Raw genomic sequence first — 144,179 nt, 5'->3', positions numbered from 1 at the left:
CAGTGTCTCACTACTACCACAGGGAAGAATTTATTTCTAATATCTAATCTAAATCTAGCCTTTTTTGGTGTAAAGCCTTTATCTCCTGTCCTATCATTACATGTCCTTGAGAAAAGCCCTCTCCAGCTCTCTTGTAACCCCCTTCAGGTACTGGGAGGTCTCGCCAGAGCAAAGCTGCTGAGATGCCCTCGATGGCAGTGTCCGTGTCAGTGACACAGCTGTGACACAGTGCCAGTCCCAGCACCGACCCCTCAGGAGGACCACTTGTCACTGGTGTCCACTGAATGTGACCATCCAGCCAATTCCTTATCTGCTGAGGGGTCCATCTATCAAATCCATTTATCTCCAGTTTAGGGACAAGGATGTCGTGCAGGACAGTGTCAATTGCTTCACACAAATCCAGGGAGATGATGTCAGTTGTTCTTCAAGAAGTTGTGTTGGTTGTCACAAATTGCCACCTTATTTTTCATGTGCCTTAGCAAAATTTCCAGGAGGATCTGATTCATAATCCTGCCAGGCACAGAGGTAATATTGGCCTCTAGTTCCTCAGGTCTTCATTCTTTTCCTATTTAAAAATAAGTGCTGTGTTTCTCCTTTTCCAGTCAGTGGGAACCTCATGGGACTGCCATGACTTCTCAAGTATGATAGATATCTTAGCAGCTTCATCTGCTGGTTCTCTCTCATCAGTCCCATGGCCTTGTGCACCTTCATGTGCCTTAGATGGTCTTAAATCCAACCTCTTACAGTGGGGGGTTCTTCACTCTCCCAGTCCCTACCTTTGCCTTCTGCCATGTGCATGATGCGCTTGCAGCAGTTGTCAGTGAAGAGTGAGGCAAAACAGCCTCTGAGTACCTCAGAGTTCTCCATATCTCCATATCCCAGGTAACCAGATTTCCTTCTGGAGAGGGCCCACATTTCCCTTAGTCTACCTTTCATCATCAACATACCTATAGAAACTTTTCATGTCTCTCTTGATGTCCCTGGCCAAATTTAATTCTATCAGGCCTTGAGCTTTCCTAACCTGATACTTGGAGTCTTAGACAATGTCTCTATATTCCTCCCATATTATCTGTCCCTGCTTCCATCCTCTGTAGGTTTCCTTTTTGTGTTCAGTTTATCCAGGAGTTCCTTGTTCATGCATGAAGGTCTCCTGGCATTTTTTATTTACTTTCTCTTTGTTGGGATGCATTACTTCTGAGCTTGGAGGTAGTCCTTGAATATTAACCATTTCTCTTGCATCCCTCTTCCCTCTAGGGCTTTATCCCATGGTATTCTACCAAACAGATCCTTCACGAGGCCAAAATCTGCTCTCCTGAAGTCCAGGGAAGTGAGCTTGCTCTGCACCCTCCTCTCTGCCCTAAGGATTCTACATCCCACAATTTCAGCCCAGGCTGCCTTTGAGTATCATGTTCTTCACCGGCCCCTCCTCCTCCATGTGAACAAGGTCCAGAAAAGCCCTGTTATTGGTTTTTCTATCACTTGGAGAAGGAGGTTATCACTAACTATCATGCTAGAAATCAAGGGTTGCTTACAGCAATGTCTAGCAATGCAGCCCGGGAAGGACGCACGTGTGGATCTCACTAGTGGGAGGAGGTGAGTTTCCTGCAAGACTAGTCAAAGAAAGAGAAATCACACAATGTGATACCTATTACACTTGTGTGCTGTGAAACAAGGAAACACATATGCTTTGTGCTCAGCTCAGAGAATGATGTGTGTGAGCAGAAACAACTGTGCTGCAGCTCCTTGGTGTCTGCTCTCCAGGATTCTGTTCAGTGCAAGATGATAACAAGTTAATAGGTATTTCCTGTCTAACAATTACATGAATAAAAAGCAGAGCAGCACATGCCAGACCTCAGCCAAATGTGGCCAGCTCCCAGCCAGGGAAATATACCCTAGCAAAAGATAATAAACCAAAGAACAGCAGTACTGGTGACCAGAGAAAGACAAAAACTTTTGTAAGGAATGGAGATACTCTGTGTAGTCAGGTGACAGACAACCTTCAGAATGGCAAGTAACTCCTCTGCACCTATCAAACCAGCTGACTGAAAACCAAGAGAAAGGAAACACTATTTTTTCTTTTTTGAGGAAGAAGCACTATCTTGAGATATCTTAAGTCCAGACGACTATAGATGGGAGAAAACAGCTGCACCAAGGAAAAAAACAACTTCCATTCAGCCCCAAATCAACTGGTCCAGCACGTGCCATAATAGCATCCTGGTTCTACCATTATGATTTATTTTTTTGTATCTTCACTACATCAAAGAAGTGATTAAAGAGAGAGCATTTGCTGGAGTGATTGCTGCCAGAAAATGCATCAAGTGCTCTCCTTTAGACTAACTAAAGCTGCAGCTGAGCCTGAAGCAGTGTTTAGAAAGGTATGAGTTGTCTCCCCTATGGCTGTTCAGTGAAAATGTTTGGGATATTAAATGCCATTAACTTGTCACAGCTTAAATTCTTCAAAATGGCAGAGGGGAGATGACAGGAAGGATGGAGAAACAATCACTGTCCTGACTCTGTCACATAAGAAGATGGGAAAACTCCTTTCTGGATTTGTGAAAAGCTTCAGCTGAGAAAGTTTGAACATTTTATTTCAAGAGACAAAAAGTAAATATTTTGATATTTCATTTGAAATGACATATTTCCTTTTGATAGAAACTTATATCTTGCAAAAAAGAGAAACAAGCAGAGCATATCAGTGGGAAACCAAAGCATTATTAAAACATGTTTCACTTCAGTTCTGGGGAAAAAAAAAATTACTACACATCTTTTCATTGACATGCCTGAAGTAATACTGGCATGCCTGAAGTAATACTGAGGGGAGCAGCAGCAGCTGGGTTCAATAGAAAGCAAGAACCATGGTGCCACCTTAAAGTGCCAGGGCTGCGCCTTCCAAGCTGTGTAAAGGCTCCAGGGCAGGACTGTGTTTGACTGAGCTTGACAGACCACCACTGTCCTTCCTTCCCTCTCAACAGCTAGATTTGCAATATTAAAGACAATATAGAGGAAAGTAAGGAAAACAGAAAAACAAGTAAGAGCAATAAAACCCCAGCTGATATTCTTTGCTCACGCAGAAGGATCCCCAACCACCAGTTTTCCTGCTCTGCATTCACATGTCCAGCTCCTTCTTTTGTGCTCTCTGGTCAGAAACAAAGCCAGCAGGGAGGACCCCAGTGAGAGGGAACAAGGACACCACTGAAGTTACCAAAATGAGACTTTGGAGACAGAACCCGCTTTTGGTTCCCTCCTAAGCTTATGAGTGGCTGCAGGCAATTTCCCAGGTCTCGTTTCATTAAAGTCATTCCCCAGGAGCTGAACTTAATTACTTCAGTGGGATTCATGTATGTTCTTAAGTATTTTCCCAAATCAGAACCTTAATTGCTCTGTGCCTTTGCTGCCCATCTGCACGAGAGGTTTAATGTTTGCTTTCTCCCGCGCTCCGACTATTGAGATTCGCGTGTTCCCAGTCGAAGCCTGCCCCACAGTCCCTGACTGTTCAGCACTTTGTCTGATAAGGCTGAGCTTGCACTCAAGCTATTTTTGGGCCTTGTCACACTTCACATGTGTAGAAGCCATGTTCCAAAACCTGGTGGCCTTTGTGTGGCTTTTGTGTATCTAACAGTGACAAAATAAGTTGCTTGTTGATTTGGGAGCAAAGCTGCAAGTGTTTTTTTTTTACTTTAACACCATCACAAATAGAATAATTACATGGCACTTTGAGACAATTTGCTGAAGATGTTCACACATTTCAAGAGGGTAAAATTACTTTATCCAAAGCAATTACAAAATAGCTAATTAGTGAAACTGACTGTGAGCTCTTACAAATGTGCTTTGTGGAGATGCTGCTTTTAGTGCCAGACAACAAGCCTCCAGTTTATGAGTTATTTTCAGGTAATGAAGAAACTCTTGCAATGCAATAAACATGTTCTTTTTTCTTAGCCAAGATGTGCATAGATTCCCAAATTAATAAGTCAGTGTTCTTGCCACATGCCTTCCCCACAGCCTCATGGCAGTATTGCTGCTTTGTCAGGTGAGCAGCAAGATAATCACTGGAGCAGCTGGGCAGCAGCTTTGTGGGAGGAAGGACAGCCAGGACATCATCACACTTGGCACAAAACAGACTGGAGACACCTCCCAGGCGAACACACTCACTGCTGCGCTCTTCCTGTGCTCTCCCCTGTGTATTCAGTGGCCACAGAAAACAGCTTTGGAAGGGCTTTCTAGTTCTGATATAAGGATTAATCACATGTTAATTTTTTCTGTCATGTCCCTGCATGCTGGCAAAAGACCTGTGGGTAAAATTGGGCTATCTTGGCCCTGCTAGCTTGCCATGTGAGACAGTGGGATCCATGAAAACAAAAGAGACTTCATTTCAGTGATTCATGTTTGGATTCTACTAGCTGATGAAAAAAGACCATGGACAAAATGCCTCTGCAAAAATACTACTTTAAATTCTATGGGGAGAAACAATCATGTGTGAAGAAAAATGCAGTTTCTGGATTATTGGAATTTTATTTTCATACATACTTACTTATGAAGTAATTGTTGCAGGCTTTAAAATCAGTCTTAAACATAAGTGATGGACAGGAGCGACATAGTTTTACAGAATTAATAAAATACAAACTGGAGAGAAAGTGAGTCCCTGGGTTTTTCTTTTTTTTCCTTTTTTCTTTCTTTTTATTTTTTTTAGAGAGCTGTTAAAGCAATTGATGGTGGAACATTACACCTCGGTGTAGATTTAGGGACATTTTGCAATAAATAACTTTTACAAAAAATTCTGGTCTATGAATTTAGCATACAATTTTAAACCATCTGTGCACTGTCACTCTAAGACTGAGGTCTCACTTATTTGTGTATTTTACCCATATGATCTGATGTAAGTGGGAATAGGAAGAGAACATTAAGACTCCATTAAAATCAGAATTAACCCAGATATGCATTTTATTCTTTGCAGGTATAAAATTTCTTTCATTTCGTTTCCAAACCACATCCACAACTTGTGTCTTCTTCATCTGTGTCATAAAAGCTAGAATTTATATTTATAGAGCTACAAAAACATAGCTATTTTGTATGTTAAACTTCACAAAGTGCAAAAATGGACAATTCTTTCTGCTCATATAATTAGGGAAGAAACTGTGGAATATACAGCTGTGTTTTTTAGTTATAACTTCTGTTTCACAAATTTGCCTGTTTTTTCGATTTATCTTTCTCTTATAAATGAATGAAACTGTAGCAAATCTGTTTCAAAACCAAATACCTTCCTTTGGCTGTGTCTTACTCCATCACTTACAGGTATCTGATAGCACTGTGTTAGTACTGTAACTGAAATATAAGGCCATTATGCCAATCTGATCTCCAGACATATAGCAAACTCATATTCTTAACAACTGGTAGCTTCAAATATGATCTCCACATTTCCGAATATCCAAATTATAAGCAGGGAATAGATCTAAGGTGAATTCAGTCTAGGAAAATGAAATGAACTGAAAAATCATGGATTCTTAGGCATTATGTTAGCTTTACCAATGACATCTTCCTTTGCTGGTTCATCCATTGCTCCAAGCAGTTATGTAGTAATGTTGCCTCCATTTAAACATTTGGCTACCTTGGATAGTTTCTGGACTAGCTTACAGTTCATATATCTATCTTAGGCCAGAATGGAATGATTTTTGCTACTTGTCCACTGTTTTCATAAAGAAGACCTCATTCCTTATTTTTAAACGCATCAAGCAGCCATTAAAAAAAAAAAAATATTTGGCCTAACAAGTCATTTAAAATTTCTCAGTCGTGATACATTAATAACTACATATTCCCACATATTTACTACACTCTCAAAATTTAAGATCTTTTGCACAGACCTGACCTTCACACCTGTCACGGTTAGAACTGCATCACATAGTGCCCCTCACCTCTGTTGACAACCATAACATGATTGCCAAGCAAGACAAGTTGACTCGTAGACATCAATAGCAAATTATGGTCTGGAGGATTTTCCTCCCCGTTTTCTTAATGTCTTGCCAGTTTTTTTAACAAGCTGTTGATAAGAAGCAATAAATCTACTCAAGTGCTGACAGGGACAATCCAGACAATTGTTTCTCTCTGACTGAGGTAGAACAGGTTTTCTGGGTTTGTTTATTTGTTGAACATTATCTAACACTTATTCTCTTCTGTATGTGAGAAATTTACTGTGTGTTGCCCTCTGGCAGATGTTTGAGACAGTGTCATCCTACAATAAAGCTGTATATTTAGGCATACAGCAGGGTCTAGACTTGGTAATCATCATTAATCTATGTGTCAGCCCGTGGTTTATGTGCTTGCTGCAGCATAACAGATACTCTCTCGCCCAGATGGGAGACCCACTTAACCCTAGAACATCACTAAATTACACAGATGCTATACCTGCTAGGTCTTTCCTGTCAGTCCTGGAAAAGATATAGCATGTGCAGGTTTCACTAAAACAGCATTCCTGCCACCCTCTCCATAGCTAAGGCTCTTTCCAACCCCTTTTCAGATGGCTTTGTCTTAAGGAAGACAGCTGGTAGCTGGAAGAAGCATCTCTTCATGCCTTAGCCCTGACCAGCAATGCATATCTTGCATGTTCCCTCCTCAACAGCTCTATAAATGCTGGGTCAGATAAAACCATTCAGACTGAATGGGTTTTGTTCAACAAATATGTCATCTCAATGGCATAGCATCATGCAAGTACAGTAAACTCTATATAACAAGTACACTCAAAAATTACTCTAAGATTCTGCTATCAAAGATAAGTAGAGTTGTTCTTCACCATTTTTAAAAGTGTACACCCATTCCTGTATTCATTATACTCTGTGATTTGTTGTAGCTAAACTTGTTGTATCCTTGCCAAACCTGACCATGTGTCCTGCTGCCCCATCCTCTTTCTGTTTCCCATCACTTACTAGAATGCACTACCATGGGATGCAAACTGGGATGAAAATGGTATGAAAATACAAAAGAAATAGTCTCCAAATTGCAGATGCTTCTGACGAGATAATTAAACTACAATGACAGCTGAACACTGAGAATAGACATAAAAATAAAGATGGCACTCTTTGACTTCTGTGGGAAATAAGAAACATTTTCTGCTTTCATTTCAGAGCATTAGAAAACATTCTCAAATATTTTGGAATTAAAGGCTGTTATTTCTTGGAGGGTGATATTTTCTCCTTACTCTAGGAGACTGACTGTGCTGGGGAAAATCGCATGGAAGGAGAGACTGCCTGATGGTGAGATGCCATGCAGACGGTAACACCTCACTGTCAGTTATGTAGACACTTTGAAATCTAAAAATGGGTTTTTCCCAAGTGCCCTGTTGGCTGCTAACCTCTTCTCTGGTGCCATAGAAGTATGGAAGGGTTTGAGATTTACCAGCAAAGCCCTCAGAGACTGAATTTCCCGCTGCTGCGCACAAATAAATTACCTGGAGGTGTGACAGAATTGAGATGAGTGGCCACTTCAGGCTGGTACCTGTTTGAGGCATAGTGTGCTCATCCTCCCTGCACTGGGAAACTGAGCAAACCGGACTGGACTTGAAGAATGGAAGACTGCTCCCCTCCACTGCTACATAATAGAATATAATCATAAAGCCCTAGTGTAGTTTGGTTTGGAAAGGATCTTTAAAAGTCACGGAGTCCAACCCCCCATAATGAAAAGGGGCATCTTGAAACGGATCTGGTTGCTCAGGGCCCTTTCCAGCCTGATCTTGAATGTTTGCAGGCATGGGGCATCCAACACTTCTCTGGGCAACTTAATTCCCTACATTTGAAGGCTTAGAGCATTCAAAGGAGACTTAAGAGACGCAAAGACTTATTACTTTGTAATAAAGGGATTAGTACTAAATAGAACATTCATTAATATGCAGGTCTCTCACATCTCAGATAAGAGCTGTCCTCCCGGTTACAGATTCTTATGGGCATTGACCCAAGATAGTAATAATGAATATATAATTAATCCATACAAAATGAAAGAGGGTCAACAATCTGCTTAGTTACAGACCAGCAGTTAGGAGGTAGCAAAAGGCAATGGGAAAGAGTAAAGGAAAAGGGAGGTTAGAACTTTAGTTCTGCTAAGCAAATGACAGAAATCTAAATTTTTTAACAGGAGATGATGATGATAGAGAAGACCTTTTCTATCTCCATTTTATAAGAAGGGTTTGTTAAGAGGTCTAACCCCTAGGATAGGCTGCACATCTGGAAAGTGGAAATCTGAACTAAGAGATGTGACTTTCCAGAGCCACGCTGTCCTCCACAGCATTTTACCCTCAAGTCTCTAGGAATGATATCTCCCTGATAGTTACCTTGCAAAAGTTCATGTGTTTTGTCTTTGGTGCTAAATCCTCCTGTACTCTGTAATAGCCCGTGGGTCTAACTTAGTCTGTAAATTAAACTACAAGCAGAACATTTAATAGGAAGGTGCTGCCATAATTCAAATAATAAGGAGGAGCTATCCCAAAACATAATTTTACTATTTTTTTTTAATAGAAATGCCTAGTTTTCTAATACCAAAGGTTCATAGCTGCAAAACTTAATTTGTTTTTTGAATTGATGATGTTGACATAATTTAATTTTCTAAATTAGCTTAAGGTGAAGTCTGTAGCATGAGTTCTCCCTTTTCTCTAACCATCCAAAGTACCATAGAACTAGTCCTACAAAACTGAACAGTCAGCAGCAAGGTTTAACCCCCATGCAAAGGACTAGCAAAACAGTATTGCAGAATTTGCTATCACAGACAGGTCATCTCTTCTTAAGCCAACCATTTTTCTCTGTTTCTATCTTCTGCATCACTATCTCTCTCTCTCCAGAATGTGATAAAGAAATAGATCAGCTATCCTTTATAAGCTTATTTCCTTTCTAGTTGAAAGCAAGAACAATCCTATTTTACATTCCTTTTACCTTAGAATAGCAGCCTCAGGCTCCACTACTTTGTCATGTTGTCCTATAGCAGTCTAAATACTAAAAACCACAATTATTTAAAAAATTATTTTAGAGCTTGATCTTTATTTTATTAAAGAGTATGGTTTGTTTCCTATTTTTCACATAAATCAACTGTTACAAATTCTAAGTTTAATTTTATTTGGTATATTTATTTTAGCAAATACCACAGTGAGAGCAGATCAGATATCAGAAACTGCATTCTGTTTCATCACCTTACAAATGCCAACTGCACATATGGATGTTCCATAAGCTGCTATCACCAAAGCAATCATCTGTAATGAGTTGCCTTGTAAACACAAGTTGTGTGTATTTTCCTTTCTCAAGTCAGGTGAAGTTCTTTCATCTCAATTCAGATGTGATTTACTGTAAATAACTCTGATGTTGCTAAGAGACAAATTTCAAAACAAGTCCCAACTACAAAAGGATTAATATTAAAAATCTTAAATAGGAGTTCATAGTGTGTAGAACACACTTTAACATCCTCTGATAAGGCCAAGTAACTTTTTATTTGTGGGAAGCCAACTTACCAACACTGGCAGATCAGAGGGCAGTAGGTCTGACATGTTCCATACTGTACCTGTCACACACCCCAGGGATCCCTGCACTCCAGGGGCGGTTTCTCTGTATGCCTCAGAGTGCAGGCTGCTCAAATCCTGTACACTGGTCATTTGAAAGGTCTAGGGGAGGATCTTTTCTTACATGTAAATATTGCTTTGTCTTCAAAAAATAACATTAATTTCACTGTTAATGTGGATTTGCTGCAATGAGGTAGTTTAACAGGAAATACGGGGATAAGACACTGAAAATACATATATACTGAAAATACAGACCCCAAAGGCTGTCTGTTGCAAGGAGAAAAACGACACCATAATTTCCAGATGGGGGCATTATATGTTGCTTTTTGGTAAACTAAAAACAGTCCTCCCTCATTTTAGCCTTTTTTCCTTTCCCAGTATACATGCAGCTTTGCCTGACCTAGGTAGGGAATAAGGAACCACCTCTTCCTTGCCTTAGGGTAACAATGTACAGTAATTTCTTGATTCTAAGCCACATCTGATTATAAGCCGCACTTCCGGTTGTCAGCAACTTTTCATTCTTTGTCCATATATGAGCCGCACCGGATTATAAGCCGCACTTTTCGTTCGCAGTGAGGATGCTCACGCAATTTTCACAAAGTTGCCAATCAATAACAGAATTGTGGGATTGCGAGGTTTACTGGCTTGGCTTGGGACCGGGCGGGCTCGGCTCTGCTCAGGGCTGCTGCAGGCTTGCACTTCCGAGTTGGCAAATTTCTGAACTTCATCCATGTATTGGCTGCTCCTGAGTGTAAGCCGCACTTCCAGGTTGGGACCAAAATTTTAGTCAAAATGGTGCGGCTTATAATTGTGAAATCACTGTAGATGCTATTCAGGAAGAAACAAACAAGCTTTAACTCTTGAATAAGATGCATAGTGACACACTGATGGGAAAGACAAGAAAAAGACGAGTAATCTTTCTAGATGTCTGTGTGAGAGTCTTCAAGTGATATGTGCTTTATTTAACAGCATAATAATATGTATCCATTCTTTGATGCCTTAGCACTTGTTGAATTGACACAGATGTGGTTTCACAAGACGCTTCTTTTAGTTTATCCAGTGGTGGTATTTGGTTCTCAAGAGAATGAAAAATTAACTTATTATCAAGGATTTGAGAGGGGGTTGAGGAAGCAGAGTGCCGAGAACCAAAGGAGGTTTCCTGAAATCCTGTGGGCACTTCAAACTTAATAATCCTGATATGCCTCAGTTCTTTTTGGAAGTTGTTGTTCATGCTCGACCTAAATTGTAAACACAATTCACTTCACCCTGTTACTTTCTTTACAGAGTATAGAATTTGAACTTCTAAAAAGCAATCAGACATTTCAAAATTAACATTTGTATTAATGCTGGGGCCAGGCAGATAATATGGATGCTGGCCAAGGGTGGGTGCAGCTGCAGCCAGGAGATCTGGGAAGACTCAGTTCCCCTGTTGTGAGAACAAGCACATGGAAAAGGGTGTATAGAAGTTGAAGTGTTCAAAGCTATGAGAAGGAAAAAAATTACAAGAAAGATAAAAAGAGGAGGAACGGGAGTGTCAGACCTTGTTGCCACAATTTTAATTACCCTGTCTATGGCAACTGTAAAATTAATTGTCAGTGCATGAAGTTCGTGACGTTTGGATTTTCTTATGCCTAGAGACAATTAAGCAGAGAAACAAAAAGTGTATGGAATTTTGGAGTGCTCAAATATCACTACAAAAAGTACCTGGAAATACATGAGAGGCCAGAAACATTCTCCATTTTTTACTGTATCAACAAGCTTCATTTATAGTGTTCAAGTCAGCTGTGAAAAATGAGAATTTAATTAACCCAAGTTAATAACATTGGACAGACTGCTCTGAGCCACCTTCCTAAGCTTTACCAAACTTTGGTGAGCAGATACTTGCAGCCACAGTCTGCAAGTACTACTAAAGTCTGGTGTGTCCTTTGGCAAGTGCTCCTCTACCATATGAAATGTTCAAGCTGTCTTTGAATGAACAAGATTTCATGACAATCAGAATGAAACTAATTACATCTGTTTGATGGTAGGACCTACTTTAAGATAATTTGTAACAAGCTCCCTAGGGAAGTTTTCCCCTTTGAAGTGCTTCTTACTCCAGGGTTGCCTTTTGAAGTAGCTCCCCCTTTGGATTGCTTTTGAAGTGCTACTTTTTTTCCTTTCTTAGGTCTTCTTTGAGTTCTGCTTTGTTGTACCTTTCATATTGGAGGTTAACAGCTGAAGATCATTTAGACCAGTTTCTCTCTCACACCATGCAGGAAGACCTACCTTCATCTCCCCAGAAGTAGCCATGCAGGGAGGATTAAGAAAGCTGTTCATTCACGTCCTCACTGGCACCAGCCTCAAATGTAAACTGGCCACCATCCAAACCAAGATGCAGAAATGTCTGCAGCTATCTAAAACACCCATTTTTCATGATTGCAGAAAAACTCTTTCACTTCCCCCACCCTTTTCCTTTTTCCTATCATCTTAGATATCTGATTTTCTCCTCTTTTTCCTTATGTGGTATAAGCCTCCACCTGCCACCTGGAAAGCCCTTAATTCTGAGTGAATTTGTAAAGCCACTAGCTGTGAAAAATGATTTGGAAACAACACTTTACCCTGGCAGTGACACATTCCCATCACTAGAAAGATATCAGCTCCTGCATGAAGCCTTGACTTGAGGGCTCGGAAATGCTTTGAACAGAAAGAAGGAAGCAAAGGTTTGGGGCTGCAGAAGGTTTTTAGGTCAGATAAGGCTGAGATAAGGCTGAATTGGGAGGCCTTAGCTGAAACAAGTGAGATCTACCAGTGACCTGAGAAGAGCCTCCCTATCCCTCCAAAGTGCCCTATCACACTTCATTACATGCTGTATGCCGTACTGTGGGGACAGATTGAAGGAGGAGAAATTTACGTTGGGTATTAGGAAGAAATTCATTACTCCAAAGGTGGTTAGACACTGGCACAGATTGCCCTGTGAGGGATGTGGTGAATGCCCCAACCCTGGCAGTACTCAAAGCCAGGTTGGATAAGGCCTTGAGCAACCTTGTCTAATGGGAGGTCTCTCTGTCTATGGCAGCAGCATTTCAGACTAGATGATCTTTAAGAACCATTCCATCCCCTTAAGGTCCTGTGATTCAGTGATTCTATGCTGTGGCAGGAGCTCACAACATTTATGTTGTTCTGAATGGCGTATCCCACCAATTCCTATCCCAGCCTTTATGCCCCAGTGGTTTTGGATTCCATAGTCTGGAAACCCCTTTTGTGTCCAGATGAGATGTCGTGGTGAGCAGTTTAGAAGCCTGTGTCTACTTTCATCTCCCAGAGTAGCAATCAGCTGTGCAAACCACTGCTTCCCCCTGTGACCAGACATGACCCCTGGCTACCACTGAAACTGGCCTGGGTCTGGAAGCACTTGACGTGGCTGCTACCTCAAGACCAGAGGAAACAGGATATTTTTGACATGGCCAGAGATTCCTGAGGCAGGAATTGAAGGCAGTTCCTCAGATTTGGGGTCCCTTCCCGGTTCATCTCAGGAAAACAAGGGTGGGTGAAAAGGCATAGATGCTGTGTAGAGATCTTGGATAGCTGTCCCCTAAGGCATCACTTCCCTTCTTCTCCCCGACTCCTGAGCCATTTCTCCCTCTTCTCTGCATGGGCACGGGTGTGTGGTACTGACCACCCAACCCTCCACCCACAGCCACGCACTGTTGTGAGGGAGAGGCCTCTTGTGATGCCAGTACAGAAGGGCAAGGTTAGCCATGGAATTGGACCAACACAGCTGACTTCAGGCACTTTGCAATCTGGCCAGAAAACCAGTATGGAATAGCAATGCACTTCTTAAAGACTAATTGCTCTTTTAACAAGACAGCAAAGTGACCACATGTCAAAACAGCAAATGTTTTAGGGATTCACTAATCACACTTTCCCCAATTAATGTAGATGATATGGAGTTGGGCTCAGCAGTCTAGGTTGTAGGTGTAAGAACACAAAAAGCTGGCTAATGTTAATTTAAGAACACAGTACTGTCTAAACCAGATTTTTACAATTTACAAAATGTTTTCATTTTAACAGGGTCATAATTGAAACAGAAACAAATGTGGCCCATGAGCAAAGCAGTCCAAAAGAAGTGAGAATCGGAAAATTTTTTGGCTCTGCAGAAAAAATCAGGTTAAATTAAATCCTCAAACAAATGGTAAAGAGAAAGATTAAGTAATATTTAAATTGACATGAGATCAGTGGCAATTCCTCTGCAACACTGTCATTCTTGTTATCATACTAGTAAAATACTAGTCATGGAAATGCCAGGGCCTTTGAAATGCAGAAGGATCCTGACAACACCACACTGTGCAGCCTTCCCTTTTTTTGCTATGTTGCTATCTTCCATAACTCAGAACTGAGAATCTTTTAATTCATCTTGTCAGAGACCATAATTAGCATCAGTATAAAACTGTAGATAAGTTGGTATCTTTCTACCACCATAATGACTATTAATTAGGTATTTCTGTGTTATGTCATAGAAAGTTTAATCATTAAGACTCCTATATTTAAACCGAAGCTTTAGTTTCATGTTATGTTTTTCCCAGCACTAGTGTGAGGAGAATATTTGCTCCCTGTCACTGCTACTGTCCCTGCCTTTATGCACTCTCACTAGGTTGAATGAAATATTTGCAGGTCTACAAGAAAGTCAGTGAAGTAAACTGAGGTTTTTGCTTTGGGGGGAGTCTCCAGAGTAAACTTCCTATGAATCCATAGCCTCAGAGATTATTCAACACTCTCCAGCAGCATTTGTCAAGCAGGGATAGATGTGTGTATTATGAATGAATTATCTGTTGTCAGGGAAATGGTAACACTTACTGGGCCACCCAGGTTGAGGTAGAGTTTCAAAAGCATTTTTGCATATCAAAAGCTAACATTGAATCAAGCAGCTTTTCACTAGCAAGAAGATCATAAATTGATAGCCTAATTAAACCAATTATTGAGTCTTTAGGCTGCAGGAAACTCCCAGTGTGGCATTTATACTCAGTTAATTCCCAGGGAAAGCATGAGTTCACTGAGCTTTGCCCCAAGTCCAGGGGGATGGCATTAGAGGGATGAGACTGCTTGGGTTGCAGGTGCCTCTGGGCTGGTGTCCAGCTTGCTGAGCAGAGGAAGGCAGGTTTTGGCACCCTGCATCCTGTGTCCATCCCGTGTCCATCCTGTGTCCATCCTGTGTCCATCCTGTGTCCCTCACCATCCTCCCTGCTCCCTTCCACAGCGGCAGATCCGCTGGACATCCTGCCAAGCCAAATCGCCAAACTGAAACTTCAGACCACTGTTTACTCCCTTTCCTCCTTCTGGGATTAGTTTTCTACTGTTTTAGTCAGTTAAATCAGCTCATTAAAAGCTTGAGGTAGATCCAGAGCTCATGCAAGAGATGCACAGATGAGTGGCCAGGGGCAGATATGGGGATGGGGTATGTGAGGTCAGAGCAGGATATGCCCCTGGATTCTTTGCACCTGCTTTCCAAATCTAGAGCGCTTTTAAGAACTATTTCTAGCATAGCACAATAAAACTTGTTTTACTTTTTCACCTCAGCAGGATAACCAGTGAAATGCTGCAATGTCACCCTGCACCAGGAGCGATGTGCAAAGAGGAATCCTCTTAGGAGTGTAAGCCTTATGTACTCAAGAATTTTCCTGCCACTGAGCTGACAGGATCTCCTTAGAGGTCTCTAACAGTGACAGCCAAGTTGTGGGGAGCAGACTATCACTGAGATTGCTTAGCCAAACTCAGTGACATGAAATCAGATGCCAGGGATGAGTAGCAATGCTGAGCATAAGGATCTACCTACTCACTTGTGGCACTACCTGACCAGCTGGCAGATTGCTCAAAGTGCTGCTCTTGGCCCTTGTGCATGCTGTCCTTGGTCTTACTAATACACGTGATGCTGGAGCAGTAACAGCAGGAGGAAGAAGGACCACAAATCTTTCTGACTCACTCCCTGGGACTCCCCTTAATTTCAGCCCATCTGGGGTTAAGCACCCATTTCCTTGGTTTCCTCAGTCACTGAGCCTTGGGCTCTTGCATTAACTGCTGCTGAGGGGGCCTTGGGAGGCAGATCAGACTAGAGATCTGCCAGAGGTGCCAAGGAGAAGATATATTTCCTGCTGATTCTCACAATTATTCCCATTCTGCATCTTCAGAACATCTGCACTGCAAGAACAAAATTTGCTTTCTTCCTTTCACAATCATTGACACAGAAGCTGAAACAAGTTGAGGTCATCCCTTGGACTAAGCTCTAGTTAAAAGCTGAGAGTTTCAAAGCCAAACAAAAAGATTGTGAATATTTTCCTGATGGTGAAATTATTTGAATTTATGAATTTGAGTTATTTCACAAAATCGTTCAAAATGCATTTGTTATTTGTCTCAAGGTATTGTGAATCAGTGAGCTGCTGACACACACCCTGGGACACATCATTCACCCTGGCCATAAAAAGCTGCAGAACAAACAGCAGCTCTCATAAAGCATATCCATTGGGCTCTGGCCAAGCAGTGACTGTGATAAGGGAGGTGTCTGAGTGGGAAAATTAGTTTGATTAACTTTATCAGCAGGAAGGTGAGGAGTGGAAAATCCCTTAGCAGGAGAACAAAGGGGCAGAGGTGATAGAACAGCAGCTTGAAGAGCAAGGCAGCTTTGGGCAAAAAGGAGGAACAAAGGCGGGTGCCTTCATGGAGAGGGCTTTCCTCCCCTCCAGCATCAGCCAAAGAAACAGGGAATAGCTGGAGGACCTTTTCTCAGTGCTTCAGGGAAATGATCATGTGGAGGTTGGGGAGAAGGGGTGGATAGAGGGAGATGAGGGTTACTGGCCTTAGTTGGTTTTCAAACACATCTCTGGATTTTCCTAGACATGCCCACTTTCACTCTCTACCCAGAAGCCTTTTCAGGAGAAAGGGTGAGCTTTTTGGTCTATTAAATATGTCTGGCCATGTAAAGAGAAGGACAAAGATAAATCATGCTAATGGAGTTGCCAGGTGTCTGTAAGTCCCAGATGGCACATGGCCATCACACAGGGCAGATTGACTACATGGCACATAAAAAGACACTGGGGTCTTCCAGTCTGAACTTCACAAATAGGCTCTGTGTGGTTACTCTGCACATGAACTCACCACCACGCTCCAGTGTAGAGGTATCTTGTATTGTCCTGGCAGATGCTTGGAGGATATTCTAATGGATGCTCCAGAAAGGTGCAGAATTCCAGGTGTTGAGATCTGTGTCTCCTGTGCAGTCTACAGTCAAGTTGAATTGTGCCAGAGTCCTTAAGGGAGCCTGAGAGCCATCTCTTATTCCAAATTGCTTCAAATATCATATTTTACATACCAAATCAGAAGTTAAACTATAAATTGCAACACTAATGCTGTTTCTTTGGTAATTAATGTTTTTCTGTCAAAAGTTCTGTGATGTGACTTAGGATGAATAGAGTATAATGGTCCATTTTAAAGAAGACAAAAAGCACAAAGACTGTGTTCAAGAAGTATAAGAGAGGGGCTAAGAAAAACAAAAATAAATAGTGCCTCAGTGCACCTGCAAGCATGAGAGCACATAGCTTGAACATTCTCTCAGCAGACAGCAGGCTGACAGATAATTAGGAGGGGAAATTGTGTTACAGCTTAACTAATTGCCTTTCATCAAGAAATATTAAATATCTCTTCCGACATATGAGGAGACTGAAGCATAGAACAGGGAACAAACTCCTCCAAGGTGACCCACTAAGTGAGATAAGAATAGACTCCTCATTCCAAATTCTCACACAAACTGACCTGCAAAAATCCATCGCTCATGCAGTCACCTTAGCAAGGCTAAGGACACATGAAGATCATTGTGGGGAGCTAAAGGTTCAAGGCCACTTGAAAGATGGTACTGTGACTATTGAGGCACCAGACTCATGGATTTTTTCAGACATTTCCATGGTAAAGGAGATCTTGATAATCATGATTAAAACAAGAGTGGATTATAGTGCACTAACAAAAAGAAATAAATAGAAGCATATGGAACAAATACACTGGGGAGCATGAACTTCTGTTACGATGACTTAACCTGCTACAGCGAAAAGTGTGGCACTGTCCAAGGCAAACTGCTGCTCTGACAGATGTGCTCTGTCTCAAAAACACTTTTCCCAGGCAGATTCCCCTTCTGAGAAGGATACTGGTATGTGGTCAGTGATGCTGCTAGGTATTTTTCAGCCAGTTGTCAGGAAAATATTCTTGTCTTTCATCCTGTGCAAATGACAACAGCATTGCAGCCACTTGATTTCAGTACTTTTGAAAAGACATTTCACCCCTGAATAGTTCTTAACTGGCCATACACATGCCTCACATCCGTTCCAGCCTGAATATTGTTCAACAGAGAGAGCTTTTTTTGTCATAGTTCTGGTTATACAGGATAATAAATTCTCTGCTCTGCCACTGGTAAGGGTGAATCCTGGCTTTGGGGACAGCAAGTGATAGGACAAGCAGTGAAAGCAAGAATACATTCAGGACTAGGATGAAAATTAGCAAGATACAGCAATCATCAAGCCAGAGAAATACAGATGGATATGGGGCAGTTTACATCTCTGTGGCTCCTGAATTGTATGAAGACATCTGAAGTACATGTAGTTGCTCTTTGGTTTTGACAGAATGTGTTTTAGAGGAATGTAAAAGCATCAGAGGATTGTAAAGGAAAGTCCCAGGCTGGACCTTAAAGAGAACAAGGACAGCAGAATGACAGAGACAAATCAGAATAGTAAATGACTGGGTAAAGCTGGGGCCTCCATCAGCTCACAGGAGAAGAAGAGGGGGTTTGCAGTCTCATACTGCTCATCAGATGTGGTGTGCACTGATCTGCAGCTCTGATCTCTTTTTGTAAATGGATTGCTCAGAGAGATTTTGAGCACTTACTGCACAGAGGGAGCAAGATCATTTATTCCTGCAATGTCATTGCATGACACCACGAGGATAGTTTCCTGCAGCACAGCCTCTTTGCACTGCCATTCTGCTACCAAACATCATAAACCTCTTTGATGAAGGGCAAGATATTAAATGTGTGGAGCTTAGCTAGAAATGCACTAAAAGTATATGGGCGGTGTTCCCTGCTTCCTGAGTTCTTTCCTGGGATGCCTGTGTAACCTTTCCTGGTGTCAGCTTTCCTTCAACTTTATGGTATCTTAGCAGTAAAATAAAATATTGTGGAGTGACTTCATTCATTGCCTTTTACCTCTGGGAGTCTACAGTGAATTTCTCTCAAGTCTAAAGATGGCTTTCTTGGTGGATGGATGAAGAACAGGTGTACTAAACCCACCCTGGTCCCCTTTATGTGCTTTATCCTAGAGCTGAAAGTGTTCAGCTTGGGGCTGTATGTCAACATCTCAAACCACAGAAATCTGACAGTCTGGGAATCACACACGCTTCCAGAATAATTGGTTAGCCATGGTGATTATGCATGTGCTGTGGCTGGGAAAGGGACTTACGAGGACAGACTTTGGGAAGCACAGATGATTTTCTAGGAATCTCTCAAATGCACAGGATTTTGTTTCTGGTAGCAGAGCTGATGTTGAAGAAGGAAGTAATTTTAATGAAAACTTTGGCTTCTGAGACTGTTCAAACAGTGAGTCCAGAGCCTTGGCTGATGCATCACCTGACTTACTCTGGTTTTGTCCAAGTGAGCACACAGTTGGGAATGAAGTCTTACCAAGAAGGATAGGAAAAAATGTTTTAAAGTAGTTCTTTCAACTTCTTTCAGTGATCTTCATTCTTGTGCAAAACCAAATGTATTAGCATAAATCACTGGCACTTCTCATATTGACCCTTTCAGCTTGGCACTGGGCTGAAATAAATAAAACTGAAAAGAGTTTTCAGAGGAAATTTCTGCCCCGTGGCTATCACTGGCTGAGCTTTAGCACACCTTGCTGTCCAGACTGCACATGGGAAGTTCTCCTGTACAGGCTGGCATTTTGCTGATGTTTGGCATCCTTGCTTAGCAGGCACCAAGAAAACAGGTGGCAGAGTTGGAGTTCAGAGGCTGAGGAGTTTGTTTGGCTTCAAATTAGCAACTAAGCTGGGGCTCAATCAAGTATGTGGGCATCCCTTTAGTGCTCTACAGATGTCTGTAATTAACAGGGATTTGTGTGAGAGAGTTGGGCTCCTGCAAATGGAAATGGAAATAAATAATTGTGAGTAAATTTCTGCCAAACACAAAATAACACAACAGAGCTCAGAAAATCCTTTGATCATCTGTTTGTTTTCTTCCCTAAAAATTGAATGAGATGCAACGAGTCTTAAATTCTTTCCTAAATGTAGCTTTAAAATTACCTGAATTAAAGGAAGTCCATACCTCCACAGTGGACCAGCTCTTGCCTGACTGGCAGTGAATAAGCTGTGTGGCTCTGCAGGGGAAATAGGGATGTCTCTAAACCTTCAAGATCACCTCAATCTTCAGTATAGATCAGAGAAGTCTGTTCTGATCCTGCTCAGTTGATCACCAGGGCATAGAAGTCACACACGTTTTTCGTCTTGAAATTGAACTGACTGTGGGGATGCATTCTATTTGAGGAGAGGCAGAAAGCCATCACCCTTGCGGTATTTAGAGGCCTCTAGATAAATTTCCATGTCTAGATAAATAATTTAGCTTTCTAGATAAAATAATTTAGAGATTTACCAAGAGTAAAACCATCTGCTCATGTCTGATAAGGTCACACACATTTGCCTCATCAATTTGGACAGCATATTTGTTTTGAAGAGGGACACAAAAATTTTCATTTAGAACCAGCCACATTTAATGTAAGGTTTAATTGCTTACTTTAATTTTTTTAATGGGACCACTTGTATTGAGTAATGTTTTGAATGTTAATTTTCAAGTAAACTGAACTGATGTGACAGCACCGTTGTGCAAAAAGGAAGATGGTCAAAAATAGCTGCAGCATTATTCTGTAAATAAAAACCATGTGCTTACCACCTCCACGTCCAGCATGACTGTGCCAGTTCAACCACATCATTTCAATGCCAGATGGTCTGTGCAAGCACATGCTTGTGCTGAATGAGGACTAGAGTCCCAGAGGTAAGGGAATCCCACAGATGAGGGCTGGAATTGCGCTGCAGGAGCTTGAGCGGAGTGATTTGTGCAGGGAAGGTGTCACTGGGAGGGGAGAGATCAGCGACTGCCAGGGAGTAAAGTCGGGTCACACAGAGGTGGGGAATGCAGTACTCACCCACCACAGACAGGGTCTGGCTGGGAAAAGCATGACTGGAGCTCAGGTCCTGGGGTTTTACTGTCTGTTCCCATGGTAGATCCTCCGTGTGGCTCAGGCCTTCCACAACGTTGGGATGCAGGACTCCTTGTTGGGGTGGCTCAGTGTCTCACAAAACAAGACTAGGCTTTGTCCAGGATCAATAACCACCACACCATCCTCCCTCTCTACAACAAGAGCTAACAGTTCTTTCTTGTTTCACAGAACTCCTAAGTAACTGTATTTTATAGCAGATGTTCGCATGCTAGCATCAAGGATGTTCACATATATGTAGAAACATACACAGACAGAATTATGTTCATTCCAGTGTTTGGATAATATGCTCTTTTAATGGGAAAACTATTTTACTTCAGTTTTATTTTCATGTTTCCTTCTCTTATTGCTCACTGCTCAGGACATGCCTAGGCCATGACACTGTTTAAAATACTAAAGAGATGCATGTGATATCTAATGATCTAGTTAATGATCTAACAAATAGATAATTAAAAAACTTTGCTGTACACATTTGTTTTAAGGAGATGGAAATTGCAAGCACCATAATTTTCATTTTTTGTTGCCTGAACTGAAAGTATTCCACCTTCTCCCTTCTCCTCTTTAAACACCAAAGAAAAAAAAACATATCTCATTGTGTTCCTCAAAAATCCCAATACCAGGGAGTAAGGGAAGTTAGCTTCTGGTCAAAAGCAGCTTAAAAGATTTATGTCATCAAACATATAAAGAGGGATCTTGGGGCAAGAAAATGACGAGTTGTAGGAAAGTGTTAGTTGTAAGAAAGCGTTAACACATTTATTATAGCTCTAGGGAAAGGTGTATTTTACATTCTTATCAGGCCAGCTGTTAGACTACAAAGGCACTAAATTTTGCAACTGGTTTTGAACACCCAGACAAGTCACATGACTGATGCAATACTGAGTTGATCAGATATATTTTTTAACTATCAAACACCTTGTTACATTAGACACAAAACTGAGGAGTGTGGTCATTATGCTACACACAACAGCGGTATTTTGGCTTGTATTAATTTTGTTGTCAAGGATACAGCTGTTGTAGGAAATATTTTGAATTTTTAGTACCATCTGGTGTGCTGAAAGAAGAAAAAGTGCTTTAAACTTGGCGTAAATCCATTTTCTAAGTGGGTAATATTGGTGCTTTGAGAAAGGGGCTGTCAGAGCAGGAGATGAGAGGAGTTGTTTATTGGGGCTGTTTTCATTGCTCTATCACACTACAAACCCTACCCCACCTCAATTAAAACAAACATGTTTATGACTCTTACAGGGTCCTCAGAATGACTTGTCATTGCTAACTACAATGACATCATCAAGCCTTTTTTTTCAGGGTACAGCATTTAAACGTCTTCAGAAATGACAAACATGGGGATTGCAGAAGGCAGCAAATGGAGAAAGCTGAGAATGTACACTGAGGCAGTTTTAGCATGAGATGGATTTGATGGCCCCACTGTAGTGCCTGTACCTCTATTTACCTCTACACACTGTCCAGGCTAACAAAAATCCCACTGCTTTAACCTCTTTTTTGTTGTGCAGATAACTGATAGTGAGATTTATCTTTGCCACGCAATTAGATCAGAGAGAAATGGCTGAGGACCTGTAGGAATGTTAGATATGTGTCTCTATGTAATGTCTCCTACCCAGAGGAATCTCCTTTGGAGATGACTTGGCTTAGAGGAGGAGCAGCAGCTCTGATGCAATAGCACATTTCCACATGGGACCCCTGAACTCCTCATTCACAGACTCTCCAGGGTCGCTATGAACATTAAGACAATATTATAACCACGGAAACTGAAGACAACACAAGTTAAGCAATTTGTTCCAGGGCAAAAAAATGAGATGAAAATCCCCATGTGCAAATATTTTCATACAGTCTTCGAAAGTCCTTTTGAGCAAAACACAGACCTCAGTTTCCAGGTGATTAAATCTCTAGAGTGGGCATTATAAGTGTCAGTTCAGTAAGGGAGATTTGGCAGCTGCAGGCTGGAGCCATGGAGATCAGGAGCCATGTGTGTGTATACTGCAGCTCCACTGTGGACTGCATGTCTCTCTGTCCTGGGGAACACTCAGAAATCACATCACGCAGAGCAAGGGGAGTAACTGGGATCTGACTGCTTCTCTGTAAAAAAATCCCCAAAAACAAACAAACAAACAAAACTCTATTAACATTTTTTTTGAGAATCATGCAAAAAATAAGTTTTCTTTCTTTCTTTCCATAAACTACTGGTTTTGTATATTATCACTGTGTTGCACATTAATCTTGCCAAAATATTGCAATTTTTTTTCTGAAATATTACTAGAACCTGTTAGCATCATCTCTTGGTATTCCACAAGGGATTCTTTGTGCAGACAACTGGTTTCCTGAGACCAGACTTAACATCCTGCCTCTCTGTGGGATACTTTCTCCTTCACCAATACTGGGCTGTAATTTAACTTTATTGAGTCTACAGTTCAGAGGAGCTTCAACACTTTATGGCAAGCATATATTTTATTTTCATTTCTATTCCCCTCCTTTACAAAACCATAATTGGGAAACACATCCTTCTCACACAAATTGCTATAGTGAGGACAGAGATGTCTTGAATACCACTTCTAATAAGCACTAGAACTGGATGCTCTTTCTCTCAGTTTTCAGTAATTTAAAAACTATCCAAATGAGACCTCTATCACCACACCACAGAGTAGAAATCAAGCCCCCTAAAATAGGGTTGAGGATCATCATAATTATCTCTCCTTGGAAAAATACTTGGTTGTGCTCTGGCATTTTGTAGCAGCAGGAGACCATCTTGTGATGATATGCCCTTCCACCAGCATTATCACTTAATTCCCTTCTTTTTGAAGGTTTTTATAGGGATTGGGTGCAGCTGTTTTTCATCAGTCCCTTCTTATTAGAATTTCTAAGAATCCTGATTAATTTAAAGCCTGTTTCAACTGCTGCTTAAGGAGATTGAACATTTTGGCCTTCTTTCACAGTAGCATTTAAAACATTGTGTGCAGTATTACAAATTTCCTTTTGTTGTTTTTGTGCAAATATATTCATAAATGTATTGCTGCGGAGACATTCTGAGCGGCTTAATTTTTTCTTTCTTCTTTCCCATTTTTTAATTTCTTAAAATGTGTCTAATTTGCAGGATAGGACAAAAATGTAGGTGCATAAATTTAAGCTATGAGCAGACTGTTACATACTTAATGCTGGAGATTGAGTAAAGCTAAAAAGCAGATCAGTCATAGCAACTTACAGGACCTTTCGTGGTTCTTCTCCAGCTCATTGACTGTGAGTTTTCAGGGATTTAACCTGAAGAAATTCTTAGGGGAAAGGGTTTCTCCTTCACCAAACAGTCATTGAGCTATCCTGTAAAGGATTTAAACACCTTTTTGTGTTACTTCCCTGCTGAAGATATTTTGATGTTCTTCTTGAAAATTGCTGCGGTTCTATTTGTGGCTGCAGCTGAAACCAAGGCTGAGGAATTGTGGTCTCAGGGCCACCATCTCCTAGGACTTGCACTTGAGCAGGTTGACAGTGCTCTGAAAATCTCCTTTTGTTATTCTTGAAGCTGAAGGAGATGGTCATGGCACGGTGAGAGAGGCAGGGAGCCGTGGGGGCATGAGAGCAGGGCTGCAGAGTCGCTGGCTCCCAGGGAAGGTTGGGGAAGGCTGTGCTGCACCTGCACTCGTGGTAGCTTTTCAAGCACACACTGCTACACTCCAAGGACTCCTTGTGACACCAAGGACAGAGCTCCAGCGTCATGGGGTGGGAAGAGCAGAGAATGGTACCTTGAAGACCAGCAGGGCTGTGGATGGGTGAAAATGTCAAAGAAAAATTTTAGCAAGTGCTGAAGAGAAGATCTTAGAAAGCTAAGCTGCCTGGAAGCGGGGACATAAATCCTGAAAGATGCCTATCTGTAGGTTACAACCATTTCTAAAATGTCTTTTTTTTAAAAGTAGCTAACTGTCCTTAAAAAAAACCCCAAACAAATAAATAAAATGTATTATTATTTTGTCGATTTCCTGCAGGTAATTATAGGGATAAGGAAAATAATTTGCCTATACAATCTAAAGACTTCTAGTTTGGTCCTGTTTTGGTTTCTTAACCTCATCCCTTAGATGTGTTTCAGCAGATGTAAATTCTCTTCTCCACAAATCCTCCTGATTGCTTAGCATGGCATGACCTTGTTCTCCCACAAAGTCTTTTGAAGCATTCTCCCCAGACTTCAAGAAGATGGTTTTTAAGCTAGCAGGCTCCTGTATTAAGTGAATTCTCCCTGAACCAAGGAGGGATCAAGGAGCAAGTTCACTGTTAGAATGCCTGGAAAAAATAATTCACAAATGCATTTCAAATGTTGGGGCTTTTGTAATAAATGATATTTCTGCTATTACTTACTGAGGTTTCAAGGCAATGGGAGTTTACAGCAGTAACAATGAAATTAGTACCCAGCTATTAGAAAAATGGGAGAAATAGCCAGATTAATAATTAGCTGACATGATAGAGCCTGTATGCCTCAACCCAGTTGTCTTCTACAGTAAAAATTCTGCATATTGCATAACACTTCTACCAGTTTATTGGGGGAAAGGGTGAATTAAGGATAGAACCATTTTCTTCTTTATTATTGCAAAGATTATATTGCAAAGGCTGTACACAACCACCACCACAAGATTCTTGTTTTAAGTACTGTTTATAGTTTCCCTAAGTGATTCATGTGTTTAGTAACATCTTAGTTTTATGCAGGGTATCTAATCAGTCTCAAACTGCAAATGTGTTGTATGGAGAATACAAATTGTGTCTAAAATTGGAACAGGACCATGGGACTTGAGGTTCTGTATCTTTTTAGGCCACATTTGGGGTTTATAACTCTCAGTAATAGAATTTCAGCCTGACTTTTCTCCCCTAACTGGAGTCTATCTCTTTTTTAAAGTACTGCCCCAAATGTCTCAGTATTACTACAATGCTTTCATTTTCTCATTGGATTGCTCTCCCATTTTCACACTCCTGTGGAAATTCCCCTAATAGTCACAGAAATGTGTAATACTCAATTTAACAATACATTTCCAAACCCATCCTGTTAAAATAGGTCAGAAGTTTACAAAATCAAGCCTGATAATTTTTCCCTTTTCAAAAGACAAAATGTGACCCTTGAGGATATTAACACATTGTAGCTAGGAGGTTCTAGGGAAAAATCTGCAGTAGGACTTTATTTTCAACATTAAAGGAATTGAATGAAAAATCCTTTCCAAAATGGCCAGTAGTTAAAAAAATTCAGAACTATAATGTTATCACATCAGTGATTTACAATATTTCCTTATCTAACCCTGTTTCACCCTCAGGTAGTGATTTGATTCAGATGTCCAAGGTAACCAGTGAAACTCACTTGCTTAGAAAATCCCAGTCTTGGTTTTAATGGGTAGTCTACAAAGTAGCAGCAGGGAACGGGTGATTTTTGGAAGTCACAATGCAGGTTTCCATGTGAAGCAGATACACAGGTATAATTCAGAAACTGGTGTCCAAAACCACGTACCTATCCCAGACACTTGCCTTATTTTGATTTCACTTGTTTAGTTGTAACATCCAAAGTTCTTTTTTGCATCAGAATAAAGGTCTTGAAGAGCCTGGTGCAACGATGAGACCAATGAGAGAAACCTACAAGAGGTTAAAGAGACACAAGCATGGCTCAATTTACTGGTTCAAAATGAAGCTGAAGAGACCATAAAGATGAGTGAAGGCCAGAGAAGGGAAGTTCACTGAGCAAGGCAGAGCTTTTGACTGAATTTTCACTTAACTGAGCAAATGAATGTAGTCTTTAATAAAACAGTTATGTTTCTGATAATAGCACTCTCTGGTAATGTAGTTAAACTGTGTTAGTCAGAAGTTAGTTCCCAGTTACTTGATTCCACTGTTTGCAGCAGGGATATGGTTCAGCTCAGTTGACTGCTGATGGAGTGATATGGGCAGCAAAAGGGGGCACACCAAACACTGTGAGGTCTGTACTTGCTGCTGTTACACACTTACTGCTCCTTGCAGCCTTTGGCAGCCAAAGTTGTTAGACGATATTTATAATGCATGGCAAACTTTATTTGTCTATCTAGGTAGCTTTGGATTTTCTGCTGCTAAAAACAGAGACCATAGATGCAGGGCTAAGTTACTAACTGGATGTTTATTCTCCCTCCATCTTGTTTTACTTTGCTATCAAAACATATTTTGTTTCTGCTGATATAGAAAATTAAGCTGTAGTAATCTAAAGCCATTTACCCTGAATGAAACCATTCACATGCAGCTTGAATATGCTATAACTTAACATAAATTGACTTCACACCTTTAGCTGATTGATTTATTTAACTTTCCCGAGTGACCCTGTGTAGGCAATCCAAAATGTTTAATTAGTAAAATGAGGATTGCGCTACAAGCTGTATCTCTTACAGCCTCTCTCAGTCCCTATCCTGCACTTTTTTATTACTGTGCAAACATAAATTCTTGCAAGGGGCCTGAGGCCAGCTTTAGCTCACTGCTTGGACAGCACTTTGGACCCAGCCTTTTTCTCACTGCCATAGGATCTTCGCTTCCAGCCCTGTTCCTGCAGGATTCTGTCCTCCCACCCAAGCAGATTTACGGGGTCAGGTTTTCTGGTGTGGTGCACCAGGGTGTCCTCCTACATTACCCACCCACCCCCATTTTTCTTCTCTCCCTTTCTGACAAATTTTTCTACTTCTTTATGGTCCTATGTTAATTAGGTATTTTTCCTGGAACCTTTTCCAACAAGGACTCTCTCACATTTCCTAACAACACAGCATAAAGCAAAGCCCTGATGTAGGAAATCTGTGAGTGCCCCCTCTTGTCTACTTTCCAGTAAAACAGCTTTGACATCTCCATGGAGGGAGAGAATACAATAATTTGGCTTAATCAGTCTATTTGCATTTCTATACAGACTGAAATGGAAGAAAATACAGAAGTTCACAGCATGATAAATATAGATGCCTGCACATACTTGCACACTGAAAGGCTGGGCTGTCCCTTTTCGGTGTGAAGGAGATTCAAAAGGCATGTGTAATATTTGTTTTTCTCCCACTCCACATTCCTCAGTTTTTTCTCGGCAGAGGGAGAAATGCTTTTGGTATTGCTTTGATCAGAAAGATCATAGATGATAAAATATTCCCTTTTTTCTCAACCCTGCTTGAACCTTGGGATTCACTTTTCCTTGAAACAGGGTCTTGCAAATGGTTGTACCACGATGTGAGGAAGTCTGATTTCCCAGCTAGTCAGACCCATAAATATTAACATTCTTACAGCCGCTCTAGAATAACAGATATATATTATATATATATATGTAAAAAACATATACAAAAATCTATCCTTTAGAAATCTCCTAGGTGATGAGAATGGAAGTGGCAAATGGAGGCCGCACAAAGAGCTAGCAGGAGCGTGGATCCCCTGTGGTTACTATAGCTGGGCTGTCATCTTCAGAGCCAAGTCTGCGGAGCAGGCCGCTCTCAGGGCACTGTGCTGCAGGATGCCTCTGGACAGAGGAGGCTGTGGGGTAGGATCCACTAGGAGCTGGATTCGTGCAGTCTGCACGCTTGAGAATGTCCTCTGGCTGGGAAATCATCAGCTCCTTGCAGTTAGATGAATATGGAGAATACGGAGGGCTTGAATACAAAAAATCCTAATCTGTGGGTTTAAATATTTTCCCCAAAACCCCTGAAATATTTTTGTATTGTTAATTGAAAGTCTTCAACGCAGCCTGATTTTTGTTCTCTCTTTGCCTTGTTTTCATTCTTCTGCACAGCTTTTGGTTTGCTGGCTGGAAAGTGACCCCTGGAGACAAAGTTAATCTTATTTCAGGAACTGTGCCCACAAAACAGGGAGATGGCCGTTGAGTCTGGATAATATTAAATTTTTAAAAAACTGCAATGCAGCACTGTAGTCTGTGTAAAGGCAGTGCCTGGGAGCAGGGCCACGCTGACATTGGCAGGGAATAGAGGATCTGATTTACCTGTGTAACGTGCAAGTCCAACGCTCTGTTTTCCTGCTAGCACATCTAGATGTCAGGAGTTTGTCTTTACCATCTGATCAATATGGTGCTGTGGCTGGCCTAATTAGCTCCAGTTCTTTAATTAGGCCAACCAGGGTGCTAGGCTGGTGTAGCCAGACTGCACTGGGACTTCAGCAAGTGTCTCTGCACATCTTTGCACCGCACAGAGCTGTCAGCTTGATGGGATTTGAGAGGCCACCTTGGGCTGTGAGGGATGTGCTCAGCGCACTCGTGGTGTTTATTTGGTTCTCAGCCCTTGCTGAACCCCCCAGACTTGGTCTGACTGGGCAGCTTGTGTGCTTTGTTCATGCTGGTGTTCTCTCCTGGGGAAGTGAATGATCCTGTAGCAATTGGCAGGACCAAAACATATTTCAGGGCTTTGCCTTAGTAATCTCCGAATAAATGACCCGTCAGTCACAGTTTCTGTCTCCTGGGTGGATTCCACTGAGGAGAGATTTCATGTCTCGCTTTTATTATAATTGAGTTAAAAGTCAGTCATCTATGAAAGAAGAATCCACTAGAAATGGGATTTGATGAGTTCCAGAGGCTTGAGAAACGATGATTCTCCTGGGCCCACAGGATGGGCGGACACCAGCCTCCTCCTCCTCCTCCTTGCCCAAGTTACCCAGTGAGGTGATTTCACTTATCTCTGTCTAGTCCAGATTTTTTTCAAGCCCTTAAATGCTAACATATAATTTTAATTTTCTTTACAGTTTTGTGATATTTACACTTTCCTAGGGTACTCTTCCCAGACGAGACTGCGCTGTATTGCCTCGGATCTCTGCCAAAAAGAATTACAGATGTTTCAAAGAAAATCTGCAGAAACCACGTGGCTTAAACAGAATAAATTATGCTTAAAATGAAGGAAATGTCCTAATAAGTGAGAAATGCACCAATTTCTCTGAGAGCTTTTTTCCCTGCCTCTACCACCTGTGTTTATTTTTGTTTTTTTTACTTTACTGTGTGGTACAGCAGATGGTTCTTTCACATGAAAAAATCTGCAGTAAGGCCAAGGTTGGAGAGGATTTTTAGAATTTTTGAAATTTTCTAACTTCAGAGTACTTTACTAAAATTTACAGATGTGTTCCTTTGTCTGTACAACCAGAAAACATGGTTCTGGAGCAGCTCTGAGGATTGCAAGCCCTCCCTGACATACTATAGATGGAACACTTGACCCAGTCATCAAGCAGGACCCCAAGTGTTGGCAGAAGCATCCCCACCTTGAATCAGTGGCGTGAAATGAGTTCCTGAACTCACCTGGGTGACACATCTCATTTTCTGTCTGCAACAGGCTGTGAGAGACTGAAATATTAAGGGTTATAATGGCTCAAGAGATTGACCTGTGCAAAAGCAGGGGAGATTTGCTGACAAAGTAAGGTGAGGTGACAGACCAAGTGCAGAGGGTGTGAGCACCCAACACCAGAGGCTGCACACCGGAGTTTGAGCCAGGTAAGGCAAGAAGCAGATCCTGTTTGGTGGGGTAGTGCTTTTACCATGCCAATGTCCTCCCTGGCACAACTGGCTCAGATGTGAAAACTGCTCTCTGGGGAAGTGTTGGGACATTCCCATGGAGGATGGGGCATAACTGGCTCAGCTGCACTGATGTGAGGGGCAGCTGTCAGGGCATGTCTCAAAGACCCCCAAAGTGCCCCCAGATTCATTTCTGAGGCCTTGCATCAGAGGACTGCATGTGATACACAGTGTTGCATCAGATGGTAAAAAACTCTATCCTGCCCAGAGAGGGTACCTGGACATTCCATGAATATAAACTAATATAAACCCATTGAACTCCTGTGTCTCATGGGCTTCCCCTGCTCCTAATGGATGAAGACTGAGACCATCACTTCTATCAACAGATTTTGAAATTGCAGCAATCTCATTGCTGGGTCCACAGGTGGTGGTACCTTGTACTCTTATCTTCTTATTGCTGTATTTCTACAGATAATAAGCAAAATGGCTAAATACCTCCTTTCCGTTTCAACCAAATCATTCTGAAACAAACCTGTTGATCATTTAGTGTCACTTCTCTCTAATCCACCCCAGGGGATCTATTATTAACAAGAACCTGAGTTACCCCTGCTTCGTAGCACACTCTGTTCAGAGAGTAGCATTGCTCATTTTTGGTCTTCCTGTAGCTGTATCCCAGGAGAAACTGCAAAATTGAGCGATGTCTTGTCTCCTTGCTTTCCCTTATTTAGCAATGCCCATTGCCTGCACATATAGGTACTCCAACAATGTAAAATACTTCTGGTCAGCTAATTTTAGACTTTTCCTCTCTTAACTTTTCTTGAAAAGCCTTGCCCAAAGTCTTAGAAAACCTGGTTCAACAGATGATGCCAGATTTTTACACCTTCCTTGCCAAACCACAGCTACTAATCAAATATAGGATGGGATCATCAAGTCATTCCAGAGAAAAGGCATTTCCATCCATTTCAGTCAGAAAAAAATACTTCTTAGATTAAAGTTTATCTGAAGAGGATGAAGATATTTTTCTACACATTTGTATTCTTTGCTAGATTTTCCTCTTTTGTGTTTGATTTTTTTAATTTATCATATTCTCATACTATCAAAGCTCAAGTTCCCTTAAGAACTATGAGAGTCACAGTAATAGCATTCATGAGATGAGGTCATCTGTCCTGTTATGGAAGAAAGTCGTAATTCCACTGGAATTTCATTATAATTTAGCATGCATTTGTGTCTGCTTATTTGAAAGTTTTTCTGGGTAATGAATTGCATCCCTTAGGCATTTCATAATAGTTCTTATTTTTGTAATACTATATATTCTGCGCATTTCTAACACAAAAAAATCCATGTCAAGCAAAATGATCAAAACTGAATGCCGTTTCCTCAGTGTAATTGAGCCCAAATTTAAATTCCTTTCTAGCTATGTATTTTAATTATGCAAACTAGGGACTCAAAGTAATTTTGCCATGTTAACAGAAAGGACAACTGATTTTCCCAATGTGAAGAAATGCAAATCTCCCCAGCCTTTGCTTGGTTCCCAGACTTACTATATTTTGATGCAGCTTAGAACGTTGTTGTACCATGTGCATGGAGTCACCCCTCAGGATCTCACTGTCCTGACTGTGGGCTGTAAATGTGTTGTTTGTTTTTTGTAGTTCGTGAGTAAGCTATACTCACTGCACATTGGTTTTTTTGGTAACATGTGATCCCTGATTGTCTGGTCTGCATTTGGGAAGAGGTTGAGTTTTTTCTCACAGAAATATTTGAAACCACTGAGTGGAAATGAATCCTGAGCCTGTTCTCAATGCTCCCCATCCACCCTGTAACACTGAACAGTGTGCCCAGTTAGGACTCTTAACGCTGCTGGGATCTGCACATGCTATCCTGTGTCACTTCACACACTGCAGCTATTGTCTCCCCATGTTCCCCTCAGCAGCCACAATCATGCCTTCCCTGGCTCTGCTATCACAGCCACATGGACTTTTTTTCCTTCAGACTCCAATTATAAGTCAATTAGGGCAGGATTAGCCTCTGGGAAGTGAAACCAGTTACTCTCTTTCTCCCAGAACGAGGACCTTAAACGATCTTCTTGAACATTTTGATTCCCTTCCTCTTGCTTTCTTTTCTGCAATCCATCGAATCCCTTCTCTAATTAGCTTTCCAGTAACCACCTATCAAGCATTTCTCTCATTAACTTACAGACACAAAATAGTCCTCTGTAGCATGTTGTCAGGCTGCAGCCAAGTTTGGTGTCTGGTAGAGCTGGAAAACAAACAAACAACCCATCCCACCTCCAAAAATACTCTGCCTGACTGTGCTAATTTTTTGCTCAGGAACAAGCTCATTTTCCTCCCCGGCTGACTCATTTCACTCTTCTAGCAGTTGGGAAGAATCATGGTGGAGCTTTTTTATAAACACCAACATGCCAGTGTTTAGAGAAGGGGACAAATTTCTGGTAGTGATTTTCATTTCCTGGATTAAGACAGGCAGAAAAAATGTGGTCAGCCAATACAAATGAGTTTCGGCCTTTTTCTGTGTTAAAGGTAAGCAAATTCAGAATATCAGTGAGTTTGCTGTGGCTAGAATTTAAAGGATCAGCACTGGCTCCTTGACATCACATCCAAGCCTTGCTGCAATGTCAGGAAAATCCAATCCTCATCCTGTTTGCCCAACTGATTTATGAGGGCAGTTGTTCCAATGGATTGTCATTTGTTCTGGAAGACCCTTAGTGTTATGAATTTGCCCACTGCAGTTTCCCCAAGCCTCTGCTCCCACAGGAACAGCAGCTGAGACTGGGAGGGGCAACTACAAGAAAGGCACGGAAAGAGCCAGGGAAGCGATCCAGCTGTGAGCACAGCTGTGTGAGGTCTCCCTGCATCCCCTGCTACTGCCCCAAGCCATGCAGGGACTTCTCCATGGTGTTTGGAATTTTTGCACTGTTTCATACAACATGCCTGATGCAGATTTTGCTGCAGGGCCTCAACCCCCAGTAAGGAAGAAGAGGAGGCAGAGCATGACAACAAAATCTGCTGGGAAATGAGTTTCTGAGGAGCTACTAAGAAAAAAACCCTGCAAAGACCCTGGAGCCTGGCTGTGGACCTCTTTTAGATGTTTCCTCAGAGCTATAGAAAATATGCATCTTGTTCCCAAACAAATCACTGTAACTGTAATCTGGCTATAACATGGGCCTTGATTTATTAACAAGCGTATCTGAAAAATTTTAGCAAATGACAACATGGATTTTTTTCTAGTTTGAGAAAAGCTAGTTGTTTTCAAATCTGGAAATGCAGCTTCTGCTCTCATTTTTTCTACCTGCTGGGTGCAAGGAGCCTGCAGATGTAGCTGGATGCTCTGGGTGCTTTTCTTGGGACTGTGTTCTGAATTGCACACTCATGAATCTTCATCTTCTGAACTGCAAAATGCATCCTATATTTTAAAGTTAATAAAGCAAATATCTGTTGACAGGGAATGAGAGGCTAATGCCAGGTGGAGCCTGTAAAAGAGACAAATGTAGAGATGAGCAGGCAGAAAATGTCCAGGCAGTGCCAAGCACCACTTAATCGATTCTGCTGACAGCTTTGCACAGAGCGTGCAGCAGCACCACTGCCTGCCATGGCTCTCCCTGCCAAGGAGCTCCCAGCCATCCAGACTGGACTGCCCATGCAACAGGCTCCTCTCAGCATCCTCCTCCTGGCACTGGAGCTGTGGTTAACAGCCCAGCCAGGCTAGGCCAGGGGCCTCTTGATATATTTGGTATTTTAGAACAAAGCCAGCATTCTCCAGGGCACTTGAATGTGCTGTAATGAACTGAAATAAGGCAGAATGTAAAGGCTGGGAGATACAGGCACTCTGCTGGAAAGCAAAGTCATTAAAAATAATGAGCAGTCTTTCACTTCCTTCTTTTTATTAACTTTCTGCAGAGGACAACCTGGCACTTTATTTTTAACACAGTCTCCACTTTACCAATATCTGTCAGACAGACGACTAATTTTTTTTTCCACAACATGCTCCACAATATTTAGAAAAACCTTTTTAAAAAAATTGTAAACCTGCGCTTCCCCCTCCCAATTTCTTCTTCTCTATGTACCTCAGATGGCTTTTTTTCAATAGCCTTTCTGAATTCAGCAGCTCCTGCTACACTTTGTGACGATCACATGAAAAACAATGCAAAAAGATGCCATGCCCAGCAGCATTTGAAGCATGTGCATATTAACCATCAGTAACAATTAGTGAGAATTTGAATGAATAAAGTTTTGCAATCCATTCCTTGGGACAGAGGCATGTTCATAGCCACAGACAGAACCCTGGCTTCCTGACTGGGTCTTGGTAAATCAGTCCTGCTCTGCAGAGCAGAGCTGAAACAGGTGACAGGACCCACCAAGCATTGCATGCCTTGAGTTACTTTTGAAGCTGCTGCTCAGGCACAGCTCCACAGCCCTTAGAAAGGTCAGATCATCAGAAACCAGGCTGTCAATTGCTCTAGCAGCTCTCTCTTGTCCTATAACCACAGAAACCTTCAGCCCTAGCTGGGAACCACAAGGTCAGATCCTGACCCCATTCCCTGGACCAACATCCTTGGCTCCTCTGCTCATGCCAACTGCTCAGGCTTGTAGCCCTTTGTAGGCACCGAGGTACCAAGTACACAGAGGGTTAAGCTTAGCAACAAGCAATGCTAGAAAATTCGATTTCTCTAATCAGACATGGTTCACACCATTACCCCAGATCTAAAGAATTGTTGAGTAGGATTTAGACTTCTAATTTACATTTGCAATTTGTCTTTGTTGCAGCTTTAAACTGGGGTGTTTTTAAAAATTTATTACTACAATTCTACCATCCTGGCCAAGTTCTCCTGAAATCCTAAAATGTGAAGCCTCTCCCCAGGTCCCCTTGGGTAAGATTTGTCCCTGCTGTCCTCTTAGACGGATTTTTAATTTCTGCACTCACACATAGCACTTCTGTGCTTGGAACACAAAAATATGCCGTGAGGCCAGAAATGAATATTTCACAAGGGTGTAAGATAAACTGAATGAAACATCAATATGAATAAGCAGCATATTTGCATCAGGCTTGAGAAGGGGGTGGGTGGGAATGGAGAGGGAGCTTGCTGAAGATAGACAGCAATATCACACAGCCCTGAACTAGCTGCTGGCTACGGCCTGAAGTGTTGAGAAAGCCTAAGAAGGAGAGCAAAAGGAGTCGTGAGAAATATTTTAGTACTCTCCTGGTCTGCTCAAGCATATACACCCCTGTGCAGAGCCTCCAACTGAATTCAGATTCAGAGGATGACACCCTGCAACCATGGGGGCCCAAATCATCCTTCTCAAACACCTTCACAAGCTACTGCATGGCGATTTGGGGTCTATGGTACAAAGGTCTAACAAATTTGTACAGGCATTTTCCTACATGACTGTAGCAAAGCTCCTATAGTTCAGGTCAGCCACGTTAGTCTGTGTTTAGAGGGCTGTCATGATAACCTCATGCTGATCCCCTGATAAGAGAACAAATATTTAAGTCTGGGTTGGTCGCAAATATTTGCACTGGAGTTGTGCTTCTCAGTTGTAACTGATAAAATGAGTGCTGCTGTTTCTGTTGAGGAAGGTCTGACATTTTCACAGAGGGATATTCCAGAGGGATATCTAATATCTGTCTCAGTTTGCAATCCATACTCTGAGTGGTTTTACAACCACTTCCAGCAGCAGCAGAATGGACAAGCCCATGCACTGGCAGCAGGTCTGCATTTCTTCTTGGATATTGAATTTTCCAAGTTACATACTTTTAGCATTTCCCATTTGTGTCACCATATATACATACAGCTATGTGTAAAGATATGTCTATCCTGGCTGGGACTGAGTCAAATTTTTAAAAATCTTAAACTTTTCATGAGCAGTATGAAACAGCAAGGCCTTTGTTTCAGTCAGTTCACCAGAGAAGGCCAGAGGAAATTCAGTTAAGAGAAAAAATATTCCTTGTGCTTATGTATCATCATGTATTAATCGTCTTCCTCCTGTTCCACAAATTGCTTTGGGCTGTACTGGTATACAAGGTATACACCAGCTGAGGATTTGTTTTTGAAATCCCTGTTGGGTTTGCACTCCAGCAGGGCCTGTGCCAGAGACTATCTCTGACAGCTCAGAAGAGATATGAACTGTAATTGATTGTGCCCCTGAGAGCTTTTCTTCCTGTTTGTCTGTGTGTGTGCATGAGAGACAGAGGGAGAGGGAGAGAGAAGCTGTCTTTTATCTTTTGCCAAAAATGGCTTTAATCCAGCACTGAGCTTTTCTTCTTCACTCATGTTCTGAAATGCTCAACATTATGTGTTTTCAGGGTGGGATCAGAAAAATGCAGCTTTCAGGAAATATCTTGCTCCAGAAATTTCAGAAAGAAACCCTTTTTCTTTAGCTGAGAGGCAAGGGAGGCAGCAGCAGTGATGACAGAGCTCTGTTTTGAAGACATGGAGGGAATAGCATTGCCACACCTGCCAGCCCTCTGCCATGCTGAAGGACTGTGTCAGCAGAGCACTGCAAGATCCTGCCAGGGCAGTTAGAGGGGTCACAGCTTGTGCCTTCTCTGCCGTCTGCAGCCCTTTCCCCTGCCCAAGTCCCTGTCTGGTACATTGGATGCTGTGGCGTGGAGGGCTGCATTTCACATCCAGCCTGCAGCCAGTGAGGAGAAGGTTGGTCATTTCACCAGGCTCTGGCAGAAAGTGGACGGACATGAACCACTTTCCCACAAAATGTTGATCCAAATTATTGTTTGAGGTTCCTTCCAGCCTGGGATGTCCTATGAATCCATGCTTCTGATTTACAGGCATTAAGATGGGCAGATGCAGCAGCAGGGAAAGGGGGATTATCAGTGGTAGTAGCACCCTGACCAATCACATTTGACGTTCTCCACAGAACAGGGGATTCTACCACGCCCTAGAGAAGTTATTCCAGTAGGATTCCTCTCACTGAAATAATTTCTTCTGTATACCAAGATGAAACATCTCTTAGTGCAACTTGTACCTAGTGTCTTTGTCTTCCCTATGTGACTCTTTGTGAAATCCTCTTTGTAGCTGCCTTTTAAATACTGGAAGGTCATGGAGCTGTTCCTTCTGGAAGACATTCCAAAGAACATAAAAGATGGGAAATGTTTGGAAACAGCCAGAGTGGAGAGAGTAATGAACAACCTGGTAGTTCTCTGTACTGAGGGTGACTGGGAATCAGATGGGGGAAGGCAGGACATACTGCACACTATTTTCTTTGACTATACAAAGGCTTTCTACAGTATCCTTGGAACCAAACTAGGGACACATGGGCAAGGCCCTTCAAATACAGGATATGTAGAAATTGGTTCATTGGATGGTGACCAGCAAGACTGAGAATGGTGACCAGCAGGGCTTGTTTGGTCCGGAGAAGAGATGTCTTTGGAGGGACCTTATTCCTGTCTGCAAAAATTGAATGGGGTCATAGAGAAGAAAAAACCATATTCTATTTGGAAGTATGTAAGGCAACAGACATAAACTGCGACACAGCAAATTTCAATTAGATAGCGAGATAGATTTTTTCCTCAGTATGAGGGTAGTCAAACACTGGAAGAGGGTTCCCAGAGACAGTGAAATCTCCATTATTGAAGATATTCAAAACTCAAATATACAATGGGACCCTGAGCAACCTGATCTACTTGGCCTTCTAGTTGGAAAGTCAACTAGGAATAAAGGGGGGAGTCTCTGAATTTTGTGTGGCATTCTTCATTCATATCTTAATTATTTCCCCTCCCCATTCTTGTATGGGGCCAAGAACTAGTCCCTGTGGGGCCTGATTAAAAAAAAGAGTCATCTGTGGATGTTTTCTACAGTTCCATTTTCCTTGCTTCTGCTAAATGAGAAATCCCACTATGTGTAAAATGCCCTACAGAAGTATAAATAACTTTATAATCTTAAAACCTTCATCAACCAACCTTATTTTTCTAAAGCTTCTGTGTTAAAATAGCTTGAAAAATTATTTTATGTGAACCTGATGAAGTGCTTTTCATAAAACCAGATCAAGTGACGTGGCTGATAGCATTGAGCTGAGAAGAGAACTTTCCATCAGTAACTCTGACATTTTGCCCAAGATTGATGGCAAGCCCAGAAACCTGCTTTCAGATCACTGTATTTAAGTCTTTAAAATGATGGCACAAATTAAGGTCTTTCTTACAGGCCTCTGGAAACGTACACCAAAACTTTCCCAGCTGGATGCCAAAGACTGCACATTTAAATAATGTTTGTAAGGGCCATGAGAATGGCAGATGCTTAAAATTAGGGCATGTTTATTTATGTGTTGAACATGGGTTTAGGCATCTAGCTTCTTATATGAAAATTACACAAGTGTGAATAGCCCACTTCCAGACAAGCGTGGTTATGCTTGTGATCATCCTCTTTGCTCATATGCAAAAACATGCTAAATGTGGGTGTAGACAGCAGGAACTCATACAGCATAGTTGTGCCAGCAGGGGAGGGCAGGATTTCCTCCACCATCAGGTTTCAAAGGTAGCATCAAACAACAGCAGAGGTGTGGAACGTACAACATGAGGATGTACCTTCATGGGAATTTGCCATGGAGCAGGTATGGGATGGAGATTATGTGGCATTTGAGAAAAAGACATACAGAGATGCAGGGGTAGGAAGGAAGGGAGAGAGAGGGAGAGAATAACCCTTAAAATTAAATTTAAAGTGGGAAGAGTGTAAGTCCTGCCAACTTGTACTAAGCTACTGCTGAGGACAGGGCTGTCCCCAAGCTCAAGCCATTGCACTCGCTGCCACTTACACTGCCATCAAAGTGTGCTTTTCCAACTGGCTGCATTCCATCTCCCAGTCTAGGAGTTACATATTGCTACAAAAAAATCCGACTGAAACTCATATGTAGTGTTAAAAATCATGAGCATATCACAATCAGCCTGTGTTGGTTGTGGCCAGAATCCATAGGAAAGAAATTCACAGCAAAATGTCTTTGCAGTGCAGAGGGTGGGAGGTGAGATTTTGGAGGCAATCTAAGTACATGCCTCAGCAGGGATGATTTTCCTGCACGGGCTCACGTGGGTGCATCATGTCTGATAGTCAAACAAGCTTGTTTGGAGCAAGCTGAGCATCTGTGCACACCCCTGTTTTATCACAAAATTTTGGCTCCTGAATGCATAAATAATTTTTAAGTAGCACTTCTGGTTAGAAACAGAATATATTCAGAGGCCAAGTTCATACTTAAATCACTGAGAATTAGATGACTGAATACCTTTGAAAATCTGGTCATGTGGCTTTCAAGTCACTGAAATGCCTCTATAAGTCTCAGCCAAAGGATTAATCTGATCTTGTCACTTATTGATAGGTACAGCTGGGAACATATTTTCTTCACAATCCTTTCCAGGTACCTGAAAGGCTGGAGCCATTCAGTCTGTTAACTCAGCTCCCGCCTTGACCAAAGTAAAGAACTTGTATTTACCATGTCCCTTGAGAATGTAATTGTTATTGTTTCTAACACAATAGGACCCTGGGAAACAACTGTTTCTAATACTGGACAATACTTTTACTCTTCAAAAACCAGCAGTTTATGATGTGGAATACCTTCTCCATCTCCAGTACCCAGTTTGAAGGCACAACTTCCAAGAGGCAAATTCTGCAGTTCAGGCCCCATTCAGGTTCCTCTGCTTGGTTGCCCAAAGGATCAACTGTCCCAAAGTGACCATAGTTAAATATAAAAAGAAAGTCTAATAAAATATTGTAGGACTAAGTGTAAGGCAGAGTGTCTCCAGCCCTTCCTAAAACCTCACTTCTTCCATATTTGCTCCTGGTCTTGCCTCTGGAGAGCACTTCTCTTCAGTGGCTACCTTTCTTATGCCTAATTTACCATGCCACTTTCACTTTTTCATGTTTAATTCAGAAAGGAAGGGATTTGTAGACCAAAAAGACCTCACACAAAAAAATCACAGAGGGAGTTAGGGAGGGAGAGAGGGAGGGTAAGGAAGTAGTCTGGCAAAAGGATGGATCAGAAGCAATAAAAGTCCTTTTCATTCTCTAGCATCTAGGGAACTTGTGATTCCTAATGCGGAAGGACTGAAACTTGCTATGTAGTCCTGAAGTTAATTTAAAACACAATCAACAAAGTACTTAAAAAGAATGAACATCTGCCAAATGAGTAAGCCATTAAAATATGACAAAAGTATATTATATAAGCAGACTTTAATGCATGATAAGAAAATATTTATTTGGAGTCACTAAGTCTGTACATAGCACAAATCAAAATGTTAGAATTAGAATTGTTTTGTCACCATCTTGTGGGACATTAGAGTAACATCTGGTTTGCTCCTGATTTCAGTTTGTGGGTTCAGTGTGTGCTGAAAAAACAGTGAGAAAGCGGCCGCTCTAATGTTACACTGGTAATACGGTGCACACCATACTGCAAAATTTCAGACCACTTCAAGTGGGCTTTAGGGCTCCTGCAGCTTTATTGTGCTGCTGAGCAAACTTTCCAATTTGTAGGTCAAATACTTCTCTCAAAGGTTGTACGCAGATTCTTATAAAAGTTGGCACAAGAAAGAGGGAAGAGCAACCAGATTGCTAATGCAAACAACTATGTCTTCTCAGAGAATATCTCTGCTTCAACCATCTGATTTCAAATGGTTTCCTTAAGCCTTAATTTATTACTTCAAAATCAGAAACCGTGCCTAGTCTGAAGATGCTTAAGAAATATGCTCCCCCTCTCAGCTGGTCCAAGCAGTTGCTGTCTGATGCAAACATTTCTAGGTAAATGTGAACCAGATGTTTCCCAATTCTAATTTGTGAACTTCTGTCCCAGGTTTCTACGCTGAGGCAGTGCTAGAGAGCTGTGCAGCAATAAAGAGCTGTTTGGGTAAGTGAGCTGCTCCAGGCACCCTTCAGTGTGACTGCACTTTTCTTCTTGTGCTTGGCCACCAAAACACAAATCTCTCTCTTTCTAGGACCACTGAACAGCACCCAGCATAGCAAAATACATTTGTAGTGAACAAGCACACCATACTGTGTGTTTCTAGGAGAGGTGCCAAGCCTGTGCAGGCTCTTTATGGCAAACCCTTGGTGCCAGCTTTGCCCATGGAAGCCACCTCACAGCCAGCTTCCTGCTGCTGGTGTGATAGCCAAGGACATCATATCTAAGAGGTCGGGGATACAGAAATCTGGAGTCAGACTGTGTTTCTCAACTATTAATAAAACTTCCCTTGAAATAAAAGTAGAGGATCTGGCGTCACTTTGTATTATTCAAAACCATAAATTGCCCCTCTGTCACAACCTGCTAGAATAACAGACTCTTCTGCAACTTCTTAAAAATTTGAGACGTTTTCGTCAAGCGAGCATCCTCCCACTTCAAAATGCACCCAGGGAAGTTTACTGTCCAATTTAACATTGCTGTTTGTGAGAAAAGGGAAGGCTGATGTTGACCCAGCACAACACTATGCACTGGAAATATACCAGCAATAGTTTCATCACTGCATTTAGCCCACCTTTTGCAGCAAATGTCTCTAGGAATGATGCTCTGTGGCCAATGTGAAGTGCGTAAGCTGTGCAAGGAACAAGGACAATCTCTTTGCTGTCACCCTCAGAGCTGTTCCTGGGCCAGCAAATGAAACAGGGCTGGGACATGGGGTGACCTCTGTCTTGCTCCTCTGGCATTAAACTATTGACACATTTCTCAGTGTTATATTTTGGCCTTTACTGTTCTCTGGACAGTGTGTGGGCACAATTTGGGGCAGCATGTGCAAGAGGCTCCCTGCAGCAAGCAGGGACCCTGCCTTGGAGTGGGGATTTATACCTATAGACATACAGAGATGAACTATGTTGTACTACTGCTTAGTAGGGAAGATATGGCCATCCACAAAGGCAAGAGTTGAATTGATGGCCAGCAAGACCTGTTCAATATTTTTTGTCAGTATTGAGTCACCTTTTCTTGTTAAGAAGTACCTTTGATTCTAATGCAGACATGCAGAGAACTGGATGGGAAATCATCAGATCAGAAATCATCAGATCATTTCCCAGATTTTAACAGCATGTTACCTTCTGTCTTTCATTGCTCAGTGTTTTACAGTCCCCCTGTGCCAAAGCCTCTGACTATATAAAATAGACTACTGATCTCAGATAGAGGACCTTGCTATTACAGTAATGAACTTGTAAAATTTGTTACATGTAATAATTATGAGCTTTCAAGGATCCTAAACCAACCAACATGAGACTTGAAGAAAGCATCTTTCAGATTTCATGTGTCTTTTTCTTTCCAATGAGCTGAAAGACTGCTGGCTCCTGACCTTCAGCAGGGCAGAATGAGGTCTGTCCTGAGCAAGACACAGCAAACACCCCAGTGCTGAGCCTTGGAGCTGCACACAGCACAGCTGGGCTCCTTGACAGCACCTGCAGGAAGAGCCATGGTGCCCCTTGGTGATGTGGAGGCATGAGCTCTATGCTGACAGGTCCCTGCCTCCCACCTCATGGCCAAGCCCTCATGATGACAAAGAATCAGCACATTATGACTGGAGAAAGGACAGGGTCAATGAACTGAGTGAGGATAACTTCCCAGATGAGTAAGCAGGGATTTTATATCTGCAAGGAAGATTCTTGAACATAATCTCTAATTCAGCAAATGGGATCATCCTTTTTTTTTTTTTTTCTGGAAGAAGATCTTGATTTGAGATTATCATCTGATAGTTGAAGTTATAAAGGGATAACAACCTGTCTCCTGCATGCCAAGAGGTCATTTTAATGTCCTCATATTTATTATTCTGATATCTTTAGCACATACTTGGCACAGCACTGATCACATAATTTAGCTTTGGCTCATATGGTAAAGGCAGCATGAAGTAGCAGCGCAGTATAAAGTTAGATCTTTAAAGCAAAATACGCCCTCAGATTTGCATGAAATTTCTGCTTTCAAAGCAAGTGATTCTTGTGTAGCTATGGGGAATTTAACTGGCAACCTTTCAAATAAGACAGAAGTTTCAAATAGCAACTCCTGATGAAAAAAAATCACGAGAGTAACTGTGTTCCACCATTTATCCTGCACTTCTAGCAGCAATAGCACATTTTGAAAAATAACAATTCTGAAAAATAATTACATGCTTTGTCCTGAATAAAATGCTAGAGGAAGGCATAGGCCAGGAACAAACATCCAAAAAAACCCGAAAGCCTGAGGTCTCAATCATGGGGAACTGGATCCTCATACAAGATCTGTGCACCAGTGCAGAATTACATGGGTATTATTGGGCTTCAGTGAAGGGCTAGAAGTATGGCCTGCTCTGATGACTTGTGAAATCAGACTCAGAAGTCTTTTTTTATACTGAAGAGTGGTTCATGCCAATTGACATTCATCTTTTGTAATATACCACCTTACAAAGAAGCCCTTACAACTTTGCCAGGTTTGTTCTCATGCTTGTGCTGGCTTTTGTCTTTTGATATGGAAAATGCCACTGCTTAATCAAGAATGTAAATCTGGGGATGGGTAAAAATATTGAAATACTAAAATACACAGTTGCTTGAATGTGTGTTTCTAGGCCTATATAACTAAAATAAGAGACCTTACTTTTTTATTGAGTAAAGCAGAAAGAAAAACAATTTAAGAACTAATATCTCCAGAAGAAATTTTTTTTTGTTAGAAAAGTAAAGCACACTCAAGAGGTATGAAATAATGTTTTTAATGTACAGAACGAAACAGAGAGAAAAAGTAGCTGAGCAGTGTAAAATTGCCTGTAGACATATTTTTTTAATTAAAATTTTATAGTTCTTACAGCTTATCTATAATTTAATACGGCAGTAAAACCACAACACTGGTAACAATGGTGAGGGGGTTGCTTGGATAAAAGCTAGGTAAGCTTTTCAGGTAGCCAGAAACACATTTCCTTATTAAAGTCCTCTCTCTCCCTCTGCTTAAGCAGGGTGTAATTTACTGCTGGAACAGTGCTCCACACTTCACTTCCTTTGCTGCTTGGGAAGTACTCTGAACATTGAATTTCATATGAGGCAATGCTGTCGACAGCTGGTCAAACAAACACATTGCAGGAGGCTGAGCTTTCAGCCCAGAGAATATCTCCCTTTTTTATGCCTGCTTATCTGCATTCTCCAGAGACCTGTCTCAATATAATCTCTCAGCAAATATTTGGCAGCATGATACCAAAAATTCACTTGTCCACAAAAGAAAAAGTAGCAATGACTTTCTAATCCTGCCACGGATTTGCTTCTAGAAGCAAACTAATGTCACTTTTCGCTCTGCACATTCTGGTCCTGCTTTTAGGTCAACACACAGGCTGTGTAGTTTCCCGTTGAGGTAGCAATTATGAATTTACTTCTTTTCCCTTCTTCCTCTGGAGTTAGAAGTGGAAATTCAGTTAAGGAACTGGAGACACTTTTCTGGCAAAGGTAGTAATAAACCCAAGACAGAAAACAATAATTGAAGGGCAAAAGAATTCTTAGTTAAATGCCTTGTAAACCCTGATGAAAGGGGCTACTGCTGCAGCCTTCTTAGCCCTGTCTTATTTGCAGAGCTTCCAGGAATACAAGCACTAGCAGGGTTGATGCTTTCTTTTCTGAGATGTAGAATAAATGTTCTTACAACAAGTTTTTCTGAAAGATGTTTTAAATATGAGACACTAAAAAGAAACTTCCTGCTCTCTGATTTTACAAGCACAAATTTCAATTTGTGTTCTGTGCAACCACATTTTTAATTATTTCATCTTCCAAAAGTAAAAAATACACATAGATAATGATGAACTGACCATGAATGTCATTACCATGATCAATAAATAACTGCCAGAGACAGCTGAAGTGCAAAAAAGGATTTCATCCTACAAGGTGCAAATATATGCTGCTGCTATGAATCACTCTAGTCTTCTGCAAATAGAAAATTCATGAGCTCTCCTTGAACGTCTCTTGCTTCTGTAAACTAGACTGCAAAATAAGGCCATACAGTTATTTCAAAAAAGCCTTTCAGTATTCATAAACGAGGGGTTTTGCTTTCCAAAACAAAATAGTAATGATGAGTAAGACAGAAATAGCTTGTTTTATTTCAGCTCTTCAGAGAGAGTAATTCGCTACCATTTACAGCTCAGATTCTCCATGTTGCGTGCTTTGTTTAATTATGCAAATAAGATTTGAAAAACATATGTGGACAAGAAAGTTTTGTTGCAGGAACAGAGATAAAACACACACACAGATTAAAGAGGGAACATTTGTTTATTGAAACGGAAAAGGTTCTGGATGGCAGCACAGAGTGAGACACGAGACAGATGAATGCACGCACAGCTGTTCATGTTTAAAGGTAGAATATAGACATAAATACAGTTAGATCTTTGCTCTGCTCTGCTGCTACAGTATTTTTATACAATCAACTCAAACGAATATCTATCATAACTGAGCACCAGGAGAAATTTATCAGAAACAGAGCACAGATTGCTTCTTTATAGCCAGGATAAACAAAGCCCAGAAAAGCCTCTCAAGCTATAGTATTGCAAAATAAACTTAACTGTGCAAAAGCAAACCATCTTCTATGGATGGCAATATTAAATGTCAGACCCAAGTCAGATAGCTTGTACCTCTGTTTGAACAAAAATGCAGGTAGTTTACCCCTTCCACCAGAGTACTGCTGTCTGAAGGAAAGCCAGTACTGTGAAACAGGAATACCCTATAAAAGCAGTAAATTTTTCCTGTGATCTCTAAAACTTTTCTTCAAAGCACACCAGAAAGAGAGAGGGGTCTCCCCTTCATGTTTTAATGATTAGATAACGATTAGTGAGACCATCCTGAGAAATCATAAATACTCAGGAAATGATGGTCAAATACTATAGGAGACCAAAAGAGGCTATACAAGAGAGACAATGAGCAGGTCTCTAGGATACAAATATTTCCCCAGAGTTGACACTTTCCAGCCTTTAAAGGTCATTATTTCATATAGGTTCTGCCATGTGACTCTAGTCATACTTTACCTGCATCAAGTAAGACACCACATAAATGTTCAAGGCATTTAAGTGCAGCCTTTAGTATTTCATGGTTCCATTTCTACAAGACTAGAAATATGGAAGTCTATCATATAATGAAAATTAATTCTTGAAAAATGTTTTGACAAGCTTCTTTGGTGTGCAGTAGGAAATTGTTTCAATTCATAAATAAGAACAACATGGATTAAGTGCCAACATGGATTGCTTTGAAATCTCAGCTGTGATGCTTATATATGACAGTCATTTTAATGTTCCTTATTTAAATATTCAGTTATCTTCCTTCAAAGTTATTTTTGTAAAAAGTTTTCCTTTATATTTTTAAGTCAAAGTTAAAATTATTATAGCGTATTTTTTATCCCCTTATAATTCAAGTTCAGTTTTGATAGCCACAGAACATCAACTTTCACAATATCTATTAGGTTCTTTATGGAAACTATAAAATACATACTCCTTCCTGATCTTATTTAAAGATTTGCAAGATGTAGAAAGCATTTTCAAGTCAGTAGTATTGTATCCATATTCTGAATTTCCCAGGAATCTCATGTTTTACTGCCAACAAAACACAGAAGTTACGCTGAACATATTCCAGGTTACAGAAGGGGACGAAAACCCCAACTTTCCTTTATGTTGTCAGTTATGTCTTGGATAAGCCTTGTCAGCCTTTCAGTCAGATAAGAAGACCCCTGACTGTCCATTAGAACCTGCACAGACACATGTGCTGAAATCACTCAGGCACAACTCTGCCCACAAATGTAGGATTGCCTGACTGTACAACACACGTGTTCCAGATCAAACACCTGGGCATATTCTCTGAAGAGGGAGCGTGGCACAACAGACCAGGATGAATTCTGCTGGAACAGCGAACCCAGACCCAAAGTTTCCATCTCCTCTGCTACCTCCCACTTATAACCTTTGGGGAAATACAAGTAGAAGACATCTACAGGATGAATTCATCATGGGAAGTCACAGATACTGTCACATGACACATCAAGTGACAATTTGTTAGGGAAATGTGAGAAACAAGGTTTTTCACATCTAGTCCCTTTATTCAGATAAGCATTAAATGTGTGTGTGCACACAGAGAGGCAAGTTAAATGCAGTTCTGCCACCTAATATGTAATGCTGCCATCGATGGGGTTGAAAAGATCCTAGAAGCCATCAAGCCATCTAAAAAAGCATTGTTACAATATTCTTTAGCTATTGCCATTTTTTTTGTTTTTTGGGTTTTTTTTGGTTTTTTTTTCTCTATGGGATAGTGATAGGGCAGTTAAGCATTTAATTTCCTAAACATGAACACAAGCAGGAGAGCTGTGTGACTGTGACCTGCCATGGGCAGCTCAGCCCATGCAGACCTAGGAGCTGGAGCTCCTGGCACTGACGTGGAGCGCTGCCACTCTGGCAAGGATCTCAGCTGCCCAGTGGGGTGGAAATTTAGAGCAAATTCAATTAAAGGATATGGAAACATCTTACTGCAAGCACAACCCACGATCTCGATCCTCTTTTTTGTTTATATGGCCTCCTAACACGTCAGCCTCATCCAGTCTCCAATTTCTGCAAAGCTGATCATCAGGCTTATGTTTTTCTTAAATTTCCCATAGGGTAAAAAGTTACAAAGTTGAAATTGGGATGACTAATTAAGCCCTTTTTCCTCAACAAAAAAAACCCAAAACCAACAAAACAAAACAACCCAAAACCAAAACCAAACCAAAGCAAAACAAAACCAAAACAAAACCAAAAAAAACCCCAAACCAAAACAAAAACAAAACCAATATACATTCGTACACAGGGAAGTCACAAAATGTCAGAACGTAATGATTACTTTTTCCCTGCAGTAGGACTGAAACTCTAAATCAAGGGTATAAGAAAGAAAATATGCAAAAATCTACAAAAAATATGCTGCTGTTTTGTGCAGAAGTTGGACCACATGATATATTAAAATATATTTTATTATACAAGAAAAATATGATGTATTGAATACTGCATTAGAAGTCACTTTGGGAGTGGATTCCGAGAGTGACTTTGTGGCAGCAGAGCTGAACACTTTGTAGCCTGTAAATGAGCTGAAAAGAAAAAATTCCTCTTGGGGATGAGGCAAACTGCAGTTGCCCTTCTGCCAAAGCAGCAGGCTAGGGACCATGTTATTAAGGCTTGAGTAGCACAAAGAGAGGAAAATTATTTCAGATTCCTACATTATTTTGGTAAACAATTTATAGGGCAACCCCCTAAAAAATATAGCCAAATGAGGGAGGATAATTGGAAAGAGCAGACAGACGTGGAGTTCTTCCCTCTGAAGCAGGATTTGTTTCTATAGAAATTATTCCTGTAACTATAACCTCCAGTTATTCCAGTACAAGTCATTTACCACTGTAAAGAAGTATTAAGAATGTAATTATGCTACATTTTGTACTTAGAGTACAATACCAAAAAGAACCCAAACAAAACCACCCTGGTACCATTCACACAAGCATATTTATTATATAAATATTTTATAAATTATAAGATTTTAATTGCAAATGTAAACACTTCTAGGAAAATAATGTTTTATAGTCTTATTAATGTTTACAACTATTATAAGGCACATAGTGCAAAAATACATTTCTGATGCAGAGATCACAAAATAATTACCTACATGTGTTATCTTAAAAGAAGCTGCATACACTTCTGTGGTACAGTATTGCTTCTAATTAATACATATTGCTAATTCATGGCTAACTCTTTGTGGGTAAAAATATGATATAGCTGCCACTTGATCTACCAATTGTACTGGCATGCAAAATAAATATTTGGTTTACAGAATGCTTATGGTCAGAAAAAGCACAGGTAGTTATTTGGTGCATTATAGTTATCTGGTACAATAGTACACATTATTATGCAGGTAGAAAATTTTATTCTGAATACCTGAGAGTTGGCCCTAAAACACATATTCTCTATATGCATATATTTCTACAGTTCTGGACTGTAAAGTAATACAAACCAACAAATCAAAGAGCTAGATAATTTTTTAAACCTTGTAACTCTTTAAATAGCAGATGTTAGAACTGTATTTACAAACACTGAAAAATCAAACTCAGTCAAAGATGACACCAAAACCACTGTGGGGTTTGATGCTGCCTCTGTCCAGATTTTTCACTAAGATTATTGAAAATTATGCTGAATTGGACTTATAAGGATGCACACTACAGCCTTTACTAATGTGCCATTGGCCAGGGCAAAGGAGTAAGGTGGATATGGAAAGCGTTTAAGCAAATGCATATTTGTGCAATTATACACAAGATCCTATGGTAAACAGACTACACTGCTTTCACAGTATACTTGGATGAGAGGTGGGGATTTAAAATCAAGTTTTGAAGCAAATTGTTTTCATATTTTCTTTTCCTGTAACCACAGCAAACCTAAGACCTGATGTTTAAAATGTGCTACAGAGACTATAGAGGTTAAACCACACTTCTCAGTAGTACTGCTAGGATTTGAGCACCACAAATGAAAGGGGTGGGGAAAATGCTTTCACTGACACAGATCTATAAAAATATCTCAAGCATTTTGGCTGTGTACTTTTCTGCTGTAAATTATTGACAGATAAGCCTTACAAGCTGGCACAAAATTGGAAGTATTGAAACTACCGGTCTCTGTATATAAGAGTATAGCTTTCCTTTCTATATTTTAGCACAATCTATCAAAAAGATCAGTAGAGTGTAAATTTTACTGAATACTGCATAAAGAATTATACTGGTAAGTTCCAGGTAAAGAATACAATTATGCCAAAATTCAGAGTGTTACCCATGGAAGTAATCCCGGTGTAATTTACTTGTTAGTACACACAGTACTTTGAATACACGCTTCTCCTTTAAAACCTGAAGGTTTCTGATTGATTTATGCACTTGCTAGCTCACAAACAGATAATACAACCTTGAGTAAATCCTGAAGAAAATGGGAATTATTATTAGTGAACATTACAGTGATGAGCACTACAGACATGAAAAAATTAAAATATACATATACAGAGCACCTATAATTTGAACCTAAATGGCAAATATCCCTGCTTTGAGGCTCTTAGTACATCAGAGTTCTCATTGTACTTGAAGTTGGAGACCAATAATTGTGTTAGGAACACATTTTCCACAAAATCCTCCACATCTTCCATATATTTTAGTACCATCCTGGGAATTAGACAAAGAGAAGAGTCAAGAAAAACAATTGAAATCACAGTTGCACTAAAGGCTTTGTTTGCACACAACAGACTTTTTTACAAATCATATCTAGAAACACTAAATCAAGAGACAGCAGCATCAGCAAAACAGGAACAGAGATCCTTTATCACTACCACACTACACCTTGTTCCCAGGCCTTGTTACCACCCAATGTTGTTTTAAACTACTCACTGTTCTTGTTTAACTGGTCTTTTGGTTCCTGGGCTAATAAAGCTGGGAGTAAGGACAAAAATTATCAACTTTAGTAGGATGATCTTGAACAAAATGTGGAGGGTTGGGTGTTGTGTTTGGGTTTTTTTAAAGCATCTTCAAAGCTTCTAATAAACCCAATTAATACAACAATAACCTCTTAAAATCAGTTAAGAGAAAGGGAGGTAGGGAGTCCTGATCTGAGTTAGATACTGGATGGTGTGAATGAACATTGCTGAAGAAGAATTAAATGGATCAGAGACTTCTAATGCTATTTCTGATTCTCAAAAATCACTTCAGCTTTCACCACAGTCAACACTTGTACCTCTTGTTCAAGCCATAAGTGCAGGTAAAGAAAAACAGCACTGACTCACGTGGGATTTATGTATGTCAGCAGTTGCATAGTTACCCTGAGCAATCCACCTCACTGTACTGGATAATCTCAGACCTGTACCAGCCAGGTTAATGCTGAACTGTCCCTAGAGGGGGTAAAAAAAGGACAAGGAATAGGAAAAGGAAAAAAAAAAGGAAACACAGAGCTGATACAAAGCACTAAAAGACCTTACATTGGCGCATTTACACATATCACTTAGGATTTGTCTAAACATGAAGTACTCATAGGTCTATACAAAATATGAGCTGATTATGCTGCATTACACCCTTTTTATGGATATTCACAACACAAAACCAATTTGTCCTGCAAGAATAACTGCATCAGCTCATCTGTAGCATCTGAGTATGAAGATAAAATTAACATCAGATGACTGAAATTATTTTTGCTTTTCTACAAATGAAATTTCAATTTACAAAGAGTACAGACTTGCAAAACGCAAGAATGAATCTGGTTTTCTTGAAAGACAATTATTTTTTAAGTTTCTGAATTATTTTGGAAATAACTTGATCAAAACATACTGCTGTCTGTAAAGACAAATCACTGCTTGGACATCTAATTTTCAAACATTTGCACACTGTAAGCACCATCATCTTACCATGTTCCATTGCTTTTTTAGTATAACAAATAACACAGCTGAACAAGAACATCATAAGTGGATGTTAAAATAAATAATTATATTTTTAAGTGGAATGTTTTGCAACACAAACCATTCACAACAGATATAGAAGCTATTGATGATAAAACATTTGCCTACACAAATACAGACTGAAAATTAGCTTCAGTCAGTTTCTATGAGAATAGGAAATATATGAAAAGTAACAAATTGCACTACCTTGGTAAGCAAACTGGAATACAGAAAATTATTAAATTGCATTCAAGAGAAGTGCAATATGCTACAAAGAAGTACTACCTCCACAAAGAGCCTAATGATTAGCTCAGGCAGCACTACAATCAGAAAAATGCACACCTCCGCATTATTCACTGAAAGCCTGGATTTTTCTGTATTCAGAATTCAGCAATTTTTTATTGCAAATGGTAGCTTCTGTGTTTTATTGCTTAATAATGTCATACATATATAAATATATATAGCTTTTATTATGATGATTCACTTAAATTCTTTTGCAAAAATTCAGTTTTTTGGCAGATTTATTTTGAGAGCACTTTTATATAAAGTTGCTGTGCTTATAACACTCATGAAACTCAGGATGAGCTAATAAAAATGCCTATGGATAGGGTAGGTTGTTCTTCAAGTATCCGCAAAGTGGAAGACTACCATTTAATGAAGGAGGAAATTCATACAAATGGTGTGGAAATATTTCCACAATTAACAGTCCCAGAGTAACCTCTTTCACAGTGATATCATTTTGAAAAAATAAATGAGAAATGCTATTACAGTTACAATGACAGCTCAAGAGCTGTCTGACATATCATGCAGCATATGCAAGGCCAGGAACAGATTTCAAGGACTGAAAGTACAGGAAGCCTTTTGACAGCATCAAAAGTGTTAACTTTGGTCAGAACCTATAGATGGAAATTTGTCAGTGCTGAACCATGCCAGCAGAACCACCTCCCAGCAGAAGCTACACACAGCAAACAGATTTGTATCGTACTGCACCCAAAGGATTTGCAGGTTGAAGACATCCAATACTGTAATGAACTTCAACTGTTTTCTTTTCAGGGGTTTAAGTCTGCCAAACCTAGGCTCTTTATTTGTACATAAGTTGCATATAACTTTATCTCTAGCTGCCCTTGGCTGTGTCCATCCACATAAATTTAGGTCTTAAGTTTAGGCAACCAGGAGAGATGGACAGCAGGGATTTACTTCTAAGCAAGTGTGAGCCAGTCAGTCTTAACTCCTTTATAATCAGGGAAAAGAAATTCACTTCCAGAGGGCAATTGACCTCATCCTAAATTGTCTAATACAGTAAGATAAGGGGAAGTGTTTTCTAAGGAGTTCTGTTTCTGCCAATGGGCTCCAAAGGTTGACTAGCTCAGACTAGGGCTACATCTGCATCATCAAGGACAGTGCAGTATAAGGAGATCTGTAAATTGTAAAAATTGGCCCAGAGAGTCCAATGTCTGTAGACAGTGCATAAATCAGGGATTTATTTTGGACTAACTCTCCCCTAGTCCCATGGTCTGAATCCTCAATAGCATTAGAGGGTATTAAGATCCTTCCTCTGAAAATCATTGCTGGCTTTAGCTTCATCCAGAAGGGATCCTGTTCATGTCTTTTAAAACTGCCCTGTGATGTGAAACAACAAACAGCAAACTGGGACAACACAGAGATTAATCTAAAAAGCACCACCCAATACAACTAGAACAGTAATGTAGACACAGCAATGTATGTAGAAATTTTAAAGTAAACTGCTAAAACGGATTGATTTCCTCTGGTCGTCTTCAAAGACATGAAGCATCAGGAGAGAAACAGAGAAAAGATAAGGAAAATTATGCAGGATTATAGAAAAGTCACTAGAGGAGATGAGAAAGCTTTAGGGGAAACAAAGGATATATCACATCCAGAGAGAGGCAGAGCAATGCATAAAACAGACAGGAAGCTGGATACACATACATGGAGCCTACAGGGAAAGGGTGTAGTAAACAATTTGGGGGAGAAACTACGAGAGGGGGATGGTGGAACAGGAGAGAAGCAAGTAAGGAAAAAAATACCTATTGCTGTTGTACACTGAACCTCACAGAATAGGAGAACCTATGGATCTAAACAAGTCACACATATTTTTTTTCCCCTTATGTAAACATTTCAAGGGAGTAAGAAATCATAAATACCTGTGGACATCTGGCTGCACTGTAGCAATCTCCAGCTGTAGCAAATGGTACTGCTCTCCCAAGTATAGTCTGAGCAAAAAGAAAATCTGTGGCTAGAAAACAGAAAATTACTCAACACAAACTGTTGCATTTGAAGTTCAGGCAGAAACAGTAAAAAGTGTGAACATGGCGGCTGCTTTATTGTTTGCTTTGGGTGGGGGTTTTTGTTTGCTGTTTTTTTGGAAGAGAAGGTTGTTTGATTTGATTTGAGAAACAATGGTATGAATTTTGGTTATTGCACCAAAATTGCACTAGTCCAACCTACAAGGTCAGATTTATCTCTGAGATATGAGTGGGCTAGGAGGAAGATGGATGTGCACCTGGACACTGTGCCCAGTGAGCTGGTTGTGGGCCAACTTGCCAGCTTCAGGCAGGGACTGAAAGCACCACCAAATTCCCTGTCCATTTAGTTAGTGTCTGCCAAGGTCTGAGAAGGGGCTAAGCAGAGCATAGAAAACAAAGACTTCCACAAGAAAATTAAGACATGGACTAAAATAAAATGAAATAATGTGAACAAAACCTTAGAAAATGAAGGTAGTTCACATATAAAATAGGGATCTGTGAGATTCATGCCACTTGAACCCTTGGGACAAATTAACAACTTTTGTTTGCCCCAAGATGGCACAGGTGGATCTCTAAGTGGGTCAAAATAGCAATTTGGTAATTGTGACCACATACAATTTCAATAGAATGTTTAAATTGGCTTAAACAGCAAAATGCTTACTTTTAATTTGCATAGAAGCAACATCAAATCTTATTTTGCTAAAAATCGTGAAGCCAGCTGCAAGATAATCATTTCGACAGGCACAGTCTTGCCTTCTGCTTCCATTGAAAGGACATTCATATGGATTCTGCAACCTAAAGAACAGCAAATATTTAATTTTGCTTTTGACATTTTTCCTTAACATAATAACATGGTGGAAAATAAGTGTATAACAGTATGCCACATGAAAAATATTAAACAACCTTTATTGAACAAGAAAAGCAGCTTTTAATCTTGGGTCAACTGAAACACTAATGTGGATCAAAGCCATTTCTACCAAAGTCAAGACAGAAAAATATTGTAATAATTTAGTACAACTAACATAATTTCAGGTTGGAAGTATGCACACTTCTGTATGTGTGTTCACATGCCTGGATATTTAAAACAGAAAATCAAGGGGGAAAATCCTACTCATATTTCTCAGAAAAAGTAAGTATTATTTTATTCTTTTATTTTGGAAGGAATAAATGCACTTCAGAAAGTTACAAAACCACTTCTGTACCTGTATCCATATACTTCAGAAAAGTTTTCTGCTTGACCTTTTACCAATGTCAAATATTCTTTGGGATTCTCTAAGTGCATGCCTGAGCAATAAATCTGGGAGAGAAAATGCAACCCTTTAGCAAAATCTTTATTAGAAAAATGTTATTTCATAAAAATATGTACTCATAAAAACTCATAAATATTAACAGTACCTTTATCATCCTTCCCTTAACGTTAAGTAGATATTCACCATCCTTTCTAATCCCTTTTTTAATCTGCATATCTTTGCAGGTGGTAAGAATTTCACCTTCAAAATGAATGATTAAATTATATTAATATTTCAGGAACAGAGCTTAATCTTTGGATTTAATTTTGCATAATTGCACTCCAAATATATTTATAGTTTTAATATAAGTAACCTGGGAAAACATTAAGTGCATAAAATCACAGCTATCACTTACATTCTTTCTCACGACAGATCTTTCTGGCATCTGGTTTTAAATGTGGCAGGCACAAGTCACTAGATAAGCCATTTTCAGTCATACATTCTACTGTTCTCTGCTTTATCCCCACTCCACAAGGTGCTGAGCACTAGATATGGATAGCCATTGAGAAAACAAGCAAAAATAGAAAGAACCAAATAATTAACACCATTATGTCAGCAAGTTATTCTTGGCACTTATTCCTGTTAGAGGCAACTATAAAAATTGAGCTAGCACATCTGTACTCACTTTGGTCCACTTCCCCACTGTCCACGTAGCTGCTTGTGAGCACCCTTTGACATTACATTTATAAATATACGGGGATGGCTCCACTGGGCACTCTCGGTACACCACAGTCCGAAGGCCATGGATGTGCCGACTTTGAACAGAATGGATTCCAATACAGTATGTGATCCTCTGTCGGTAACCAAACGCACAGCTTTCTGAGCACTGAAACAAAACCCCAAGCACAGAATTATTTCTGTGAGAATTTCTGTGACATTTCTGCAGAATTGCATTACAGCTCTGATCCTTGCTCCGGCAAAAGCCTGTCATTGGAGGTGTGCCACCTTGGGCTGGAACATCAACACTGCAATAGTTACACATGCAAGGAGCCCCAGAACCCCGTGTGCTCTTTTCTCAGAGGTTCCAAAGTCATTCTCTCTCAGCTCTGATACATGCACAGACATGCACACACAGGCGGTGCAGATGTGCAAGGCAATTAAAGCACTGCTCAGATGTGCAAGGGAATTAAAGCACTGATCAATCACTTCACTGAAATCAAGAAAAGCTTTTTGGTTACTTCAGTGAGGTCAGCTTGCAAGAAAGTTTCCTGGGAACCAGCAAAGGAATCCTGTGGTAGGAGCATCTCTCTTCTAGTTGGTGATCATAGGTCCTGGGGGGGTTAAGGGAGGACTCAGCCTCTACAATAAATCATGGCTGACTTAGAAGGTCAGTGTAGAAAAAGTTTAGATAGCCATGTTCAAATGCAAACATAATTTTGTTTCCTCCATACATGTAACCTATATTTTACAGCAATATAAAATTCTTAAGCGTAAAGATATATAAAAGATGTGTGAGCAGTACAATTAGTGTACCTGTGACAATTCTCCTGTGAGCACAACATATTTAGAGGGAGATACCCTGCAGGTTTTGGATGATGGAGGCTTTGTGGCAGGATCACAGAGGCTTTCATCCACTTGGAGCTGGTTTTCATTCACACATTTAACTTTCTGGTATATTTCCTTTCTTCTTGATGATGCTGAGCACTAAAAGTGAGAAAATCAATCACAGTTTAACTAGACGTTTACAGAATGAAGTTACTGGATGCCACACACCAGTAAAACCCAGACAGCAATACCTTTTGACATCTGCTATCAAAGTCAGACTAAATTATTTGCTGAATCAGTTTTTACTTTGTTTTCAAAGTTCAGGCGCTTCTAATCAGCTGGGGAAAAAATCATCATATGGTAACAATAACACTGTAATGGTTGGGTGAGACAGAGGAGAAAATGAAAATGTCAAGCCAAGATGATAGGTTGGGTAAGAGCCCTGCCATATGAAAATGAAAGAGACAGGAAAGGAATTCAGTGAAATATGAAAGGAATAAGTTGGTCCTGAAAACCAAACAAGTTGATCTTGAAAACAAAATGAGACGATGGAGAGGGAGAGGGAGAGGGAGAGGGAGAGGGAGAGGGAGAGGGAGAGGGAGAGGGAGAGGGAGAGGGAGAGGGAGAGGGAGAGGGAGAGGGAGAGGGAGAGGGAGAGGGAGAGGGAGAGAAAACTGCCTATTAATCAAGCCCGTGCCAGTGTCAGCTTTGAGCATCAATAGTTGTTGAGCCTGTGTCTTTGCCCTGAGGATCCTCAGCCCTCTCTTCATGGCAAGCAGGTGGAATGGTGAGCCATCACAGCTCTGCCAGAACAGGATAAGAACCTTGCTGCCCCCAGAATCCAGAAAAGCACAGGTACAGGCTAAGTAATATATATCACCAGCATGTTCCCAGCTGTAGGTACCTGAACTAAGCTAACTTTAATGGCATGGAGCAGCTCCTTACATTAGTCATATAAAAATAATCCAGTCACAAGGTAATGGGGGCAGGTAGATGATTTTTTTTCATGATGCATTATAGCTTAGCCTTGTAGGCATTTTCTCCCTAGGATAAAAATGCTTCACCCGGTCTACTGGCTGCAAACTGGAGGAATGTTAGATCTGGATTTATTTCTGCTGTACAGGCAAAACAATACAAGTTTGGTGGAGGACATCCTGCACCAGGAGTGGAATGCAGATGGACGAGCACTTAAACTAATAACACTACACGTACAGGGCTGTGTATGAATGTGGTGAGAGAAGGGAACAAAACACAGGAATCCTAAAAAAACAGCAATATACATGCAGAAGAACTTATGAAATAACTGGGGAATGTACTGAAACACCATGTGTTTGCAGCAGAAAGCTTCAAACTCCAAGCTGGAATACACAAATGTTTGTTGGTAAAGGAAAATTCACCCTCATTCTTTGAAAGTGTATATTTGTGCATTCTGAATCACTTCCACTTATTCCTGATTTTGACAGCTACATATGAGAATAGAACACTTTAAAGAAACACGTATTTGTCAGCTTTCTCTCAATAGAGCTTAACAAAGGTCTGAAATGCATTAATATAGTCTAGGTTTTGCAGATCACCAGCCAATGTTTTACATATTAACAGTTGTCACTTCTATATAGCACTGTGTCTCTGAGACTTTAGAGTCTTCATGTTCAAGGGAGGTTGCCCTAGAAAATTTAGCATGGCAGATAATTAATATGACACAAATCCACAAAATGTTTTTTTGTTTAATGTTAGAAAAAGGCTCTTCTCCACATTATTTCAGGTATCATACATAATTTTTCTTTTTTCTCTCTTCCCCCTCTTTATATGTTTGCCTGTTTGCAAAAATAACAAAAGTTATTTAACTTTTAGCATATAGAAAATAGTAATTACAGCTTTAGAAATGACAGCTGTCTCCTGAAGGTATCTGTAGATTTTCTTAAATATGAAAAAGCATTTTTAGTAAGAGAATGCTGAGTTTTATTTTCTTATCTTGTTTCCTCTTCCATATGAGAATAATAAGATTTATTTTGCTTCTTATCTTTTCTTTAACAAGAAAAGATGCTTCAAGTTTTTAAGATGCTTTAAATCTTCCACACAGAACTTCTTATAAACACTGTTGTCCAAAGATTTTACCTCCAAGGTTTTTACTTCCACATGACATTTCTTCTGCATTTCTGTTCTTAAAAAGTTGCTCTTTAAAAAGATATTTCATAGTAAGGATTCATTAAATGTCTTATGCACTATGTAGCAATGTAGAGACAGTCCTATCAATAAGTACCTGCTCAGAACTCCACCAGAGCTTTTATCTACAATAGACAAGCAAATCCTGTCAAGATTGTAAGAAGAGAGCATAAATAAAGTCTTTGACATTTTTTGTCACTTTTTAAGTTTTGCAAGCTTGACTTTCAAAATTTCCAGCATGGTCATTTGTTATTCTGCAACATAACAGCTACTAGAAATGAATTAAAAAAAAAAATAGAAAACCCCAAAATTATTTGCCATACGACATAACTCAGTAAGTGATACAGTTAAAAACCTTACTCACATTTTGCCAGCCCTGTGGCAGCCAGCGGTAGCGGAGGCAGGCGGGCAGCTGGCAGTGCCTGGTGCTGGTGGGGCGCAGGTCGCGGCTGCACATCGCGTCACTCACCCGCCCCACGCCTGCCACCTGGCAGGAGATGTCCCTTTGCTGAATCCCCACTCCACAGGACACAGAGCACTGAAATTGAGCAACATCAGTTGTGTCACCGTAAAACGAGACAGTCCCCACAAGGGAGCACAGCTGTCATTGGAAGTTTCTTAGGATATTATTTCAAATACACTTCACAGCCCTTGTGATACGAGTACAATACCTGAATAAATTTATATTGAAAATGCAAAACTACAATCAAAATGTTTTAAAAATATAGAAAATAATTTCATCTGAGGTACCTAGCTGAGCTCTCTGCCTACCTTCATTCATGATAGGGACAATCACTATAGACATATGCTAAGCAAAAGTTTACAAATTTGCAAGATCAACAGCTGAAGGTCTGAGTTTATATCTTGTCTTTATTAGAGACTGACAGTCTTGCCTCCTGTTTTAAAATGCAAGTACTACTATACAAGACAATAAAATCTCAGTGTTTCAGGTTATAAAATCCTGCAAAAAGTGTTAATATTCTGAGGACACTACATTTTGCAGGTAGTAGTAAGAATTTTGAACCCTGAGAGCTTAAATGCCAAATGCCTCTTTTCCTTCTCCTGGTCAAAGTAATTTCACTGTACCACAAATGGGTTGAAATAAACAACCCCCTTCTACCCCAGGCAGAAGCATGATTATGTCCCAAAGCCTACCTAAAGGCCAACCTCAATCATAAAGTTCTTATTGTTCCGTCATATGTGGCCAAAATGTGGAGAGTGGTACTGCATCTTCACCAGTGTGGAGAATCATGTGCTAAAACAGTGAGTGAAATACAAAATATTGCAATGTGCTCAGTTATACACAATTTTACAACAAAGTGAGAGATGTTTTATAAAATCAAAATGGGAAAAGGCCGCTCTTTGTGCCCACAAGACCTTTTTCTTGTCCTTTTCCCGCAAACCTGGCACCATTTCACTATTTAGTCTAAGATAGAAAATAGTTATACTTCTGAATTCATTACAGAAGTTAAGAAGTAAACTTTAAAAATTTACTGTTAATTTACAAGGTAAGATGAGGAAAGTCCTAAGTAGCTATTCAGTGCAAAATTCAGATTAGCAAATAATTTCTGTTTTCACAGATATTTATTTTTCCTTAATTTTAAAAGAAAGAAAAAGAAATTACAAGTACTTGCTAATTTGTAAATTTCATTGTGATGCGTGTACTGAGAATTATTCTTACTGAAGCAGCGTGTATTCCAGCATATTTCACTGTGCCGTGAATATGATATTATCTTGTATTTTCATGGAGAACATAATTATAGAAGCTTTTGCATACCTCTTTCCATCTGCTGGCCTTCCAAGAAGGACATCTTCCAGCTCTACATATTTTGTATGTTCGTGGCTTTTTCAAGTGTTTGCAGTTGTCTTCTTCTATTTTTGCTTGGAAGCTGTTAATACAATGCACATCACGAAACTTCAAACCTTTTCCACAGGAAACAGAACACTGAAATGAGAAGTGTTATTTCACTATTTTGCTAAAAATCTCAGAGCAGTATGAATACCAGAAATAGCTGTGGCCTCACCCAAAATAGGCTTGGCCATTATAGGAGTTTCTGTATTATGACAACATCTGCTGTACGTGTCTGAAATTTCTCTGTAAGCTCTCTCGTGCTGAGCATTACAGATCAGGTGCCAAATATCTCTCACATCCTGTCCATTCATTGATGTCATCATTGAGAAATACCTGTGCTCAGCCATCCATATCCATGCAGGAGACAGCTTGAAACCATGATCTCACAAGAACACACAGCTCTAGCAGCTGCCTGTTTCCAGCATGTGTGCTGCTGTTTTCATGTAGGCATGATGGTTATCGCAAGCACCAAAGAAAGGAAAATGCAATAAATATCATGGTTTTGTGTGTTTCTAGCTACAAAGTCATGTTTGCTTGCAACTCCCCTCCATGAGCTTTGGGTATCTTTTGGTATGTGGCAATAAGGCAAGAGAAGAGGTATGAAGTAGACACCACCAGTAAAAGTGCAGTCCTAGGAGGCGTGGACTTGCCCCACCACCCCAAGATCCCATTTTCTCCAGAAAGAAATGGGATACAATATACACAGTTGGTTCCAGGGCCTGCCTTCCTTCTTCCAATGTCAAACTGACAAGGCTGCAGGTTGGTTTTATGAAACCCAGCCAAGACTGCCTTGTGCCTGATGGATCAGGCTCTTGTGGAGAAACAGCCATGCCTCTGCTAAATTGCTGTCAGGCTTCAGTGAGGTTTGATCTTAATTCATCACATCAGGGCCATGCTATACACCTTCAGAGTAGGGCTACAGGACCTAGGGAGTTTTCAGCCAAACAAGGAAGTCAAACATCTGAACTTTTTCCACATTAGGTGCCTACTCAGCTGATTTGTCCTGAACCATGAACAGTGTGACTATAAGCACTTTAGAATTTTCTTCTTAATATTGTCATTAATACCACTTTACATCATCCTGTTGAAAAGTTTAGATCAGTGGAGACAATTTTTTCTGTCTGGAAAGAGAACATGCTTAATTTGTTCTAGGATTTCATCCATACTTTATTTTATGCTTGAAAAAGCACTTCCTATGGGGAGAGAATTAATTCACATAGAAAACTAATAGTCCAATAAAAATTGAATTTTTTAGTGAATATGTAAAGAAATTTAAATACAGACTTTCCTAAAAGCATTAAGATATTTCTCTTCCCTTTTTGTTACATCATCATCATCTACATAATTAGCATTACAGGCTAACTTAACAAAGCATTTTTGAATACATACGTCTTCTATTTTCAGGAAATTAAGTTCAGGTCATGCAGCTTTCAGTACAAAACCTGGTAAATATTTGCCTGAGAACAACAGTTGGATTAATGTTTTTAAAATAAAGAACAAGCAGCTGTAATAAATTAATTTTCTAGGTAGGAAACATTTTTATTTAACAGTTTGTTAAACAGAATCTCAGCTTACTCAGTTGTCCTCAATATTACATGGATTTCTATGTCTTTAAACATTATATGTATAATCTTAAAGGGTTAATTGAAACTACCACTGTGTTTAAAATTAAAACTTTATAGAATGAAGCAATACATTTATCACACAATACAATGGGTGGCATATGTCTCCTATGCAATTATATTTTCAAAAAAGATAAGAGCACTGATTTGGCCACAGTTTGCCTTTTACATGTCTAGTCTAAAATCTCCATAAAAAGAAAACTTGCTTCTAAACTAAATTATTTTGCTCTCAGCAAAACCTTTCAATTGATCTTTTTAAAAAATTTTCTTGTAGTTTTACAATTTACTTTTTATTAATCTGGAAAATGCTTTAAGATAGAAAAAGAAGAAAAAATACGTGAAATTTTAATATATGACTAACATAGGTCAGAAACCTTAAAATGTTCAAATCACATCATTATGAAACCCTTTCATAAAATTTAGCTCTGAATTCAGAGGATTTATTTATCAAAGCTGGCATGGTAACTTGTATGCATACAAACTAAGATATTGTTACTATCTGATGACTGACTCTACCCTCCCTTAAAACTTTTTTTCCAGGAATTTCAGATATAAACTATATACATAAAGGACCCTAAACTCTTAAAGGTTCTTCCCTTTAATTTTTTAGTAGGAAGTGAAGTGCAGCACAGAGTTACTTGACCTCCTCCTATGATGTCTTAGAAAAATACTACATGTCCCTCCTTCCTCAATGGTCTCCTCTGCAGAATAAATCAGGCTCCAGAGAACTCCCAGGAGAGGCCTTGTGGGGATAGTATTCCAGGCTGAGAGCTGCAACCAAAGAAACTCTCCTAAGAGGTCTCCACTTCAGGAGGTGAGGAATAACGCAGAGAATAAACCCACAGCACAGCACAGGAAAATAGCACGGGATAAACAGCACGGAACAAACTCACAGCACAGCACAGCTGCAGTCTCTAATTTTTTGTTGCCCCCAACACCTAAGACAACACTTTTCAGCAGATATACATCTTTCTTTATACACCTTGTGCAGATATCTTATATTAAACAAAAGTTTAATTTCTTGTACAGGGGTCATGGCTACTAACAGTAATAGATTATGCAGAGAAATGTCTTATCCTGCATCTCAGCCTCAGAAGGATCTTCTCATTCTCTACTCACTAGATACAGAATTACATGTTTTTTCTACACAGGTGAGAACTTGATCTGAATTTTTTGTACAGTTGGCCTGGGTTTTTTTCTCTTTGTTGGTTCAAATTCAGTTGAGTTATATCTCTGTTATATTTAAATGTCCTTATTTGATCTTTATAATTTGGGCTATTACTTCTAAAGAAAAAATGAAAGATTTGTGTGTTAATTTATTTGAAGCTATTATTAGCAGTTCTAGAGCAATACCTGCTTCTCTTTTATGAAGATGTTCTACTTATTTTGTAATTAGAATAAAATTATATAGGAATTAAGAGAGGGAATTCAGAAAGGAAAATACCAGCTTAAATGTTAAAAATAATTGAGGCTTTATGAACAGTAATTTCAAATATTTCACTCAAATACTGTTTAGCTTTGATGACTAAAAGTAACTGCCACGTAAGTATCTTAATGTAAAAATGCAGAAACACAGATGAAAGATACCTAAAATATGAAGGTAGAAATGTCAATTATTTTAGGAATATTTGTATTTTTAAAAAATAAAAATTATAGGGAATACAGTTTATCTTTTCAGTAATGTAACTTGTATAAGTCATCTGATTTATTTTTTTCTTTGCTGTAAAAGACATTGTGTTACAAAATATTGCCAACTTGTACCATGTAAATTTTCACATTTAAATAACTTTTTTCAGGAAGATTTTTCACTCCATATTAATTTAATGTTATTTTTGAAACTCAAAAAAACATGTGCAACATGTTGGGACTATATAAAAAAACATTAAATGCATTAAATCCTTAAAAGTGTAAAGAGATAGCATTTCTGCACATAAATTTGCTCTCTTATTTTTTTCCCATATTCATCAAGATCTGATTTTCAGTTTATATGTATCCAAACCTTCTGTTCAATAGACCTTACACTGAAACTCCTGATGCTTATAAAAGCTAGAAAGCCCCACAGATATTAAGCATCTGTAAACTTCTGCTTAAATATAATTGCCAAAATTTAAAAAAACAAATAAAGCACTAAACTAAGATGTGCCTCTGAAGAGCTTTGCTACAACCAAGTGCTTGGGGTACTGCATCTCCTGGAATTTCATAGAGCTGCTCCTGCCCACTTCAGAGTGGTTCCCCAGTGCCAGAACCTTACATCTGCAGCAGTGCCCATCTCCCACCAATCACAGCATGAGGAATAGAAACCTAAATCTCTCTAAGGATCACAATTTCACTGGGATAATAAAGGCAACTGATTTGAGTATTGTTATTCTTGTTGCAAACATATCAGTTACAGAAGCACCTAGCTTACTGTGAGCCACAGCCAAGGACCTTAAAAAAGTTCCCTGAAAAAGTGCTAACAGTCTAATTCTACATGCACAATCTCTTTAACAGATTGGCTAGTTCAGACCTTTACAAACCCATAAGGACAATTAACATCCTGAAAACAGATTTTCCTCTATTTCTACTAAGAAGTTAAAGAAAGAAATTGCTCTAAGTGTACACTAAGTGCATAGCAGGTGAGTGAAGCACATTGCAAAACACAGTGATAGATGATATTTAATGCAACTGAAGAAAAAGAAATGCTCCAATTTTATTTTTTTTAACACATGAAAAAGCTAATACCCTTGTCATGGAAGTAGAACATCCAGGATCATAAATGGAAAGTTTGAGAGGATATATTACTCTGTATGTACACTATTCTCCTGAAATTTGGCATATTCTGGCTTCATTCCTTAGGTAATATATTCTAAAAATTTCTTAGAAGGATTGCCCCCTCCCAAAGTGCTTTGGTATCATAAAAAGGCAGGCTCAGCTGTGTTATTTACTGCATAGTGACCCACCTTCAGCAAGAGAAGACTATTCCAATCCATGGGAGATTCTCATGGGAGATTCCTGACAAGCAAGTGGGGTCTGTCCTTCATTACAGAGTACAAATAGCAAAGACAGATCATCAAATCACTCAAATGCTAAAAACGTGTCGTCAGCATCAAGTGGGGAATGACTACATTTCTGTAAGGACAGAGCATAGACCCTGCTCAGTTCCTTGAATGAAAATATAGATTCCATAGAAGATCTGAGTGAGATTTTAGTGTCTAAAGGCATCTAAACACAGCTTACAGGGAGATGTCTTGCATTGACCTCTATCCCCACCAGCCAGTGTTTTCTTTAGAGAGCTGCATACAGAACACTGACTTAAGACACCTGCCTGGCTTTCTTTCAGCTCTGTAATGTCGGTAAGAAGTTAAATTCTTACTGGTGCAGGAGCAAAGCCTTGTTCTGTGCTCAGGAAGTCACTCTCAGTGCATCGAGCCCACAATGCATTTCTTACAAGGATGAACTTTACCCTCCATGATCCTGTGCTCCTTCTTGAAGCTCCTAAGATGTTATTACATGCTTGCTCTCCATGGAATACGGTCCTCTCCCTGCTTGGTGCCCACCCTGATGTGGTGGTGATCTTCCCAAGGTTTAACTCTCCTGATCAGGGAAAGTACTATTGCAGTAATTTTGGATGCTTGACCACCCTCCACTCAAACTTGAACATGGTCCTCATGGTTCAGTTTGTCTATAATGTGGCTTCATTTGTATGGCATTCCACAACTGGAGGTTTATGGAGAGAGAGCATGATTTTCCATGTATTTTCTGCAGATCAACCATGTAGGAAGAAAAAAATGCTTAAGAACATTAAATCTCAGAAGAAATATGAACATTTCCTCAAAAAAATGCACACTGAAAAAACCCCATCCTGTAACCATTTTACACAGAAATTCTAGCACTTGTCTCAACATTGGATTAAGTAATATTTCCCATATGTCATGTTCTTTAAAAAACATAAATCTGCAGTAAAAAGCTGGATTTCATTACTATTGTTCAAAGTCATTCCATAGCACTGGTAACTAGGATTCATCTGTTTGTGTTTTCTTCATAGCAATAAAGTTCTGTAGGGATCAGCTTGACAAAACTCATACTTTCTGTGGCACAGATGGACTCTCAGACAGGCATGCCATCATCCATTCCTACCAAATTAGGACTCTTTCTGCAGCAGACATTGAACGTCACTAAAAGCTTTTTGATTCTTTTGCTATTATTATTTCATTGAAAACTTGAAGACCTTGTACTATTTGGTGGATTCTGTACCAAATTTCCTTAACCTTTTCTTTAAAGGAAGTGCTTTGTGTAGTTTAGCTGGTAGCCTACTGGGCTTCTGGATACTGAAAAACAGACCAGTAACTGGAAAGCATGTAATAGTTCCTTTTTGTATTCATTGTTAGATATACAGAGACTTAAAATATGAGTGACTAGAAGATGATAATTTTCTTCATGGTAGCTAGTGCAAGCTTTTGGATTTGTGAGCAAAAGTGTTGAAAACACATGGATATTTTAGTTATTGCTGAACAGTATCACACAGCATCAAGGCTAGCAAGGAGGCTGGAGGTGCAAAAGATTTGAGGGGACACAGTCCAGACCAAGTGATGTTGTGATCAGCAATAAAAACTGTGGGGAAGAAGGAGGAAGGAGAGGCATGTGAAGTGATGGCATTTGTTTTCCCAAAAAATTATCATACGTGATGTACCTCTGCTTTTCTGGGGATGGCTAAATATCTGCCTGTCCATAGGAACTGGTGAATTAATCCACTTTTGCTTTGCTTGTTGGTGCAGCTTTTGCTTTACCTATAAAAATTACTTTTCTGAACCCATGAGTTTTCCTACTTTTATCTTTCCAGTTCTCTCCCCCATCCCACCAAGGGGGAAGGAGGGAGTGCTTGTGTGGTGTTCAATGCCTACAGGGGCTAAGCCACAACAGCAGCCCTGCAGGATAAAACGTATTACAAATCTTTAAAAGTATTTTCGTCCTTTTTCTGCCTTTTTTTGGTCAGGAACTTTTGCGATTGGTCAGGAAGTTCAGTTTAAAACAGGATTAAACATGGTAGTTGCTTGTGTTGTCTGGCAAACTGCATTTTGATGATATCTAATTGGCCCAAAAGCTTGTTTGGACTCTTTTAATATTCTAGAAGTAGAGTGGGACTGCATAAGACATTAATAAAACAATTATTTGAGCATTGATTAGTTGAGAATTACTTTCAACTTCTCATTTGTGGTATTAGAACTAAATCTTCTTGTATCTGCCTGCTCTGCTTGCTACAGTTCCTCAGGGATTTTTGTGATGCTTGAGCACAATCTGCATTTTTCAGATAAAAGCACTCAAAGAATTTTTCATTCCTTGAAGCATGTTGACAATTGTTAAGAAGTAACACATACTCTGTAATTAGATCCTACTGAATTCCTTGATTCAGTCAGTAATGCTTCACTAAAAACAGTACAAACACTTGCACCATTAGGAAACGCACCCAGAAAGGACCAAGGATCAAACCTTCCATTACTCCTGAGAAAGAGTGAATTGAACACCAAGAAGTATGTGTATGATTTACCATTACATCTAAGTTACACCTATGTCAACTACAGAAGTCACACTGAAGATATTTCTAAGTTATCTCTTTAAGTATGGTTTGATTTCAAAAGTTCAGTGTTACATCACATTCCTCCGATGTTCAGAAGATGTCTTGATTTGATTAAGTCCTCCTTCCATCTGCAATCTGTAAATCTGCTTTGCCACTTATTCTGACTGTGCTCTTGCAGCTATAGAAATGGAAGGGAGGAAGGCTAGGCTAAGAAGGACTTACAGACATCATCCAATCCATGATTCTGCTCAGTTTGAATCAGCCATACATGGACCATTCCTGAGAGCAGTTTGTCAGTCTTGTCTTCCATGACAGGGATGCTACACCCTCACTTGCATGAGGTTCATCTTTTGCTCTTTCCCAGACTTTAGGCAGACAGAGGTCAAAAATGTGGATATTCTTCGGTTCAAGCCCTACAGTGAGACTTCACAGAACAAGTTGCCATTTTTGTGCCACAAAAAAGGCATAATTTTTTACCTGTTGCAAGTACTCTCATCTAAAAAATACAGATTTGGATTATCTGTCCAAGACTGATTCCTCAATGTATTTGTTAGAGCTGCCTGATAGTCCTTTCTGAATCCTTGCTAAACCTGGATTATGGTTCCACAATTGCCATACCTCACCTTAATTATTAAGAAAAATTTTTACAGACTCTGGAATTCATTTTTAACCAGATCCTTATCCATCCAATATAAGCAATATATTGCTGTGAACTGTCAGGATATTTGGATATTTTTACGAGAAAACAAGTATCAAGTTTAAGAATCCCACAGCCACTTAATTCTAACATATGAAGAAAGCCATCCTCTTTCCTCTGTGACCTGAGTTATTTATAACTACATTCTGCAGATTGCAATCATGTCTTTCTAGTTAATGTTGGCCTAAACTTCATCTAGAAAGTATCATTGGATATTATTTTTCATCATAATAACAGTACTTAAGACAACACCTCTTGTGTATTCAGAGAGATGTACTCTTACTTTCAAGTAAGAGTACTGGTCTGAGTTAAGCTAATTTATAGTATTACTTCAAAAGCAGATATTTGAAGAGCACCATTCAGGACACATCCCCAGTAATTTCACCTCAATTACTTGCAATTAAAAAACTCACAAGTGTGGTGTACACAACCTTTGTAATGAAACGTACTGTTGAAGATCAGTTCTCATTACTTTTTTGAGGGAAATTTTAAGTTTACTTTTCAGAAGCCATTCTCATTCTGAGCTCAGCACTCAGGCAGGACAGGCCCTGTGCAAAAGAGCTGCTGTTACCTACTGCCCTGAGTGGAATGGACCAGAGGACAATCTCCTCCAAGCACTATCACCTAATATTGGAATTTTTAAACTCAGAAACAAAAGAAGGCAGTGATCCCTTTTTCTACCCAGCCCAAGAGGGACTTTTACTTTTTTTTCCCCTTTTCAGTCGAGTTACATATTCTGGCTGTGTAACAAGCTGAGAAGCAGACACACACCAAGTTTCTACCATCCACATTTTTTTCCAGGGCTTTCAGGCACGTGCTGGGGATGTTAACACCATCACTCCACACAGTCCCAGTGTGTGTGTAGGAGCCTCTGGAGTGCCCTGCAGTACAACCTAACAGCTATTTGCAAGTGGTAGCTGAGCCCAGAGCCTGCTGTGACTCTCTGAGGGCATCTAACCTGGCCACTGTCCTCAGCCTCAGTTTTTCTGTCAGGACTGAGCACCATGTGCTCCATAAAAAAGCTACTTCTATTGGACTCCTTTTTAGATAATTTTGTTTCAACTTTCATCTTAAGGGTAACAAAAAAACTCCTGAATAACCATTTTCCGTAAAATAACCATAGATATACTTCAGCATGCTGAAGTATATCTATTTAACAGATGGACGTAAATGAGAAGCTACATTCATCTATATACAGAAAAAGCAGGAATGATGGAGGAATGAAGAGGATTAAAGACAGATTTTAGGACTGATGCAGATAACAGGGAGGAAAACCTGCTATGAGAGGATATAGCTCGAATCTCTTAAGAATGTGCTATTCCTCTTAAACATAAAGACATCCTCATTAAATAATGTCAGAACCATCAGCACATACATTGAAGGTAAAAGGATTTCATGTCTGAAGAAGCCACACTCTGCTGATGATGCTGAGAAACTTTAGATGATATTTTTTAAGTTGACACCACATGGTCTGAATTCTTTTGTCCAATGCAGCTGGCAGTATCCTTAATGCCAGAAAAAGGCAATCTGCCTGGATGTCAGATGAACAACCACACTCTTTTCAGCTGTTGGAAAAAATCAAAACCAGAACCCTTGAGATTCCACTTAAAGATCATCCACAGAATGTCTTTTATTGATTCCAGTCAGATTTGTCAGTAAATCTTAATTTGGTCTACCTTTCAGATATCACAAATACTATCCATTCATTTCTCCAAGTTCAGAACAAATAAAACAGATGACAGTTCCTTCTTTGAAAGCCCTATCATGTCTTTCCCCCTTAGGATGAACACCATTTTCTGCCCATTACTGCCTAAAGCCTCACATCCTTCTTATGCCAACTATAGAGCATTTGAAAACCAGACCATGCTTGTGGGCAGACCACCCCCCACGAGTTATTGTGCTCAGCTCCCCTGTGATGCTGTGATCACCTGCTGTTATACTCAGGCAGGCTTCACTGTGCCGTGCATTCCTATGCTGCCTACATGTCTCATAAATGAGACCAAGCTTTTCCAGTCAGCAGCCTTCTCTTGGTTTTACCTATATGACTCACATAACACAATTAGACTTTCAAACAAGCTTTTAGCTATTACAATAACACAAGAACAACAGATTATGAAGATGTGGGTGGAAATTTAAATTTAAAAATAATAATCCTATTTTCATGAGTTGTCATTTAGCAGTGGTGACATATCATATATGCTATCTTATTTACCTCTTTCTTTATATTTCCTATTTAATCTCTAAATTATAGTAAAAATTGCATTGTCTAGTTATTCTCCCTGCCTTAGGTGCTCTTGATTTGAGTCCTTTTTGTCTGAAAATCAGGAAACCAAGAGGTATTTCTGCCTCCCTTCATCAGCCATTTGGCTGATGCTACCTCATGTGCAGTCAAATTTGTCACTGACGATTCTGCAAGTATCTCTGCTAGGAACTTCACCATCAGCCCTCATTCAAGCAACATTGAAACTGTCATTCATTACAGTATATATCAAAACAATGAAAGTATGATCAGCTTATTAATTGATGGGAGTGAGAGAACAGACAAACTGCTGTGTTCAGCCAGTATTCCTGCAGCAACTCATCTGGTATGTGTACCTTTAATCATCTTTCAGTTGAATTATATATACAACAGACAGATGGCTGAGACAAATCACAATTAAAAATACAGAAACATTAATAAAGTAAAACACAAAAACAAAAAACCAACATCCCCAACAAACAATTCTGCCTTACCTTTCCATCTGAAATCAGTGGCAATCAGGAACAGAGCTAGACTCTCAATAGGTCTTTTTGAAAATCTAATCTACAAGTATAAATTTGTGTCAAATTTACGAAATTGCAGTCCAGCTCTGTGCCTTTGATACCTTCTGTGAGAGCTTCATATGGGCACTTTCACCATTACAGCATCACAGACACCAAACTGCTGACTTGGCCAGACTTAGCAAGACTCATCTTTCTATACCCCACAGTCGTGTAGCACTAGTAACACTTGTAAGCAATTACACGAAAGCAGGAGCACTGGAGACAGTGAGTAAAGAGCAAGCATCAAGAAAGAAGGGTGGGAGAAATTGAGATAGGAGACCTTAAGGAAATCTACTGTGACAAAAAGAAATGCAGGGGTTTTTCTCTGTTTCAAATAAATGGATAAATTTCCGGACATGTTTTTCAAGTAGAGAACAACAGATGTATCTGTGTCCATGCAGCAGCTGTGTTCAAAAATCTCCACGAAAACCAAACAGAAACCCAAAATGAATCCATTTATTGCTTCCAAAAACTGGACGCAGTTTAACAGACTCTATCACAGGTAGGTTTAGCCTCCAGCCTCCTGTGAAGCTGGGCAAAACTGAACAAATGCACAGGAATGACATAAACTGCATTCTCACTGAAAAGTAACTTTGGTCCCCTGAGAGGGACATTTTGTTCATAGGTCTTCACAATGAAAGCTGGAGTACATTTTTAATATGATGGAGGATCTCTGTGATGGAAGCTACATTTCCACAAAGGGGATGCACAGTTAAAAAGCCTTCTATTGTAATATTTTAACTATTTAAAACTTAATTTTATTATCTTAAGGGATAGGGGTTTTTTCAATTAACCAGTTACAAAAGTAAGTAGACATAAGACAATTTTGCAATAGCACATGAATTAGTTTCAGCTGAGTTTGTAAAAATCTAAATATGAGCAAAAGAAATGCTGGATCCCAGAAAGTGCAAACTCTCATTTATAATTTTTAGTCATGTTAGCAACAGCAAAACAGTAGCTCAGAAATTAAAGGAATGACAAATACATGAGCTCTGTGTGCCTTTCTGTTCTATAAAAAATATTATTTCATATAACATCAATATTTCCATTTGATTAAAATCTAAAATTTTGTATTTGAACTTTTAAAAACTGGAAATACAAATATTGTCAGAAAATTTTTAAACTTCTCAGAAGCATAGAAAATATAACTTTTTCTATGGCACTTGACTAAATATAACTTAAAGAATTAACAGCCTCCCAATTTACATTAAGTATTATTTTAGCATGAAAATATGAGTGTATTTTGGATGAGAAATGCAACATTTTACCTACCTTCACATGTTGAAATCCAGTTTCCTTTCAACCTAAACCACTTTTCTGTAGATTTTCAATTTACTAACATTTTCAACATTAGCAACATTTCCTGTACATAAATATGAGAAGGCATGGAAGCTCTGAAGGACTGATTCAGTAGTATACCTAAGTGTTTAATCCTGCTGTCACTGAGGTGAAAGGGCCATAAAATAGATGTATGCTAGAACATACACTGATCAATAGAGCAGGCTCTCTTAGGGGAGTCACCAGTCTCCACAATCACTGGTTTATAAAGAAAGGAGTAGGATCACCTGTAATACAGAACTACAGAACTACTATTGTTCATTTCCTTATCCATTTCAGGTAATAAAAATATTTATGTATTGATCCTCACAAATGCCTGGAAATGCTGATACTTTAATATATATTTAATAACTTTTAAGTCTGAGTTCCAAAATCTCTTTGAACCAACATTTATGAGTTCTGACTGGGGTTTTCAAAGCTGCCACTTACATACAGACAGCTCAGAATGATTTTCACAAGGATCTGACTACCTAGAACCCTCCAGCTTTTATGAAAGTTCTAATAAATACACTAGTAGCTTCACATTACTTTAATTCTCATTAAATGGTTGTATGTATTTAGGCATAGTATTACGCATCACTTGAATCTTTTCCCCTTTCCTTATATTCTGGTTGTTGGGGTTTTGTGTTTGGGGTTTTTTGGTGTGTGTGTGTATTATTATTATTATTATTATTAATAATATTATTATTATTATTTAGTGCTTTTATTTTGACTGTGTTCCACTCTTACTTATCCTCTTTCTAAATGAAAGGTCTAAAAGTTCTGCAAACCTCTTCCTGTCAAAAGTGTTTTAGGAATGCAGAAAAACATGTTATGTCTTTGAGATTAAGAGTTGAGCATTGTATTATGATCCTAATTCTTCTCTCTGTTTTATCACTAAGTGGGAGAGGACTGGGCCACAAAATTACAGCTCCAGCAAAAGATTCAGGAGCTAGGATCTTTTAGCTTCACCATCAAAGACTATGTGCCAACATCTATTTCAGTCCAATCGGTCAACAGCATCAATAGCTGCATTTATCAATGACCATTTTTTTTTGTGTTCAAATATAAGAGCTTTCCCCATGAAAACAATTCAATAAAGTATCATATGAAGTTAATTTTAACACACAGGTTAAGGAAAACGCTCAATTTCAGCAAAAGTGGTTAGTGCCTGTCCCACCCTTTATTTTTTAAGGGTTTTAAATATTAACATTCCTTAATAAAGAGCACAATAAATTTAAACACAAAGCCACACAACATGCATGAAAAAGAAGTGTTAAAATGCAACTGTATTTCACAGACACAAGTCACAGTCATTGAATTAAATTATTACACATACATTATAACTTATTTATTATTTCAAGCTATACAGGCAACATAGCACCAAACAGGAGAAATTTCCTCTCAATGAACATTACACAAATATTTTGTTTTTGAATTTCAGAAACAAGTTTTTACTTTCATTTTTATCAGAATGACCTTAAATAAAATTCACTATCCCAAGTCTGTTTTATGACATTATCTGGGCAGTGACATCTGCTATCAATTATCTCTGATAAGGCCCCCCCTCCCACTTCCAAATTTTTAAAAAATGAATAGCAGATGCTAACATCAAGATTTCAGGCAGTAGGATATTAATTTAATGTGCTGTATTGGCAATGAGGTATTTTGGAGTTCAACATTAGGCAGCAGCAGAAGTAGAGGTAAAAAACTGAAGGTGGTTTTGAAAACCAAGTTCACTGATTCTGAATTCCCTTTTAATATAAAAGATTATTTTTAAAGTTATAAATACTTTTTACACATTAGAAAAAGTGAATGAAGGCACTTATCATACATAGCAAGAATTTTTGCATTAAAATGAAAACAAATAAATATTTTACTTATGCAAGTTTGGGCTGCTTCTGCTCCTGGAGAAGTCAATGGGATGCCTGTCAGTAATGACACTGGAAGGGAACTGGGACTATTTCTATAAAACAGATTCATTTACAATAATAGTAGATTTCTTCCACTACTGCAAAGACAGAATTACATCTAAATTCTGGACCAAGTAAGTAGAAAACTAAAGCACTAGAAAGATAGTCATTTTGAAGAATATTACGTTATGTGTCTGAAGGGCAGTAAGAAATGGCAGTAACATAATTCTGTGACTTCAGGGCAACTTTGAAAATAATCCATTATTTTTATGCCTATTTTCTCTGACATCACAAGTAATACTTATTAATTACATACAAATCCTAAGAGCTAGGAAAAGAAAAATAATTAAAATCTTTATTTTATAAACATTTCAGACAAACAAAATATAATTATCTTCTGTAAGGATCTATCTGTTCTTTCTAAAGAAACAAGAAAGGATGAGAACCAAACATATTTCAAGTTGAAACATATCTGGTTAAAATTTTAATGATAAAATTAGGTAACTACCAACACTCATACAAGAATTGATAGTCCAAATGAAATGCAAAACTTCCAAGGTAACATCAACTGCTACCACCAACTGCCTAAGCAGAAACCTTGCTACTTGGTGCCTGGATCTTCAAGGTTTTTTACAGGCACTGAAAAAGTACAGGGGTCTAAAAATAAGATCAAACTCCTAAATTTATCTTAATTCTTGCTGTCCAAAAATATGAATAAACTTTCCTCACTATGCAAAGCCTGACGGTATTGTCCTCCCATACACGAATAGCTTATTCTATTCCTCAAGTGTAATTCCTACCCTAGCTTCCTAAAATCTTTAGAAAATACATAAAAATTAAAGGTACAGACCTTTAGAATTTGAGGTTTACTTGCCTCAAATCCATTTTGATGACTGCAGAAACCAGGAACAGAGCAGTGCACAGGCTTTGAGCTTTGTGAGGGTCAGTTCCAATAGCTACTGACAGACACTATAAAGTGTCACAGCTGCTAAACTGCAGAAAGTATCAACCAAAATTCTGGCTTCAGATCATAAACAGAACCTTCCTTGCAGGGCCCTTTTGTGCATTTACAAGATATGTTTTATGTAAATTATGTTGAGTAAAATTAATCAATAACTGTAATAATAAAACAAATATACTCAGAAGGCTTACTGCTAGAAGTCCTCTGTTCTCAAATATATAGCAATAGCTAGTGGCAGAAGTTAGAATCAGAATTGTGGAGGTTGGAAAAGAGTTCCAAGGTCATCCAGTCTTGCATCACAGTTTCTGCTTAGGTTTTAACACTGGAATCCCACTAGTAGACATAGAAGCTTGATGCACTGCTCACCTGACATGGAAATATTACTCAATACTTCTATGAAAAATGTAAATAGCTGTTTGTCTGGTTCTTGCAATGTTATAGAGAATGACGTAAGTGTAGATATGACAGGCTTGAGGACTTCAGCAGCCAGAGAGCATCTAGCCATTAACAGTTCCCTATATTAGAGCATATTTTATGCCAGAAATGTGTAAGACAAGCCAGGCCATGACCTACTGCCAAACTAACAAATCACTGGTCAACCATGGCTAAACAAAGCTGTTTGTACTGGGCTACAACAGCGTTCCTGTGACTAAAGCTTTTACTTCCTTTCTAATAGTCATCCTTAATGAATAAATTTTGCTCTGCTTAAACAGCAACAAAAAACAAGTCTATATGCTGGTAGCATTCAAACTAGCTAAATTACTAAAATGTTAAAGCATATTCAATATGTGAACCTGCTTTTATTTCCTGAATCTGCTACATTTGTTCCTGCAGCATGAGATACTATGATGAAGTTAAATCTTTTATGGCTTAACTATAGAGCTTGCAATTATATATAAAAGAGGCCTCTCTCTCTCTGATATATACAATCCATTCTAAACTTAGTTTTTGAAGGATTAAAACAGCTTTTTATGTCACTTAAGAAATAAACCAGTGTGAAAATCTTTATAAAACTAAGCCATATGCAACATTCACAACACATGATCTTACAAGTGTTCTATTAATGTAAGGCAAACTGAATTACTCAGGGAACGAACAGGTTGTGAATTATTCTTGATCTAAAAGGAAAAAAAAATTGAGTTCAAAGGCAATTGCATGCTGCTTGTCTTCTCAGCACCTGATGAATATTAATTAGTGAGTCATTGCTAATTATTTGGAAAATGGTTAAATAAGACGCTTTGGTGTCTGCTAAACACAAGCCCTAAACTCTGCTTTGCGTAGTGGAAGAAAGAGATAACTGTGGTAAACCATTAAATCAAACTTACATTCTGCAGTCTCTTTGCAACAAATTAGAATAGCTTATATAAACATTAGCAACTGCTACAGTTGAACTCGGACAATTTTTTTAAGATGCTGCCATATTAATTCAAAGAGACAAATTACACCATTTTATGAATAAAAAAAGCCAAGTCAGTGTTGTCCCAGACAGTCTCCCAGAGATGTCAATGACAGATCTTTTGTTGATTTTGATGGAACCAGATCTGGATCCAACCTCCTTTGATTGCCATTATTCCCCTTAGAATTTAGCACAATAATCAATATTGTTGTCAAATTCACAGCTTGGGAATTATAACGTTCTCTATATTGCAGAGCTTGCTATGATTACTTCAGTATGTTAATAATCTGCTAGTAGCAATTTTAAAGATTAATGGTGATTACAGTAGGCATTTTTACACATTAATAGACAGTGACATGTAGACAATAACATTTTATAGTTACATACATAATTATACATAGATAACTTTAATTAGTCCCTGTTTTAAAACCACTAATATAACCTTTTATATACAACTGTACAAGTAATATGAAGTAAAATGTTTGATGACAGAGTATAATATACATGGATGTGAGTTATTTTATACTTAAATATACTATAAAAAATAGTTATGCACTAAAATGTTTAGGGTGTTTTGCAAATATAAATATGTAGATAATACTACAGCATAATTTACAGCATAAAATTTTAGATTTAAACACATATCAAATTGTAACCTTTTCAAATTAATACCTAGCTGTTTTCAGTTATGATGATTTCTGGTAACTTTCAAAATATTCCTTATGATGTTTTACAGAGCATGATACTGTTCCCACTAAAGGAAATGGCTGCTTCTCATTTAATTCTACGACTGCAGGAACAATTTCTTTATAAAACTACACAGACTATATTCCACATGCATTATCATTTCACTGTTATCAAATAAAATAATGACATTAAATCTTTTAAAAGACAAGGGGAAATAGAGTGACAGAAAGACAAGAATGCAAAAAATATTATTGAATGCTATCGTACCGATTTCCACGGTCCCCGATGCCAAGAAACATCACCAGGGCAAGAATGCACATTACACTGTGCCATGTTAGGTGGCTTGTCTAGAATTTCACAGTTTTGATCACCCAACATTTGGCCAGTGGGAAGCTGACAAATCACCAGTCTTGTCTTTATTCCATCTCCACAAGTCTGAGTACACTGAAACACAGAATTTTATACACAGTAATTTTATTAACAGAGTCATCACATACCATCAAACCAAAAGATATTGCAATATTCAGTACATCATATTATTTACTATGTCTACTTCCATATTCCCTGGACACTCTATTCAAGAATAAGGACTTAAAGTCTAATCCCATGTAACTCACCAAAACCTTTACCAAACTACATTTTTATGGTTTATCAAGTAATTTTCTGCAGAGAGTCTCAGTGACAGACACTCCATTAAGAAGTAATTTTTGAGAATAAATGCGCACGTATCTCTTTCTTTAGTAAGAGGAAAAGATGAAAATTTGTCTTAAAAGTAGTTTTCCCTGTCAGACAGTGACAGAAAACTCACATACTGAGCACACTTTTACACAGTCCAATTTATAGATACTAAATGTGTAATACTTATAGGATGTGTTTTCTGGGTTTCAGTTTGCCTGTAATTCTTCAATACCAGTTCTCATTGCTAATGAGCTCTTAAAACCAATCTTTAATAGTTCCAAAATTTTTATTGCATTCTCAATGATTATAAATTATAAAAAACTGCATCATCTGCATGAACTATATCCCAACTCTATGGCTATGGACAGAAAAAATATGGCAATTAGACTGACCTTGAGAACTGAATGGCTAAATCTGGCTGAAACAAGGAGAAAAAAGGTAAAATAAAAAAGACACTCGACCAATTTTTCTTCTTTTTTCAATTGCAGTAACTGATTTTCAAAAATAATAAATGTGGGCAAGAATCGCAAGAGGTTAGATTAGAATAAGTGCAAAAATAATCAGCTTTAACTCTTTCTGTAGCATTTGAACAGGAATGTATGGTCAAGATATGAAATCACACAGCACAGAGAATATTATTGTCCAATAACATTAAATGTGTCATCAAAATGTTCTGACCCAGGCACAACTTTTAGATGCATGATCCTCTCCCCATACTTCTAATTTATAACTGCAACCCAGTAGCTACTACTACTTGGAATTACTATTGTTAGGATCTATGAAATTACATGGAATAAAATTTCCCTAAAGCTTCTTATGCTCATTTTATTTCTTAGACTAGCTATTGCACTGTGTTTTTTCCTCATACAATCCAGCTTTTTGTAACAGAATATAATTTTCTGTGTCTCAAGATACATGTTGTACAACAACTATATGATTTTTTGAGGTTGTATATCCTTAGCCTCACACAATATTTTTTTCTTTTGGATGTATATTTACATTACTCGTATTTCCATTTACATTCCTCATATTTCTGGATTTGATCAAAGAATGAAGTTTAGATAAACAGGCTGAAACTCATTCTTTTTAAATTTCAAACTCTATTAAATAAGTAAAAACAAGGTGTTCAGTTCCACTCACAGTCACATAATTATGTTCCTACTTCTAAGCTTATGTGGCAAACAATGTCCCCCTTTGTAAATGAAAGGCTCTTACTTCTCCCCAGTTCCCAAAGTTCCACTGTGGGCAGGGTCCAGAATCACAGTGTCTTGACTCTGAAGGTTTTGTTGCCTCATCACAGTTACTGGAACTTCTTCCTTCCTCATCTTGACATACTACAACTCGGCGGTGAAATCCACCTGCACAAGTACTAGAGCACTACCAAAACAGGTAAACATATATTTTGCCACTGCATGATCAAAGAAATGTGAAATATGTCAGTAAAAACAGTTTTGTTTTAAACCTTAACTTTCAAAATTGAAATTTTCAAATAAAAATGGCTATGTAGAAATATTTTAAATTTGAAATCACAGAAAAATTACACTTAGAATTTAATATATTCCAAATAACAACAAGAACAAGATAACAATACTTTTAAAAATTAACGTGCCTCTCTTTTGACCAAATCTGCACTGCAATAACATTTCTAGAAACATTAACACACATGTGACAGAACTAATCAATATATTCTAAAAAAATTTCTTACTGCTCCCCATGGTCCAGTTCTCCATTGATATCCTCCCACAGAAGGACGGTTCCACTGGTTCAAATTGTCTTGTGGAGGGTGTATGGGGAGATAACCTATTTCTGGAAAATGGCTTGGATGGTCATGTGTTTTTGGAACATGATGATAAACTGGTGGACATGGTGGCATGTTACATTCTTGTTCCTTAGGAGGTCTGCCTTCAGGATCACAGTAATTCTCATTGATTTGCTGATGATAGTTGACACAGATGACTTGTCTTGTTACTATTCCACTGTCACATGTAACTGTGCACTGACCAAAAGATTAACACAATGTTTGTCACAGAATATTGATAATTAATAAACAAATAAGTTTATATTTACTTTTGACAAAATCAAACATTCACTTGGGTTTTTCAAGGGATGCAATTTCAATCATGCTTGCAAAGAAAGAATGAGCTCTCAATTTCCAAACACAGACTTGGCCAATAATCTAAATACACATATTAAAAAATTGTTACAATTATTACTTACAGGGGACCAATTTCCGACTTTCCACTCTCCACATGGGGTAAAGCAGCTTGAAATTTCAGCTGGTCGTGGTAAATGAGCACACAAAGACTCATCTGCTATCTCTCCATGAGCATCTCTACAACTCACATAGCGAGCACGATCGCCCTTCCCACAGGATGCAGAGCACTGTCAGTGAATAATTCAAGGTCATCACACTTCAGGAGACTAAAACAAGCTCATGCAAGCATCTGAAATACTAACATAGTTTCTGTTGGCTTGAAACTGAATTGCATGGCCCTAATTTTCATGAACATTTCAGTATATACAAACAGACATCGTTTTAACTATAATATGGAATAATTACACAGTTGCAAGTAACAACAGAAACATCAGTAACTTCCAGACATTTAGTTGCTATGTAGCTAGACAAGTTGATATGTACATCAACTCTTAAAATAAAAACTGATATTATCAATGTTTGCCATTATGGTTTGTATTAGCAGATTCCATTGAGTCCCTTCTGATGCCTTAATGAAGAACTGCTGAGTAGCCTCAGTTTATGCATACTTTACTGCTATTTAGTTAAAATAGTTGTACAAAAATAAAGCAGCATTACATGCTTTGTCAAATATCTCAAGGGATTAACAGGTACATCCACATTTTATAGATAATTTTAAATTTTCACATTGCTATCAAGTAAAACTAACTTTCAACATTATCGAAATAAAAAATTTGCATTGAAGAAAATTTATGTAGGATACATTTTACTAATGATTATTTTACCCAAAAAAATTAGACCATTAAAGACGCCAACTGTTTAGTATTGCTATTCATATAAAAGATTTAAATAATATTTTAAAATCAAAGATGTTCTCCGTACTTAGGAACTGATCAATTACATTTAAGAAAACCCACTTCCCAGTGCACTGTCAATCATACAAAAAAACTATTTCAATCAGAACCCAGTTCCTAGAATTCTGTTTTTTTTCCTATTATTTTTCCTGGTTGAATTTGAAGCACACAGTTTGTCAGGAGTGTTTATTTGCTCCTTAAGAAACAGTTTCTTTTCTTAAGAAAATATCAGAACTCCTTTTTAATCTATCTCAAGCAGAGTTCAGTCTGAAAAATATATTAATGAAAGCTTCATAGAAAAAAGGGTGAATGAGAGGAGGACTGCTCTGCAAGGTGTGACTGCTACAATACATACTGGGGTCCATGATCCATATCTCCACTGGGTCACCTTCCCCACATGAACTAGAGGAAGCGAAGTAGTCCATAATTTTGTATTTTCTGGACAAGAAGGCAATTCACACTCCTGTGGGGGTGAGGGGGGAAAAAAAAGCTTTTGAAATATACATTTTGGAAGAGTCAGATATATAGCAAATGATTAGCATTAATTAACATGTAAATATCATCATTTACATTTTCCTTGGAATTATTCAAAGACCTTCCATTGAATTGCTTTGTTTTGTTTTAAATTGAGTGTCAAAGAAATTTTATTTGATCTTAAAACTGCACTAGTGATAACTAAAAATATTGGTACTTTGACAGAGAACAGTTTTGGCTAACTTGTTGGAGAGAAGGAGCATAGACATTACAGTGTCCTGCTTCAGAGCCACAGGCAGCACAGAAGGACCAAGCAAAGCCAGTGGCTGTGCTATCCTGTCCTTTATACCTTCAGCTACTGAGAATATAAATCTGTCCAGTTTCAGACAGTAGTCAGTCACCACAATTAAAAATGCGAAGGATACTCAAACCCAGTGTTTGCACATCTCAGCTGAAAGAAACGGTACCAATTAACTGGCTTTTATATTTAGAAATTTATTAAAGAAGCTGGTTGGGTGCTATTTATTAAGAAGGATGGCAATGTCCTTATAATATTCTACATGTTGAAGCTTCCCCCACTGCCAAATATCACAGGCCTTTGTATTCCTTGAAGTCTTATACTCTAATCCTTCAACCACATACCAACTTTCAACCATCCAGTCTTAAACTTACCCCTCTTTTACTAATTCCCTAGGCCAAATCTGACATTTGTGAAGAAATGCATAGTTTTTTGGTATTTTTTTCTCATTTTAGAAGTTATTCCCTCCAAGTTCCCACACAGTCAGTAGAAAACAGTTGTATTTAGACACTTTTGACAGAGAAGTGGAGAGGTATTTTTAACTTACCTGACTGTCCCTGGGACGAGTGGCAGCATTGCACTCCCTGTCGTCATTCAGAATAACCCGGTACGTCCCAGTGACGCATTTGACTGCGCGCACCTGGTATCCGCGCCCACATGTCACAGAGCACTGTTGAAGGCAGCAGTTTCACACACTTGAAATAGCAACATTTATAATCAAATTTCATTTTTTAATTACATTTTCTACTTTAAATCTCTTTCCAGAATGAATAGGAATGACTACTGAGATGGTGTAAACTTCCTTTGTGGCAGACCATCAGATACTTAACCAGTGTCCAAAGCACACCAATGAACAGTGCTTGTGCAGGACAAAGGCTTTCTCTTTCCCCTTTTCTGTTCCCTGCAGTGAGTAGGCTGGAGGCTGGGCAGAAGACTGGGAAGGAACACTGCCAGAACAGCTGACCTGATCAAAGGATCAATCCGTGCTCTATAATGTCATGCTCAGCAATAAAAACTGATGAAAAGAAAGCAGAGGAGGGGAAAGGTAGGAGTAAGGAGTAGCTTCAAATGAATCACTAACTGCAGCTGTTGAATGTCTTTCCCTTCACTATAGAGTTTGACCAGAGTGCACTCAAAGAAGCCACCTAAAACATTGGATGGCTGAAAATATTATGACATAAATCCTATCCCTATAAATTTGGTTCGAGCATAAGTACTTGCAAAAACCTGATTGTGACTGGATATTACAAGCGGTACAGTGGAAAAACTGCAATGAAAAGTTCTGCTCCAGTGACATAGATTGATAAATTACTTGCACAAGCTATTTGAGAAAACTATTTTTTATTCATAAGAATTCTATCATGGGACTGAATTAAATTTCTATTTAACTTTTGCATTTAGCTTGTAGGAATGGAAAGTCATCACCTTGTTATCACAAGATTACATTATGTTAGATAACAGTGTGGTTTTTTCTAAGGTAAAAAAGTAAAAGAAATGTCTAAATTTAAAATATACTTAATTTCCAAAGGTATATTTATTCTGTATTTTAATAACAGGTTGTATATGAAAAGATAAAGATCAGCTGCTACTTGATTATGATTTCCCACTAACATCCAAGAATCTGAATAATCTTCTGTTGGTTTGAGTAAACTGATCTTATAAAAAATACAAGAAGTTGAATACCTTATTTTTTAAAATGAATTCTTATCTATTTACTGATAAAAGTTTCCTTCACAAATTGATTCCCTTTTTTCTAGTGTTTTAAATCCATTCTGGTTTACATTAGAGACGTAACAGATTTTTTTATCACTGACAGTAAAAAAAAAAGTAACAATAAAATACTAAGTCCTTCTCCCCGCCGTTACACTGATGCGCAAAAGCATCTTTGATATTAAGGTTCAGGATCAATTACTATTTTAGGTATTTAACTTATATATGGGTATTCCTAAATTGCAAGTTAGATAGCCATTAGAACCCTGCAAAAAAACATGTGAATTAATTCAACTAAAACAGCTGCTTAAGATTCAACTAAATGTTTAAAAATTATTGTTTTGTGATTGCTCATAGCCTGAACTATAAAACAAGAAGCCAGGAATCCTTATGTACTCACTGATCCCCAAGGCCCTACTTGCCAAGATGCACATTCATGAAGTTCACAAGGTGTTATTGACTCTGGTCTGTCATTTGGGTTACAGAAATCATCTCTCAGTTGTTCATCATTAAGTTGACACCAGACTTGACGATGCTTCATTCCTTTGCCACATGTCACAGAACACTGTAAAATTATTATAAAATCAGTTTGCAGAGACATGAATCTGCATTAATGGCTTTAATTTCTTTTAGTAACTTGTTGGATTTTAAAAATGACATAAATAACAAAAATATTCCATGAATGCAAGAAGTTCAAAAAACCCTATTTTTAAATGAAATTTTCATTTCCTGTTAAGTTCAACTCAAATGCTAACACAACAAAATTACAATTAAAATTCTAAAGCTAGAAGTTATGAAAACTATGTGCAGATAGTTTATTTGCAATACAATAATAGTGCATATATCACAGCTTTCCATGGAAAAATGTTTAAATTGCCCACAATTCCTTTATATCCATCTAACCCATAATAAAATTAATTTAACTCTATTAAACAGTTGTATAGTTCTCATTGCTTCTTAAAAAAGGAAGGTGTGCAAATTACTGCAAATACATTTACTTTATGTGTCTTCACTACCTCATTTTAATGTAACAAAATTAAGGAGAAAATAAATTCTGGGAGTATTTCCCAGAAGTTCTCATGCCATTCATAGATTTGTGATGTGTATCAGACAAATCATAGGAGTTTAGAACTTTCATAACCATTGGTTCAAAATAAAATAAAACTCCTAAACCTTTAATACAGCTTATTTTAATATGCATTACTAGGATCCAATGTACTTTAAGTTTTACACAGTTTCATTACCTCACTCCAGTCAGTAACCAACCAGCTTGGACATAAGAATTCATTGCAACTCTGTGTTACAACTCTTGGAAGCTCCTGGCATTCCCTGTCAGGAAGATGACGACCCAAGTTGTTCATACAGAAAGCTTCTCTGGTTCTGACACCTCTTGCACAGCTCCTGGAACACTGTGGTGTATAGTTGTGAAACAGGAAACAGAATACAATAAAACCAAAATACATTATCAGTCTTACAGGTAAAAGACATTATTGATTATGCCGGGAAAAAAGTGTCCTCCATTTAATCCATAGAATGCTAATATGTTCATTTGAGATAAATTCACTACTTTGTATAATAGTTCCAAGATAAAACTCTAACAAAGAACAAAACCAAAATTGTACAGAAGTAAACCATTAAGACTGTAAATAAAATATACACCTTTAATTACCAGATCTTTCCTGCTGACATCCAAAACCAAGCCGCAAACAAGATACCCATTCTTATAAAAATATAAGGAATTTGCTGAAATATAAAAGTTGGTATTAGCTGATTCTACTTATCTGTGTTTGTCATTGTTTCCTTTTAGTTATTAAACATAAAAAAATAGGAATAAAAATTTTGCATGAATGCCAACCAGAACTATAACGACACAATTACAAAGTTTTAAATCTGTACCTCTGACCATTCTGTGTAGTGCCAGCTTCTTAACATACAGTCACCATGACAAGGTTCTCTGGCTGGTGGTTTCTGCTGATCAGCACAGTATTTATCATCCACTGGAGCACTGACACCTCTTGCAACAGAGTACTTCATGCAGTGGATCTCAACAGACCGATGTCCTGGGCCACACTTTGATGTACAGTCACTTTTGCCAACACTGTGCCACCTAAAATGACAAACTGTTGTAGAAAGCTAACTATGTTTTAAAAAATATTACCATGGCAATCTGTGCACCGAGAGAATGTACCAAGAATTATAACACTAATATAGATATGCACTTTAGGGAACAAATAAAACCGTAAACTCTATCTCATGACTGGATTTTCAAAGCAAAATAGAAGATTTTGACTCACAGGCTTAAAAGGACTTTTCAAATTTAAAAGATCTTTTTTCTTAATCTCCTAGGTGACATTGAAAAATGTAAGCTATAATTCTAACTCTTCATCCTCTGAATATTTCAGTGTGGGCTATCTTGGAGTGCAAAAACACATTTCTGTTTCAAATTAGTTCCAGTTGTGGGTACAATTCTGGTGGAAAATGTATTTCATAAGCAGTACTAGTTTTTGTGCAAGTAGATATAGAACAAGTCTAACAAGAGATTTTGTTTTTTACCAATAAAAATTAGAAAAGTACCCTTGTTCTACATGGAGTTGAAGGTGTAAATATCATGTATAAAGCCATTACACCAACAGATTTGAGGAAAACAAGGAGAGGTGGGAAGGATGAGGAAGGAAGAGAAGGATGCAGGAACAGAGGATAAAGCAATCTGAATTACCTTGTTTCAGTGTCAATCAATAAAACCATATAAGACCACAATAATTCCATCAGTTAGGAATCCTTTTTACCTTAATTCACACTCTGTATTACACTCCTCAAAGACACTTGGTACAGGGGGTAAAAGCTCACATCTTTGATCAGACACTACCACATGATCACTTTTACGTATACATGTCATTCTTCTCCTTCGAATACCTTGAAAAAGCATCAAAATAAGTAAATAAAGAGCTAAAATAAGACTGCCTTATGGATTGCATTCATCATTTAGGAACTGAGCTATCCCATTAAGACAAATTTCTGTATACAGCAGATTCTGCACAACCATGCTCCTTTGTGCTGCTCGCTACATTCCAGGTGGAGAACGACCTTTCCCAGTCACCTTTTCCACCTTCCAGCTACAGTGATGTCACATGATATCAACTTCCAGAGAAATTACAGAAGTGTAGCAGTCCATTTACTCATCAGGCTAAGTATTCCAAATGCTAATTTGTATGTCCTGCTAATTAACATATTTCCTAAACCACCATGTTACCTTAGATGTTAACCACATGTTAACTTGTGATCCTTTCCCTTAAAGAAGCAGAAAATTTGACCACAGTGTACCTAAAAGATTTGAAATTGTGGGAGAAATACCTTGATAGTTGTTCTGCTTCTCTAGTATATGAGCATGTGTACAGCCTGATTCAAAACCAGAAGAATCTCACCATCATGTATTTTCAGGTTTTTCTAGCACTAATAGGAGTATTTGTCAAAAATCTCTGTACATACATTTTTATATATATACACATTTCGTAAATGCTGTGGCTTTATTTTTATACTGGAATGGTCTAGAGAGTAACAGTTTAAAATAGTAAAATATATTTTTAAGCAGCTTTGTCCCATGACAGCAGATAACTTGGAAAAAAGACAAATAAATAAGTATGAAAGACACCAGACAAATTAGTGATCACCTGGAACTGGTATAATGGAAGCCTAATGAATATTAATAGACATAAAATACCACTTTAAAAGAATGTATCAGATTTTGTTCAACCTTTTTTAATAAACTGCTCCTGTCTCCAAATGTAGGTTTGAATATAGAATTGTACTGCATAAGTACTGAAAATAGCAAAAACAAAAATCAGAAGCTATTCTGTCCTTAAAGGTTCAGTGAACTTCAAGTTTACTGAGGGTAACAAGTTTCTTCCTTACAAGTAATGGTGAAAAGTCAGAGAACTTAAGATGAGTCCCTTCCTAAATCCCATAAGGTCTTTGGTTCTGGTGAAAAAAATACTTCACAGTACCTTGGCACATCCTGCTGCAGTCTTGCCAGGGTCCATAAGGATCCCATGTGAACAGATCACTTCCATCTTCTATTGGGACATTGAATGAATAACGCACATCAGGGTTGTATAAATTCCCTACACACAAAACCTTGATTGAGATAAAATGATAGCTGTTTTTCAGTGAATTTGAACATAAAATTATTAACATAATGATCATGTAGGAAGTTTTCAAACTTATGAAAAAAGTAAACATGCACCTGTAAGATTAGTTCTTCTTCAACTCTATCAGTGCTGTTAATTCGTTCTACTGTATTGTTTGAACCACTGTATTCGAAAATGGTTCCTTTTATATTGATTTCTCTTTTTGACATGCTTACAACAAAATTTCCATTCAAGATAAAATTTCCATGGATATCTGATAAAGCTGTAAATGAAATAAAATATTGAAAACCTATTTAGTTAAAGGGTTCTATCAAAAAATCTCACCAACACACAGCTTTATTTTAGTCAACGTAAAAGTCGCACAAAACAGTAAAATTAATGAATTCAATCCTAATCATTACTAGCTTCCACTAAGCAGTGGTCATGGATTTTCTAAGCCATGGATTTTCTCTGGATTATATTCTGCTGATGGGCTGACTGCAGTCCTGGCTTTTAAATTTGTCTAGGTTCTGCTATTGCAGAAGGAAACAATAATTATTGGTATTTCCGATCAACTCTACAGCCCACATCCTTGTACTTGCTACAGCTACTTCTAGTGGAGTGGCTTTTAAAAGTAAACTAAAAAATAAAAATAAATTATTAAGCATTTGTGATAGTAATTTAATACAGTGACCTATTAGCAATAAAAATATTAATGACAAGTTAAACATTTTTAAAATAAGGTAAAATTTATAGTACAAGATGCTATTAAGGCATTACTACATTTGAAATGGAAGCTGATGTCAGGGGCCAAGGGTTGTTTCTGGGTAACAGGTGACAAGGAAAACATTTTGAAAATTCTGAAGTTTGCTGGCTAGGATGACAATGGAAGAAGAGACAGAAGGTAAATAGGCTTCGATATTTTTTAGGCACTTCAGATACAATGTTCCTACTGTGAAATAGAACAACCAAGATTTTTAGTAGGATGTACTTATGAGTTCTTTGTTGCCTACACACACTTGCAAATCTATCAACATGTGATGACTTTTATATTCTTTATGTACCAGACATAATGGAAAAAGAGAAATATGAGACTACTGGTAAGTTTGCTGGTGGTCAGACTGCTTTGTTCATAAACTAAGTGTACGCTTCCAAGATTTAAAACAACAAATACCTGCATTATTCCTGAGTTCACTTGTGGCATTGCAATTAACATTGTGACAACAAAGTAAAAAATTGACAAATAATGCAAGGTGCTATAATTATTCTCTGATGAATGAACACATTCATCTAAGAACTACAAATCTTAACATCTCACTAATTTAGATGCAAGTTTTCTGAAAACTAGTATCTACAGAGAGACTCAGGCCAATGGATATAAAAAATAATTCGATATTTTCTCCAACATCTTTATCAGACTTCTCATAATATACATCCAGAGCAGATGTTTGTCAAAAGCAGAAAACCCATCCATCAATGTTGCACACAGGAGGCTTTTACCAAGGTAGTTGTCATCTTCTGGTTTCCCTGAGTAGCTGTGCTGTCGAACGTCAATGTTTGTTGCTCCTTTGGGAATATTTACTACAACATTGTAACCTGCAAATTAATTATATACAAAAATAGTCAAGTATTAGAAAATATGAAAACACATTTTCACATTTGCAAAACCCTACAGTCCATCAGAGACAACCAATACTGAATGCTTTCATTTGTTAGGAAGTGTTAGGTTCTGTGTTCAGGTATGTGAATTAAACTTTTTACCACTAACAGGAGCTCAGTCTACTCAGAAAAATCCCTAGAGAGCAGAACTACAGTAATTTCACGAATACAAGCCGCACCAATTTGACTAAGATTTTCCTCCTAAACCGGAAATGCGGCTAATAATCAGGAGCGGCTAATACAACCTCAGAAGTTGCCAGAGTGCTGAGCCGAGCAGTTGCAAAGTCGGCATTTTGCGATTGTTACAAATCGCTACTCTGTTGCACCGCGGGTGGAGCCTGGCTCCCTGTAGGCAGCACGGGGGGCGGGGAGAGAGGCGGGAGAGCTCTCTTTCCTCCTCTGCCACAGCCCAGGGGAGAGACGGGGGGGCCCGGCGTCGCCATTGCCGCGGCCCGGGGAGGAGAGGGGGGACCCGGGCCGCCCCTACCGCGGCCCGGGGAGGGGGGGGGAAGCCCGCGCCGCCATTGCTGCGGCCCGGGGAGGCGGGGGGAAGCCTGCGCTGCCATTGCTGCGGCCCGGGGAGCCGACAGGAGCCCCGCGCAGCCATTGTTGCGGCCCAGGGAGGGGGGGGAAGCGCGCGCCGCCATTGCTGCGGCCCGGGGAGCCGACAGGAGCCCCACACAAGCCATTGCTGTGGCCCGGGGAGCCGACGGGAGCCGCGCGCAGCCATTGCCGCGGCTCGGGGAGCCGACGGGGTGCTTTGTCCCCGCCCGCCGCCGCCGCGGCAGGAGCGGGGAAACTCCGTCCCTGCCCGCCGCCGGCGCCACAGGCGCGGGAAAGCTCCGTCCCCGCCCGCCGCCGCTGCCGTAGGAGCAGGGGAAGCTCCGTCCCTGCCTGCCACCGCGGGGCAGCGCCGACCCGGGGTGACCGAGCCCAGAGGCAGCGGCGGCCGGCCCCGAGCTGCAGCACCGTGCTGGACCACCTGGCCCTGTCAGCGGCCCCTAGCGGGCCGAGCCTGCACAGCCTTAGCTCAGCCAGTAAACCCCGCCCTCCCGCGGTTCTGTTACTAATTGCACGCGGGTCCTCGCTGCGAACGACAAAGCGGCTTATATTCGGGTGCGGCTTATCTATGGACAAAAACCGAAATATTTGCCAACACCCAGAGATGCGGCTTATAGTCAGTGCGGCTTGTATTCGTGAATTTACTGTACTCTAGAAAGCAGTCAAGTACATCAACAGGGACTCTCTAGAAAGCAGTCAAGTATATCAAGAGGGACTCAGGAAACACTGTGACTGCTCAAAATTTAAACTTTTACAAAAATCTGGCTAAGTCACTTAACATGAAATATCTCCATTCCCTGTTTATGATATTGAGTAGCTTTTCTCTCACAAGAGTATTTCAAGACAGCACACTAAAGAACGAATCTTAAATGCTAAAATACTGCCATGTTGCAGTCCATCTGTATGCAGAGGTAGACAGAGCTGTTAAACTGGCCATGATTGATCCACCTTCTTCTGCTTAAAATATTGAGTGCACTCCCTTCAAAGTACAAATGCTTCAGAAATTAGTCACCATTTCTTGTAATATCTCCAAGTAACATTATGGTAATCTTGCCATCAGGTAACAAAATAAGGTGCATCAAAATCTACTTTAAAAAAAAAAAGAAGTCTCACTGCACATAAACCTAAAAAATGCAAACATACTTCTCACAGATGCTAACCATGAATTCAAAAGGACACTTACAGCTGAGAAAAACTGAATATGGCAAACACTGGAAACGAATAATAAATACAAATGTAATCTGAGATATTAATAAAAGTTTTAATCATTTTTTCAGCTATTTCACTGTGTTTAACAATATTACTGTGGTTTTAGTTTATGCAGCTCTGTGGGTAAAAATTTAAATGGAAATATCCTTTTCACTTTGTACTGAGTTTGACTGGGATAGAGTTACTTTTCTTCACAATAGCTGGTAGGGGCTCTGTTTTGGATTTGTGATGGAAAATGTTGATAATTCAGTGATGTTCTAGTTGTTGCTGGGCAGAGCAAGGCCTCTTCTGCCTCTCACCCCACTCCATCAGTGAGGAGGCTGGGGGTGCACCAGGAGTTGTGTACAGGGCGTACAGATGGACCCCAGTCGACCACAGGGATACCCCAGACCATATGGCATCATGCTGGGCACATGAAACTGGGGAAAGAAGGAAGGAGGGATGATCCAGAGTGAGGCATTTGTCTTCCCAATTCACTATTATGCATGATACAGCCCTGCTTTCCTGGTTGGACACCTGCCTGCCCATGGGAAGTGGTGAACCAATTCTTGCTATGCTTTGCATGCACAGCTTTTGCTTTACTATTGAAGTGTCTTTATCTGAACCATCTGAGTTTTCTCACTTTTATTCTTCCAGTTCTCTCTCCCATCCCACTGGGAGGTAGTGAATGAGTGACTGGCTGTGTGGTTCCAGCTGGGGTTAAGCCATGACAAATTTCATATTTCATTAACTTCCAAGTGCTTTTAATCTATTAAAACTATGCCATGCATTTAAATGAAGATTTAATCTAATTACAGGTCCATCACATTTACCAGCTGGGGGCAGCACTGCAATTGCAAATTGACAAGATGCATGCTCTGGATAAATACACAGTTTGGTCATCTTTCAACATACTGGGAAGAAAACCAAAACAGAGTTTAAAAAACCCCTCATCTCACACACTGAAGACCTTGTGGTAAGAGAATAAAAGAAGACAAAATACAGGAGGAAACTATAAACAAAACTGCATAGCATGTTGTCAAGGATACACAAAGAGAATAAATCACACACTAGGACACTGAGAATGACCATTGTTCAGGAAAGCCTCAGATACTCTAATTTGATTCAGTAATAATAGCCAACATAGTAATAATGTGTACATAATTAGATTACCATTCCTAAAATGGAAGCCAAGTAAATTAGTATTTTGCTGTGAGGAATTTTTGATTATTTCTTCACTACTGTTTACACAGTTACTGACAACATCATAACTGCATGAATATAAGCACATACCACAGGCTGCCATTATCAATTCCAAATTCTGCCTTAGTAAAATGGCTCATTTCACTTTGAAAGGGAACCAAATGAAGTTAAAAGAAAAAGATGAAGTGCACATCAGAATACTTAGCTTGACCTAAATTCAGAATTGTTTTGGAAAATAGTATTTCCTCAGACAATGCCTTCAGTCATTAGCCTAGGGATGTCTAGACCTCCCATGGAAACTGGAGTTTTAGTGATCAGCTGACTACATTTTCTTGTTTGCATAGCTGTATTCCTACTTGAGCACACCCTGTGTGATAATCCCAAATGTTCAGCATACTGTTCATTGATATAACTCAGTATTATCTCTTATATGCTATAATTCAATAATTTGAACATAATTTAAAACATTCCTTAAACTACAAAACCAAATCATAACTCAAGGTTTTCCTCATCTCACAACATAAGGGCTTTTTTCCCCTCCAACTTCAATTTGAAGCAAGTAAGTCTGTGACAATGGAAAGTCATTAAATAGGAGAGAGTGACAGTCTTGACCATATTTGTATAATAGCAGTTTCACATAATGGTCACTTGACTTGTAACAAATGTGTGTGTGGCAGAATTCATGTGCTATCTATAAGCAGCTTCTCAGGAGAGACACAAGAATAAATACATGTATTTGTATGGGAAGGGTAACTGTATAATTTTTTTGGTAATTTTGATGCCTGTGTGCCTTCAGCCAGGAGAAAAAAAAATCCAACAGGATACTTGGCATACCTTCCTCTTCAGCAGCAATCCCTTTGGTCTATGAAGATCCTATTTGGCAGCTCTCCAAGTATCATTTTCACTTCACCCATGGTCTCTTTCAACCAGTGAAGTGGCATGAAGGAGCCTCTAGGCTGACATTAGCCTGGAGACTTCTGTCCCTATGTTCTGTGCTCTAACTACTTAATTGCACTGCTACACACACAGTAGGCTCTCCATACCTCACAGACAAGACTACATATAGAAGAACTATCGGTAGCTCTATTAGAGAAACTAAATCAAGTAAACAAAAAATACCAGTATTATTCACAACTTTCTCATTCGCTACCTGTCAACAAAGAGGAAAAATAGTTACCCCCATTCTCTGGAAGGAGGAGGCTCACATTTCACAGGTTGTATTTTTCACTCTAGGAGAAAAGGAACCTCATCAGCTGCTCACAACACAAATTTCTTGTTCTTTCTTTACACGCTCTAAATGACACTGCAATATGTCCTTCAGGTGCAAAGTTTCAGATCAGAGAATGCAAAAGTACAAAGCAGGAAGCATTCATCCTTTTAAAGTACTTTTACTTTCATAATTTATTTTATTTTTGGTTCTGACCTTTGAGGAGGTTATTTTTTTTTTTTTTTACTTGAGTAGGTTAGAATGTAATAGTGTTTGCCTCTGCATCCTTGAAAGGGAATGTGACTGAAAATCAAAGGTACTTTTTGTTGATAGAGGCCCTAAAGAACATACACTGAAATCCTGCTTCCTGAAATGTAAAGAATAATTTCTAAGCCAAAGTGAAGTATGCATTAAGATTTAAAAAAAGGCAAAACAAACATACCATAATGAGCACTGTTGAAAGTACCTGCAAGTGTCTTACATGAAGAATTATCACCACCACAGATTCCACATTTGTCTCTCCTTGCCTTCGAATTCAAAACATGATCACAGCCTGCTTGCTACAACAAATAATAAAAATAAAAAGGCCCTGTGTCACTCAGTCCAATGGCAAATAATGAAAAAAAAGTAATGTAAGCTTCCCACTACCCCAAAATATTGTTGTTCACTGTATGCATCTAGTCTTCCTTGGAAATTCATTAAAAGCCATCATTGGTTTTGGATTGTGCAATATAAGAGCAAAATAGAATGGTGCACTGCCAATCACTCCATTTATTAAGAGCTGCATAAAAATACATAACAGTACATAAAGATTTTGTGTTAGAAAATCAACATAATTTATGCATTTTAATTTATATTTACATTAAAAGTCTTGGAAGTCTAAAAGCAGCATGTATATATACATGGTCATCAATTAATTTAAAGTCTGTCATTATTGAAAAGAAGCAAAGGAATACATAGACTGTGTTGGTTAAACTAATACAAGCACAATTTTTGTTTATGTATCTTTACTTAAATTGAGTTTTTTGAACTATGATAAACAGGACAATTCTCTTGCATTTCCTCTTTATTCAACCATATAAAAATACTCTATATTTTCTCCTTGTTCTGAATTTGCTCAGTTTCACTGCAATCAGCAAAACCTCAAGAAGGCCCAATAAAAAAGTTTTGAATGGTTAAAATACAGCACCTTGCTTCTCTCAACAAAATCTTGTGGCAAATGCCATAGTCGCTATTGAGCAAAGAGCACTGAATTCATTTAAGGGTCAGTTCCTCCTGCTATTACAGTAAAGTAATAATTACATAGTCTAACTACCCTTGGATTTTTTACTATTTAGTTCTTTGGTAGCAGAAAATACAATGCCAATAATCACACAGCATGCTTCTTTCCTCCCTTTATGCTAATTTTGAATCAGTTTCTCACCGCTCACTTGAACAATATTAACTCTTTCACATATGAGGCCTAATAAGGCAAGTGTGAGTCTTCAGATTCAACTATATGTTCTTAACTTAATTACTTCCATTTTCAGATCTTTAATTTGATAGGTAATAAAATTAGCTTCAGTGAACTCAGAACATCATGTTTTCAGTAATGTTAAATTGTATTAATATTTAATATCTACTTTACCTCCTGTTAAAATTGATTTTAATAATTAATAAGTTTAGATTTAAATACCCTGCATAAGCCTTGAACACAAAGGTCATTGGTTTCTGCTCCACAGGGAGTACCATCAGCAACTCTGTCCTTCAGCTGATAGTAGGAAGTTGTTCCAGAAACTCGGCAAAAAAGTTTACAGCGATCTTTCATAGAAACTGGAAAGAAAATCCAAGAGGTTTCTTGTCTGTTTTAAAACTTTATTTAAAACAACATTTTCATTGTGTTAATTACAAAGATGTGTAATTACTTACTACCACTGTATTTTGGAAGCCAGCGAACAGCAGAGGTAAGACCATTGATATTAAAGTGTTTGCCATCAAATTCAGAGCACTGTTGCTCCCGAAAATCTTTTTTGCCTTTTGGACATGAATCAGTATTACAGGACCGAAATTTCATCCTGCGACCAACACAGTACTTTCCTCCATTTCTTGGCCTAAAATAAAAGTAAATGCAAAACTCATTTTCTAAAATTGCTATTTTTCACAAGAAACAGCCTCACAGCCCCTTATCCAAAGAGGAAAATCTCCCACAGCATTCTGTCAGCTGTATAACTGACCTACCCACTCACACTGAGTTTCTATTGTGCACTCAATTACACCCAAAATAAGCCCAATCCTTGCAAAATACTGTTGTTGAGGTGGTAATCTTGCTAGAGTTTATTGAATGCATTATTATTTTTACTTCTCTTCCAGCTATAACCATAATAATTTTAATGTTTTTATCAATTTAGCTGAGATTACAGTAAAATTTTTATACAAGCAACACTTCCCTCGGTAATTTGAAATTATTATTTTACAGAGTGACAAAGAAAGAAGACCATTAGGAGCTGGCACAGTCTTTTCTGTAGTCCTAATATTGCTTTCACTTTGGGGATCAAAAGAATTAAAAGGGGAAATTGTGGAATATACCCCATTTACTGTAAAGTCTAAAATACATTTTAATAGCTATAAACGCTGACAAAAAATAATTCAGTATTATTATGTCCTTGGGGAAGAAAAAAGAATAAATCAACAGCATATTGATACTATCAATCACTACACGCTGAAAGAGGCATTATTGAATGGCAATCTAGTCTACTGCCTCTTACTCATCAGAGAAAATAAAATAACCTGGGCTGTTTGATTGAAGTTCCTTTATCCTACTGATAATATCAAGCTGACATGATTTTCTAGAAAAACCCTGAAACTACTCAGGCACCAGCTGTGGTTCTGCTTCTTGACAAGTTAAGGGTAAGGTTCTCCTTGACTTTTATTACAGAGAAGAAAATCCACATGGAGTTATTCAGTCAGTGTAATTTTCTAGTTATAAAGGTAAGTTTTAAATGTCTCTTTTATAACCAGTGCTCCTTGTGGGTTGTTATTGGTGGTGATTCTGTGGAAAAGTCTTAAAGCAAATAAAATGTTTCACTAAAGAGATTAGTAGGCAACATGTATATCTATTTTTGCAGTTCTTACTGCAAAGAAAGCATCTAATGTTTAAAGAAACCTCAACAGTTGAGTAAATCTAGAAAAAAAACTCTGCCAAACTAAGTTTTTAGAAACAGCTGCAAGAATGGATAATATTGCTGAAAGACATGAGTAATCTAAAAATTCTCTGCATATTGGAGTCTGTAAACTTATCTCTTTCCAAACATGACTGAAACAAGCATTTTTTATTGGTACCTCCAACTGATTTGCACAGCCCACAATACCTCTATTTATTTTGAGCCAATCCATAATTTTTCAATACCCTCATTACGTAAATGTTAAACACATTGAAACATAATAAAAAATGTAAAACACAATTAAAAACCATACTCTGGTCGATTACACAGCCTGGTGGTGCTCTTGATTCCACCTCCACAAGTTCTTGAGCACGAGCTATAAGGTCCCCATGGTCCCCATTCTCCATCTACAGGACGCAGCTCCATTTCTCTGCTCACACAAATTCCATGGCGGCAGTGCTGCACAGTTGAAAAACAAAATACAATTCATAGTTCAAGCAAAAGGTTACTGTATATTTAAGGCACAAAAAGAACAAAATTTAAGCTCTCACTACTCTTATCTGGATCTGGGTATTTTCTAAAATGTTTAATTTCCTTTAAGACAACTTACCCAGCAGTCATGCTTTTAAAAATGCAATCTAGAGCTCTTTGATCTCTAGAAATCTATTGGATATTGGATATTGAATATTTATCTGTCTTGTCACTTTATCCAAATATCTCTAAAAGATCTTGAATTCCTGATACATTTTTATCATAAAGTCCAAAAATAGATTTACAATAGTCTTTTATATACAAGTTTTTTCAATTTAATTTTGAATTCGTGCTGATACAAAAAAGGAAAAATTATAAGAAACCACCAAGAAAATCAGGGTGTTTTGAACATTTCAAAAGCTAACTATCTAATGGGATTGTTTGGAAAAAGCAGACAAGCATTTAAGACCTTGATTAAGTAAAGTAAGATGATGCTATAGATTCATTCTTGAGCTCAGACTTTTACACCCATAACAAAAAGTGTAAAATATTTTAATTTATTTATATGCTATGATTTTTTTATTTGTTACTAATTTAACAAAGCTATTAACATTAAAATTGAATTAATAGTTAAATTTTAAAAACTAATAGCATAGAAATAATAATTCTTAGAGCAAGATACTACATTGCAATGCCTATTCTGTTACTTTAGATCTTATTCTTGGTAAAGAACTACCTATTTCCACTAAAAAATTGCATAAAGGAGGAATTTTAATTTCATCTGCTGGGACTGACATTATTAAGAAGACAAAGACTGCAAGATTATTTTGTTGTGGTCATGTCAGTTATGAGACTTCATCACATCATAACTGTAAACTTTTATTATTTATAGAAAGTAACTACCTTTTTATTCCCCCAGAAACATCAATATCTTGCTTCTAAGTATTTGCTATCCCTGTTCCTGACTGCAAATATGTGTATTTGATCACAACATAGTGGAATAGTCTACATACTAAAATAGAATATTTACTATATACTATCATTTCAGTGCTATATATCCTGCTGACTTCTACGTGGAAAATGTGTCAACTTTGTCCTTGACTTCAAACACCTTCTGAGGCATCAAAGACTGCCCTCATCTGGAGACGAGACACTGGCCAGGACTGAATATATGGGGTCAGTGCTCATATATAACAGAGAGAATTCTTTATTTTTGATGCCTGTTTGCACACTCAGGATTAGACCATCCATTAATTAGGTTTGTTGTCAGGAGGGATTCTGCTAGTCGTATTGACAGGGAGTGGTTCATTCCATCTTTCCCTGCAGGAAATATAGTAAATGGATCAGTCACTAGAGCAGGTTCTATCAACTCAACTGCTTGTTATTTCTGAAGCCTAGGTTTTGCCTCTCTGCAAGTTAAACAGCCTCAAATTACCTTAAACTCTAGAAGGACTTTGATAAGTAACATCTCTGGCACATAAAACAATTTAAGAACCTCTGATACACAAAAGATTAAACAATAAAACAAGAATTAAACCTCCATGTTTTTACAATTAATTTAAACATTACATAGAATTTCTTAAGAGTTATTACAAATTTGTTGTACAAACTATCAAGAAACAAACTTCGCTGAACATAGTCTTTCTGAATATAGCTGACTGGCACAAAACTCAAATCTGTTCAGTGGTTTCATCACTGGCTAAAATAACCCCTAGATACAATTTTTTCCTAATTAATATATGTTTTTGTTATATTGATGCTTATGTTCACATGCTATCAACCATTTTTTTCTCAAAATAGGAATTTATGACAGAATCAGGTTCTCTTTTCAGGCTTCTGCCAGAGTTCCTAGTTCAATCTGATGATAAAATTGCCTGCCTGTGTAATTCCTTGTCACACCAACTCTTGCATATAGGCTGTATCTTTTAAGCTCTCAATGCCTGCCCCTAAGAATATGATCATTCCAGGTGATTCTCACACCCAAAGCAAGCACAGAACAAAAGCTAGACCTTGGCACAGAACTGCGCAAATGATCCAATCAATTGTCCAGATCATCACTTAACACTAAAACTAAAGCTTTAACTTAAAACCAAAAAGCCACCATTATTTCTCTGCATATGAATTCTCACTGTAGTCCTTACTGTTTGGGTTTTTTTTTTGTTGATGTCTGTTTTTTTGTTTTACTTTTTTTTCCAAGACAGCCTCAGGTACCTTCACATCCAAGCCTTTTAGTACCTAACCTCAAATTTCTAACAATCAAAGGCAGACTTTCTACATAGTCCATCCATAAGGTAAAGGAGGAACATGAAGAACTTGCCTTTTCAAGAACTGTCCTAAGCATCTCAGGAAATAATTTTTTTCACTATACACTGAAGAGTCTAAATCCTCCTTCACAAAACACATACTGCATTCTAATATAGACAGTGACCTAGTAATTTAGGTTCTTCCATCCAGAAAAATATTTACAATACTTCAAGGGAGACTTCAAGAAAGAAGTTGTAAAACAAAACTTTATACCCACAGTAGTATAATTTAAATCCATAAAAATGCAAAGCATATGCTCACATCTGGGATTTTAATAGCCTATTCAACAAACTTGTCTCAGCTATTATTCTGCTGCATTCCTACAGAAGCAACATGATGAAGTCACGGTAGAAAACTCCAGCACCAGACATGTTCCAGATGTTCCTCTGTGTTGGCTTGAATCATTGTTTCACTGAGAATAATATGATATATAGAGCTTTCATAAACTTAAATATAATTGCTAATGATTTTTTTTTACATTTTTTATGGCAAATATAGCACATGCATAAAGTAAAGTGGGTATCACACATAATTCCAGATTACAGCAAGTGGCAAGGCTTCTCTAGTCAAGATCAACAGTTGGTTTTCTGTCAAAAAGCCTAGAAAGGTTCCAAATTTGGAATCAACAAACCTATGGGTACCCAGATTTGTTTTCATTAATAATCTTCTCATAACTTTGAGTCTTTCCTATGGATTAACCTATGATTTGATAAATTGATTTTGAGACCTTCCAATTTATCTCTTACTGAACTTGCTAGATTTCCAGGAAAGCAACTTTGAAAGAAATTATTAAAGCATTACTTGACAGCCTATGCTCAACTTTGACTGAATCAAGGAGAGAGGTAGATGCATGTAGAGCAGACCTGGAGCTCCTCTGAAATCAGCCCTCCTACAGAGCCCACCAAGATGAGGAGTGGGACCCTAAGGAACATAAAATGAACTAAAGCAGAGTAGTTAATGAAACGAGCATACATGGCAGAAGAAAGAGCTTGGAAAGAACTCTAACTGAAGTTGTTACCAAAGCATCGCAGGTCTTTATCTCTGCGGTGAGGATTCTCAGATGAGTCTACATTTATTACTCAAATGACATTATCTACAAAACCCATACTACTTGAATTTTTCAATGTTTTCAATTTTTTTCTTGTAAAAAAACCTTCATACTTTATTTTTCCCTTGAAACTTTTAATTTTTCTGAAATTATAGCTCAGAGAAAAATACTTCACAGAAATCCCAGTTTGCAGAAAAAAAATAAATGGTTTGAACTCACACTTTACTCTGTTCTTACAGTTCTGCTGCTTTCCAGATGGTGAACATATTCCTGTATCCCCAACTCTGATAAAATCCATCTGACTCTTTGTACTTACTTTACATATATATATACATAAAATGATTTATTCTTTCAGATTCAATATGTTCATGTATTATATTCATGAGGTAGTCAAGCTATGAAACAATTCTTAATAGCAATCAATAAATGGGCACTACCTACAAGTGAAGAACAGCAAACATACTTCAGAATTGGATGGGTATTTCTTCTACTGTTCAAAGCAATTCTCTTTTGCTCTGCATTCCCATTCTCAGTTGCCCCTGTATCCCTGTCCTCTATGCCAAAAGGACTAGGATGAAATCTTAATTTACGCAATAGCTATTCTGAATATTTTTAGATGTTAGCTCAATATACACTACATATCTACAGTGAATAGAATTGATTAACATGCCTCTAAAAGACAAAAAGGCACATGCTTTCCAATGCAACTGTTACTTGTATCATGTGAATTCTTTCTTGCTGTTAAAGATATTTTCCAAACTTCAGTGACAGTTGGTTTTTTTCAGTGTTTAAACTGCCATCATGTAGAACACTGGGATATCCCCAGAACGCAGAAAAGTTTGGGTCAGAATCATATAACAACCTCCTTCCTCTCCATTCCAATGCTCAAGCAATCAAGAGAATATGGGCATATTTCTGTATTCCTCAGGAATCCAGGAAGGATCAGAGTACCTCAAAAATAATAAACCACTTACAATTTATTGTGTACTTTTGCTGTTATTTTCATAGCAATAAAGACTTGTTCTGAGAATGCCACTCCTGGAAGATAGGTGGTTTCAACAAATTTTCTTCTTTGGAGATGGGTGTTTTTTGACTCAGATATGCTTCACTAAATCCAACTGTTAAAGTAGTTCATAGAGCAAGATCCCTTAATACAACACACAACATTTGAAATCTGAGCTTAAAAAGTCAATACTAAAATAAAAAAATGCCTTAAATGGACCTTTTCTCTATTCATCACAATGATAGATATTTGCAACAGCAATAATGTCGCAAATGCCATATATAAATCAATTTAGCTTGTTGGAAAATATTAATTACAATTAGTAGTTACCATGTCTTATGCCCATTAACATTAGCAGTAACTTGCAGGCTGAGCTTGAGAAGAGCTGTCCCTTAGACAGGAGCAGACGACAATTTGTCAGATTAATTAATTGCTGTTCTTTCTTACATCTTTCAGAGGTAATGACTGTAATTAGCTCTTTACTTCCTAGAGAAAAATGGTTCCACTGCACTAATTACATAAAATAGGGTTTTGTGTTCTTATATAAAAGAAATCCTCTGATGTTGGCAAATTAGAGTCAATTTAACAGAAGATTACAAATGAAGTTTACATAAAAGATGAACTTCGTTTTTGATGAGTGACTGACTGAAAAATGGGTTAAACATTGTAACACCAACGGCATGCATAGGCTATAATCAAGCAAAGCTTCAACTAGAGCCTTCAAGTAACTTCTTCTAATCTTGCAAGACAGAAAGAAGCCATTTGAGACAGTTTACCCACTACATTTGTTATCCATTAAGGCACTACTTTCAAATTCTTCGTTAATATTTTCTTACTGAACATAGAATCTTTTAAGATTAAAAGTTATTGGGGGAAATCTAGAAACAACTGAGTGAAATGTAGTAGTTTATTGCACAAAGAAATTAAATTAAAATTTCCAATAATTTTTACGCATATAAAATTACTTTTTAAAAATTAACATTGCTTCCACAGGCCCTGAAGCTGCCAAAGCACACTTTGATATGAAAGCAGCTAAACATAATAAACCACCCACACTTAAGATAATCACTGTCATACCTAACCATGTAAAAAATCTCAAAAGTATTTATTCTCACTATACCCTGACAAGTAAGAAAACACTTCTGTTTGCTGATGGTGAAGTGAGACATGAAGAAGCCAAATACTAGACCAGTAAAGAACTTAAGCACCTAATTTCTGTTCACTTCCCAAACTACATACAAAACTCAAAGCCTCAAATCTTTGCTGGAAACTGGATACAACTAGTGGTTACCACTACTTCTGTTTCTATCGAGGTTCTCTAAGTGCCTTGACTATATCAACTAATTATATATTCATGACCCTTATGGACAGCCCAAGAAAGGCCATACTGTCCAAGTTTACAGATCAGGATCTGCATTCAAAGACTTGCAAATGAGGAAGCATTGAGTGGCACCTTTATCACTCAAAAACTCTTTACCAAATAAACCAATGAGCAGAATACAGGAAATACAGTTTCCACTTCTTTTTTTCAATCTGTCAAAGCACTCAATCCACACTTCAAGCAGCCAGACAAGTCTTATACATTGGGGTACAAATAAGAAGAGTGTTCCTGTTTTTAGCACTGAATAGACCCAAGTATCCTGAATTATGTTACAATAGGCAAGACAGAAAATGAACACAAGTGATACGTGCTTAAGGCAGCTGCTGGAGTGGGTGAAGAGGTATTGACACATGCTTTCATATTTTTTCTGAAACAGATAAAATGCACGTACAAATAACTACTGAGACCAGATGGTAATGCAAAGACTCCCTCTTTCCAAAAAAGCATACACCTGTAAATAAGTGACTCATACTTCAGTTGTTCTGGTTCAATAAATAGCCTCAACAAGACAAAACACACTTAAGTGATGTCATATTTCAGATAATTCTGCTTTGGACACTACCAATCAGGAAAAACCCAACTTATTAGGCATGAGCTGAACATTTCAAACAGAAGGAAAGATGTCAACTTTCCCCTGACCTCTTTCACCTACTTTTAACCAGTGTGGCATCTGTAAACTTTTATAATTACTCTGAACAGTTAAACAGTGGGTTTTTAAATCACATGATTACAGAATTAAGAGAAACTGCAGGTAAAATCAGGTAGACAATTTTCACACAGTAAGTGTTCTATAGGCACAGTATTGCCGCACAGTAAGCACTGATCTTTCTTACCTACATCCAAAATTGCAGGTACTGAGACACAAAACAAAGCTTACCATTCCTACACCACAAACTGTTCCATCAGCCAAAGGCATGTGCTGAGTACGACAACCTTTGTGAACGCCTTCTGTGCTAGTGCACCATAAGCGTTTACACTGTTTCTAGAAAAAAAAAAAGATTACTTTTGTTGCACCTGTAATACCATTTTAGAAATTAGTTGTGAATATTTTTATTTTCTCACACTGTGCAGGCTTAGTGTTTGCTATTGTACAACCATTTTTCACAGATAAAACCCCACAAAACCAAAAAAGATTTCGTTTAAGGCCAAGCAGAAATGTGGAATATCTGCAATTGATCCCATTAGAATAATAGATAACTTAATTTTCTACTTCAGTAGAAAATTTTATTTTAAAATATGAAAGAGGTTATGGTTAATACTACACACCACAGTTTCCATATAATCCCTCATAAAAAGACTCTCAGTGAATTTAACAGGAATTAAATGTACTGACTAGAAAATTAAGTAGAAAGCCTCATTTTCAAGTTGCTAAAAGTGCTGAAATAAATTCCTTAAAGCTGTTGCAGGAAACCTTAGTTTATGCAGCTTTAGATATTCACAGATATGGAAACCAAAATTAATGTAACCTACCTTCTATTGCCATAGATATCTCACAAGTGAAATTGCAATGTTGTTTACTGAACTCTTCCACTTCAAAACAATATAACATGGGATTTTGCTTATTTAAGGATAAAATTATTCCCAAACCAGTAATTTCCAGTAATTTTTTAGTAGAGATTAAGTATGACTTTGTCTGGTTTTCACTCACCAGGTAAGGGCATACTTGTGACCCAATACCAAACGTAAGCTCACACTGCTTGTTGACATCATACATTGACCCAGGTAGCTGAGAGGAAAGATCATATGTTCCTCCACTAGGCTTGTCTAGGAGGCATTCACCATAACCAGTACTGTTGTAAAACAGGAACAAAATGTGAATAAATCACTCAGCTCATTGGGAACCTTCTCACTATTCACAGAACACACATGCACATCTCTGTGGAGTTAAGGGTTTGCATGCCTACTTGCCTATGTAATGACTTCAATTGAATTAATGAATAATGGAATGCACCAGGTCACTTGATTTCCCTTTTTTGTATTTTGCATTTAGATCCACCAAACAAAATTAAGCGGGTTTTTTTCTCTTATTTTTTTAAAAAAAGGGGAAGAAAAAGGTACTGCCTAAATTATACCCATCCCTTATTTTTAACATAAGAACTTTAGAAAAGAAAGGGTGCCTATTCTTACCTACAAAAATAATCCTAAGGGTGTTTTCAATAAACAATACCACTATAGTTAAAAAAAAATCTTTGAAACTTTGCATGTTCAGTGCAACTCTAATGAAGTCATGATTCACTGAAAAATTTAAATACATGTATTTTTCTGGAGGACTGAGGCCCTGTAAATCAATGGTTAAACCAAAGAACAATGCAAAAACTATATTTAAGCAATACCTTTAACATCTCAAAAATAAATGAAATTGGTAAGGGGGGAAAAAATAAAAAAACAAGCCAAAAAACCCCCACTCCAAACCATAGCATTATATTGACACTCACTCAAGAAATTCAGTGATATATTTTTGACTGCATTTTGACCAGGTCCATGGACTTGTATGATAATTTAAAGTTGGAGCCATCACATGATATTGGTGTTTAATTCCAGCTTCTTTACATTTAAAACTATCATCATGAGGCACATTAAACCTAAAAAGCAAAACAGATAAACTCCAAAACAAATTCAGCAATAATTAACTGAAACTCTCTTTTCTGTGGCAGAAAATGCTTGAGTTTTGAGTTTGAAAACGCCTTAAAATTTAATGGGACTCGCTTAATACATCTATCTGACCTTTTGGCAATAGATATCTTTAAAGTGCCTTACATAATCATCCCCTTATCCAAATACTCCTAGTTATATAGTGGTGGGTGCAGGACGAATTTTACAGTTAGCATGATTTTTTAGCTTACCAGAAAAATCTCGGTGTTTTAGGAGTGTGCCACCTTAAAGGAACAACCCATCTCCTCAAGTGAATATACAGGCCATGGCTGGTTTGTCCACAACATGCAACCCCAATATTCACACCATAACTCTCACTATTCAGTAATAAAAACTGCAGAGCACATCAATACCATACTTAATGCATCTAACACACCACCTTATTTTACTCTCTCAGTTCGAGTACCAAGACAAATAGCTTGTGTCTAAGTGGACTTGCAGGCACATGAAAATGAACAAGCTATCTACTGAGCTCTGTAACCTACAGAACGTTACCTACACTGTGGCACGCTCATGGAGCTAGAGTATAGCACCTTTCTGCCATCACTGATGAGGTATGCTTCATAAAATAAAATGCTGTCATCTCCTCTTATTTTTCAGTGTAAAGTATTTCTCTTTGTGTTACTCTACTGTATTCTGAAAGGATCAAACACAAGGAAGAATATTTCTGTGTTATATTAACAATTGTCTTTTCTTAAAGGTAAATTCCTAACAGGACTAGAATACACTTACTTAGACTTAGTAGGACTATGTTGCAGTAACTAGGGTATGTCCAGTGTCCAACATTTTTCATATGACAAAAGGACAGAATTAATCGACAGTTTTTTTCTAAAATTCAGGATACCAACCAAGTAATAAAATTCAGATTTCTTTATCTGGTTTACTACAAGGGGCAAAAATAATGACTCTTCTAAAAGGACATATCAGACTACACTGTCTTAGAAATGCAAAGCTCACTGCTGAAAATTGGTCATATTTAAAAGGAAATTTAAAAAAACCCAAAACATTACCTGCCAGAAAATAGATACTTACACATGTCCTAGTTCATGTGCTATAGTAAAAGCAGCACTCAATCCATTTTCTTCACTTACAGAACAACTGCGTAGTGGGTCGCACATTGTACCTAGCTCTGCTAAACCTGCAAAATTGAATCCTTATATAAAAGCTTAAGAGAACGAATTTTCACATATTGCCATGTATTACAGTGAATCCTATGGCACTCAAGTCGAAAGTTGTGCCGGAAGTATGCAGCAAATTTACACAAAAAGAACAACCACCTGGTAGCAAAGTACATGCCAGCAGAGAACAGCAATAAGCAACATGAAACCATTATTTTTGTCTGTGCCTTGAATTTTCTATTTTCTGACTAATTGCTAATAGATTTTTCTCCTCACACTGATATTCTCATATATAAAATTATACTGATGAAAAAAGAGTAACTCACCAAGAGTATCACACTTCTCTCTAGCTCTGCAGATATCTTCCCTTGAAAGAAAAGATTTAAAATCATTACAGCATATAAAAGAATATTTTTAAAGTATTTCACTCTTGCTATACTAGTCACAGCAATTGCAAATCTTATTCTCAATTTTTAATGCTACAGGCCATTCAAATAATTTGTAGTGAAAGAAATAATTTAAATTCACCAGACTAAGCCCACAGTACTGATTTTTATCTAGCATGCAAAGAATAAAAATTTATTATGTTCTTTCTCTACAATGCAGAAGGTAGATCAAGAATGAAATTATGCTGACAAACATGCAGATTGCAGTATACTTGAAACTTGAACACTGGAGGAAAAATTAGTGAAAAAGACAAGTGAAAAAGAGACTATTATAAAGAATGAACATCAGAACCCTCACTGATGTGATTGGTGTATGGGAAGAAAACATACTAATATTTATATGCTTTCCATTTTAAAATTTTGATAGTTGTGATTACATCAGGGCTATCAGGAGCTGCCTGTCACTGCATTCTTCAGTTTACTCTATTATGTACAACACTCTTCCCTTATCACATGTAAGGGACTATAGCTAAAGATTGAATTTCCATGCAACACTTTCAGTTCTAATTAATTTCTACCATCTTGAATGGAAGGATCATTAGATGCTTATCTATCAACATAGAAATGTCAGAGTAATTGCTCCCATATTGATAATCAGTGTTTTGGAAGGGCTAGATAGTGTTATTCTCTTAACTACCAACGTCAGTGAAATGGTTGAAAGATTATATTGCAAAAACGAAACTGAAGCATTTGTCTCACCAATCTGAGTAATTGTGGCTATTTTAGATACTGTACCTAGTGATGAGAACAGCAGTATCATGATGAGAAGGGTGAGTATCATCCAAAGTGTTTTGTGCTTGCTGCCATAAGCAAAAATTACGAAGAGTGGTAGCTGCATTAAAAGTGATGGCTGGTCCTTCCTAAGCAAGAAATGGCCAAAAGCATCAAATAAGGGCATTAATATTCATGCACTTGCACTTACTGCATTGTCATTTGTGCTTCTAATCTGCAAAGTAATGACTTGAGCTTGGAAAGAAGTCAGCAGGACTGCACATAAGAATTCCCTCAGCAGATTTGTTTGACAGGTCAGACCTGAATTTAGCTGCAAGTCATCAGTCAGAAGAACCCATTATTCTAAACAATGTATGTGAGCATTTACCATGTGTTAAATATTAGAAAAATATAGTGACAAGACATTTATGATAAATAAATATTAAATCCATGTATTTGAAAAGGAAGTACTTCTTACAATCTTAAAATATTACAGCTGTTAGGGTTGAAAGCCTTCCATTGAAACTCTCTATAAAAATTGCCATTTTCTTGCCATGTTTCCATGAGCATAACCACACTTTAGGAAGTTCTGCCATAAGCTGTCATATTCTCTCTGATTTATATCAGTGTAGGTCAACTGGACATGTTAATAGAGAGACAGGAAAATAGAGGCATTAAATACAGGTCCTGAAGTTAACCTTGCACTTGACATATTGCTTCTTATTTCAAAACAAAATCACATAGTTGAAGAAAATATTTTATATTTAAACTAAAAAAAGTTAAATTTTATAATTACAATGCAAGTTCATGCATTTTTTCTTCTATAAGAATATCTTCCAAATACTTCTTCTTCTTACCTGTTCATTGTGAATTACAATTAATTTGACAATAACTATATTTATAAGATTTCCAATAGTTGAATCTTTATAGATTGCTGCAACCTAAAAAGAAAAACAATATTAGAGTATTAAACTCACTTGGTAAACTATCTCTTTTAATGAAACAAACAAATTACCAAGAAAACCAAGCCACTACACAATAGGTATCTCATGCTTCCAACTGTATCTTCTACCCAAGGACATGGTGACAAAAAAAGGTTTTCTCAGTTTTTAATATTCTAACAGTTTCAATTCTATATTTATTTCCAAACAGACAGACACTATGTTGAAATGCTAAGGTAAAAAGCACACTTATTAAACAGTTTATTTATAACATATCAAAGAAAGGACAGAAGTAATGTTACTGTGACTGTGAGGCATAAGATGCTTTATATGGACGATTTGTAGAATCAATACCTGAAATATTAGAGAGTTTTAAAAACAAATAAGTTTTTACCTTACTTTCAATGGAAGCTGGACTGAGTTTTAAAACTGTATTGAAAATACACAAGACACATACAAAGGTATCTTTCCACATCCATAAAATTTGTATTTGCATCCCCAATGGGCATTTTTATACATACTCTTGCAGACAGATAATAAAAATCATGAGTCAATTCCATACACCAAAGTTAATTACTTTGAAAGTTATTTTTCATAAAAGTAGTAAAAAAGTTTATACATTCTAAGCAAGACCTTCAGATATCTCATCCATGTGAATTCTGGCTTTAAGCCGTAGTCAAATGACAGCCTTATGTAAACAAGAGCTGTCACCAAACACAGAAGTACTGCCTTTCCTCCCTTAAAGCTTGTGCTAAGGCTGCAAGGCTACAAAAGTGATCAAGGAGCTGATCCAGCTGCAAAAATATTTTTTTTAATCCCGTTATGCTGGTCAATATGCTCTCGTTTCTGGTGCAGTCTCCAACACAAGTGCCGATAGAGGGAAAGGGGAAGAAGACCAGACCTATTTCAGAAGTCTTTTGAGCTGGTTGAACTGGCTCAAACTGCTTGTGAAACCACAGCCTTGCAGTATAAAAATTCTATTTACCTGTGGTCAAGTAATACTGCTAAAACTTCGAACTGACAGAGCACTGGCTCCCCACTCATGGCCCACCTTTCTCTAAACTGGAGAAAACACAATATGCAGCACCGTCCTTCATTCCTTTGTTGACAAACAAGTTGGAAGTAGAGGATTCAATAAGAGCAGGAGAGGAGCCAGAGCTTCAGAACCCATGTGCAGAACACATGTCAGAGCAGTACAAGTCTTGTTTGCTTCTTTCCATTGGGCCTCTTTCTCGGTTACTAACCAGTAAGTATCCAATTATTCTTATGTGGGAATGAGGAACATCTCTCAAATACTTGCTGAAGTGCTGGATCCACTGGGCAAGGACAAACTCAGAAGCCTTTACAAAAAGTACTTGAAATGCTCAAACACAATTTAGGCAGAACTTGAGTAGAATAAACTACCATTTTTCTAATATCAAAATTAATTTACCACAATCAAGCTCATAATTTGTTCTTATACTTTGAGTTTCATTTCGATAAACTTAGAAAGGATATTTCTAGGTATTTATCCTCCCCACAAAGTATGTTCCTGTAGGAACTGCTGTCTCACAATAACACAATTGTCATATCCATCTCAACTCGTGTAACTATTAGGGAACAAATTCCATCAATGATTAATTGAAAAGAAGGGATGAACTCTTCTGTAGATATGGTTATCTAGAAATATGTATTTAAACATATATTTTCATGCAAAACAGGAAGTGCAGCTATTTCATTTCTTCATCCCTTTACTATGGAAGGAGACAACATGTTGAATTTTCAGATGTATGAGGCTAAGGCAGAATAATTCCTGCCCAGCTCTTTCAAGTTTGATTTCTCTTCGGCAAAGAAGAAACAGAATATGGGTTCATATGCCATTCAAAAATCTTTTCAGAGAAGAATCTAAAATGAGATCCGTGAAGATCTTTGGGTTATTCCAAGAACTGGAAGATACTTGTTTCAAGGATTGGTTCTAATACCACTTAAGCTGATACAAGAGGCGCTTACAACTGAGAATTTGTTAGAACATAAACCTATATGAGATGATTACATGTGTATACCATTAACACAGACTTCTTTCACTGGACATGGTTGTTGCACTTGGCCTTGTAGACCTTCATGAGATTCACACAGGCCCACTCCTCAAGCCTCTCAAGGTCACTCTGCAACTCAAACAACTCAACTGAATCACTGAACTTGCTGTCATCTGAAAACTTGATGAGGGTGCATACAATTACACTGCCAGTGTCATTGATGAAGATATTGAAAAGTGTTGGTTCCAACACGGACCCTTGAGGGACACCACTCATTACTGGTTTCTGTTTGTATGTTGAGCCATTGATGATAACTCTTTGGAATGGCCATCCAGTCATTTCCTTATCCATCTAACAATCCATGCATCAAATCCATATCTTTCCAATTTACTGGCTAGACTGTAGAGGGGGACTGTATCAAAGGCTTTACAGATGACCAGGCAGAGTTCTTCACTTGCCCCTGATGCAGTTACTCCATCACAGAATGCCACCACATTAGTGAGAAGCATCTCTTAATTAACCTGTAAATCAGTCTAGCTAATGTCTGGTTTTTGAACTGAAAGCTCTGAAACTCAGGAACCAGATGCATTTTATTTAACTGGCTGTCAAGTAACGAGCATGCAGGTCATCTGAGGTAGTGACCCAGCTAACAAAAACCAATACATGAGTTGTCTAGTACTCTAAGGCTATACATATATATTAGGTAGAACAGGCAAAGGGATTGAGAAATGAATGGGAGAGGTAACTAGGTTCAACTAACACCAAACAATGCCCAAGTGCCAAAGCAGTGACTTTCAACCTTCAGTGCAAAATTAGCCTTAAGTTTCCCAAATGCTTCCTCTGCTATAGTAGAGATAATTTCTGCTCCAGGGTGATTAGAATGATCCAGGCAAGGAGTTGAGGCTGGAGCCTTCTTTTAACTAAAACTTAGCAGTTCTTGTTCATGGTTGTAGTAATATTTATAGTGTAGTTGATGGTTGTTCTTTCATATACATTAATAGTTCCTTGAAAAAATTATTTTACTGCTGTACAAGTGCTTTCTGTCAAGGTGATCCTGATAACAAAACCTGGAAACATAGAGGAGGCAAAGAAACCAACACAAAACACAGTCAAGAGTCCTTCCTGCCTCTTGGCTCAATGTCCACTTAAACATTTGAGCAAAAGTGTATCTTCAAACCATAAAACTAGTTACTCATCCCTCAGAACAGACGCATTAGACTAAGTATATTTGAGAAAAACAATCTCTTTGCATGCCTGAAGAGAAACTGTTGCAGGACTTTCAACAGCATATCTATTCACCATCTGAATTATGCACTGGTTATCTCTCTGGAGAATAGTTCAGGACTGAAATAATGTTAGGTAGATGCCAGAGGTCAGCAGCTCCTGCCAAAATTTTAAACATACCTGTTTCCACTATGAGAGACAGTAAGCTCACGCTAAATGTAAAATAACACTCCTCTCATTAACCCTATGTTTCAGTCAAACTCTGGATCCTTTGCCTCATGAGCACTTTCACGACCTCTAAACATTTAGTTATTACCACTACTTTCAAAAGATCAAAGAGCAAGACTGTATGCTGATAACAAGATGCCTTTACCAGAAAAGTTCAGTATACATTCTCAGCATGGTTGAACACATGTGAAGAGAAAAATCCTGAAAACTGATAACCACAAATCAAACTTGAAGATTTACCTAAGGAACTAGTCAAACTAAAATAATCCACTGAGACCTGAAATGATATAATGATGCCAGGAACTATCAGAGATCTGAAATATAAGATTCTTATTTTTAGTGAAAAAAAAATAAGAGATAAGTACTCCCTGCTCCTGTATTCTAAGGATTCCCCTCTCAATCATCTCTTATTGGAAGCATTCATGAAAAAGTATGATGAAATGGCATAGAAATTTACTAGAAAACACCATTTCTTCACAATTTTCAGATCTACTTACTTTACAGTGATCTAAATACAGGCTTCAGAGAAGTAGGAGGTAACAGCCAAGAAAATGTGAATTTAGTTTCAAGAGATTTTTCAAAGTCTTAAAACCAGCTTCCGCACCAGAGTACAGCAACAAAGAATGGAGGGGGAGAGGGGGGGGAAATAAATATACATATATATATATATGGAACTTGTTACACTTTAGTGGAAGGATCGCAGTTTTTATTTTCATGAAATTTTGAAATATTAAGTCAGACAGTCATGGCTGCCAGTTGACTGGCAGCAACTTGGTTACAAAATTTAGTTTCTCTAGACAGCCCTGTTGCAACTGTACAGGAAAGTGTGACTGTCAATAGTGGCAAAATGCCCTATTTAGAAAAGGTGTTGATAAACAAGCAAGTACACCTAGAGGCTGGAAGATAAGTAAATGATAAATCCAAATCCAATTGGATATATCTTGTTCAGCTCTTTTTTTTTCTTACTTTTTTCCCCTCTAAACATTGTATCACAAGACCTCTTTTTCTTTCCTCTTGTCTGTTACACACAACCATGGTACCAAGAAAATAGAAAGATTCATATCCCCTGAAAGAAACACTTTCAGGGTATCACTTCATAGCTTGTACATCTTTTGCAGGCTCCAAAATCTCTTCTGCATTTTTGTAGTGCTGAAAGCGTGTGAGATACCCAGGATCTGGGAGATATCTCCTTCACCTTTTCCAGTGTCATATCGATTCCATGATATATTTCATAAGACCCAGAAATTGTCTGAAGTCATGAGATAAATGAGTAGTTACTGCTTCAGGGAAAGAGAAAGAGCCATATTATTTCTGTTGGTGTTACTCCAATTCTGTTCACGCACATCTCTGTACAAAACAAGTGGATCCTAATGGCAGCAAAGACTTCTCATGCAAATTTGCACTAGCATACCTATGCCTCAGACTTAGAATTTTTTCCCCTAAGTTTTAGGTCATCTACTTCCTCCTTATCCAAATCCTGGTCAATCTACTATCCCCTGAGTTAACCAAGTGTAAGTTCCACATGTCACCTACTGGAGTGCTTTAGTGGAGGCATAAGGAAAGAATACATCCCTTTTAAAGGCTGAGTTGCCTTTTGTGTCAGCTTTGGCTAGGGTAGAACTAATTGTCTTCATAGTAGCTGTATGTGGCTATGTTTCAGATTTGTGCTGATCACAGGGCTGATAATATACAGATGTTTTTGTTATTGCTGAACAGGGTTAACATAGAGCCAAGGCCTTTCCTGCTTCTTGTACTGCCATACTGGGGGGGAGACTGGGGGGCTTGGGGGGTTGGGAGGAGACAAAACCTGGACAGGTGACCCAAACTGACCACAGGGAGACTTCAGACCATATGACATCATGTTCAGTATATACACTGGGGGAAGGAGGATGAAAAGGAGGATGTTTGGAGTGATGGCATTTGTATTCCCCAGTAACCATTACATCTGATGAGGCTCTGCTCTCCTGGAGAGGGCTGAATACCTGCCTGCTCATAGGAAGCACTGAATTAATTTCTTGCTTTCCCTATTAAGTTGTCTTTATCTCAACCCCTGAATTTCTAGCTTTTACCATTCTGATTCTCTCCCTGATCTTGGTGGTGGGGGAGTGAGCAAGTGGCTGTGTGGGGCTTATTTGCCAGCTGGGGACACCCTACCAGGAATGCCTGTGAGCTGTCTTTCCTCTAACTTGTAATTGAGAAGACAGTAACTGTCATGATCATCACCATCTACAACTCTTCAACAAAAATATGTACCACAGTTATAATCAGATCACATCAAACCCCATCATGTACAGCACAGTGTCAATGCATCCTTCCTTTCAGAATCTAAAAGAAACTACCTTAAAAGAAATTTCACAAGACACAGCCATAGACAGGCTTCTCTAGCTGTTAGAAGCTACTCAGAGAAACACATGAGTGTTGCTTGGCAACATGTCTCCTTATTCCTTGTTCCTATTCTTATTTTATGAGTCCCAGTCAGTTTAAAGCAATGTCTTAGTCATAAATGAACAGTACCAAAACTTCACCTTAGGAACACCCCTTGAACGATTACTACTGAAGGGAAAGTCATAGACACAAGTCTAAATATTGAATATCTAATCAAGAACAATCACTACCCAGGCAAAAATAGTAGTAAATAGTGCTAACAGCAGTGAAACGTAAAGACAGGCAAGTACGTCCCTGCCTACAAAATAGAATCATTTAGGTAGGAAAAGACCCTTAAAATCATTGACTTCAACCAAAAACTGCCAAGTCCACTATGAAACTCTATCCCTAAGCACCACATCTGCACATCTGCACATCTTTTACTCACCTCCAGGGATGGTGACTCCTGTGCTTCCCAGAGCAACCTGTTACAATGCTTCACAACCCTCTCCATGACACAATTTTTCCTAAACCTTTCTGGTGCAGCTTGAAACCATTTTCTCTGGTCCTTCACTTGTTACTTGGGTGACAAAACTGACCCCCAACTCACTATAGTCTCCTGACAGGTAGTTGTATACAGTGGTAAGATTCCCCTGAAACTCCTTTTTTCCAGGTTAAACACCCTCAGCTTCCTCAGCTACTCCTCATATAACTTGTGCTCAAGACCCTTCATCAGCCTTGTTGCTCTTCTCTGGCCATGCTGCAGCACCTCAGTGTCTTGGAGTGAGAGGCCCAGAACTGGACACAGCATTCAAGCTGCAGCCTCACCAGTGCCGAGTACAAGGGAACAATCCCTGCCCCAGTCCTGCTGGCCACATTATTTCTCACACAAGACAGCATGCCTTTGACCTTCTTGGCTACCTGGGCACACTAATACCTCTGTATCACTTGGTGGACCTCAAGATGTAGTGAGGTATCATTATGACATTTATACATAATATACAGGCACCCTGGAGTTGCAATACAAGGACAGTCACAATTAAAATGGTAGGTTTTATATCCCTACAGATAGCCATATATCAAGATAAGTAAGAAGGCCAGCTCAGAGAATTTATATGAATGATACTTTGAAAGTAATTGTTTCCAGCTATGTGTGTTCATTGGTGCATAAACAAATACCCACTTTCATTTTAATCATGCCAAATGCACAAGATCATGGGGTTTTATATACACAAAAGGAACATAATAAGGTGTATTCTTGGCTTACACCAAGAAAAATATGCCTTGTGCTGGCTTTCTAGATTTTATTGGATGAGAGATAAAAAGCACTGGACATTCCTGTAGCTCTAATACTAACATAATGATCTGAATGGGAAAGGGGCAAAATAGACCACTGAGGTTCTAAGGAACAGCTATAAGGAACAATATATTCACCTTTAAATTTTGAATGTAATTATATTCATTGCCTTTCAAATGGTAGTCATACAAATTAAATTATTAATCTATGAACTGTTTAGGTCTACTGCCCATTTTTAAGTTATGACCATAGGTAAAATCAGTAATGTCAAATATTCTTAAAGGCCAGGATGCATCTATGTTTTCTCAGGGTGCTCTGGAAAGATGAATTGTTAACTATTAGTATGTATAGTATGAATATACTATGAACTACAAAGAAAGTATAAATTTTAAATATACCCCATATATATTAAGATAAAATCATTTGTCTGGTTTTAATGATAGGGCACATTCGTGCACACAGTCTTTCCATATAGAAAATACTTCACGATCAATGTTGATGATGACAATGGAAACAAAAAAGGATAAACGAGACCCAAGTTAGAAAAATCTTTTGCTGTTAAGACCTGCTACCCACCACCTTCCATTTCACAAGTCAGTAAAAGACAGTAGTTGTAAAACTTTAGTAAAGTTTCTGTCTGAATGAAAATCCAAAGCACCGGCATTTAACACCGTAATATAATAGTACTGTTTTACCGTGATACAACACCACTTCACTGTTTCACAGTCTCACTGCAAGCTGAATTGATCTAAATTGATATTTTCTCAATCCTCTCCTTGAACGCAAGGCAGCCCCCCTCCCATGCTCTGCTTTAGCACTCACATGACTAGGTAGTCAGCCAAGTCCACATTCTGAGCTGGCCATCATAGCCCTGCCACAGGTGGTTTTACATGTCATGATTTCTTTTCAGAAAGGCAAGATTATAAAGTTTTTGCTGCAAGCAGACTAAGAATAGACCAAGTAGTTCTTTTACTACCAAATGAACTATATAAGCAGTACAGTACTTAAAAGGATGTCAAAAATCAGGTTCTCGATTCACAAAATGAGGACAGTACCTCAAAATGTTTCATGGAATCAAATTTCAGGTGGTTTAGAATTTTATAGTGAACTCCAGTGTCTTAATGAATTATTTCAGTTGCTAAGATCAAGCCTTCATGTTCAGGGCTTTGAACTTTCAGAACACAGTCTAAGATGAAGTCCTCCAGTTACTAAATCTATTAATCTATTCTATTAATCTAATCTATTATTAGCAGTGCCTACTGCCTACTCTCCTGATACAATTCTTGGAGGAACAAGAAGTAAGAGTGCAAGTTAAGCAATTACAGTATTCTTATTGTTTTATTTATTGTTTCACATTAAATAATGCTGCTCTTTGTGTTGAAATACAATTGTTTTTCATTAAATCCTATGGCAAAGGTACTCCTATCTTGAAGCATGTATTTCATTCAGAATGAGAAAGTATTTCCAAGATATAATGTAAGTAATGTGAATACTTACATTGCCAACATTTATGCAGTTTTAAAGAAATGAGAAAATGCATTCCAGTTCCAGTTCAATGGGATTACTTGCATGCTGAGAGCTAAGCCTTTTCAGGTTGAATTGGATGAGTGACAAGACACTTAAAACCCTAAAAATATTTAGCAGTATATTTCAGTTCTTATTTTCCACTCATAAAACAGCAGTAAGTTTACTTTGGTGGCTTTGTTGATGCTAAAAAAAAGCCTCAAAGAAAATAAAAGTAAAACAGGCCAGGATTTCAAAGGTTCTTCTGGGAACTAGATGTCTAAGTTTCATTATAATTTAATGCGATTTATATGCTTAAAGTTTTTAGGTTTCTTTAAAACCCAAGCCAGAACTGAATAACCTTAAAAGTTATGCTTGAAGTTTAAAAGTATAATGCTTGATTCACTTAAAATGCCAGCAACCTGACAATTGCCCATTAGACAAGTTACTTCATCAGACAGAAGTACCAGTAAAATTTATTAAAAAATACAGATTCAAACCTATCTGTATAATGGCAGTAAGGATAAAATTTTAAAGTTTGATTTTTTTCCTTTACAAGCAATCAAATAAGATTAAAAATGGTTCTATTTCAAACATTAAGATGCTGTGGGTCAAGAAATGACCCACCAGCATACTGATAAATTATAATGCAGATTACATAGCAAAGAATGGTAGTCTTTTTTTTCCCCTATCCTTCACATTTTTTTCACTAGTTTACTGAAAAAACAACTGTTATGAAGAAGAAGTGACTGAAGGCTGTATATTCATACACATTATTTGTTTGACAAATCATATATATGTCAGGAGAGGGTTGGATCAGATGACTTCCAGCTGTTCTGTGATTCCAAGCCATTGCTAAAATGCTTCAAGGAGAAAGGATACAAGCTGGGATATGTATTCTGTGGGGAAAATGGAGGCAGGGAAGGGAAAGTGCTTAGAATTAACTGAAGTGTAAAGAAAATAATTTAAAATTAAGATCTGAATTTATATTTTTATATTTGCATTTACAAAAGCTCAACATTACTAGAAATAATATCTTAAGAATGTTTTTTTCAAGATTACCTTCTGCATATAATCATGGAATAGATATATTCAGAGATATTCAGAGATATTGAATTTGCATTAAAGATGTAGTGGCTTATTGAATGCTATTACTCCAAAGCCAGCAATAAAAGTGTAAGTTTTACAGTACAGATAGGAAAGTACAAGAAAGAAATTACAAATTTCTTAGAAAAGAATGGTATTCTTTCACTCATACATTATATGTTTAATGCTAGATCTTAAAAACAGTTCATATATAGGCTCTCTTCAATAGCAATTATACAATTCTTATCTTATTCACCTAGAAATCCACTTGTGTAAGTAGAAAGACAAATATTGCACTGTAAGGAATAGTATCTGAATGTACAATATCTACAGATGCAGGAATAATGTCCTCTTCTTAAAAAAAAAACTATCAGGAATTACATTACCTATAATCACAACAAGACCTCGTGAAAAAGATATAATAAATGTTCAATTTCATCTCATTGTAAATTTCTGTGAAAAAAAAAAGCTTTTGTTTCAAAGTCATGTCCTTACCACTTTGTCCACCACTTTAATAAAGGAGGTCACTATAATAAAATAGCATTTTTAAGGATCAATTGTTTTGAAAGGAATTCCAAATTGAGTCTGTACAGGAGAAAAACCGACTTCCAATATGGACTTCTTTCAGTAATACATGAACTTTCATACCTTCACACCATTAAAAGTAGAAAAATTCAGAGAAATTGTAGATGTAAGGTCAGAAATCTAGAAATAATTACAATGCTGAATATGTTAGCATGACTTTTCCTAACAGATGGTTCAACTGATGTCATGGCAAAACTTTTGATTTTAGAGCTTACTGTACTATACTCTGAATCAATACAAGTAGTGATTTTTCATTCAAGAAAGAGTTTACCATATAAAGATCACAAATAAATGACACCAGCTCAAAGTCTGACCCATATTAATCTGAAGTTTCTTGAAAAATTTTAAAACTACGATTACTATAAACAAGTTTTTTTTTTCACAATGCCATTTAACATCCATCTGCTGTAATTAATCTGTATTTTTCACTCTCTGAAGCTTAAGAAGTCTTCTAAAGCAACAAAAAAAAAATCAGGAAATGGATCCCATCATTTCATCTACGTACCCTATTCTGCATTAAATGAAAAAATCTATAGTCTTAAATTTTGACCCAACTTTAATTGATGTTTATGTAATCTCTTTTTACGATACAGAATTTGATCAAACCAGAAGACGTGAAAGTTGCAGAAAAGAAAACAACAGAACATAAATAATTAAAATTCCTAATACTTAAGAACTTACTTACTATTGACATCAATGTTAGTACATAGTGCTGTAAATTCTGCCCATGGTGACGAACCATTTTGGTGTCAGCTGTGACCATCACTTCTACATATCTTGGATAGGAAAGAAAACGTTTTTTCCTGGAATGTCGACTGCCACCATCCTCTATGGAGAGGTTATTTAAAGCATACTCTAAACTGAGAGACTTCTGTAAAATGTTTCTCTCTTCATTTAAACTGCTGAAAGTTGGATGGAATAAAGTGCTCTTCTTCAACTCTTTCTCTGTAAAGAAAAAAAAAATTACTTTTGAATGCAGTTGCTAAATAGTAAAAAGGTTGCCCAAAATAGAAAACCTTATATTTATGATCTTGTTTCTCAAGTGAAACTATGCAAGAATTAAAAAAAAACCAACAAAAAAACCCACAGAAGACTATAATAGGAACATCAAATTACATGTCTTGTATATTTTTATATATCTCTATCATAAATTGATTATTTGTTACAAATTAGTTAAGAGACAGCAATATTGCACAGTTCCTAGAATGCAGTATAATCCAAACAGGAAGGCTGGAAGGAGATAAGCACTACTGCTTAATCAGTACAACAAAGGACACAAGTCAGTTAAGCAAAACAGACTTTTACACGCAAACTTTTGGCACCAGCTGAACAAACGAAAACAAACTATGTCCAACTCCTAAATTCAAGTCCCTGCTGACTTTCAAATTTACATAACATTATATTTAAACAAATAGGGAGTTTAACTTCACAAGCAAGTACACATCAAAAACCTTAAGTGACCTCTTCGACAGTTTTGTAAATATCCATTATGTAAAATCAGGCTCTAAAGGAAATATGCAATCCACTCAGATGTCTCCAAACTAAGTACTGTAATACTTCTAATTACACTGTATAGTCCAGCCACCAGAGGCTTTTGATGCCTGATGCAGAAAAAACAGGGCCTTTACCACAGTCATCCTACCTCACATAAAAAATACTTAATGGAGAGGCAAATCTGAATTCTCACTACTCTCTAGAACTTAAGCAGCTAACTGGACACTCCAGCTCCTTCAGAAGAAACCTCCACTCTCTTTGTGGAAACTACATTTCCCTCTTCAAAAGCAGCAGCCAAAGGACATTTCTCCTAATCATTTTATTCTAATGATTTAGCGACTATAGCACTATCCCAAGAGTTCAGAGACCACACTTCTGTCACCCTCAAATTGAGAGGATTTAAATCTACACATTCCATTATTCAAGGGAAGAGCCATCACGTGTAAACTTTAAGCTACTTTTGAGAGATCTACAGTCTATCTTCCTTAAAGTTAGGGTAAAATATGGCCAGAAAGAAAAAGAGTAGAGACAACATCAAGCACTTTACAGAGTAATTGTTTAAAAATCAATCACAATAAAGCTGTACTAATTGTGAAATTAGCATTTACAATAACAAGGGGAGAAAGCAGGGGCTGGCTCTGAAAAGGAGCTAGTTCAAGAGTATCGACATATAGTCTATGTGTTCAGACTGGCTGAGTTGGATGCACTGAAGGGAACTGACTGCAGCAATTTCATATACAATCTTTACTAGGTCACAGAAGGTGTCTGAGATTCCAGAGTACTAGCAAAATGGGAAATAACACTCACATTTAAAGGGAGAGTTTAAAGATTATCTAAATGGACCAAACAGATCAAGAACAAATCAAATTAATTTTGTTTACAAACACCAGAAATCAACAAGTGGATGAGTAACAGCTATCAGATTTATCCAAAACATATTCTGGCAAATTCTGATGAGTTTTCAGTATTAAGGAAACAGAACTCATGGACTGAGGAAATGCAATAAATATCCAACCCTGACCTGAGTAAGGCATATATAAGGGTTACAGGTTACATAAATTCTTTTCATTGGCAAATTTGTTTTAGAAAAAACAGTACAAAGTGAAGAAAAGATTTGGTAGACAATTTTAGAATTATCACAGCCCAATTTCAAACTAAAAATATGTATTGAATGCTATGTTCCTCCACATCCTCTCTCAAGGCTCTCTTACTAGAGAAACTCTCACGATTCCAAGTAGTGATACAAGTTGTTCCTCCGTAAAGAAAGGACATGAATGACCAAGGAAGACTAGTGTTAAAGGAGACACATCTCTTCTTTAGAAGGACAGAAACATAAAAAAACAAAGCTTTTGTTCATAAACATTGCTGCAACTTCACTCCCCCCAAAATGACAGCAAACCCTAGTTCATAGTCTTCTGTAATTGTTCCAAAAAATGAAAAGGGAGAAAACTACTTCTTAATGCTTGAAGACTTTTGTCACACTAACTTGTTTAGATCAAAGAAAAAAAAAGACACAAAACAAACTGAAAGACCTCTAATTTGGTTCAGTACATATTATTTATAATTTTAAAAATGGCATAGGAACATTTGCTTGACGTAATGGTTATTTTCTGGCATTACTATCTAAAGAAAAGCAGAATTCTCAAAAGAATGTTTCCAAGTATAAAATATATTATAAGAATTTTCCAAAATTAAAAACAGTATTCATCCAACATCTGACATTCGAAAAAGGCACAATGAAATTTAAAGTAAGGCTATACCTGAAACTTCACAAGGTTTATGGGATTTCTGATACTCTCTTTTAAGTTCACCATGCCTGTATATAAGATGAGGTTTGTTATGTTCATCTTCATGTTCACCTCCATCCGCTTTCATCAGAGGTTCTAAAATGTATTCACCATCATGTGCCCTGAAGGTGCCCATCTGAAAGTAAGAGCAGTAATTGAATTATTTTCCACTGAAAAACGGATATAAAAATAATTCTGACTGAAATAAAAGCTATTTATGATGACATTTTGAAGTTAATGATCACACACATGCACATGAGATGGGGGAAACTCCAGTGAAACCTGGAAGGTAAGGCAAAAGAAGTTTGCTTTCAGGGACTTGCCCCACCAGAAAAACTCATTACCTTGCATATTAACAATGCATCAAATGTAATTACTATAAGAATTATGAAACAAAGGGGATCACAAAAATAAAGAGAAACTAGGAATAACCAAGCAGGACCAGTTGGGAACTGTGCAAAAGAGAGTAAAGGTCATCAAGAATTTCACAATTTGACTGCTGTCCCAGTTCTGAACTCATTTGTTGCCTTCTGTCCTTAACATAATTTATATAATATTCTTCTTCTAAAATTTCATTTTCCCCACAGATTAGAAACAGTGCTGAAATTATATTCTTTTTGAAGATTTTTGACTGGAGCACCAGAAATTCAAAGTTGACACCATTATAGTGTTTTTATCCTTGATTCCCCCAAAACATCCCCCGTCCCTGGCCACCACAGACACACATGGTTAACTACGTAATGGGAACCACAGCAACTTGATTACTAACAAAAGCACTGGCACATACACAAAGAACAAAAATTAAGCTCCTTTCCCCCAGCCCCCTGCCCCATAATCCTTTCAATTATGAAATCCTAAAGCAGACTCTCTTCTTTCTCACTGCACTTCTAACCGAATTCATAATTTCCTATGGCTTAAGTACTCCACCTCAGGAGACTATGAGGAAGAAAAAACATGCAAGAGTTTCATCAGTTTATTTTCAAAATTCTTAGGAACTTCCTTGCTTCAGTCAATTTAATACATCAAGTGAGTAGGTACACTGCATTCTGATAGAAGTTTTGCCAGTAAGACATGAGACTGACCAATAAAACAATAGCAATAATCTACATAATATGGTTTAAGAGATTAAATGTTCATGTCAACCTTGAAACTCAGGCTTATAGAGTGGCAGAGCAAGATAAATAAGAACAGAAGTGAGAATAGGGCTTTTTCAAACAACCTATTAAGTCTTTTAAAAATTGCTGCAGAACTACTTTAGTATCCAGAGTACTGTAGTGGAATTATAATATCCCCTTGAATTTGGGATCCTTCTAAGCAGTTATCAGTTGTCGATCTGTAAGAGACTGTTAGTCTGACACATGCATGATGCCCATCTGCAACCTTGACTGCTATTTAACATTATTAGAGTTATTGTCAACACATTGTGGATTAATCCTCTGCACCAATTTTGTCACAGAATAAAGAAAGACACAGCTAAGTAGTATTCTCATTTCAAGACTGTTTATATCTAACTCACAGAAGCACTTTCCCCACTCAGTTTAATTTAAATTCTTTGCAAGTAGTCTTCATGCTGGATCCTTTATACATTCAATTTAGCCTTCTCGCATCCAGTGTTTCCAGGGCATGTAATTTGTAGAGGACAGCAGATCGAGCGTACCAAGAACAGCCTGGAAAGGGCTTCAGGAAAACAGACATGCCACAGCTTGTCAGGTAGTCTTAGGTACAACCTTTTGGGTAAATGACAGGGACAGACAAGAGCCTGTCACTCAGGGACAAAGCATCAATTCTTGTTAAGATCCATGTTTTATTGCATATACTATTAAAGTCCCAGTTAACAAAATGTTAAATCTGACCCCATAATTTTTGTCAACACTAACGTGCTAATTAATTCTTTTCTCGTGATATACCAAACCCCATATTTTTTACATAATATTTATTTAAAGTATGTTCTTCCAGAATTAAGCAAGAACTTTATTGGTCCTGCTTTATTTCCCACATACGTTTTACTTCCCTCCTATTCTTTCAAACAGGTGGAGCAGATAATCTAGGTTTATTTCTTCAAGGGATTTTCCAACAGACAGACTTTCAGATTTTACAAAGGGACACTTTCAGTTACAGCACACAGATTATAAGAACAATACCCCAGAACTAATAAGGAAAGAGTTTGTACTACATTCTAAACTAAACTTCCAAAATATCATCTTTCCACTGGAAAAGACTAACTGCAAGAACAAGACTATATTCTTTTTCTATTATTTCATTCTAAAAATAAAAAAACCCAAACCTTAATTAAAAAAAAAAAAGTAAAAACTACCAAACACTAAGAGTTATGTTTTTGTCTGAGTCTCCTCACTTCAAAACTTCACAATAACAGATCACAAATTTACAGACCAATAAGTTAGATCCAGACAGTTGGATGGGCAGAATCCTCTATTATGATCCATGGCCTCAGAATTATTCTTAGCTTATTTTTGTCAAAAGATTAACAGAAGATGATACAATCATGTCCTTAAGACTGGAGAATCTGCCTTTACAGATACTTGGAACAACCATTTTAGAAAAACGGAGTCAAGTTGTCAAGCTTCCTTTTGCTCACTCTTTTGCCACACAGTATCCCATGATCAATGGCCTGTTTAGATATGAAAAAAACAGCTGAGCAAAAATCTATAATGCAAAAAGCTTTTATTCTTTCTACAATGAATTCTCTTCTCTTCAACAATGTAGGGGTAAAGCAGCAATTAATACCACTGAGTAGTTATGAAGGCCTCCTACCAGTAGTCTATAACAATTTTTTGCACATCTATCTGAACTGAACTCACTGTGTTGTATGTGAGAAGAGCAAAATTAAAGAGATCAAGCAGTGTTCTGTCTTAAGGAAGGTATTTGATATTTGTCATTCAAAGTCAAAGAAGACACCAAACTTGTAGCCACCATTCCAATCCTCTAAATCCACCATGAAAACACATGGTTCACTCTTCATTTTCCTAAAACGTGCATCTACAAAAATTCAGTCACCAGTTACACCGCCTGCTTACAGTCCTGCAGTCAGGAAAGTGATACTTCATGTGGTGACAGATTCTGCTGATACAAAAGGAGCTATTGCTGCATCTCGGACACACAAGGAAAAGAGCTATGAGATCCAAATGAAGAATACTTTCGGCAAAATGACATAAAGAAAAGTCACTTAGATGTACACAGGCAGGTTGTTAAAACAGGAGCCCAAGCATTTGCAGGAAATTAAATCAGAAATTAACTGGATTTACTTATCATCTACAGATGCTTCTCAAATCATCTAACAAGAATGTTGCCTGAAATGTTCTATTTCTGTTCTTCAGATAAAGACATAAAAGTACATTTAAAAGACCTCTTCAGCAGAAGCAGAGTACAAAATTGAAAACAGTCTCTTGCACATCATAAATAAGTGGTCCAAAGAAGGAGCATATGCATAGAAAATTTATGAGAAAGCCCACATGAGAATGATAATTTATTTTTTGGATTTAAAATATTGTGGATGATCTAGACATTTTAAATTAAATCAATGTTCAGGGGATCAACACAGCTACTCACTATATGTGGTTTAAAGTGGCTTAAAACTGCATAGTCTTAATCAACATTAACTCTGTTGCAAGAGATATAGAGGTAAATATTGAAAAATTATGGTTAAAGAATGTACCATGCCCGTATACAAATTACATCTTTGTCTATAAAGTTTGCAGAACACATGGAAAACATAAGCAATATACAGCAGATTTCATAAATGAGGAACTAATATGTCCAACAGCACAATTGAAATGGTTTCATAAAAACCCTAAAAGAACAATTGAAGCTCTGGAAAACTCGACTCTCAACCGGCAGACTGCCTCCCAGGTAAGCTCCACTCCTGTGCTCAAGTACTTCTCATGCTCTCAAAGCATGGTTTCTTAACTCACTTAAAAACCTGCAAGTAGTTTACAGCAAGAGCACTTTAACACTCAAAGTAAATTACAAAATCCCTTCCTTTTACATTATTCTTTTCTCTATTCAAATCTCTCGAATCATGTAAGAATTCCTCCCCATTTTTTTCCCGCTTCACAATATTTTATGATGACTTAAGAAGCATTGCTTAATTAAAAAGTATTACCATAATCATAGTACACTGCCAACATCTGAGAAAGTATTTCTGCTAGAAGGTAATTCAGCTAGAAACACAGTAAGAGATAGCAGTTCAAGCTAATGTACTAAGATCAGAGCTAATATAATAGAAATAAGAAAATAGTAATAAAATCATAAATAATAACATGAGCTAAGCACCAGGAAACAAATACCTAGCAACAATTTTTTTTTGTAGAATATGTTTTTAGAAGTGATTGAAAGCAACATTACTTTTGAAGTTCTTAGAGAATGTAATGCTAAAAATTTGTTATATGCATCTAATGACATCTTACAAATTCTGTGATGTTAAGATTGCATGAGCTGACTATAAGCACACCACTAAAAGAATTGATGGGGCACTCACCTACGGTTGGGAAGTGCCCTTGTCTGCAAAGACACCTAAGCATTGGTTAGATAAAATTTCTTCATTCCAGATTGAAATTTAAGTTCCATGTAAATGCTTTAAGGGATTTTACCTATTTGTATGTTTAGACTACACCTTACCAATAACCATATGATAACCAGGAGTTTCTAAATAAAATGTATAGTAAAAAAAAAGAGGGGTTCAATAGCAGACAACTTGTAAGAATGTTAAACATACAATCTCAAAGCCACCTGGAAAGAGCATTGGTCATGGAAATTAACAGGATTCATTGGAGTGGAAGGAAGAGAGAGGGGCCATTTATTTATTATTTTTACTTTATATACAATTCACAGAGAATAAGCTAGACAAGTCAACTAAAAATATGCATAACTGTAGGTATAGAAGGAGAGATTATAGGCGACCTTGTCCCTGACAAGTCACAGTTTTAATAATTATCAAAGAAGAGGAACAGTCTTGCCCTTCATGGGTTGCAGCTATGACTAATAAAGATAGGTGTGATAAAAGGGGTGGGTTGGCTGGCCAGGGGGAGTTTGGAGGCAGAGGGCCTGGAGGAAGAGGACCTTGAGGTGGTAGAGGAGCCCTGAGGAAGAAGCAATGATCCAGAGAGACACAAGAAGAATGAAACGAGGTAGAGAGTTGCTGCAGTAAAAGATCTGCTGTGAGGTCAGTCTGGGTCTGATGGAGTCAGAGCTGCTGTTGGAGCCTGCAGTCACAGCTGAGCTGGGTGAAAGCTGTGCTCAGAGTCTGCAAACCAACACTTGCACTCACAGTCCAGCAGGAAACAGCCAGCAGCCAGAGTCTGCAGCTGGACCCTGCAGCAGGAGCTTGCTGCAGTCAGTCAGGATGGCTGAGCTGTAAAGAATAAACCAGGACCCTTCTTATGTTGTTAAATAAGAGTCAGTGTTTTGGTTCATTTCTACCCCTAACAAGAGATCTGCTGCAACACATAACTTCTTTTAATAGATATATACATGGAGATACCATTACAGAAAAGCAGTTCTTTTGCAATACATGCTGAAATTGGCAAAATGGAATGCATATATACATAAAAGGATTTTCTTGTTTGTTTGAGGAAGGAGTGGGTTGTTAATTTCTGAGTTTTAGGGAATCTAGTTTTAACACCTAAACTGTCATCAAGCTAAGAATTCCGACAGAACACAGACCTAGGGGATCCATACACTTCATCTTGGAGGAAACTCCGTGGTATTATGTTGCCTGTCTCAGAAAATGTCAAGCAAATTTACATTTCCAACTTATCTCTGTTTAAAAAGAATTTCTTAGTTCTGATGCTTTTAAGTAGATGCAGAACCACCTTTTTCTCTCACTGGGAGATGAATAGCTCCATGCAGTCCTTTTGACCTCATAAGCACCATCACAGGCAGTTATCTCTCAAGAGCACACAAGCCATGGTTAGATTTTCACCTTAGTCAGCCACACAGTTAGCTACCTTGAGTACTTGTGTCAGTATGTGCATTCCCAGAAGGTATTAACTGTTCTCAGTGTCTGACTTTGCTACCTTAATCTTGCCATTTTATACAAGAGGTATGTCTGAAACGGAATGAAAATTTAGACTACTGCAGATACACTGTCTCATATGGGAAGCCTAGCTATTCCCCAAGAGTACAAAGTTTCCTGAGATCCACAACTACTGACTGTTGACTGCTACCAGGAACCGGAAGGATTAAGTTCAGGCAAAAAAAGAAAACACACACACACAACCCCCCCACACACACCTATTTGCACACCAGTAATTTAGCTTAGTAAGAGGAAAGGGCCACATATTGTGTACTCTGCCCTCCCCTGACACACAAACTTGCATGTACTTCCCTGAAGTTTAATGAATGTGTGTGTGTGTATATATACACAGATAAAAGTAAATTTAAGTTCCTTTGGCTGCCCAGAACATACCAGCAACACATAGAGCTAAACAATAAAAGCAGCAGCTGAGAACAAGCTGCAGCCATCAAAACAATTTACTTGGCAAGCATATGGGCAAAGAATGTGTCCAAGTAGCCACCAAGGAAAGGTCACTAGACACAGGATGTGAGCAGAAGGCAGGCCAGCGATGGTTGAGCACCCTTGACATAAAATGTTACGTAGGCACATCCAGTCTGTTGAAAGGACAATTCCTGCAGAATGTTGCTGGTGAAGAGGTAGACACATTTTCAGGTCCTACTGCTTTCGATAAAACATTTTCTGTGACAGACCTTCAGCCGTACAATCTGCAACTCCATGTATCTTCTCAGTTTACAACTGCAATTACCACCTGTATTTGCTGATCTGTGCTGGCCCATGTGTGAGGGTATAGCATCAGTGTAAATATTTCCAGGAAAAATTGATATGCAAAGAGCCTGAGGAAGACATACTGGAGAAGTTTCAGGGTTTTTAAAACAGCTAAATTGTCTTCCTATTTCATAACAAGCCAAAAAGAAAGAACATTTTATCTTAAACTTGCAAAGTAAAACATTTTACTTAAAACCACTTTGTGCTGGCCAGAGACAGAACAAATGCTCAGGGTTATAATGGCAGCACTGAAATGCTTCCTGTTTTGCAGACCCAGAGCAAGAGTCTCACCTTATATACATCTATGACATAAGAAAACAGAACTAAGTGGAAGTCTGCACAGCCACTAGTAGTAAGACTGTTTGCTTAAGCAAGAATCAATTGGCTTGAACTGACATTTTAACAGGATTGTTTTCCTAGCTTATGATGGAATTGGTACATTAAGATAAAAAACTATGAAGTATGTGCTTTATGGATGCTCATAGTGTTACAAATGTAACCCGAATACTGTAACAACCCTGCCTTCCAGATTTAGAATGTAACACTTTTGAAGTGACAACTTAAAAGTTACAGCATTAAGTTACATCCAGTTAAGCATTTTTTCCAGTTACAAGTGTTAAAGTTTCTCGGAAAAAACAATGTAGTTTCATTCACTGAGGTTGTTAGTACTTAGGAGCACAAAACCAGGGTGCAAATACCTGGAGTTTGTTACCTGCACTAGATCTGCTCAAGAAGCTACATGCTGGCTATGCTAGCAGTAGCTTCTAGCAAGTTTTGGGGCTATGGATTGTTTGGGCTTTTAACTAAACAATTAAAAATAACAGTTTTTTAAGACAAATTCCAGGACTGCTTACTTTTCCTTCAAAGGAGCCACTTTACTCATTCATAGTAGCAGACAGAACTGTTTTCAAAACCTCTCAGAAAGGTGATCTGTTGACCCATACTAATAAAAAATAAACACAACCTGCTGTACTGAGGATTCAGAAGATCCACACTTTGGCTCCTGCCATTCATCAGACAAAAGTAAGTCTGATGTGCAGCAAGGGAACATTACCAAAGGGCTTCCTTGAGCTGCTGAAGAAGGAACTTGTCACACTCCAAAGCTATATTAGAACAAAGTGGTCCTGCCTTCCTGGACTGCAGGAAGCTGACAGCTGGCAAATCCATGCAAGAAGAGATTCATGCATACTTTCCTACTCCTAACTTCTGCCAGTCAGTGAGCATGTGAAATTGCTTTACATATGAGAGACCAGACACCCAAAAGAATGTATTTTTTCCTTCTGTCTTGCCTTTTACTCTCTCACAGTAGTCACATAAAACACCTTCGGAACTTGAGCATTCTTTTAGCTCACAAAAACTGATTTTAACTATCCTCAGCATCAGCCAACACCCTGCTAACCCCTGAGAAAAAATACCTGGTTTTCAAAAGACTAAACAAACTGTTTATATAGCATTCATTCAGGATGATGGAAAAGAAAAAGATAAAACAAACAAACAAAAAAAACAGCAACCAAAAAAAGCTCCTTTCTTTAGATGGGTCCTGCTAGGAATTGACGGTGCATTCTAGTTAAAATAAGGAAGCTATCATCATTTATAAAACACTTCATTCACTGGTATTACCTTGTATTTGTCATTAAACTCATAATTCACATGTTCCCAAAAGGTAAATGACTTTTAACTATTTGGGGGTTTACCTCTTTTATTTTGCTGTCTAGATAACATTCGGAAGGCCTCTTTAGACATGCATCCAGGAACATCCTCAACAGATCCCGTTCCCTATGTTTGTAGGGAGCTATAACTGACTAATGCAGTAAAATAAAAAAGATGGAACTTAGGAAAATAAAGTTAAATAAAGCATGAAATCTCAAAAACTACTCTGAAGATGCAAGAAATATGCCTGTATGTGATCAGATATTCAGCTAGGCACCCAGGCCATCACTCCAAATGACCTTCTGCCTTTGATGGATCCCAAAGTTCCCTAATTATACACTCCCTCATTGCAATTACTACAGACTCCCTGCTGACCTCCTAACCTCCCTGTGCCATTTGCACCCCTGAACCCAGGGCATGCTCTGAAATGTAACACAACAAAACTGCACACAGGGTGTCAGGAGCCATTAAGCAATGCTCCATGGCTACTCTGGGCTGTACGTGCTCTCAGCACATGCAGGAAAAGGCTTAACAGAGGATGAAATGGCAAAGCAGAGTGGAAGGGGATAACACACTCAACCTGAGAATGTAAAAAAAGAAGAAAGGAACTTGTGAATGAATCCAGTCAGACCTTGGGGATAGATGACTACAGGATAAAGTGAACACAAGTACCTGGTTTCAGTTCACATGACTCAAGTACATATCCATAGCAATTATTAAAATTCCTTTGCTACCCTTCCTTTATAACTAAGTACAAGTAATTTGTTCCTCCCTAGCTTTTACAACACTTGTCAAATATAAGCAATTCCCTTATATAGGCAAAGTTAGAAGTTAAATTACACCTAACAGTTCAAAGCAGTATCTTCCATACTCTAAGCTCAAGTTCAGCGATCCTACAAAGAGAAAGTATTTTGCGTAAATACTTTTAATATACTTAAAATACCTAAATACTTACAATATACAGTAATTTCACGAATACAAGCCGCACCAATTTGACCAAAATTTTGGTGGAAACCCGGAAGTGCGGCTAATATTCCGGGGCGGCTAATCTATTAACAAAATTCTAAAAGCTGCCAACACGGAAGTGAGAGCCCGCGGCAGCCCCAAGCCAAGCTGGAGCCCGGCCGGCCCCGGCAGAGGTGGGAAAGCCTGGCAGAGGCGGGGCCAGCAGTGTGGGGGCGGGCGGCAAAGCCTGAGCCAGCAGGGCGGGGCAGGGGGGGCGGCAGAGCCCGGGCCAGCAGGGCGGGGGAGCCCGGGAGAACTGGGGCTAGCAGTGCAGGGGAGCATGGCAGAAGCAGGAAGGCCGACGGGTGGGGCTGCCTGGCAGCGGGGGAAGCCCAGCAGAATCGGGGCCAGCAGCGTGGGGGAGCCCGGCGGTGCGGGGGCCTGCAGTGCCGGCCAGGGCGAGGAAACGCGGCGGCGGTGCAGACGGGAGGGGGCGGCCGGCGAGCCTGGTGGCGGCGGCGGCAGCCCTGCCGGCGGGGCGAGCGAAAGCGGCGCTCGCGAAGCGCCGCCGCCGCTCGCGGAAGCGCCGCCGCCGCGAGCGAAGCGCCGCCGCCGCGAGCGAAGCGCCGCCGCTCGCGGAAGCGCCGCCGCTGCGAGCGAAGCGCCGCCGCCGCGAGCGAAGCGCCGCCGCCGCTCGCGGAAGCGCCGCCGCCGCGAGCGAAGCGCCGGCGCCGCGGGGCGGGCGCGGCGCTCGCGAGGCGCGGCGCTCACGAGGCGCGGCGCAGGGCGAGCGAAAGCGGCAGCGGGGCGGGCGGCGAGCCCGGCGGCGGCAGCCCTGCCAGCCGGGCGAGCGAACGCGGCAGCGGGGCGGTGCTGACGGGAGAGGGGGGCCAGCGAGCCCGGCGGCGGCGGCAGCACCAGCCGGCCAGCCCCGCCGAGCCGTGGCGCTGAGCTGGGCCACCCGGCCCCGTCGGCAACCATGAGCGGGCCGAGCCTTCCTGGCCCCGCCCCGAGCCAGTAAAGCCCGCTATGCCGCGATCCTGTTACTAATTGGCCAATTTGTGAAAGCTGCGCACGGATTCTCGCGACGAACGAAAGTGCGGCTAATATTCGGGGTGCGGCTTATCTATTGACAAAGACAGCAACATTGTCGAGGCACCGGGGGTGCGGCTTATAATCCGTGCGGCTTGTATTCGTGAAACTACTGTACTTAAAATAAATACAATGTGAGGATACTGAGTCACTAGCTTGATCTCTATCTCTTATTCCCAATAATTAGTATCTTACCTCAGCAGCAGTCAGATTTCAAATGTTTGCATGCACTCATGAAGCATGGCACTGTTCATTAAAAGAGCAACAACTGACTAATGTATTTTTGTAGGTACATTTGTTGAATGCACAAACCCATGAAATTTTATAAACTTTGAGAACAAAAACATTTTTTTACTAATTTTTGAGAATAGTCCCATTTAGGAATAGGGAATGCATTCAGGAAGGACAATATCTCATAGGACAATTCTACCTGGTGTGTAGTTCCCTCTTTTCACATTCATTCTTCTCTAAACTCCAAAGAAGTTTTCTCCTTTGGCAGCCACACATGGCAGAAGACATTTGCTTTGAATCCACGAAGATGAGGAAGAACATTACCTTGAAGGTTCTGAGCCATGGTGGAGGACCCTCTGTGCAGTTACAGGCAACCAGCTGCCTACGACCACCACCCAATCCCTCCAAGGGCTATCCAAAGTCCACACACCTCAACCCAAAGACAAGATGGTATATATCCAAATACCCAAGAAACACAAGAAAGAGATGTGTCTCTCAAGTAGCAGCTATTTCTGGTTCTCTCTTCTATCCTGTGTATTGCCTTACTTTAGTGCACATTAAACAGTCCTAAATACATCCAACTGATTGCATTCTATTTTGTGTTGGCTACTAGAAACAGCCTAGTACATAAAGTTGGATTTTCTTGAGGTCTCAGAAATAAGAGTCTTGAACTTTTAGCATCCTGAGTAACTGCAAAAAAAAAATAAAAATTGAACAACCCCAGCTTAAATTCACAGTCATATTTACAATGCTGTATTTCTACAGTGTGCATGTCGCACAAATTATCCTTGGCATTTCAACAAGTAGTGATGTGGTAAAGCACAAGGTAGCAGTCTTCAGGCTTCTAGGCACAAACTAATAACACTTAGCAACACAGTGCAACTGTTTTCAAAGACAGCTGTGTGATACTATTTCTCCGTTATCACTTCGGAAGACATAATAAACTCTAGCAAGGGACAAATACAGAATGTATATCATTGCAGTTTTGATTTGTCTACTCTATTAAATTCTTAAGAAATGTTTTATAGACATCATTCCACTGAAGTTAGGAAATTTCCTACTCCCCTTTAGCAGAAATGTGTTTAGAACCCCGCTGCATGCATAAAAATATGTTATTAGGATATAACATACCTTTACAGTATTGTTGAAAGCTGAGGAAGAAACTGTTCAACACCAGTTCTTCTCTCACCATCTCAACTACCATTACTCTTCGCTCACAGCCACAATATCTGTTAAGCTACAAATACATAACTGATGCCAACTGACAGCATTATTTTACCAAGTCAATAGCTTACTGTGTTTCTAAGGCATGTTTTTTCCTCTGTTATAACGCTCTTGATGTCAGGAGTTACATCAACCAACTGTTTTACTGGCCAGCAACAGATCCTTTGAAAGCTGCATTTGTATATCCCACCAAGAAGTATCATCATGACTGCACACTGCTGATGCCAAGACATTTCATGACCAACTACTTGGAATGATGCCCAAGAATTTCCAGCTTAGCTCTCCAGCAAAGGCATCCCACTACATTTCTTTCAGAGAGAAGAATATGAATGGAGACAGGAAGCAGTGACCAACATGCTTACCAAACCCCCACAGATGCTGAAGACAGCCATGTGCGTCTCCTGGGCATTGACATGCCCGCGATAGAAACAGTGGCGCAAGTCAGGGGACGACTGCTTCTGCGGGGCCCCGACGTGCACCACCGTGTACTGAGCAGCAACGAAGCCTGCATCAGCACTCAGGTTGAGCTGGAAGACCTGCCCGTATGCTCTGAGCTGGTAATGTGTTCGGAAAGCAGCGGGCTCCAGCGGTGCCTCCAAACTCCTTTTCCTCCTTCTGAAGTGATGCGTGTCCGGGAAAACTTCTCCAAACTCATTCACTCGGACAGGTGTGATGATTTCGTAAGAGGAGAGCTGCTTCACCAAGGTCTCTGCAACAGAAGGCAGGAGGCTCAGCCCGAAGCAGCAGCACAGCAGCAGCCCCTCGCTGGCATCCGCACGGCTCCCGGCACGGCGCTGCCGGCTCCAGCCCGGGGTCCGGTGACAGCCGGGAACGGGGGCTGCTCCCGGAGCGAGCCCGGCCCCGGCAGCGAGCGCTCCGTCTCTCCTGCCGCCCGCCGGGGAGCGCCGGCTGCCCCGGAGGGCACGGCGCCCGCCGCAGGGCCAGGACCCCCGGGCCGGTCGCCGCCTTTGTTGCCGCTCGCTTACCTTGTCCGGGGTGGAAGCGGAGTCCCCACGCCGCGGTGACGAGCAGGGCGACGGGGCAGAGCAGAGCCGGCAGCCGCCTCGCTCCCCGCATGGCTCCGCGGCGGCCGTGCCCGCAGCGCCCCCGGGCCCCGCTGCCTCAGCGCCCGCCGGCCGCCCGGGCCGGCCCCGCACCGCGCCGCTCCTCCATGCGCCCCGCGCCCCGCCCGTGTCCCGCCGCCTCCCCGGCCCCGCACAGCCCGGGGAAGCCGCCCCGCGCCCGCGCTCCCTCTCCTCCCGCCCCGCGCCTCCGCTCCCCCAGCTCGCTCTCCGCCGCCGGGGTGGGCGAGGGCGGCCCTTCCCTTCCCTTCCCGTCGCTGCCTCCGCCTCCCGTGCCGCTGCCCCCGCGGCCGGCGGGGCGGCGCGGCGATGCCCGCTGCCCTCAGGCGGGGCCGTGCCCGCAGTTTCCAGCGGCGCGGACCGGCCCGCCCCCGGGGCACGACCCGCCCCAAGGCGGGGGGCAGCCCCCGCTCCGCGGCGCCGCTGGGCAGGGCCGGCCCGGGGGTCTCGGCTCCATCCCGCCGCCCCCGCCTCGGGTACGGGCGGCGTCACCGCACCGAGAGGTGTCACTCCAGCCTAAATGCAGGCTTCTGAAAAGCCTGGCAATGAGGCATTCGCACCGGGAACGGCAGAGGCCGTGTCGTGAAAGGCAGCGGTGTCAGTGTCCCATAGATGCAGTGGCACCCAACCGCACCCCGCCGATCACCTGCCCCTGCACCGCGGAGCCTGACACCACGGTGTCAACAGACACGAATTGCTCTAGCTCCAGGTCCCCTGCTTAGGTTGTTCTGTCTGAACAAAGTCTCCATAAATCTACTTGTCCCAGCATTCAGGGACCCTGGCATCCCTTGCATGGAGTGCGTGGATTATCTGTTTTTCTTGAATATTTTTTTCCTGAAATGGGGGAATGAGCTAATCTGGCCTTGAGTGAAGCTGCGTAGTACTGAAACAACCTTCACTGCTAGAATAAAATCGTACATCCCATATCAAGAGTCCAGGATTGTAGAAGGAATACCTGGATTGTTCCAATGTGTATTGGTATCCAGCATACTCTTGACAATATTGAGTCTTGTTGGGATTACCATATTTCCTCTTGAATACTCAGAAGAAGGAGGTTCTCTGATGGATGTTAAATTGTTTTCTCCATGTGGGGTCAGTGATAAGCAGAGTTACATGAAAAGAAAAAAAAAAAACCCTTGAAATCCGAAGGTTCTGCAAAGTGATAGCAAACAAAAAGCTTATGTCTCTAAATATCAAGAATATCAAAGAAATCCAACACAAAGCAAGAATTTCATACTCTTTCTTTTAAACTGCATACACCAGAGAAGACTGATCAGGATAGGCAAACAGAACTCCAGTGCTGAGAGTTGAGTGTGAGAAAGGACGTGGGAGGAGAAAGGTCGTTTCTGCCCACCACAAAAGCATGAAGATACAAGATTCATTTCAGTACCTTGAGATGTCCTGTTGCAAAATACACATGGGCAAAGTAGAGTAGAGCAAAAGTAGAGCAAAGCTTAAGGATGAGTACTTTGATTTTATTGGCATAAAATGTACAAAAAATAGTATGACATTAAATTGAAAGGAGCAATTGTTGTGCATGCCTCAGATTTCTCCAGAAAATTAGAATTTTCTGGTTTCTTGGGTCTTACTCATTGAAGTTGTTATCAGAGTGCAGCAAGTTAACTCTTTCTCAGTCAACTTAAATGGTTGTCAGTAATGAAGCAAATGGGATCTATTTCATTAAATGGAAGCAAATGCCCACTGATTCAGATGTGATGTTTCATTTTTCTGTGATTTGCAAAATTATTTTTTGTAAAAATAAACAGAAGTACCAAGCACTGGGAAAGTCAAAGGTTCTGTGATCTCAATTCAAACACAAAGCTTTATTGTAGACCACTTCAAAGCAAATATAAGATGACTCAGTTTTTTAAACAGAGTATGTATTTTAATATTTTAGGAAATGCATTTACTTCAAATGCAAATATTTTAAAAGCAATAAATTACTTTTTTATACCTCATTTTAATGTGTTTAAATTTCCCTGTATTCTTTGTGGGAATGGAGCCCCAGCTCTTCTATGGTAAACAATGAAGGTCTATCTCTCCCTGAAGACTGACTGTTTGGAACAATTTAAAAATGACAACCTTCATTTAGACTGACACATGTTTCAGTAGCTCCTGTCAGTGCCATGGACTAAAAACAGTGCCAGCTAAGGCACTTTTTTCCCAAATTTTCAACTGAAACAAAAAACAAATTTCCAAATATGAATCTGGCAATTCAGGCGATGTGAGGCCTGACAGTTGAACACCTTTTTATACTCAGCAACCATTATTCCTTCAAAAACTGCTGAAGCTCTACAGGTACTAGGCACAAGTCTGATTTTCAAATGCAAGATGGGTTAGCTGTGCAGGAGCAAAGGACAATAGGGCAGGGGATTAAGGCAGTTCTAGTAGTGTTCATGTTACCTGAATGGCTTTGGGCAATAAGCTGCGGTCATTCATTTGACCTCTACCCATATGGCATCAGTTTGAATCTTGTGAGGAGCAAATACAGCCCTGTATATCAAAGCAAGAGGTATGTTTCTATTACAAAGAAATATAAGCACATCAGAAAATTCAGAAATCATGGAAATAGCACGTTTGCCACAACTGTTAGAGGTAGAAGGGTAGAGACAGGCATAAGGATGAAATCAAGATGAAGAATTATGGAAGTTATTCAAAGAAGCAGAACTGCAAAAGAACCATAATGAGATAATAAAAACTAAATTAAAAAAAAAAAAAAAGAAAGACTGAAGAAATAAGGACACAGAGAGGTTGTGCAGTCTCCGTCCTTCTATATACTCAAGACTCATCTGATCAGGTAGCCCCGAGCAACCCGAAATAACTTTTAAATTAGCCATCCTTTGAGAAGGAGGTTGGTCTAGGTGGCCTCCACAGCCTTCTTCCAGCCCAAGTTATTCTGTGATTCTATTAAAAAAAAATTTAAAAAGATTATTGGAGAAAGCTGAAAAGACTGAAGTGGAGAGAGAAAATGAAAGGAAAATACCTATTAAAAGAGCAGAGATGTAGGAGAAAAAAATCAGGAGAAAATAGTCTTCAGCTACAATGAAAGAGAAGAAGAAAGGAGACACAACTGAGAATATTCAGTAAGATTTTTCAAGGCTAGAAGTTATGTAGTATACTGGTAAAGCTCCAGCTAAGGCAGTGGAACTATGCTGGTTTGCATCTGCAAATCTAGTCCTCAGAGATGTAATGCATTCTGACTTCATTAAATCTGCATTGACATTAAAGCTTGTTATTGAATAGCTGTCTTTAAAATGCCTCCTACATTAATGAAATAAATCCATCTATTTACAGTATTTATTCTTTCCACTTATCTCTTTCAGTTGATACGTTTGGAGTGAAGTATGTTGCACCAGTTACTTTGCAAGTCAATGAAATAGAAGGAGTCTGTGCTTGCTGAAATCACCTCTCCTTGGGGTTTCTCTGGGATTTCATGAACAAAATGAATTGCAATTAGGTCATGATTACCCAAATATTTGTATCATGCACTTAAAATGCTGCAGTAGATAAGGCTTATCAGATTAAATAGTAGGATTTGTAAAAGTGCATACTGAAAAATTAATAAATTTCTTCCTTTGAACCACAGATTAGCTATTAAATCCTTTCACCTGTTTTTGGCTCCATTTTTTTATTTAAGTGGTATTTTTTAAGTGGTTTTGGCTAATGATCACACAGTGGAAAATAAACATCAGTCATTCAGAAAAGGCAAAGAAAACATTTCACAAGTAATTGAAATTGTTAAAAAAATAGGACTTATGAACAAATTTTATTTTAATGAGGAGACTGTGTGAAATATATATTTTACTTCTTTATTATTTTATTATTTTATCTTGGCATTTTTCTGTCCTGTGGAATACAATTTAAATCAGACCTTCAGGCTCTTATTTAGTGTTCTTGACAGGGCACTAAGCACATTGCACAAATCTGGCCGGTTTGCAATCACTTCTCTTATTCATCCACTTGTGTCCTACTTACCCTGAGATATTAATACCATATATACATATGTACACACCATGTAGCCACCTGACCTCCTGCTCAGGGACAAGAGTGGCCCATGTCCCTGTTGCCCAAGGCTACTATTGTCAGGAGCAGGCTGGCCTTGTGCAGACACTGCACCTTGCAGTGAGCCCAGCTAGTTGCCTGTCCCACAGCCCTTCCCATCTGTGCCCCACCGTGCCTCCTGCACAATTCCATCTGCAGTGAGCCACAGGAGCTGGGCTTCTTGGAGGGAGGTGTCTGGCTGGGTCAGTCAGTATTCTCGGTGTGTTGGCAGCTGGGTCGTTCCTGCATGACCAGACAAGTGATTTTGGTACATACTGCAGTGGAAAGAAATGTATGGATATGTTTCTGCTACTCTCTGCATTCACACTATAATAGTTTTTCAACAGTGGTGTTTTACTCTAAAGTCAATGTCTGTAAATTTACTATTTCCTTTACCAAAAGTAAAAGAATTTTATATTATTTAATGTGAAGTTGTGAAGCTTTGTCTTGTAAAATATAGGTTTACATAGACAGGGAAAGGTGCTGAATACCATATCATGTAATTTAAACTTGTCTCACTTAGTTTTATTGAGATCCTGAGTAATTTTTATATTAAGCATTTTGTAACATTGTCTATTAAATACTACCTTACTGGCAAAAAGTATTATTTGCAAACAGATATATACCAGGCAGTCATAACTACTAATTTAAGAAGCTTGATTAATATTATTTCTTTGTGTTACAAGTAAAGACAAGCACTTTGATATTATCACAAATTCCCCAAGAGCAAAAGCCAAGAGGCATATGCCAGCTACAAAGTATTACACCCAGCGCTGTGCAAACAAGTACCAAGGATGTACTGGGGCCCAGTGATCCAGGACAGAAGCAGACTGTTTTGTGCCTTCTGCTAACCCTGGGTCAGGAATACTGCTCCAAACTTCACCCTGTCGTTGTGCTCCATCAGTACAGAGCACCTGTTGTATTGGATGAAAATATTTCAAGGAGATGCAAATGTAGGTCACCACAAACTTCTGGAGAAGCATGCATAAGAAAGAAAAGACCCCCTAACCTGACATGTACAAGTGATTCCATATGACTAATTCAGAAAAATAAGAATTACTGTAGTGCGAAGGCAAAGGCATGCGCATTCACTGCCAAAAAGCATACTTTTTCCTTTTTTTTTTTTTTTTTTTTTTTTTTTTTTTTTTTTTTTTTTTAAGTCACAAGCACAGTGCAGCTGTTACTCTGGCTGGAGAGAAAGTAGAGACATAGGGTCCAATTCATTTCTCATATCAAGTCTGTTAGTTATGCCAAGGATAGTTTGGCTCACATAGCATTCTCCTAGCTACCAGCCTTTTCCAGAGTCTCACTCTGGTTAGTACCTAAAATTTGTCTACAAAAGAATATAAATTTAACATTCCAAGACACTAACAGCAGTCATAAAATTGGGCATCACATTATTAATAGCAAGCGAAATGATTCCTAATTGTGCTAACTCAAACCTGTGTTTGCCTGGTGGTAATTTGTGCTGTTTAGAAATACTGGCTTTAACCAGTTAGACTCCTCAAAACCAGAGATTTACATTGAAATATATGTCCATGAACTTGTGAACTACACAAAGACTAGGAAAATCCAGAGTCATCTGAACTCCAAACACTGCTAGATGTAGTTCTATAGCATGATGGAAAGGATTACTTAGAGCACAACATGACAACCTCCTATCCCAGTGCTGTGTTTCAAAAGGAGGTGTGAGCTTGTTTTGCATTAATGTCCCTGTTCTGATGTTATAGTCATATGACACAAATCAACATCACAAATTCATGGATCACTGCAATATCTTACTGGACCCAATATTGGTATGCATTGTTAGAATACCATTCATGTGTTAGAACTTGTAAGTCTGACTATGAAATGGATGAAGACAAAATGAGAGGAAAATCATGTATAGTACTAACAGGTTTTCCTGGAGAGTGTATAGGCTTCATGTCTTGCAAGAAACTTCTAGGGAAAGAGTAGGCAGCTCTCTGCCAGCTGATAGTCACTGAAGTAGCATACCAGAAGCAACCATCTTCATTCTGGGCTTCTGTCAGCTATGGGATAGTTCTATCTTCCTTCAGACATTGTTTTTTCCAGCTGGGAGACTCACAGGAAAAATATTGAACTCATGACCAAGACAATGGATGGATGAATGCTTCCAAGGCAAAACTATACAAAGCTGTGTCTAAAGAGCTACACTGAGTTTCCATCTTTAGTAATTCTGAAAGATTATCTCCTGATAGCCAAACTGAAAATGCTGGCATTGAAGAAAGTAGCGATACCCTATCTACATAAGGAGATTACAGAGAAATTGTTATGCTGATAAATATATACAAGTTCAGGAGATGATTTCATCTGAATTTAGTTTTAGATTTACAAAACTAATTAGGGAGAATTGTTTTCTCCCATCCAGAAGTTACAGAACTTGTTCAGGAGAAAATCTGTGTTTAAATATATTTCTTCTGAAGGAAATTTAATCTTGTGTTTCCCTTAATTGTTTAATGGAGTGAACTGGGCATGCTTGCTGCTAATTTTCTTTATGATATTCCTCACACATTAAAAACTCAGCATTTCACTATCAGAAAATCTGTATAACAGATACATACTGTACAGAAGTTAGATCTGCTTTCTGTTACATGGTTTCATATCTCATTAAGACACCAAAAAGAAATTAATGTAAGGATCCCACATCATTCTTCTTGAGGTCTCTAAATCACAATTATTGTGCAAATTTTATTTCACAAACTTGAAATAAATGGCATCAAGCTTAAAACTTTTCCAGTTCTTTTATATCCTCTAGTCAAACATTTTGAGGTAGAAAATATTTAGATTAAGTTTGAACAAATAAACTAAAATAAAAAATTGGTTCAATCACTGAACAAAACAGTAATAACTTTACATAGTGCCAAACAGGACCTAAAATACAAGACTTGAGTACTTATAGTCCTTAGATTTAAAGTTTATAGTGCTGAATGGACAGGACACCAAGTCATTTATAAGTTGTGGGAATTCAGTATAGCAGTATGAGGATACTTTCTTCAGTGCTTTAAAAATTGATTTAATAAGTTTGCCACGCTTTCCTGAGATGCGACTGTTTCCCTTTTTGTAGGACCCATAAAGCGACTTTCAGCCAGTGAGAGGTACAAAACTGAGGCATTTATCTAAAACCAATATTAGAAAAAAAACAAAAAAACCCCGCAAAAAACCCAAAAAACCCCAGAGACAGAACATGTGTGTTTTCTGTAACATAGGACAGGAAGTTTAATGTTACCAGTAAAATTCAAATAACTATTAACAATGCAAAGACTTTTCTACCAAGCAAAGGGTGTTGTGTTGTAGCCCCTGCTTGCAAAACACTGAAGTAAAATCATCTGTCCATTTGATTTCAGACCCTGGAGAGTCATGAGATGGACAATATTTAAATAACAGTAATTTAAACAAAAATATTTCACGATTTCACGATTATAAGCCGCACCATTTTGGCTAAAATTTTGGTCCGAACCCAAAGTGAGGCTTATAATCAGGTGTGGCTTATATATGGGCAAAGAACGAAAAGTTGCTGTTTTAGTTTGGAGGACAGGTGTCTGCTGAGAAAGGCAGGAGCTTCTCTTTGAAATGGAGAATGTAAACCCCCTCCCTCCAAATTATTATAATTTTGAAATCAAGGGGCTTTCAGGCAAAAATATGGGAATTAGGAATAACAGTTCTTTTCTAGGGAAATTAAAATAGAAATACAGTACTACAAAGAAACAAACTCCAAACCTTGACAAAGTCAGAGTACAACCTGACACCCTGTCAGGCAGGGTGTTGGTAGCAGTCCCATTAAATGGTGGCTGCATCCTCCTGCAGTGACAGATGTGATTCAGTTGGAGCAGTGCTCCTGTACAAGGTGCAGTTTCCCTCCAGAGGTCCAGTGGTGATGTGGAGAAATCCAGTTTTCCTCTGGAGTCCAGTGGAAAAAGGGGCTCCCTTAGTATCCCAAAACCTCTGTTTTCATCTTGGTAGGAAATGTTGGGCTCTTCCCCCTGGCTGGAGCAACTTCCAATGGGATGCAGTAATTTTATCAGTCCCACAGTGGGACTCAATGGCCATTAGCAGAAAATGACTGGCTGGAGGAAGGATGGGTTGTGAAAAGATAAAGAACAATGCCCTGCCTGGTTTCAATGGATGACCCATTAGCAGAATATCTGCTGTTGAGATAAGGATCACTGCCCCCACCCTCAACAGATGGTGATAGAATAGATACCTTTTATCACGCTCTGTATTGTAATGTGCGGCTTATAGTCAGGTGCAGCTTATGTATGGACAAAGGATGAAAAGTTGCTAACACCCAGAAATGCATCTTATACTCAGTGTGGCTTATAATCGTGAAATTACTTTGAATTCGAGTCAACAAGACCGTTTAATCACCTCTTTTTTCTTTCCAAATCAAATTCCCTCTTCTTTTAAGCATTCTTGATTCTAAAAACAGAGAAGTATTAAACTTCTGAACTCAATAGTGTATTTACTACTAATGGGTACTACTACTACTGCTACATAGTTCCACTGTAATCTTAACAT

General features: G+C 38.6%; 1 protein-coding gene across 1 annotated transcript; it reads right to left on the bottom strand.

The window, feature by feature from the left end:
• Positions 1-48,819: 48,819 nt before the first annotated feature.
• On the bottom strand, positions 48,820-135,597 carry ADAMTS20 (ADAM metallopeptidase with thrombospondin type 1 motif 20). Its single transcript, XM_033058731.1, has 39 exons — positions 135,507-135,597; positions 134,883-135,229; positions 122,553-122,715; positions 119,984-120,243; positions 108,913-108,996; positions 108,080-108,204; positions 107,225-107,265; positions 106,813-106,918; positions 105,564-105,710; positions 104,777-104,918; positions 104,006-104,110; positions 97,235-97,380; positions 95,690-95,871; positions 95,457-95,593; positions 94,224-94,341; positions 89,464-89,559; positions 88,080-88,246; positions 87,841-87,970; positions 86,626-86,752; positions 85,736-85,946; positions 85,084-85,248; positions 84,240-84,404; positions 82,677-82,799; positions 81,713-81,820; positions 80,527-80,691; positions 80,015-80,305; positions 79,525-79,686; positions 77,899-78,075; positions 60,608-60,775; positions 59,195-59,368; positions 56,656-56,826; positions 55,808-56,008; positions 55,538-55,667; positions 55,289-55,383; positions 55,096-55,190; positions 54,555-54,688; positions 53,792-53,883; positions 50,985-51,089; positions 48,820-50,370 (listed from the first exon to the last, which is right to left on the bottom strand). Exons 1-39 carry the CDS (start codon positions 135,595-135,597, stop codon positions 50,281-50,283), a joined length of 5,736 nt encoding a protein of 1,911 aa, XP_032914622.1. The 3' UTR covers positions 48,820-50,280.
• Between the last annotated feature and the right edge of the window lie 8,582 nt (positions 135,598-144,179).

Source organism: Catharus ustulatus, chromosome 4 (genome assembly GCF_009819885.2).
Source record: "Catharus ustulatus isolate bCatUst1 chromosome 4, bCatUst1.pri.v2, whole genome shotgun sequence".
Taxonomy (NCBI): domain Eukaryota; kingdom Metazoa; phylum Chordata; class Aves; order Passeriformes; family Turdidae; genus Catharus; species Catharus ustulatus.
Note: the sequence above shows the minus strand (reverse complement) of the source record. Positions and strands in the feature narration are given on the sequence as shown.

Bases quoted from the DNA above. Each gene is read 5' to 3' on its own strand.
- ADAMTS20 (XM_033058731.1), bottom strand. From the start codon at position 135,597: ATGCGGGGAGCGAGGCGGCTGCCGGCTCTGCTCTGCCCCGTCGCCCTG. The intron at 56,827-59,194 runs GTGAGTAAGGTT...TCTCACTTTTAG, and splicing joins TGCCACAGGGCTGGCAAAAT to TGCTCAGCATCATCAAGAAG. The intron at 54,689-55,095 runs GTACAGAAGTGG...GCTGTTCTTTAG, and splicing joins TCTGAAGTATATGGATACAG to GTTGCAGAATCCATATGAAT.